Source organism: Marmota monax, unplaced genomic scaffold (genome assembly GCF_021218885.2).
Source record: "Marmota monax isolate L192 unplaced genomic scaffold, Marmota_monax_Labrador192_F-V1.1 WCK01_AAM20220418_F8-fsc00264, whole genome shotgun sequence".
NCBI lineage: Eukaryota > Metazoa > Chordata > Mammalia > Rodentia > Sciuridae > Marmota > Marmota monax.
The window spans coordinates 730,028-842,821 of NW_026693143.1; the positions used below are offsets into that span (position 1 = coordinate 730,028).

Below are 112,794 nucleotides of genomic sequence, written 5' to 3' on the forward strand. Positions count from 1 at the left end.
ATCTCAGTGGCTAAGTGCTTGCCTAGCATGCACAAGATCCTGGGTTGATCCTCAACACCCCCCACCCCCCAAAAAAGTGATAGAAACTTATGTGGCCTTTTAAACAAAGAATAATTGTGGTAATGAGAAAAGACTAAAGGGCTTGGGCTCAGCTGGTAGACTGTGGGAAAGATACTAGGAAATACATAGGGGACACTAGTAGAAAATTAAGTGTTAGAAATTTCAGTAATTTGTTTGCAGATTCATGTGGGAATCAGGTCTCTCTGGTAATAGGAACCCAGGCATTCTTCTCTTCCTAACACAGGGAGGACACTTTGCATAAGGCAGGTTTCATATCCTGCTTCAAGCAGAAAGCTCCATTGCTGATGCTTCATTGCCCTCAACTCAAAAGAATTACAATTTGAAAGGGCCATATTTCAGGATATGCTCTGAACCCCTCCCTTCACCATTGCTCTGAAATGAGATGGCTCTACCTATTCTCCTCAACCCCTTTTACAGTTGGTTTACTCCCTGTAACAGTTCTGGAAGATTATTTTGTTGGGGAAACTCTGGTGCTCTGAAGCTCTCTACCCTGCCCAGAAAAGGTACCCAGGGTCCAGGCTGTGATGACAGCCACGTCCAAATAGCAATCACCGTTCATGGTAAAGTAGGGATATGTTGTTCCTAGGTTGTCATGAACCTACATGAGATTTCCTGGTGTCATGGGCACTTAATACATGCATCCCTCTCCCCCCAACATATTCCTCAAGATCTCTCCGAGGATGCCAAGGGTAGGAAACCCGGGATTGTGAAGAGGGCTATGCAATCACCAATTCACCAAGAGAGACTGAAGACACCCTTTTCGTGCCAGGCCAGCACTGATGAGCAACATATAATCAAGGTGGTTTGATTTCTCCTAGCCACTCCGCCTAGCCAGCTGTTTGTTCTCGAGTGCCTGTCGTGGGACTGCTGGGTCTCAGGACCCTTTCAGGATACCCTCACAGTCAAAACTCTTTCCCCACAATGCTAAGCCAGCTATTTGTCTTTTCAAGTCCCATTTTCTCATGGGTGTTCTGTTTAGAGGCTGACGATGGCATCATTGCCCAAAGGCTAATGAACGTGTGCTCTCTTAGACTTTAAAATGTCTAAATTCTTTTTTATTTTTTAGATATATTTTTTAGTTGTCAATGGACCTTTATTTATTTATATATGGTGCCTCACACGTGCTAGACAAGTGCTCTACCACTGAGTTACAACCCCAGCCCAAAATGTCTCAATTTTAACTCCCACCACATAAATATTTATGAACATAACCCACATAAACCAACATATGGGGGGGGGGGGTGCCAAACTGTAATTTTTTTTTCTTTTTTTAATATATTTTTTAGTTTATATTTTTTAGTTATCAGTGGACCTTTTTTTAAAAATTTATAATGTGGTGCGGAGAATCGAATCCACTGCCTCACACAGGCTAGGCAAGCGCTTCACCACTGAGCTACAGCCCCAGCCGGAAACTGTAATTTTTAAGAGTCTAAAAGGGGACCTGAATAGGATTGCCAGATTTAGCAAATAAAAATACAGGATACTCGGTTAAATTTTAATCTCAGATAGACGATTTTTGCAAGGGATACACTCAGCCTAAAAATATTACTCGTTCATCCGTCATTTAGATTTAATTGGGAATCCTGTATTTCACCCGGCAAGTAGACCAAAAAGTTTGAGAACTGCTCCACCAGGCGACAGCAAGTTGAACTGCAGAGAGCGCCAAGTAATTCCGGCGCGGCACTTCCGGTGAGGTGGTTGGGGCGCGAGCCCTCCCCAGCCCCATCTCCGGAAGCCTCCGCGGGCCGCTCGCAGGCCAGGCCCCGCCCCGCGGCGCTGTGCACTGCCCAGGGCCGGTGGTGGGCGCGGGCGGGCGGAGCCTGCCCCGAGCCTGCAGGGGGCAGCGGCCGAGGCCAGGCCCTTGTGTCGACAGCTCTGCATCCCTGCCCTCGCCGTTCTTCGTGTCGCCGGGGTGGCGGGCCGACCAGTGGGCGGCCAAGAAAGGCGGCCGCCATTCCTGTGTCGCTGCGCCCGCGGGGGCCGCCCGAGCCGGCCACCATGCCGCTGGGCCTGAAGCCCACCTGCAACGGCTGCAAGACCACGTCGTCCTCCATGTGGAAGAAGGGCCCGCAGGGGGAGATCCTCTGCCACCACTGCACGGGCCGGGGCGGCGCGGGCGGCGGGGGCGCCGGCTCGGGGGGGGCCGGCGGAACTGGGGGCAGCGGTGGCGGGAGCTTCGGGACGGCGACCTTCGCCAGCACCTCGGCCGCGCCCCCGCAGAGCAACGGGGGCGGGGGCGGCAAGCAGGTGAGCTCACCTGCCCCTCCTGGCAGCCCCGGGCGCCCTGTACCTCTTCCCCGCAAATATTACATCCTGTGGTTAAGTAAGACTCTGTCATTGTAAGTGGCAGCACAACCATTCCACTGTAGGAGGTGCCTCAACCTAACCTCTTCTCTAAAAACCTACCTTGACTTAGACGACCTACTCCTGTCACCTGCCCTGTTGTGAGCAGCCCACCTTTTTGGAGGCTCTGGCTTGCTTTCCTCCCCTCGCCCTTGATCTTTTTATCCTTACAAAGTGTGTACTTTGGGATCTTCGTAAGATGATTGTATCAGGGCGTCAACCTTTCTACATTTTTTATTCTCTTTTTCTCTATTTGTTTATGTAACAGAGTAAGCAGGAAATTCACAGGAGGTCTGCGCGGCTCAGAAACACTAAATACAAATCTGCTCCAGCTGCTGAAAAGAAAGTTTCTACTAAAGGAAAAGGGAGAAGACATATTTTTAAATTAAAAAATGTAAGATGATGTGGACAGTGTTTTTACTGTTATGATGATGATGTGTGTACTGTGTCCTGCTACTGCTTTGGTTTTCAGTATTGAATGTGGCTGCTGCTTTTGGGAACCCATTTGTAGTATTCTGGGGAGTGGACCAGACTCACCCCAAAATAAGCTATGTTTCAGGAAGCTTGCTGTTTATAATGTTAATAACACTCTCGCTTTTATAACTTTCATTTCTTTCCTCTGGAAAATATTAAATATTTTTATCAGGGTCTCTGTGGAGAGGCATTGAAGAGATTATGATTCTTGATATGGCCAGGTACACTAGGAATACTTTTTTAAAAATCCTTTAAAGATTTAAGTGAATAATAATACTGGAATTTAATCATTTCCATATACAGTTGTTATTAAAGCCCCAGAAAATGTGCCTTGTGATGATGAATTTAATGGCTTTGAATAAAATTTTTCTCTAATCCTTTATCTCCTCTTCTGCTATATGAAATTCAAGAGATTGTTGAAAACCTATACTGGATATAGTTGAAAGCACATTTTTTGTTGCAGTAAGTTTTATTTTTGTGAACCTGGGACAATGGGCAATACATTATAGACAATTTAAAATTATTTATTTTGTAATGCAGGGGATTAAACCCAGGAACCCTCTATCAGTGAGCTGTACCCCAGCCCTTTTTATTCTGTTCAAGGCAGGGTCTCACTAAGTTCTGAGGCTGTCTCTAATTTGCCATCCTTTTGCCTCAGCTTCCAACGTAGATGGGATTATAGTCATGTGTCATCCTATCCAGGTAGATGATTTTTTTTTTTAAGCCTCAGTGTGGTATTCCTTTTAGGACAGAAATGCTTCTTTTACTGGTAAAAGCATTTCTGATGTTGGGCGTGTTGATTTATAAAACAGAGGGGCTTGGGGATAGGTTCTTATGTAGGTTGCATATTCTTAATGAGAATAATTGCTGCTAATTTAAGGTTTTTATAATTTAGTTTTCTTAAAAAGGGATTTGTTGATAAAACATGTTAAGTCAGTATTCATTTACAGTGTTTGTATTGTAGGCATTTTTTTTCCTCTTAAGTTCTGCAAACCATTCTCTCTGATGATTGTATTATCAATTTTTCTGCACCTCCTTTCTTCAATGTTCGTACAGAGATACATGGGTTAGGCCTAATTTCTATGCTGTGGCATTGAAGAGTGTTTTACAACTTAAGAGTTTTCAGTGATGGTTGGAAGGTGACAAGTTATTAAGAACTCCCAAGAAATTTTCTAAAGCCTTAGTTCAGACTTGCTACAAAATTGATGATGTTGATTATCCTGGCAAATTCCATCACTGAGATGAAAAATGACTTCAAAGAGACACTTTTTCACTTATGTCCACTTGCTTATTTTTCATGGCTTCCATTCTGTTATGTGCAGGCTTTTAGACCCAGTATATTTTTATAATTGAGATGTTAATGTCTAATGTGTCTCTGAGAGTACTTTGTGTTAGATCTCAGCAGCATAATCAGAAGCTTGCCTTTGTTTCTGAATAACTTTTAAGCTAATGGTAACAGAAATAGTGGAAATACTCAGACTGGACTTTGCCACAACATTCAGAACATTCACTTATCTTTTATATTACTGTTTTTGTTACTGGACAATAAATTTTAGAATTTCTGAAATGAATCTTTTATATATGACTGTAAAAATGCCTGTATACACATACATGCAGACATACATGGATATGCTAATGTTTTTACTTTTTCTCATAGCCTATCAAAGCTCCTGAGTCTGTTTCTACCATAATCACTGCAGAATCAATCTTCCACAAGGTAAGCTTCTGTGGAGTTCCTGAAAGAATTGGACCAGATGTAAAATATGCTACTAAAATGGTGTTTTGCTGGGCACAGTGTTGCATGCTTGTAATCCCAGTGGCTTGGGAGGCTAAGGCAGGAGGATCACAAATTCGAGGTTAGCCTCAGCAACTTAGCAAGGCTCTAAGCAACTTAGTGAGACCTTCTCTCAAAATAAAAAATAAATAAGGCTGGGGATGTGGCTCAGTAGTTAAAGTGCCCCTGGGTTCAATCCCTGGTACAAAAAAAAAAAAAATGGTGATTTAACCTCAGTGTTTCTGCTATTCTGTATTTGCATAAAATGTAGTTATGCTTTTGTTCCATTCTAAACTGTTTTCCCCCATTGGTGGTTTATCCAGAGTTGAGGTGAGAAAGGTTACCTGTGGAAATATGATATAAGGGTCTTAAGTATATTTTTTAAATATATATCATTGAATTGTCCTTAAAATGCTAATTATAGTGTGGAGCCAGGAAAAGGTAAGGCTAGGTAAGTCATCCTAGCCAGTGTGATGGCGTGGAAGGGTAAGAAGGAGAGAGTCTGGGTGTGGGTTGATGGAGGATGTGGACCATAATATCTAATGGGTAGAGCAGGCCAATGGATTCTGAAATGCCTTAAGCAGAGGAGGGAGAAATAAGTGCAGTGGTGGAGATTAACAGACACTACAAGTTCTTGGGAGAGGGTCCAAGGCATTTGATAAAACGAGAAGGTTAGGGTCACAGGCCTAAGGTTTCAGGCATGTACTAGGGTTCTTAGAATGTATGTCCCACAGATAAGGAGAGTCTGCTATACACAAAACATATTAATAAACACCTACTATGTGCCTGGCAATGCTTGCTATCAAAATCTCTCACTAAGGTATTATCTTTACATTGCAGTTTTACATTCCAACTGTTACATATTTTGGATCAATTTTCATTCATCATATATTTATTTGTGTGCCTATAATAAACAAATGTAATCATGATAATTTGAGAATAATGATTACATAATATGTAGACAGGTTTAGAATTGGTATCATCATAAACATGGATTTGTTAGACCTTTTATTGACTACTTTCAAAACCTGTTTTCTTATTAAAGAAGTTTCATTCATAGCTGTGATGTTCCAGTTTTATTTTAAATATGGGATTTTTTTTTTATTTCCCTCAGGGAGTGTATTACCAAATTGGTGATGTTGTTTCTGTGATTGATGAACAAGATGGAAAGCCTTACTATGCTCAGATCAGGGGTTTTATCCAGGACCAATATTGTGAAAAGAGTGCAGCCCTGACATGGCTCATTCCCACTCTCTCCAGCCCTAGAGACCAGTTTGATCCTGCATCCTATATCATAGGTGAGTTTGACAAGTGGCACAGGTTCTGGAACTCTGTTAACTCTGCCATGTTATATAAAAGATGTGTTAGTCTGCTTGGTCTGCCATGACAAAATACCAAGGCTCCATTGGTTGAACAACAGACTGTATTGTCTCACAGTTCTGGAGACTGGAAGTCTGAGATTAGGGTGCTGTCAGGATTGTTGTGTAATGAGGCTTTCTTGTCTTGCAGATGACCACTTTCTTGTTGTCTTTACACAACCTTCCTTCTCTCTGTGTATGTAGAAAGAAAGCTCTCTGGTGTCCCTTGATAAGGACATCAATCCTATCATCTTATCCATAAAGGTCCTTGTGGCTTTGTTTAACCTCGGTTACCTGCCTAAAGGTCCCATCTCCAATACTACTACTTGGAGGATTAGGCCCTCATCATATGAATTAAGAGGCTGGGAAAACAAATCCCATTAAAAAAAAAAAAAAAAAAAAAGGCATAGGCCATTAAGCACAAAAAAGTGGAGATCTTTGTAGGAAATATGAAAGATAGTTTATATAGCCGGGGTTTGAGTGCCTTTAGTTACTTTGGGTTACAGCAGTGTGCACCTACTAAAAAAATGATGTGGATAAGATTTTTTCTGAGTGTTCCAGAATTAAATCATATAAAAAAATTTTGCTGTCGGGTGCAGTGGCTCACACCTATAATCCCAGTGGCTTGGGAGGCTGAGACAGGAGGATCATGAGTTCAAAGCCAGCCTCAGCAAATGCGAGGCACTAAGCAACTCAGTAAGACCCTGTCTCAAAATAAAAATAGGGTTGGGGATGTGGCTCAGTAGTCGAATGCCCCTGAATTTTGTACCCCTTCCCTCAAAAAGTATTGCTCAGGAATTATATTATTTAGATTACTTATAAAAATCAATTTGAAAACAATTTCTAAGAGAACTATCCTAGTTATTTCTAAAGTCTTAATAAATTCTCAATATGCAGCCCTGTACATACCACATGGCATTCCTAAGCCTTTTATCATTAATGGTTAAAAGATGTGATGCAAACAGTTTTTGGCATATATTTACAAGTTTATGATTAATATGATATTGAAAATTTTCAAATTTCTTTTTTAAAAAATATTTATTTTTTAGTTGTAGTTGGACACGGTACCCTTATTTTGATGTGGTGCTGAGAATCGAACCCAGGGCCTTGCACATGCTAGGCGAGCACGCTACTGCTGAGCTACAATCCCAGCCCCAAAGTATCCAAATTTCTTAAGTTATCCTGAAATTTTCATTCTTATAATGAGCATACATTACTTTTGCTTCCTGAAAAATCTATGCATTTTTTTTTTCATTGAGACCTCCCAGGACAATAGCCCAGTTATTTTCACCTATATGTCAATTTTATTACATGACCAAAGAGTTCTAGTCTTCTGCTTATGAGTACCTTAGAACACCAGACTTTCACTTACCTTATTTATGGGACAGCTTCCCAGAAGAGGCCATGATTGTCAGAAACACATCTAGGGCACCTCGCCCATCTTTTCTTCCTAATCCCCAAAGTCTGAGGTACTTTCTCGTCCCTGAGGAGGCACATCTTGGAGGTTAAAACACAAAATCTGGAGCCACAGGAGTTCCACATCCCTGCCATTTACCACCTGTCTGAGTTTAGCAAATTCTTTAATCTCTCTTTGCTTCACTTTCCTCATGTGCAAAACGAGGATAATAGTGCCCAGAAGCTTTTTGTGAGGATTCAAAGTGCTGATATATGTAAAGTACTTAGAACAGTGCAGTCATGTAACAAACTTTATGTAAGTGTTTGGTATTATTTTTAGAATCCTTTCTCAGTTGAGTTGCTCTTTTTTGGGAAACTGCCATATTCCTTAAGCTTTATTGCTTAAGGAGTTATAGTAACTTCAGAGCAACATCTTGACTTGATGTTAGTCCTTTAAACAAGAGTGCTTTCTCCTAGTAACTAAAAATATTAACATTTTATGAAAATGATTGATATGTTCAAAAATGTATTTAACTTTTCTATTGGCTGCCTTCTAGGGCCAGAGGAAGATCTTCCAAGGAAGATGGAATACTTGGAATTTGTTTGCCATGCACCTTCTGAGTATTTCAAGTCACGGTCATCACCATTTCCTACAGTCCCCACCAGACCAGAGAAGGGATACATATGGACTCATGTTGGACCTACTCCAGCAATAACTATTAAGGAAACAGTTGCCAACCATTTGTAGTTACAAAATTAAAACCAGGGCTGAGGATATAGCTCAGTGGTAGAGTACTTGCTTAGCATGTTTGAAGCCCTGGGTTTGATTCCCAGCATTCAAAAAAAAAAAAAAAAAAAAAAAATTAAAACTGGATTTCCAGTTTTCATCTATCATATTACTATGAGATATACATGTGTTCCTTTCATGAAATTTTTACATGGAAAAATGACAAAGTTTTTTCCCCTAAATACCCAGTAATCATTAGCTTGTTTATTACCTATTACTTAGAAAATTACAAGGGATAGAAAATAATGAAATATATTTGAAGGTAAATATTACATTTTGTATGTATGTCCTCCCAGGCAAAGGCTACACAGTTTCCTGGGAGACCATTAGTAACAGGTATGACTATTTTTCTTCATAATTTATTGTTAGTAGCTCATAAAATGAATTCTATTTTTATATAAGTAGTAGTTAAGTTTTAGGTTTCTGATCAAGAGCTTAAATCAAATGTATCTGTGATCCATCAATTGTATGTGTCATAAAGCCACACAAAACGTATTTCCTCATCAAGAAAATGCTGTGACAGACTTCGGACAGCATTAATTGTAAGGAGTGATTCCTAGATGATTTTATTAGCCCAGACTTTTTTTAAACTTTTATGTGATTTTTTTGTAGCAAATGGTTTTTTGAAACCATTCAGTTGTTCTCAATAGAGCTGCTCTTCACTGTCTCATCTACCTTCTCTGTCAAACAGAGACTTAAGGTCAAACCATAGACTGCAGTGCAGATGTCACCTTCACTAGAGCACCCAGAAAACCTGTGCTGCTTCGGCAGTCATAAAAGTGATTGGTAGGCCATTAAATGTCTACCCCAGCTTAAGCCATCTGCCATGGACTCCTAATAGCATGCTTTGGAAGGTCTGCTGTGTATGCTTCAAGTGCAAATCAGTTAAGTAAGGGAGTGACAAATGTTGGGGGTGGGGGGGGAATGCTTATCTCCTCTACCCTGATTTGATTATAATGATTGTAACTGTGGCACCTCTCACCCTTACCCTTTTTCTATACAATTACTGTTTTATGTTGAGAACAGGCACTGTAGATGGCTGTATGTATATGGTCATCTCTCAGTTCGCAAAAGTTACAGTAAAATTGATTGTAAATAACATTGAAAATAGTTTTCTAAATGCTGATAGTCAAAACTTTTGGATTAAAATGTATTTTTCACCATGTATTTACTTATTTTATTTAAACGATGTAAGACTTTCTATCCAAAGATGGTATTAAATAGAAACTTCTGAGTTGTACTGAATTTGGAGTAGATTCATCATCAGTAAGTAACAGATTTTAGGAAAATCCTAGAATAGCCAATTGATAAAATGAGTATTTAATTAAGATATTTATTAAAGGAGGACTTTATTTTTAAACTAGTATATTCGAGCAGGGTGGCACACACCCATAGTACCAGCTACTTGGAGGCTGAGGTAGGAGGATCACAAGTTTGAGGCAAGCCTGGGCAACTTAGTGAGACCCTATCTCAAAATAATACAGTTTAAAAAGGAGTGGGGATGTAGCTTAGTGGTAGAATTCTAACATGTACACTCTCTAATACCTAAAAACAAAACAAACAAAAAGTATATATTTGGGCTATTTGTTTCTAAATTTGATAGATAGCTTGTATCTTTTACATAAAGCTTCAGTTTTCACTTTCTCCTTTAACTAATACCAGGGCTCCCATGGTTTCTCCTATGATTTAAGGCTCTGGTCGGTATTCTTAACCTGCTGTCTTCTTCTTACCCTGTACACCCTCTTTGTTTTCCCGTCACTGAGCCCTTTTTCATAACCATTTCTTCCTACCAAAGACCTTTTTTTTTTTTAATGTATTTTTTTAGTTGTAGATGGCATAATACCTTTATTTTTATGTAGTGCTAAGGATCGAACCCAGTGCCTCAGGTGTGCTAGGTGAGCGCCCTACCACTCAACCCCAGCCACAGCCCCAGCCCCCAAATACCTTTTTAAGGCCTTTATGTTTTGCTTGCTTATATATTTTTGTTTTGTGAAGCAAGGAATGGAACCCAGGGCCTTACATATGCTAGGCAAGTGCCCCAGCCCAGTGCCCTTAAATTCTGTCTCCTTGATATCAATCTGTGCTGTTCTGTGGTTGCATTTAAGCTTCTCCTTCTCGTCCACTCCTACCCAGTGTTCCCCGGAGGGTAGGGGGATGTGTGTTTTATTTACTTATCTTTGTATATTTCATTTGGCTGCCCTGGGCATGTTTCAAGAACTGCTTCTTACTCCACACCAGATATGTAAACCATACCCTTTGTAGGAGATTATACCTCCTACACCCAAGAAATATAAGGCAATAGGTTATTGCAAGAGGGAACCTGAATGACCAACAAGAGGGTAATGCTTATAGAAATTGTAATATTTGTGTAACTGAACATTATGCAACCATCTAAAACGAAAATTGTCAGTGGTAGGGTTAAAATATACAATAGAGAAAAAAAAATAGAATTTAGAACTGTGTGATAGCAATTCTATATCAAGAAACTACTTTTATAAAAGATGGAAGAGCCAGATATGGCGGTGCATGCCTATAATCCCAGAGGCTTGGAGCCTGAGACCAGAGGATTGCAAATTAAAAGTCAGTCTCAGCAATTTAGCCAGGCCCTAAGCAATTTAGCAAGATACTGCCTCTAAATAAAAAATAGGTCAGGAACTGCTGGTGTTCCTTATAACTGCTTAGAAATATTTGGCCTTTTTAAAAAGCTCTGTGTATGTATATTTCTTGGATAAGTTTTTAAAAATTAAGACAAGGAGGTCTCAAGTGAAATATTGATTGGATCATACAAAAATTGTATAAAAAATTAAAACCAGGGCTGGGATTGTGGCTCAGTGGTAGAGTGCTCACCCAGCACAGGTGGGACCCAGGTTCGATCCTCAGCACCACATAAAAATAAAGGCATTGTGTTGTGTCCATCTACACCCAAAAAATAAATTAATTAATTTAAAAAAAAAAAAACAGAGCTGGGATTGTAGCTCAGTGATAGAGCACTTGCCTAGCTTGGGTTCGATCCTCAGCACCCATAAAAATAAATAAATAAAAAGGTATATTTTCCAAAAAAATTTAAAAAAATAAACCCATACATCAAAACAAGAGGACAAGTTCACTCATGGCTGTTGGCAGGAGGTTTTGGTTCCTCATCTGGGGTCCTCTCCACAGCTTTGTTCACAGCACAGCCCCAGAGCAAATCTCTACCAGAGAGTGTGCAAGTGAATCCAAGACAGAAGCCAGTGTCTTTTTATAATCTTATTTGGAAGTGACATTGTGTTGCTTCTGCCATATGCTGTTGTTCACATAGACCAACCCTAGACAGTGTGAGAGGGGTTGACACAAGGTGTACATTCCAGAGATAGAGACCACTAAGGTTCACATTAGAAGCACAGATGGACTCCATATCTAGCCAGTATTGTAAATTAACATGGCTTTCTGAAAGGCAGTATGTATCAATCTTTAAAATATTCCTTTTTTGATTTTGAGAAGGGGTCTCGCTATCTTATTTTGGTTGGTGTTAAACTTCTGGGTTCAAGCAATCCTCCCGCTGAAGTCTCTTAAGCAGCTAGGACTACAGGGCATGTCATCACACCTGGCTTTCAACATTCATATATTTTGGTCCAGTAAATTAATTTCTAGAAATCCATGCTAAGAAGATATGGAATGTAGACCCAAAAAATGTAAATAGAAGTTATTTCCAGTATTGTTTTGAATTAGCAAAAAACTAGAGACAATCTAAATCCAACAATAAGAAAATGAATTTTCATATGTTTGTAATGGAATTTTTTAAGACAATCACAACTATTACAAGGAATTTTTGAGGAGAAGATGCTTATAAAAATGTTCAGTGTAGGGCTGGAAACAAGTGACACATGCTTGTAGCCCCAGCTACTTGGGAAGCTGAGGCAGGAGGATCCCTTGAGCCCAGGAGTTTGGGGCCAGCCTGGGCAGCATAGTGAGACTCCATCTTTTAAAAACAGATAGACAGACACAGCAAGGCGCACTGGCACACACCTGCATCCCAGCAAATCAGGAGGCTTGGCACAGAAGGATTGTAAGTTCAAGACCAGCTTTGGCAACTTGATAAGATCCTGTCTTAAAATGGCTACATAGCTCAGTGGTAAAGTACCTCTTCATCCCAAGTACCAAATACAATAAGTACAAGATTACATAATGATTCTGACAAACAACACCTGTTCCCCACATGCATCCATCTCTGTATAAATAAAACTATAAATAAATATCAACAATTAACATATTTGCAATATCGCAGTGAATTTTATATTCCCTTTGTTGTTGTTATGCTGAGGCAGTCTCACTATGCTTCCCAGGCTGGTTTCCAACTCTTGGTCTTAAGCAATCCTCCCGCCTCAGCCCCCCAAGTATCTGGAGGCAACAAGCATGAGCCACTGCACCTGGCTTATATTTATTTACTTATTCATTGTGTAAGTAAATTACTTATAAATTACTTTGTGGTTTGAATTACTAATACCCACTACTTATAAACTCAGGGAAAATATACTATTTTAACACAGATAACTAGGCCAAAAATTGGTATTATGGGCTGAATGTTGAAGCTCTAAATCCTAATGTAATGGGATTAGGAGGTGGAATTTTGGGAAGTAAGTAGGTTTACGTGGGCCTTAAAGTTGTAGCCTTACAACTTAGGGGAAGGGAAAGAGACTTCCTTTGTCTCCCCTCCATGTGAGAATACAGTCAGAAGGCAGCCAACCTTCCACAAGCCTAGAAGAAATTCCTCACCTAAATTCTTCATCTAAATCTGCCAGCAACTTGGTCTATGACTTTCCATTTCCAGAGCTGAGAGAAATAAATGGGAGTTGTTTTAAGTACTCTAGACTATGGTATTTTGCATAGTAGTCCAAGCTAAGACAGATGGAAACAACTCAAGGGTCCATCAACAGATGACTGGACAATTAAAAAGTGGTACAAACAATGGAATATTTTTCAGAAATGAAATTCTGACATTTGCTACAAGAAGGAACTCCAAAAACATGCTAAGTGAAATAAGCCAATACAGAAGGACAATATTACATAATTCCACTTCTCTGAAGTACCTAGAATTGGTAAATTCATAGAGACAGAAAGCAGAAGAAAAGTCACCCATGGTGGGAGGAAAAGGAGGATATTATGGGTATAAAATTTCTGTTTGGAATGATGAAAAATTTCTGGAAATGGATAGTGGTGGTTGCACTGATGCTACTGAATTGTGCACTTAAACATGTTGACCATGGTAAATTTTATGTTATTTTAACATAATTTTTAAATGTGTATATCTAGTAGGTAGAGACTACAGGATTTAAAAACCAGTTGGAAACAGAGAATGAGGAAGAAGGATGAATAAAGGAAGACATGAATGTTACTTTGTGGGAGATGAAGAAACAGTGGCGGCCTTCCAGGTAGAGCTTCCCATGTGAGGCATTGTGTCTGTTTTGCAATGTGAGGTCTGAGGCAGCTCTTGGGCATCAGTATCTATAAGGTGTTTGGAAATCTGGTGTGAGTAGGCAGGAGATTCAATACAGATTTCTGTCTCCTGATTTCATGCTTTTATGGGACCAACTGAGTCGAACAGCTGGACAACCATGTAGTCTGGGGTCCCTGGCCTCAAGACCAGCCTCAGCTCTCACTCTGACACCATATTCAAACTTTAAATACAGGCTAGATCACCACAGTCAAGACTTGCTTTTGGGGGCTGGAGTTGTAGCTCGGTAGTAGGGCGCTTGCCTAGCATGTGTGAGGCACTGGGTTCGATTCTCAGCATAGCCTATAAATAAATGAATTAAATAAAGATCCATCAACACCTAAAGAATTTTTTTTTTTAATTGCTTTTGCAACTCTGTGCCTTTTGGTACAGATAACCCAGGGCTGGCAATAGTGCTCACCTGTCCTTGTGTCCTGGATGATCAGTCTAGGACAAGGTTTTAGGAATACAGAAATGTGTCCAAACTGCTCTAACTGCTGTAAACTTCAGCTTGCAGGGGGCTCAGTAAAGTGGGGGCAGGCTGTGCAAAGTCAACCTGGAGAAAGGCCACCGCAAAGGCATCCTTCTTTATAGCAGCTGGAGACTCCTACCAGCATCTTTAGGTGCAGGGCTTAGGTAAGGGAGCAAGCCAGGCATGTTAATAACCTGAGCATCGGAATGATGTAATAGATGTTTCCAAAGCATTCATGTTGGGCTTTATAGGCTGAACATTTCTAGGTAAATATGATTTGATTCTGTGAATAAAGCCAAGATTGTTCACGTGCAAATTTTATCGTACATGTTACTGTGGCTCATAATCTGCACAAAATCATTTTTCAAAGATACACACTGTTTGTAGACAGATTTAGTTGAGAAATAAGTATGAGTGTGAGAGGTCACATCCTAAGTTATTGTGGTGAGAAGAGCAGACAAGAATTGCAAAGTAGCATACAGACAACTGGATATGGTAAATTTTTTAATTTTAAAAAATCAGCAAATCAGAATTGAAAAAGAATAAAATAATGGTCAGGCAATGGGTAATGGGTCCCAATTAAGGTCTATTCAAAGGCAGAGTCCAGGAGGCTAACCCTTAGAAATATTAATGGGCACCATCAAGGCCTATTTCAAATGTAAAAGACCATGAGGCTTACCTGTGGGAACACTCCAGCCAACTCCTTTGTCCCAGAGACAAAGATGGAAGATGGAAGGTGGGAATAAACCCAAATGGGAGTTACAGGAAGGATTAAAACTCAGGCTATGGAGGAGGGAGGGGAAGGGACAGGATATGGGTTTAGGAAAGATGGTGGAATGAGACATAATTACCCTAAGTACATGTATGAAGATGTGACTTTGTGTACAACCAGAGACATGAAAAATTGTGCTCTATATATGTACTATGAATTGAAATGCATTCTGGTATCATATATAACAAATTAGAATAAATAAAAAGAAAAAAACCCTCAGGCTAAAGGACACAACCAATAGCCTTGATACTTTTTCAGTGTCTGATTAACATAGATTTTGATCAATTCTCACATCCCCAAACCACATAAGCCCCTAAACTAGCACATCAAAATTGGTTTTCCTGTTGTCAGGCCATCCCCCCCCCCCACACACACACACACATTTTAGTTCTATCTCTTCTCACTTAAATAAATCCTACTCCATTTATTCCTCCTTTCCAGTATTATCTGGGGATTTTATTCTTCCGATTTGTGAGACAAGACCCAGAAGGAAATTGGTAAAGGGGAATCTAGCCTCATCTCAAAACTCCAGTCTCAAAATAATTAAGGGAAGTATTGAGGGATGCTGCTGTGCATACCATAACTTCTTGTGCCGACAGGAGCAGAATTTTTGAACAACCTATATTAGAATTATATTAGAAGAAAGAAATGTCAGCTATAAAAATATTTGCTGGGGGCTGGGGCTGTATCTCAGTCTTGCCTGGCATGTGTGAGGCACTGGGTTCAATCCTCAACACCACATAAAAATAAATGAAATAAAGGCATGCTGTCCACCTACAACTACAAAATAAATTTTTAAAAATGTATGGTGGTTCATAGATCGTAGCTTATAACCAGACTGTCATTAACTTGGAAAGAGAATGACTGGCTGGAGGAAAGATATGGTCAAGAGTTCTTGGAATGAGGCCAGAGAATATTTTTGTCCTAGGGGAATGCTCAGCTAAAAGCCTTTAGTGACTTTAATCATCAGGGTCAAGATGACCCCTTTATGAATGTCAATCAGCCTTCTTTTCCTGCCACCCCAGTGCTTGTTGAATAGATCCATGTACAAAGTGGCTAAGATGGCAGGGATGAGGCCCTGCATGGCCTCAAGTGGACCACCTCTCAGTCCTGACAGCAGCAGTGACCACCCTGTATGTCCACAACCTAGGGGGACCAGCCCACACCTCTTGCTGGTTGATTATAACTGACTCTATCCTATCACAATGGCAGGGATACATCCTGGAATTGGATTAAGTTTGTCTAAAATTTGTCCTCTGAACTTTTGCCAACACCACCTTTCATTGACTTACTAATGCTTTTACATTTTTGATATGACGCCATACGACAATGGCTTCTGATCACGTCACTTACTCTGTAGTGAAGAGTAAGTCAGAAGGCGACTTATGGAATTCACTGGATTGAACATAAACATTTACTGTCCTGAAACAGCTGACCTTTTGTGAGGACAACTCGTTTATGAGGCTGGAGTACTGTCCTACAAGATGCAGTGTATTTAGCATATGCTGTGAACCAGTGACCACGGTCCTAATACGAGGATCTGAGAACCAAAGGGGAGGGGAGAATGGCCTTAGTTTCATACCCAGTGACCCACAAAATCATTGCTTCTGTTCTCTGTGACTGTAGGCTTTGCTGGTTTAGAGGTAACCAAGAACAACACTTTTACAGGGAAGGGTTATGATACTGGTTCAGTGAACTGATTCTAATATAGGAATATACAAAGTTGCTTATACACAATTAATGATGGGAAAAGTAAGGATAGAACCTTGTGAACTATGACAAAATTTAATGGAAAATTCTGTAGCCTTAAGACAGGAAGGCCTACCAATGGCTCAGATGGGAAAGGTTTTGGGTCATCCACCTGGGAAAGGTCTCTAATCCACTGATGCACTAGCTAAACTCAGAGAACACAGGATGAACAATGAAGCAGAGAACTAAAAAAATATCAGCCATGGCCTCATGATTAGCTACAGAAAGAGCAACGGTTACTGCCTGTACATCCTTCATTGATGCCTCACATATTTTTTGTATGTTTTAATTAATTTTCTTCTTTTTTCCTTTTCCCTTACCCAATTACCACAGTTTAATGTCAGAACATAGTTTGTACTGATGGTGATTGACTTAACAATATCAAGATAAAATTATACTGCAACTGAGAGAGGAAGAGATATCATTCAAAGACCCAAGACTTGGAGCTGGATGTGGTTTGTCAGGGAGATATGAAATTATTTCTGGTTGAAGGGCTAATTAAATTTATTTGAACTGTGTATACATTCCATACTTCCTGAAATAAGAAAGGCAGATAATAGAATATTTTTTCTCCAGAATATTAAAAAAGTTCCTCAGCATAAAACATGTCAAATGCTAGAAAGATGCTGAATATGCAACTGTGGGTTCCAAGAAATTTATTTAATTACATCTCTATTATCTTCAAACAAGAAATAAATTACTAACACCACCTATCCACTATTATTTTATTAAATATTTTTAATAGGAAATACAATACAGATCTTGTAAATGTCTCCATTTATTCGCAGTGTTAATCTCAAGTAATCCTGATTATTACATAATCACAGCATTTACTGATCTGTGGTTTTATAGATAAACCAAATTTGTGAAATTAAAAAGAAATTTACGGACACCATTTTTTACTGTCACAATATAGGGACAAGTCATACACACACACACGCACACACTCACAGGCACCCAGGCACACACATCAGGAGAATAATTTATGCTAAAGTTACTTTCTGTCCTGGTCGAAACATTGTTCCACTTTGACTTTTTCTCTTCTTTGGATTTTGAAAGTTTTCATACCTTAAAAAAGTAAGAGATAATATTTAGTAAATGTAAACAATGTAACTACAAAAAAGATAATGAATTGTTTGTAAACAGAATTGCCTATATGCAAGTGAATTCTTTTTGAGATGAGGTCTGCTCCATTGCCAAGGCTGACCTCATACATGTAAGCTCAGGTGATCTCCCTGCCTCAGCCTCCCAAGTAGCGGGGACTACAGGAACATGCCACTGCAGCCAGCCTAGAACTGTATTTTGTGAAAGAGAAATAATGAACTAGAAAAAAATTAAAATGCTTACAAATAAATTTCCAAAGCTGCACTCTTAACAGAAAAAAAGAACAAAGGGAATGAAGATCCAAGTTGGAAAAGGTAAAATACAAATGGTGCAAGGTACAGTGGCGCACACCTGTAATTCCAGCTATTCAGAGAGCTGAGGGAGAAAGATTCCAAGTTTGAGGTGAGTGTAGGCAACTGAGTGAAATTCTGTCTCAAAAAAGCAAATAGCTATGAATAATATAAAAAATTATAACTGTTATAGGTTTAGTCAAAGAAATATAAATTATTAAGCAAAATATATTTTTTTCTCCAATGAAACTGGATAAGGTTAGAAAAAACACTGCAACAACCTGGGTTAGTGAGCTGGCACTTACATTCTGCTGCTGAAATTCATTGTAACAGTAATTCTTGGAAGGCAATTTGGCAATATATTTTGAAAATGTTAAAAAATGTGAGTACCTTGTAATGCAACAATTCTACTTCTATCCCAGTGAAATACTTAAAGGTATGTGCAAACATTTAGTCATCTTAAAGAATGTTCATTAATTACCACACTGATAATAACAGTACAATCTGGAAGTAATTTAAACGTCCATAAATAGGATATCATGACATTGCTATACTATAGAATGACATTTAAAAACAACATAGTAGGGGCTGGGGTTGTGGCTCAGTGGTAGAGCGCTCGCCTTGCACGTGCGAGACCCTGGGTTTGATCCTCAGCACCACATAAAAATAAATAATATTAAATAAATACATAAATAAAAATAAATAAAAACAACAAAGTAGTAACCTCCTTAAAATTATGGATGGCTTAAAAGGGGGGCAGCTATAGAACTATGTGTGAAGTGTTCTCATTGTGTTAAGAAAAAATATATAAGCATACAAGATAAGTAATTAAGGAAAACTACTGTTTCCTTATTTTTCCCATCTTTGATTTTATATTTTTCTACAATAAGTATGTAACTGATGTATGTGTACACATATACTTCGCCAAAGCACTGCAAAATTAAGAGTTGAAACATTCTTTTTTTAATATTTTTTAGTTGTTAATGGACCTTTATTTTTTAATATTTATTTTATAGTTATAGGCAGACACAATATCTTTATTTTATTTTTATGTGGTGCTAAGGACAGAACCCAGTGCTTCAAACATGCTAGGTGAGTGCTCTACCTCTGAGCCACAAACCCAGCCCCTTTATTTTATTTATTTATACATGGTGTTGAGAATTGAACCCAGTGCCTCACATATGCTACACAAGTGTTCTGCCACTGAGCCACAACCCCAGCCCCCAAATATTTATTCTTTTTTGGGGTTGGTGGTGCTGGTGATGGAACCTAGGGCCTTGTGCATGCAAGGCAAGCACTCTACCAATTGAGTATATCTCCAGTCCCCGAAATATTTCTTCTTGAGAAACCAGAAATAAATATGTGAATCATTGATATAGAATGGTTCCCAGTTGCCGGTTGCAGTGGTGCCATGGCTGTAATCCCAGTGGCTCAGGAGACTGAAGCAGGAGGATCTTGAGTTCAAAGCCAGCATCAGCAAAAGCGAGGTGCCAAGCCTCTAAATAAAACTCAGCGAGACCCTGCCTTTAAATAAAAATATAAAAAGGACTGAGGATGTGACTCAGTAATCGAGTGTCCCCGAGTTCAATCCCCACTATCAAAAAAAAAAAAAAAAGAATGGTTACCAGTCTCAGCCTCAAAGGTGGACAAAGAATCAATCACAAGGAGCCTATAAATCCCATGTACTAAATATGATCAACAAATGAAAAAATGTGAATGTACTGTTTTTTGTTTTTTTGTACTAGAGATTGAACCCGGGGCCATTTAACCACTGAGCCACATCCCTACCCCTTTTTATTTTGAGACAGGGTCTTGCTAAGTTGCTTAGGGACTCAGTAAGTTTCAAACTTGCAATCCTCTTGCCTTATCCTCCTGAGTTGGTGGGATTACAATTGAGTGCCACTGTACCCAGCAAATGTTTCTGATATTAAAAAATAAAATTATTTTGAGAGTGAGGTGTATTTTTTCACAAATCTTACCATATAATTAGAATCATTTACAGCTTTTAATTTTTCTCCTTATTTCTTCAAACTTTCTAAAACTGAATCAGTTCATTGTAAGTACCCACCCACTTCTTCTTCAGTGCTGGGCATCAAACTCAGGGATTCAGGAATGCTAGGTGAGCACTTTACCACATCCCCAGCCCTATTTTGTATTTTTTTTTAATTTAGAGACAGGGTCTCACTGAGTTCCTAAGCACCTTTTGAACTTTCAATCCTCCTGACTCATCCTCCCAAGTCACTGGGATTACAGGTGTGCACCACTGCACCTGGCTCCAGCCTTTTTTATTTTTAAGATAGGGTTTTGCTAAGTTGCCCAGGCTGGCTTCAAACCTGCAATCTCCTCCTTTTTCAGTCTTCTGAACAGCTGGGATTAAAAGTTGAATTGGCCTTTAAATATTCAAAAATATTATTTTTGGTTTTAAACAAGAACTTTAAGTGAATAATGATGTCACCTATGATAATATCTATACTTAAATCAGAATCTGTTACTTACAGCTCAGCAAAATTCTTCCAATCATCTTCACTAATGGATGGTCTTGTGTTACCAAGAGCAGTCATTAAATGTGACTGACTGATAGCTAATAAACAGGTTTTGATTGGTCCTGGCTGGTTAAGAGATTCATCCTCCTTCAATAAAGAACAAATTAACAAAAAATTAACTTAGGGATATGATGAAAAAAGTTAACAATCCCATCATTCTTCTTGTCAGATTTTTCAGGTGATCACACATTCTCTTTCCTATAACTAAAAATTATTTGAAAGCAAGGAAGAACATAACCATTTGACTGAGTCAATGCATTTCAGTACCTTGTTTATAAATATAGCTCACTTATAAGTCAAAGAAATGTGTATCAAAAAAGGAAAACAAATTCTTAAAAAGTTTTTAACAATTTTAATGAGGGGGGAAAAAAAAGCCATACTCCACTTTGGCTCCGGTATCTGCCTTTGATGATACTGATATCTGCCCTCAACTGATCTCTTTGTTCTTGTGTGAGTTCTGGGTAACCTTCCTGTGAAGCTGTTCTAATCACTGGTGGTTGTGGAAACAATTGATCTTTCCCAAGAAGTCCAGGCAAATCCTGAGTCATGGAGCTTGGTGCAGAGAGACACTGTGAGCTCTGTATGTTAGGAAGAGTAATGAAAGAAGAGAGAGAAAAAAAAACAAAATAAAACTATGTGTTTATCAAACAAAAAATTAAACATTTTAAGCAATAAACCATAATAGCAATGACATTTACCTTGTTTTCACTTTGGTTACTAGGGATTTAAGGCCAAGGGCACTCTACCACTGACTTATATCCCCAGTCCTTTTCATTTTTCAACTTGAGACAAAGTGTTACTTTGTTAAGAGTCTCCTCAAGTTGCTAAGGCTAGCTTCAAACTTGTAGACCTCCTGCCTCAGTCTCCTGAGTCGCTGGGATTACAATGCATGTGTTTCTGTGCCCTGGCTAAGTATACCTTTTAATTCACTGAAATTAAGCAAATATAAAAGATATTGGTATTCTAAATATCTATATTATAGAACCACCACAGACTGAAAACTACCATAACATAGGGGTTTGGTTTTTTAAATGCTTTGCTATTTAAATGCACCATTAATGACCAAGGACAGATTTCAATATGCCTTTCTCTTCCTTTTTGGCAAAGAGAGTTATACAAAGGTTCTGGGGCATTTCGAGGTAGAAGTTAACAACCAGAGAACAGAATTAAAGACTATAATTAAAACAATACCTTACTAATCGTGGGAATAAAAACTTTCATATTTTTAGAAATCTGAATTAATAAAATGTACAAAAAATGTAACTAAATATATGTAAAAATGTTGTAAAGCAAAAAGGTTACCACTATTAATTTTGGGGGGATATCCATTGAGTGCTATTTTGATTAAGTAGAAAAACAATGATATTGCTTACATTTAATTTAAATACTTTGTTGATAGATTACATTATTTCATTGTTTATATTTTCCATGAAAAAAATTACAAATAAATAACATTTTGTTGTCAAGAATTTTTGACATTATTATATTGAATTTTTCATTATCCTCAACTATTCTATAATAATAAAATTTAGGTTTACTATAAAATGATTTAGCTAAGTAGAAAGGTTTTAAAACCAGCAAGGAAGAGAGGTATGTAACCTACTATTTTGATGGAGTAAAAGGAAAAGAACACCTGGACTTATTAAAAGGCCAGGGCCCACTGATTTATCAACATAGACTGGCTGTCCCATTTTAGTTCCCCTCCTGGCTGGTTTGGGAAGTCCTTCAGCCATCAAATAGATATAGATTTAGGAAAACTAGAAAGGTCAATCTCCAAACTAAAGGTTTCACTAGAGTCTCTGACAGAAATAGTCTTACAAAACAGATGAGGTCTAGATGGTTTCTTTCTGAAATAAGGAGGACTTTGTATGGCTCCAGGAGAAACTTGTTTCTATGCAAACCATTCTGGGATAATAAAGAACAATTTTTGCGCTTGTGAGAAACAGGTTAAAGGAAAGAGATGAAGCACTAGAAACTTCAGGCAATTGGTTCCAAAACCTGTTCTCATGGTCCCCTTGTCCTCCATCATTTCAGCCATAGTTGGGCCCCTAGTCCTTCTCCTGATTGGTATTACTGTAGGACCCTGCCTCTTAAAAACCTTCCTAAACCATATACAAAAAATGTAGGTGAGGTCAGACTTATGGTCTTGCGAGCCCAGTATAGTCCCTTAGACACAGAAGGAAGGAAAACAAACAAACAAACAAACAAAAATGAGGCCTAATGATGTGCAAGATTGACGTCAAACCTACTAAAACCAGTGGGGAATGTGATAGTAGGAGCAAATGTGACTCCATTTTGGTTTATGACTTCATCCTGTAAAACAACCATGCCAAAGAGTCATGACTGGGGCAAGACAGTCTTTTCCTTTTGCTATAGAAACCTTTAAGAACACAGAACTACCTAATGGGGCATTGCTTCTATAACTAGGGTAACGGGACTCTGTTTCTGTAACTGGGGTGACTGGGATAACTGTGATTGGTTAGGCTTCCCTCCGCTTGACTGCACTGTCCTGCTTCTGTAACCTGGCTTGCTTGCATTGGCTAGACCCCTTGAACATCCCTTTTGCGATTTTCAGGCTTATAAAGAGTGCCCTTGCAATTGTTCGGGGCTGATCAGGGGAACAGCCTTATGTTCTGGTCAGCCACCACCGGTGTGCTTTAATAAAGGCTTGATTCAATTATACGTGAATGGTCTGGAAGTCAGTTTATGAAACCCTGGGACAAAGCTTTAACTGTAACAATTGAAAGAAATGAAAAGATAACTACAACTACCCACTTCTTTTGTTCCCCTTGCTTGCAGGCCTGTTTTAAACTTCTTAAAAAGAAATTAAAATTACCAACTAGCTTAATTAAAAAAATAAGACTTTTTACTGAAGAACCATCAACCAGAAAGAATATGTGGGGCTGGTTAGGAGATAAATCACCATTCAACTTTACACCAATATACAATTTCACATTTCAGAACTACGTAAGAATGATCACGCAGTATACCAGATCAGAGGAGGTTCCATTGCCAAGTTCTGATTCATAAGAGCTTCCAAAATAGAGCCGGTACATATTGAATTTTGATTCATCTGGAAGGATCTCAGACATTTCTAGAGAAACAAGGGACTGATCTAAGCCACATTCTCCATCTCCAGCTGAGTCATCAGAGCCACTACTGTGGTTAAGAAAGACCATTGACGACAGACTTAAGTCACTATCTGAACTAGAACGACCATCCTAAAATACACAAAAGGAGAACCAGTTGTAAGATCTAAATAATTCACAACTCAGAAATAAATAACAACAGACAGCATTCCAACACAGCAATCCAAGAGACTTTAGGCATTTTCTAACCAGCTCAATTCTCTAAGGGTTGTAAAGCACACAGTAAAATTTTAAATATTAAAATAAGGAAAGACAAGATACAATGCATAAATAACTTGTCAACCTCCCCACAAAAAAGTCTGTAACAAAGCTAGGACTCAGACCTCTGGCCTTTATTTTTATGTCTCTGCCTTTCCACACATTTTTCTACTCCATGATGATGAAATAACCCTGCTACAGAGTGCTTTCCAAATACACACTTTTTTGTTGTTGTTAGAGAGGATAAAAAACAAAACAAAACTTCAAAAGTTTGTCAAAATAAACAGCAAAACTTGACTTGGGAACTTTAGGGCCTGAAAAAAAATCTCCAACAAAATGTGGAGGAAAGGAATATACAGAAAAACTTTCCTAGAAAATATATGATGAAGTCTTTGATGTAGCAAATTATCAACTGCAATAATTGAAATCAAAATCAGCCTTAGAGTAAAGGCTGTTTCTAGAATTGGGATATAGAAAGTACAAGAAAATAAAGAACATCTTGTGTCTGAAAGGACATGATCAAAGAATGATGAGTACATATCATAAGGGCACAAATGTTATCTAAAAGAGGCTCCTATTGGCTGGACTGGAACAATTATCTTTGAACTAAAAATAACAACTTAATTATTTCTTTTTTTTTAATTTATTTTTTAGTTGTAGTTGGACACACTACCTTTATTTTATTTTTATGTGGTGCTGAGGATCGAACCCAGGGCCTCACACGTGCTAGGTGAGCATTCTACCACTGAGCCACAAAGTCCAACTTTAATTATTTCTTAAAAAATTAAAGTAAAAAACAACTAAAAACCTGAATTTTTTGTTTATATTAATTCATGACATCCCAATTTAAACAACATACTTATAAACATCTGCATATTTCTACCAATATTAAAGTAATGTTAAAGAAACAGATATCAAATTCTTCATAATTATAAATATCTGCAAAACCTTTATCCAAATATGGAACATCCAACTTAAAGGTAAAAAAATTTCTACATAGTTGTACTGAAGTTACTAAAAATGGTATTTTTCAAGATTGAAAATTTAACATTGAATTGCTGTTTCTCCCATAAAATGTCAGAATGATCTACTCAAATAACTTACCTGGAGTCCACTAGAGAGCAGCCTTCCATGTAAGGCCTCCAACTGGGCATTGTAAAGTAAAGCTTTGAGATCAGCTCCAGTAAAGGAGTCGGTCAGTGATGCCACATGGTGAAGGTCCACATCATCTGCCAGAGGCAGAGAGTCACTGAGAACATTTAAAATTTCGAGACGTGACACCTGAAGGAAGAAAAACTAATTAACAAATAAAAAAGAAAATTAAATATTATCTTAAGTTGTATTTTATAACTTTTTAATGAATTAACTTTGCACATGTAACAAGCTTTACAATTAAGTTGAGCAAGGTACTACAAGTCTACTACCTATCTTCCTTGGAACTTCCCCCTAACAGAAGGGAAACAGGAAAATGAATAAAATCAACATTCTCAGATATTCAGTATAAATAATTTCTTACTGAGACTGTGGTTATCTTCTAAATTTGGGCAAATGTGCCAATAAAAGAAACTTATAATAATGTAAGTAACATGTGACATATATTCAGATATTTTATACCTCTGACTATACATTTGTCTACTTATTCTTTCATTCAGTCACTAATTTCTAAATCTGAAAACTATAGTTGACACAACACTAACTAGGAACACCTGAAAAATCACCTCTCTGTCATGAATTACATGCTTGCTTTCATGTTTGATTCTGTTATCAGTTTTTTTTAATAGGAAAATGGGATGTGTGATTGTTGAACACAGAGAATGTGGACAGGTAAGACTTCAGATTTCTTGCCTTTTTCCAGCTGGTTACCATTAAGAATTACAAAAAGTTTTCAGACTTAGATGGAAATGGCTGGGCCAGAGAGAGTCTTTGCATCTCACTCAGAATCTTTTTATGCTTTGGGCAAATAGTGACTAAAACCTTTGCCTAAGAGAGCTGGTCTTCTAAGGACAATTGCTATTACCTGGCAGAAGTAAAGTTCACAAGGAAAGAGTGAAGCATTTGTTGGGTTTTGGACTCTAAATATGAAATTGTCACCTGATCAGGAGGAGGACAGTATACACATTTATCTAGTCGACCAGGCCTAAGCAGGGCAGGGTCAATCAAGTCAGGGCGACTAGTAGCGGCCAACACATAAACACCTGAGGGAGAAAAAACAAGTTTTTTTTATTTTTTTTTACTAACACCTGATAAAATTTTGTTACAACAGAGTACTTTTGTATTTACAATGGTTACCCTGTAAGCCTTCTACTCCATCCAACTGAGTCAGCAACTGGTTAACTACTCGGTCTGTAACTCCTGTATTGTCATGACCTCTTCGAGGAGCAATGGATTCAAATTCATCAAAGAAAAGAATGCAGGGCTTTGCAGCCTGTGCTCTACAAAAACACAAAAATAAAACAAAACAAAACAAAAAAACAATGAATATGTGAACAGGGCTTCAGAGTTCCCAAACTAATTAGGTAAATAGATGAATATATAAGTTTATACATGCATGCATATATTTATTTTAATTTCACAATAAACCCTTAAAGAAGGCAGTCATATGTAATTATCCTCATTTTCGGTAAACTGGGTAATAAGAGAGGTCAAGGTCTTTGTCTAAGACCATGCCTTCTAGACAAGAGACTAAAACTCCAAGTCTTAGTCTATAAATAAAATACTTCCTTGATTTTTCAATCTGCTTATTTTACTTCTTTTGTGAAGTTCAACTCATTTCTTTTGTCCATTCAAAAGTTGGCAAATTCATTATTTTCATATTATTTTGTAAGGGATCTCTGAAAAGTGTTTTTTACTTATTTTACTTTTCTTTTTCTAATTTGAACTTCAATTTTTTTTTTTTTTTTGGTCCTGGAGATTGAACCCAGGGCCTCTTACACTCTAAGCATGGCTCTACTACTGAGCTGCACCCCTAATCCCTGATTCTTAATTTTATTAACTAATTCAAAAGAAGAGAACGTTAATTCCATTCTCTAGCAACAGGTGGACTAGAATGTTTAGAGATTAGTCCCCAATATAAAAATGCATGTCTTGATGACTGAAAAAAAACAAAAGATAAATCATTAAATAAATGACAACATTTTCTGGGGTTAAAAACACCCTGGAGGGCTGGGGCTGTAGTTCAGTAGCAAAGCCTTTGCCTAGCATGTGTGAGGCACTGGGTTCGATCCTCGGTACCACACAAAAACAAACAAATAAAATAAAGGCCTGTTGTCCATACACAACTACCAAAAATAAAAACAAACAAACAAAACACCCTGGAATATCTGTTCCTAAAATGTTTGGCAAAATTCTCCTGGAACACTAACACTTAAAGATTTTTAAACTAGAGACTCATTTTTTTCTAGTTAAAGGACTATTGAGATTTTGTTTCTTCTTTGCTCAATTTTAGTCAACTGCATTTTCATATATGTTACCTAAATTTTCAACTATATTAGCATAGAGTTTTTCATGACATTCCTTTATTCTCTTTTCCATTTCGGGTATATTTTAGTCACATCTCTCCTTTTAGCCTTAATACTGTTTACTCACAGTTCCTTTCCTTCCTCTCAATTAAACTTGCTTGAGATCCATTAATTTTTTAAAATAACTTGGCTTGGTGAACCTGTCAACTGAATTGTTTTCTAGTTCATGAAATTTTGTTCTGTCTTTATTATTCCCTTTTATCTGCTTTTTTTAAAACTTAAATTTGTTTATCTTTTTTCTCTATTTATACCTATAATTTTCCCAATTTCTTGAGACAGATACATAAGTGATTAACTTGCAACCATTTTTTCTTTTCTAAATTCTTAATGCTACAAATTTACCTTGAAATTAGTTTTATAACATCTCACATTTTAAACTGGCATTATTTTCACCATGATTTGGATATTAAGTATCCACATTGTAATTTTTTCCTTAACCTATGATTTAGAATAGATAATTTTTAAAAAAATAAATGTATGAGAGATTAATCTTTTATTACTTATTTTAACTCAACTATATTTTCAGAATAGTCTACATGATACTGTTCTTCTGAAACCTACTGCAATTGCTACGTGTATGGTTTCATATATGATCAATTTTTAAAAATGTTCAATTGGGCTTGAAAAGAAGCATATTTTCTACTTCTTGAGTGCATGTTCTAAATATACTGATCAATTTTTGACTATGTTGTTCAAATCTCTTCACTTTTACTGCTCTATTTGCTTCAATTCAATAATTATTGAGAACTGTGTTAAAATCTATTACTATGAAGGTGAATTTGTCAATTTCTCCTCAATCAATTTTTACTTCAAATATTTTGAAGCTCTATTTATTATTGGGTACAATTTTAGAATTAAAATGTCTTCTTGGTGAAGTGAATTTTTATCAAGAAGTAGTGACTATCTTTATCTCTAATAATGCTTTTTCCTGATAATGTTTTATTTCTTAAACTGGGTAGTGGATATGTAAATGTCCATTTTATTATTATTTTATAAACTACATATATATTCTATATATATCCTCTTTGATTTTTTAAAAAATTGTTCTAATTAGTTATACATGACACTAGAATGCATTTTGACACATCATACATAAATGGAGTATAAGTTCTCATTCTTCTGGTTGTACATGATATAGAACTATACAGGTTATGTTATATATATCCTTTTTAAAAAAAATCTTTTTTTTAGTTATAGATGAACACAATATCTTTATTTATTTACTTTTTTATGTGGTGCTGAGGATCAAACCCAGTGCCTCATGTGTGTGAGGCTAGTGCTCAATCACTGAGCTACAACCCCAGTCCATATATATCCTCTTAATTGCATACTTTAAAATAAAATTTAAATACTTAATAAATTTTAAATACTTTAAAATGAAATTTTTAGAAGAATGGAACAGACTTATTAATTTGAAATCTTCATAACTGTATCTTACATGAATAATTATTTTTATCCTTAAATATTATGTTCTGTATTTATATGCATTTTATGCAGATTCAGTAATAGTTATTTTATTTTAATTAAATTGGTCATATGGAATCTTGATTTATAAGAGACAAATTAGAATTGGAAAAATAATTTGGCTGGACACAGTGACACATGCCTGTAATCTCCTGTAATCTCAGTGGCTTGGGAGGCTAAGCCAGTAAGATCTCGAGTTCAAAGCCAGCCTCAGAAACTTAGTGAAATCCCGTCTCTAAATAAAATACAAAAAAAGAGAAGGGTATATGGCTCAGTGGTTAAACACCCCTGAGTTCAATCCCTGGTACCAAAAAAAAAAAAATAATAATAATTTGGAACTTAAAAAATAAAGAGATAAATCAGGAATAATTATTTGTTTCATGTAAGAATTTTCTCTGAGACTTCTTTATATATATACATATATAAAACTACTTATGATTCCATGTTTAGGAATATTTCTTTTTTAAAAATATTTGTAGTTGTAGATGGACATAATAACTTTATTTTACTTATTATGTGGTGCTGAGATTTGAACCTAGTGCCTCGTACTTGCCAGGCAAGTGCTCTATCATTGGGCCACAACCCTGGCTTGAAATATTTCTATTATAAAACCAAATAATCTATAACATTTAATATTGAAAATGTTTCATATTTTAATAGCATTTTTTTGTGAAACAGAATATTAGTCCTTTAGTTTTTTAATGATTTACATAAATCATATGTTTCAAACAGTATTTCTCAAAAAACAATGGATATAGCTCAGTGGTACAGTGCTTATCTATTGTATGTGAGCACTGGGTTTGATCATCAGTACTATAAAAAACAAACAACACCACAAAACCAAAGCAAAAAGTGAGACCAACAAGCATTGACTAATAAATAATAATGCAGTCAGTTATTTTAAAACATTCATAGGGAACTGACCTAATAAAAATATCCCGAACAGCTTGTTCACTTGCTCCAATATATTTGCTGAGTAACTCTGGTCCCTATTAGGTAAAATAAAATTAGAGGTGAGATAAAATTAAAAAACAAAACATAGTGTTGGTTTTAGACTAAATCTAAGTGAATCACAGAAAAATTTTAATATGATTAAATAGATATCTCAAACACATTTTAAAAATTGATGTTTGCTGGAATAATAATCACACCACAAGTTCTACACATGGGGTTTCCTCTGCTTCGAACATTCTCAGTCTCATGACCTATAGCTTTTTTTTTTTTTTTTTTTTTATACTGGGGATTGAACCCAGGGGTACTTAACCACTAAGCCACATCCCCAGTCCTTTTAATTTATTGAGACAAGGTCTCATTAAGTTGTTTAGGGCCTTGGTAATTTGCTGAGGCTGGCTTTCAAATGTGATCCTTTTGCCTCAACCTCTTGAGTCCCTGGGATTACAGGTGTGCACCACTATGCCTAGTAACCTACAGCTTTATATCATTTAAAGCTTGTCAAAGTGCCACCTCTCCTGAAAAATCCTGCCTGAAAATATCATCTGTGACCCAATCCAGTTACTTCATGTCTCCTTACCCTGTTTTTCTTCCTAAACAGTACTTACCTTCACCTGGCAGTAAGTTTTACATTTGATGGGTATATCTGCTTATTGTCTCTTTCCATTAGTAGAATGTAAGATTCAAAAAGAAAGTTCTGTTCATGGCTGAATTTCAGGTCCCAAAATAGTGGCTGCCATAGAAGTACTACATAATGATTTGTTTAGTGAAGTTTTTAAAAGTTCCATCTATCTCAAATCTTTTGGAGATTCCAAAAAATATGTAGACATAATTTACTTTAGTTAGCAATCAATTACTGAAACAAAATTATCTGTATAGTAGTTCAAGAATATACCACCTTTTCTAAAAGTCAACTGAAAAACTTTTAAAACAAATTTCACTATGTAAAGTAAAAATCAATAATGAGTATAATCTTTCCTTAAATTAGGATCTCTCAAAACAGAAAGATACTGATACAATCAGAAAACTACAGGATTAAAGGATGGAACAAGAAATAACTCAAGGCAACATATTTGAAACAAGGCAACAATTTCTCCAGTGAAAAATCACTATCTCCAAAAGACCAAATACTGATCAGGGAAGTGGCCAAAATAAAGAATTTATAATACTCAGCCATCTATACATCTGTTACTATATAAACATTTAACTATACTTCTTTATACAATCAGAAAACTACAGGATTAAAGGATGGAACAAGAAATAACTTAAGGCAAAATATTTGAAACAAGGCAACATGCTTGTGTCAGTTAAAGACGTCTGTCTTTGATGTGTGCCTCCTAGGATCCACACTGACCTACCCAGAGAGGAAAAACTTCCTCCTGAAAACTCTCCACTGGGAATTCAGCCCAAAGTATGATTTTATGATTTTATTAGGGGATAAGGTGTCCTTCCTAATGGAAAAACTCAACATTCACCAATCTAGAAAATTATATACCTAAAACAACAACAACAACAACAACAACAAAAGCACTTTCTAGTGACAATTATAAAAAGAAGAGTATGGTCATGGTTATGTCAGAATCCAGAGAAAGATAGGAAAATTAAAGTTTTAGTGTTTCTCCATCAGGCCAGGGTGCCATGTACCCAGTTCACAAAAAATCATAATACAAGAGGGTAGGCAAAACCCAATCGCATATGGCTTTCAGATTATAAATCAACCTCAAATAAAGCTCAGCCTTTTTCTTTTTTAAAATTTTTTATTTAGAGATATGGTCTCACTAAGTTGCTTAAGCCCTGCAAAGTTGCTGAGGCTGGTTTTGAACTTGGGATCCTCCTGCCTCAGCCTCCTGAGTTGCTGGGAGGCACCACTGTGCCCAGCTCAGAATCTAGTCTTAAAGATTTTCTTCCTTTCAGTATAGTCTGCTTTTACCTGAATATTTATGTAGAATTCTATTGAAAATGCACAAAAATTTGCCATAAACAAGGAAGTGAGAAATCATACAAGAGATATGGCTCATTACTCAATTCTTACAGCTTTAACTAATAAAAGGATCACTGCTCCCAAATAGCTTTCCAAATATGAGACTAACCCAGTCAAGAAACATAAATGGTGTTGGCAAGACATAGAGAATTAGGAAACCCCACACATTGTTGGTGGGGATAGAAAATGGTGCTATTACTGTAAAAAATAGTTTGGAGGTTCCTTAAGAAGTTAAACATGGAATTACCCAATAATTCCACTATCATTATATACTCCAGTGAAATAAAAACATGTTAACATATAAATTTGTAACATGGACAGAAATTTGTACATGGATATGTACAGCACCATTATTTGTAGCAGCCAAATATTTAACAATGATGATGATAGATAAACCAAGTGGGGTACAGGTATGCATGGCATTATTATTCAGTTATAAAAAGGAATAAAGTAGTAATACATGCTGCAACTTGGATGAAACATGAAACCATTGCACAAAGCGAAAGAAGTTTGAAAAGGTCACATACTGCTAGAATCCCTTCATATGAAATATACAGAGTAGGCAAATCCACATCCACAGAAAGCAGACTGATGGTTGCTAGGGAATGGGTAGAACAGAGAATGGGATGAAAAAATTTCAAACTATAGAGGTGGTGATTGCAAAGCTTTGTGAATGCACTAAACGCCGATAAACTGTACACTTTAAAATAGTCAATTGTATTTAAGTTTTATCTCAGTAAAGAAAAAGAAAAAATGCATACATACCTTAACACTAATAAAATTCATTCTACTCTCTCGTGCAACTACCCCAGCTAGTAAGGTTTTTCCTGTGCCAGGAGGACCATACAACAATATTCCTGTTCTCTGCCTTATGGGCAAGTTTGCAAATAATTCTGGGTACTGAAAAATACAAAAATATGACAAACAGTCCAAATCTAAACGGAAACACAAAGCAGCAGCTAACAATCAACATACAGAAAAAAGTATTCAGATGGTGATAATTGCTGCCTTTCTTTATTAATAGCACAACATCAGAAAATAAAATTCCTACTAAAAATAATGAACTCAAAGAAGCTATTGCAGATTTTCCTGGCTGGACCAGAGGATATATTCTATATAAAATGCATACAACTGTGTCTGAACTTACTTCTGCTATTCCTTTTTTTTCCCCCAAACACTATAAAAGTACTACATTAAGAAAATGAAGACAAATATTTTAACAAGTATACTATCTTCTACTTGTGTGTTCACAGTGCAAGTTATGACACCTGTGTGCTTGATTGAGAAAGAAAAGAAGTGACAGAGAAGCACATGTAATGACCTTATATAGGAAAATCTTCTGAATGTGTCCAGGCTGAACAAATGATTGATGCTTCTCAAAAAGCAAACATCTTTTTCAAGTCAGTAAAACATCAGGATACTGTCTGCAATATCCTGGTCTCCTCGATTACATATGCCTCATTATTTCCACCTGTGGACAAAATTCCAACCTTATCTCCATTTGTATTCTAATCTACAAAAGGCCTCAGTCAGCAGTTACACATGTAGTCTCCATTTTCTGGGTATTAAGACCTGGTACCCAGGCTCAGCATATGGAGTCGTGAAGTTCTGGCTAGTCCTTCCATGCCCATCTTCTCTCACACAGGTTTTATCCCAGAGTCATGTGCTGTACTCAATATGACAGGCCTCAAAAGTGACCAATTCCCAGGAGCTGCCATTCAGCTACATGTAACCCAAGGTCCTTACCCATTTCTTCATTCTTTGCATGGGTCCCTGACTCTTCCCTAGACTCTACTGTCTGATCTCCCTTTTTTTTTTTGTGGATACCAGAGATTGAACTCAGGGGTGCTCAACCACTGATCCACATCCCCAGCCCTACTTCATATTTTATTTAGAGACAGGGTCTCACTGAGTTGATTAGTGCCCCCCATAGGCTGATGCTGGCTTTGAACTTGTGATCCTCCCATCTCGGCTTCCCATGCCGCTGGGATTACAGGCATGCACTCCCACATCCAACTCAAAATCTTAAAATTTTTTTGTGTGGTGCTGGGGATTGAACCCACAGCTTTGTACATGTGAGGCAGGCACTCTACCAACTGAGCTATATCCTCAGCCCGTCTGATCTCTTGAATAATAATCTACCTCTGTCCCCTTTGTTCTGTCATCTAACAAGTTTATGCTGCCTGCCAACTTTCCAGGACTGATCCCCAGAGTCTAGAAATCTGACTTAATCCACCAGCCCTGTAGATCTAAATGATTCTTTCACCCAGATTATATCTTTCTGTTTCTGTTCAAATCCCAGCAGACAGTTAACATTTTGCTTTAGTACAATCTGAATGATTCAAACAGAACTATGAAATTCACATCAAAATGCATTTATTGTAAATATCACCTAAGCTTTCCTTCTAAGTTTCAGATATGCAAAAAGTATATCAAATACTTAAAAAATCTGTTAAAGTACTAAAATGGTGCTGGGCATTTACTGCTAACTCAGTAAACACTTGTTCAATCAAATTAAGATTGGACAAGCCAACATAAAAAGCTAAAGCCAATGATTCAGGGTTTCTTCTGGGAAAAGTATCTATTTTTCTTTTTTTAAAGTACCTTGGCTGGTAACTGGATAGTATCCATAAGTATCTGCCGAACTTCATGTAATCCACCAATCTTATCCCAGCCCAGGTCTTTTGGCTTATGCAAGTTGACATTTCGTAGAGACGCAGGAGTAAATCCTTTGAGAGCCTTTTCGAAGTCCGATGTTGTTAAAACTAATTCTGTTTAAAAATAAACAAAGCTTCTTTTAGTGTAATATTTCAATCTATGAATTTTTAAATTATGCCATTTTATTTTAGATGGAAATGCTAATTGTCTACTCAAATAATAGCTTATCCAAAGGCTAAAATGGAATTTTTTTTTTAATTTTTAAAAAATATTTATTTTTTTATTTGTAGTTGACACAACACCTTTATTTATTTATTTATTTATTTATTTACTTACTTACTTATATGTGGTAGTGAGGCTCAAACCCAGAACCTCACACATGCTAGGTGAGCCATCTACTGCTGAGCCACAACCCCAGCCCTAAAAAAGGAATATTTCTATTTCTTGCCTTACTTCAATTATGTTTCTCCACAACAGAAAGAAAACTCCAAATTCAGTTTTTAATAATAAAATGTACCTTCCCTGGTGGATATATGCTGATGACAGAGACAAGAATGTATGGCTCGGTCCACAAGCATTGTAAAATCTCTAGCCACAAACCCTTCAGTTTCTTTAGCTATGTGTTGCAAGTCAAGATCAGTGAACTTGTTTATATCACAGTCCAGTTTATTTTTTATTACATTATGTAAAATTTCAAGTCTTTGCTCCTAAAGAAAAAAACACAAAATTCAAATTACTAATTTTGTTCACCTGCACATTTTAGTAGTTACGCATTACTTTATAATGGGTATATGTTCCAAAAATGAAGTTTTATCATTATGTGAACATCACAGACTGTCCTTACACAAATGCATGTAGTACGGGCTACTACATACCTAGGCTATATGGTATATCCTATTGCTCTGCCAGATTTGTTCTGTCAAACTTTTCTTGACAAATTTGCTCTGGCAAATAATTTTTCATCAAAATCAGTTTAGGTAGTTTCCACAAATTCTTCAGTTGCTTTTCATCAGCACTCACAGACTCACCCCTTTAGTTTCATATACATAATAATGACTCTCAAATTGTTTTAAAAGAAAGAATGTATTGTCATCTATCCTAGCTGGCGACCTACGCTGGGTTCACAAATCTGGCTATTTCAATAACTTAAGAAAATGGCAAAGAAAGCATGCAAACACACAGAAGTACCTTTTCAAAATCCAGGGATGGCTCTGTGACCTTAGGGGTCTGTGGAAAGTGAGGGAGCCACTGAACTCTTTATTCTTATATAGGGGACACACAAGGGGAGGTTCCATGGAACATTCTATTCCAAAATGGGCAAAGGGGTCAGATTAAAAAGGAATGGGTGAGTGTAACTCAACCCCACAGGGTGACCCTACTACTGGTGCCATGCCTCATTATTTGAGCAGAGGTAAAGCCCAAGTTATTGCAGGGCACAAGAATTGTTCAGTATCTCTTGCTCAGGACTTAAGGGAGTGTTATTTCCAGAGCAGCTCCCGACACTAACCGTAAATGAAACAATGGTGAGGTCTAACCTTTTCTTTTAACATCACAAATAAACTCTTTGCTTTGGCCATGATCATGGTGTTGAGAGGCATAAACTCTGGTGTCTGGTCTTTAATTCAGGTATTAGAAATCTCTCCTTATCTAATAGAGGCCCTTCTCAAGTTTTTGCTTAGCCTTTTAATGAAGCAGATCCTTTAACAACTTCTGTCACTTTGTTCTTATTCGTTATGATTGTAGAATAGGACATACAATAGGCATGACTAGTGAGCAATAATCATCACTGATTTTCCACCTTTACAGTCCTTAATCATTTTTGATTCTAGATCATACTCTTGAACCTGGCCTCCTTCTGTCAATATTAGCAGTGAATTTTGTATGCTTAAGGGCCATGATGAACAAAACAAGAATGATAAAAAAAAGAAAATGGTACAATCAAGAGCTGTGGTAAACATGAGATGTATGAGGCATTACTACCTTACATTAAAGTTTTTTTTCCAATAAGTAGAAGAGGTAGGTACACTTGAAAATGATTAAAAAAAAAAAAACAAAACAGCACAGTAAATACATAAACCAGTATCATAGTTGTTTATTATCACTGTACATAATTGTATGTATTATACTTTTATATGAGTGGCAGTAGACTTGTATGCACCAGCATCACCACAAACACATGAATAATGTGTTGTACTAGGATGTTACAATCGCTATAGCTATAGCTATGAAATCATTAGGTAATAGGGATTTTTCGGCTCCATTATAATCCTATTGGACCACCAGCATCTATGTGGTCCATAACTGACTGAAATGCCTTTTATGTGAGGCATGATTACACATATTTGGAGAAAAATCAGGTTGACATAATTTAAAGTGACAGAAAACAGATTAATGGTTGCCTAGAAATGAAGTAGAGGATGAACAGATTACAAAAGGTTATGATTAAACTTGTAGGAGTGACAGACATATTTCTAACCTTAATTGTGGTGATGGCTGCATGATGTTTGTATGTGTGTACGTAAAACATATGCTCTCACACACAAACATACATACCTGTATATACATGTATATACATATGTTAAAACTGATTAAATTATTTGCTTCAAATATGCGAACTGGCTGTACTTCAATTATATCACAGTAAAATTGTAAAAAAAAAAAATTGTAGTTCCTTAAAAGTACTTTTTTTGATTATTCCTATTAAATGTATTTCTAAAAACATGCCAACATTGCTATTATTCTGTTGCATTCAAAAACAGGTAAATAGTATAGGGTCTAAATACTTAGGGTAGATACCTGGTAAGCATTGTAAACAAAAATTTAAAACATGCTTTTCAGTCCCAGAACATATTTCTTTCAGCTCAGTACCACTAAAACCCTTGTGAGCATGAATTCCCAAAGAGAACTACAGACTGTGCTGGTGAAAAAAGTACTTAATCAAATTTTTAAAATACATCTATCTATCCACATTTCTCCTGTTCCATCTCATTCAGAAGAAATACTGTTTTCAGAAAAAGCCTCTTTCTTGGAAAGAACATGGTAACGTTGCAGACAGTAATAAATTATAATTTGTGCACCTAGCACAATATATACCAAATATTGCTTTTAAATATCCTTATGATCACTTAGAAATATTAAGTTTAAAGCTATAAGCTAAAAAATATATAAAATATATAAAATAAAAAATGCTGGGAGCACTGGCACACTCCTGTAACTCCATTGGCTTGGAAGATCCAGTGTTTAGAATTCAGAAGAATCTCAAGTTCAAAGTCACCCTCACCAACTGTGAGGCGCTAAGCAACTCAGTGGGATCCTGTCTCTAAGTAAAATACAAAATAGGGATGAGGATGTGGCTTAGTGGTTGAGTACCCCTGAGTTCAATCCCCAGTATAAAAAAAAATTATCTATAAAGAGGGGAATATTTCAATAATTTTATTGGTTTATTACCTGATTAGGAGGGTGAATGTGCAGGACACACTGAAATATGTGAATTCCTTGAGCAGAAACAAGTAAAGGATGCAGAGAATGTTGAAACTGGCTTGTGGCAATCAGTGCAACCAAACTTCCCATGGAAATAAATTCTTTGACCATGTCATTCAAAGCTAGAATTAAGCAATATATTGTAAAAGCTCAGGGGAAAAAAAACTATTTAATAAACAACAACAACAAAACCCAACCAATCAACCAACAAAAAAACTGTTCTGTTTGTTAACCAAAATACAGCTCATATTTCTATGATTTCCTGAATAATCTTTTTCCACTCACTGTCTTGCAAGGTTTGGTATGAGAAGGTCAGAATGAAAACAGACATTAATGATGTATATCTGAGTCCTGATTCAGAAATCTGAAGTACTCCATTAAACACTAGATTAACAGATCCGGTGTTTAGAATTCAGTGTAAGACTAGTTAACACTAGTTTAACAGTGCTACAGAATTCAAAATTTGAGATTAACATTTGTTATTATTAATCCAAGCCACTCTGGTTACACTTTGTATCCATTTCAGCTCTCAAGAACCTTGAGGTAGCAAACCTAGCCTCACCTCCCCACCAGTTCTTTTCTTGCATTTTAACCTCTGACTATTGCCATATTCCCCAACATTCCATGATTTCCTATACCTCTGTGCCTTTCCCTGTAACTATACATCCTTTGTTTCTTCATTAGCATGAAATTGGTTCATGTTAATTTCTACTCCTACAACAAAACTCAGCTCAGTTATTGACTCCTCCTAAGAGCCTTCCATGATAATAAGGAGTTACCTCACCTTACCCTCAATTTAGGTTATATGATCCTAAAGTACCCTGGCTATTTCTAGCTCAGTATATCCTACCACCTCCTCATTGGTCACCTTGGTTAATTACTTAATCTCTCTTAATTTCCACTTACTGATTTGTAAAACCAGAATATCTATACATATAGTATACAAAGCAAGCCCTCTCCCAGAAAGGGCACTCAACACATGGTAGTCATCCTTATTAATATTCTATACTAAAATTGTCTGTTCACTGTTCTTTTTTTTTTGACTTTGAGAATACAGACTTCACAAATGCATTCAAAAAAATTTGTTAGTCGGGCACAGCGGCTCGCGCCTGTAATCCCAGAAACTCAAAAGAAAAAAAAAATTGCCAAATGAACAAAAACAAGAGTAAATCTATATAAATTAAACAGTTTCCAATAAGTAAAGGAGAATGAAAAGGCTCCAAAACACTAACCATGAAATGGTAGTATTTTCACATTGTTTTCTTCTACCATTTTTAAAAAATATAGAACAACTGCAGAATGCTCCCAGAGGCCTCAAAAACAACACATAACACACCATACATACTATTCTCTAAAGAGAATAGATTTACCATGAAGACTAAAACTGAAGACTGACAAAAGGATGTATTACCATGTGCAAGCCGCTGGCTCTGTACCGCATCAGGACTATGCTCGTGTTCAGGGGCAGCAGACAGTCCAGCAATGAGATCCAAGTCATCCAGCAAAACGACAGATGGCTGCCTCCATAGGGCCTCTGAGAAAGCTGCCTCTAGGGTTTTTTGTATGGTTTCAAGCCTTTTTCCTTAGTACAGAAGATAAGATTTCAATGTTATTTCAGGGCTAGAAAATTTCAGGTTATCTTTTCAAAAGCATTAGAAGAGTTCAATATTATTTAACTTTTCAATCCAGGTTTTGTTAATACAACAATCATAAAACGTGTTAATTAACTACCTCTTAATTATGGGCATGGTACAATTAACAAATTCTCAAGAGATTCAGTAAACTGCTAAACTTTATAACAAAGAAAAACAATTAGCTATTTTTGTATGTATTTATTTACATCCAGTCTTACTCCACAGAGAATTTCAGATGGTTATGATAAAATAGTGAAATAAAAATAGGATGTGGGAAAATATAAAGGTTCAAGATTCAGGTAGCCAGGCATGGTGCTGCATTCATGAAATTCTAGTTACTCAGGAGGCTAAGGCAAGAAGACTGAAAATTTGAGGTGAGCCTAGGAACTTGTTGAGACCCTGTCTAAAATATAAAAAGAGGAGGGATGTAGCTCAGTGGTAAAGCACCTCTGAGTTAATCCCCAGTATCATTTAAAAAAAAAGATGCAGGTAAAAGTGAACATTGAACTGGAGATACTAAAATTATTATATCTAAATTGCAAAATTGGCTTCAAATTTACTGGTGAAGTACAAAGTTTCAATTTTCAAAGAACAGAAAGTATACTATACAAATTCATAAGCTGATATAAAGATTTCCTGTTAGACCTAAATTAAAATTTTCCCATGTGGCTTCAAGGTGGACTCTGAGGGACAGTGCTTCTAAAATCTTCTTTATAACAAATGAAATAAAGGGATTTTAAAGGCTATTTTTTAGTTTCTTATTACATCATAGTTAAAAAAAATTGAGACACAATGACTAGTTGTGACTATTTGGTAGTGGGGCTAAAGAGGAAAAATTAACCTTTCAAAGTAAAACCTTCCCAACAAATTGTTTTAATTGAATAGATAATAATGAAAATGACTTTAAAAGAACAAAAATATCACTGGGCAAGGTGGTGTGCATGCCTATAATCCCAGCAGCTCAAGAAGCTGAGGCAGGAGGATTGCAAATTCAAAGCCAGCCTCAGCAAAAGTGAGGCACTAAGCAACTCAGTGAGACCCTGTCTCTAAATAAAATACAAAATAGGGCTGGGGATGTGGCTCAGTGGTTGAGTATCCCTTAGTTTAATCCCTGGTACCAAAATAAAAGAAAAAAAGAACAAAGGTGTCATATGTTAAATTGTAATTCTCTTCATTGCTGTCCACAGGGACCCACTTACCCATCCCCATAATAATTCAAAGATTGTGTATACCCAGAGTGTATAAAGTGGTGTAAGTTGGAATTTCCAGAAATACAGTCTAAAAGGGTTTTAGCTAAAAAAAAAAAAAAAGGCCTCCATCAAATATTAAATATTAAAAGGCCAGACTTGAGCCAGGCACTGGCCTGTAATCCTAGTGGCTTTGGAGGCTGAGGCAGGAGGATTGCGAGTTCAAAGCCAGCCTCAGCCAAAGCAAGGCACTAAGCAACTCAGTGAGACCCTGTCTCTAAATAAAATATGAAATAGGGCTGGGGATGTGACTCAGGGGCCACGTGCTCCTGAGATCAATCCTTGGTACCAAAAAACAAACAAACAAACAAATTAATTAATTAATTAAAAGGCCAGACTTAAAATCTGTAAGGACTTTCAGTGACTAAATGATAAGCATAAAAGTTAAAGATTAGGCAATATCTCTATTTATTAGATTAACAATAATATTCCTATTAAACATGGAACTTACATAGAATATTACTACATTCATACCTCGTAAAGTTTTACAGTCAACTATCTCCACATAGGCATCCAATATGTCAAATGCTTCTTTACAGATTGCTTTGGCTAAAGTTGATTTTCCACTTCCCTAGAAAATAATTGCTTCATCAGAACTCACAATACATTTAATACCAGAAACAGATTCTATCATTGTAGCAACCACCAAAATTCAGCCTTATCAATCAATAAGTGGTAGCTGCAGTGTGGGACTCTGGTGCTACTAGCTCGCTCTTTCAGCTGCTAAGGTGCTAGGAGTTCAATATAAATTAGGTTCATTATAGTGCACAGAGAATGAACACCTGATTTTTTACAACTTGTTAGTTAAAATAACCACTAATATTTAAATCAAAATCTTTAAAAACAGCTAATGCTTTATTACTAATAGAAGGGAATAATATATACATTAATTAAATTATTATTCATTTTTCTATTATCTTAACATTAACTAATTTAATTTTTTTTTTTTAGTTGTAGATTACCTTTATTTTATTTATTTTTATGTGGTGCTAAGGATTGAACCCAGGGCCTCACACATGCTAGGCCAGCACTCTATCACTGAGCCACAACCCTAACTAATTTTAATTAACACATTCTTAATGATTCATGATTGCTTGTGACTACCATTAGCACACAGTGCAACCTTCAGTCTATTACTGTTTACTTTTACATGCGTTGGCTCTGTACTATGTGTTTTTTATTTCAGGTAAAATATTTAGTTTTTCCTCTTCATAAAATAATATAAAAAGCAAAATAATTATACTTGGATTATTGAAGAAAGGTTAAAAAGTCTGTAATCATCTCACTCTATAGAAGTAACCATCATCAATTCTTTTGATATTTATCCTACTTCCAGACATTCTGTATTTTATGAAAATTTATAAAAATGGCACTAAATATTCATGAAATACTTTTTAATAATATGATTTTTTTTTTGGTAGTTCAGGGGTTGAACCCAGGGCCTTATGCCTGCGAGGCAAGCACTCTACTAACTGAGCTACATTCCCAGCCCCTAACAATCTGATTTTTGAAAGTTAGGTTTTCTTCACTTTTTCCCCTATTTTTTATTGGTGCATTATAGTTGTACATAATGGTGGAATCTGTTGATTTTTTTCTTAACAATATATAATTGTCTTCTTTCCACATCAACAAATATAGAGCTGTACTGGCTCCTTGGTACACAACCCTGTGCACATACAAAACCATACTATGTTTAACAAGGGATATACTGAACTATGTTTAACAAGTTCCTTCTAGTACACATTTATGCTGATTCCAATTTTAACTATTATAAAGTTAAAATAAGTATCCCATGTAAGTTGATTTTACAGATTATACCCATATCCTTCGAATAAGTTACCAAAAGAGGAATTATGCTATCAAAAGGTAAACAAATCTTCAATTTTGCTGAACAATGCAATAGTGTCCCCTAACGAGGCTGAGTCTAATAGGTATCTATAGTTCCTTTATTATCAGTTTCTTCCCTCAATTTACTATTATTTCTCATCATTGTCATTTGCCTAATTCCAACAGCCCTGCAATAGGACTGAAAGTTTGAGATCAGCCTCAGCAACTTAGTAAAGCCCTAAGCAACTTAGTGAGATCCTGTCTCAAACTAAAAAAAATAGAAAGGGCTGGGAATGTGGCTCAGTGGTTCAGCAATCCTGGCTCAATCCTCAATATCTACCCCCCACAATTTTTTTAAATTAAAAATGCACAGAGTGTACCCTTGCCATCAATATGGCATTGGTGAAGGATAAGACAGTAAAGAGGTACAACTCAGTGGGAGAATAAGACAGTAAACTCCTTAGAAAGGCCAGGAACCTCAAGAAAGTCTGTCAAAGATTAAATAAAATATGGACTTGGATAGCTCAGTGGTAAAGAACTTGCCTAGCATGTGCCCTTGAGGCCCTAGGTTCAATCTCAAGCAGCATAAGAAACTACAACAACAACAAAAAAGACACAAATCACCACTATTAGGCAACAGCATATCAAAACAGATGCTGCAGGGATTAATACATAATAAGAGAAGACAACTTTATGCTTACAGATTTGACACTGTACAAGAAATGGACCAAATTCTTGAAAATCACCAAGTATTTGTTAGCCAAGATAAAAGAGATTACCTGAATAGTCCTAAAACCATTAAGAAAAATGAATTTGTAATAAAAAAGCTAATGATAAAGAATGTCTAGGCCCCGATGGTTTCACTGGAGATTTTACGAAACATTTAAAGAAGAATGAACCTAAAAAAAAAAAAAAGAAGAATGAACCTAAAAAGATGACAAAGGAGCTAGGCGCTATGGCTCAGGAGGTTAAGGCAGGAGGATTCAGAGTTCAAAGCCAGCCTCAGCAACTTGGTAAAACCCTAAGCAATTCAGTGAGAGCCTGTCTCTAAATAAAATACAAAATAGGGCTGGGGCTAGGGCTCAGTGATGGAGTGTCCCTTATTTCTATCTCCTGTATATCCACCAAAAAAAAAAAAAAAAAAAAGACAATAAGGGATCACTTACTAACTCATTTTATATGAGGTCAGTATTACTCTGATAGCAAAACCAAACAAAGACAGTTCAAAAACAGAAAACTATACACTAATTTTTCTTATAAACTTAGATGCAAAAAAAAAATCTCAATAGAGCCAAGCACAGTGGCACCTGAGTATAATCCCAGGGACCTGGGAGGTTGAGGCAATAGGATCACAAGTTAGAGGCCAGCCGCAGCAATGTAGCAAGATGCTGTCTTCAAATAAAAAATTAAAAGGGGTTAGGAAGTAGCTCAGTGATAAAGTGCCCCTGGGTTCAATCCCCAGTACCAAATCAAACCAAATAGAAACCAAAAACCCACCCCCAAAACTCAACAGAACCCCAGCAAGTAGAACTCAGCAATGCATAATGATATACCACAATCCGGTGAGACTTATTATAGGCATGCAAGGCTGGTACAACATTAAAAAATCAACCAGGTTGGGGCTGAGGATATAGCTCAATTGGTAGAGTGCTTGCCTTGCATGCACAAGGCCCTGCATTGAATCCCCAGCACCACCATCAAAAAAAAAAAAAAAAGAAAGAAAGAAATCAAATCAACTCCATCAATAGTCTAAAAAGGAAAATTCATATAATCATATCAATTGACTGAAAAAAGGGTAAGGAGAACATCACTCTTATTCATCATCATTACCTAATAACAGGTATACAAAAATGTTAATGAATTTTTTTTACCCTGTATAACAGATGGTCAATGAATAAAGAGAGAGTAATCAGAAGTTATTAGTGTAAAAGAGCACATTTTACCAATATACCTTTCCTCCAGTGAGTAAAAGGGCTCCATTCCTAAGTCCTGCAACAAGGGACATCAACTGCCGCGAAAATGGGCGTCCCAGCAGGCTATGAGTGATGTGCTCCATGGAGGATATGCCTAAGGAATTCACTCCTCTGCAAAATATTGTTACATGATAAGACTGAAGCAAGATAAAATCTATCAATAAAAAAATGTTAAAACTTCCCTTCCTGGTGTCATTAATGAATTTTAAAAGACTAAATAAAATCTTAGAAATTCTCATTTACTTAAGAGAAGGTATACTGATTATAATGCTACATCTGATTCACAGCTTTTAAAATTAGTTTTATTACTTTAAAACGTGCAGTAACAAACAGTATTGCCCTAATAGGATTAAAGGATCTGTCTTGGCATACATAAACATTATCTAACCCTTAAAAAATTTTTAATTTGGTAATCAATATAGTAAGTGGGTGCTTCTGAAGTGCTTAAGATAACTGAAGACTTATTTCCTCTTATACAACAACTCTGAAATCCTGTTTCAACTTGTAGATTATATAAACATGAACTTACTTCTTGACTTCTATGACAATTTCACTTATAATGATCGAAATGTAAACACTTAGAATCTGAAGATATTTTTCTTTATAATAATGCATACTATATTGTACTTAAACATTTTTACTTTATGGTTTAATTATTTTACTAAAACATTTACAAACTATATAGAAAACTACATCACTACTACATCTACTAAAAGCTTCTAAAGAATTCTAAGGGGTAATATTTATATGAGATTTTCATATATTATGTAAGAAATAAATTAAGAGGAGGGTTTTTTGTCTGAAAAATTGAGAAAACACAAATAATCCCAATTATTACAATAAGACAGTGAAGGAATAACTTAATTTGAAATATTTTAAAACATTCAACTAATGTTTTTAGATTTAACTTTCAAAATGCTTTTATTTGCTGTAAGAATTATTGTTTTATTTAAGCACATATGATATCTAGTTGCTTCTCACAAATCAATTTTTTTTTCATAAACCAATTCTTGAAGTAAAATTTTTAAAAAGCTTCAAACTTCTATCTAAGAAGACATGGGAAATTTCTACTCTATCTGTGAAGACAGAGACAATCCTGGAAAAAATATCTACTAATATATAAGTAAGGTCATTTGCTGGCATTAGTGTTTACACAAAGAAACCCTGCCAGAGATAATATCAAAACATGTCTCCAAACATGCTAGTTTGGCCATAACTTCTTACCCCAAAGAGTTCAGCTTTAAAAAAGGAAGAATAAAGTCAATTTCCTCACTGTTTTCTTCTTTTACCATAGGATCTAGAAGGACCTATAGTAGCAAGGAAAAATTAGTTTTACATTTCAAAGTTATGTCTTTTGCCTGTTTTCTTGGGTCCCAGAAAACTGAACTGCTGATTCTGTTACACCAGAGAGAATAGATAAATTGTGCATGCAATATCATTACCTAAAACATGCTTATAATAACACTTTTCTCACCCGGGGAAGATAAATATTTATGGTTAATGAGCAGAAAGAATATTATTGCCTTAACATTTTACAAATGTCTTTACCTGCAATTTTGATTTGTGCAGCATTTATTCTTTTCACAATTATTACATTTGTATCTTCTCTGAATTATATTTCAAAATAAAAAAAAATCTAGTTATAAACCACTGAAATTCTAAACAACTATCACAACTTCAATTCTATCAGAAGAGCAAATATTCTATCTAAAACACATTCTAAAGTGCCTGCTCTTAAAATACTCTGGAAGAAAATTGATCTCATATTAATTGTGAAGAGTTGTAAATTAGAACTGTCAAAATAATACAACAAAATTGCATGTAAAAAATATGAACAGGAGAATTTTAAATCATGATTCACTTGCCAGTTAACACAATCAACTCTATTCCTGAAACTTAACTGTGCTGACACATTGATTTTTAAATTTAGGAAAAGTCAATAATTTATATCAATAACTTATAGCAATTATACAAAATATTTGAAATCAAGTTATTCCTTAATCTTATCATTTGGGTTTCAAATACAATTTAGATTGCAAGGAAATTCATACTTTATTATCAATAAATTACATATTACAAATATTGCTTTATGAAATATTCAACAGTATATAATTACTTGTATTGTGGTCTTCTGTAGCAGATTAGTACTCAACAGAAAAATATTTTTTTCTTTTTCTTTTTCTTTTTCTCTTTCTTTTCCCCAACAATGAATTATACTCAGAGAGAACTCTTTCAACCCTATTGATAAAAGAAGTAATAAATTGGGAGTTGGTACTGAAATTGAGATGAATTAATTTAAGATTTTAAATATCAACAATATTTAAATCAAATCTTTAATACATAAAAATCTGTTTAATATCATAATTGTTTCACTGGTCACATGTGACTCAAGTTGGAAAAATAATTAAAAATTCTATATGACTACCTCAGTAGAAAAAGAATGTCCAAAAAGCAAATTTACCTACCATCTTTCATTTCCAGCTTAATAAATTCTTCCTCTGATATTATCAGAGGAAGCAAGGTGGTAGCAGACTGCTGTAGCCATGAATAGAACACAGCTTTTACATCTTCTTCACTTATATCTTCAGGCTACCAAAGAAAAGGGAAGAATAGCAATTAATCATCCTAATATTAACACCCTTATTTTAACATCTTCCTCATAAAATGCAAACCTTAAATAAATAAAACCAATACAGGATGTTCATATTTTACAAACATAGATTTGAGATTTGTCATTATAGTTAGTATGCTGAGTATAGGGCAGCATGAAGGAACATTGTGTTAAGTGGCAAAATTGAAAACACTCCTTTTTCCACATCCAGAGAAACAAAAAACATAATTTGACTTGCTTAATAACCCCATAGCATTCCAATCCTATTTTCCCTCGCCTCCCTCTCCTATTAAGACAGGAAAGCAAAATTCTCCATTTTCAGCTTGGAGCTGGATTTGTGACTTCACTCTGGTCAATGGTGTGCAATTAGCTATCAGAAAGGGCTTTTTTTCCTAATCAAAGTTAAGAAACTGTGCAAAGAGGTTTTTGCCTTTTTTTTTTTTTTTTTTTTGCTTAGTGGAATGCAGACCTTATGTCTTATGCCGATGCTGTGCAGACAATAGCATGGCAAACTTTTTTTTTTAATATTTATTTTTTAGGTGTAGATGGACACAACACAATGCCTTTATTGTTATGTGGTGCTGAGGATGGAACCCGGGTCCCGCCCGTGCTAGGCGAACACTCTACCACTGAGCCACAATCCCAGCCCCCGCATGGCAAACTTTTTACATCTAAGAGGAGAAGAGTCAAAACTGAGGATGGAGAAGAGAAAGACCAATGGAGTCTAGATTGTCAATGGCATGGTTTAATCACCAAGGAAGTCCTTCAAACTCCCGTGTACAAGAGAAAGAGAAAGCCCTTCTATGCTTAAGTCATTATTTATTTTCTTTTTTAAGCTGCCCACAGCCCAGATATACTAAAAAAATGGAGTATTAATAAATCATTCAAAGGTAGAAAGAAATTCTAAGAAAAACATGACTTATTTTTAAGTTTTTAAATTAAGCTTTTAAATCTATTCCAAATTAAAAATCAGAATTAATAAAAATTCATCTAGAAAAGATATTAATATTTGCCTAGGAAAACAGACCTCTATTCTACCATTTCTCAAACTATTTCTGATCCATTTCATACATAGTCAAGCTTAGATCTGCTGATGAAGTTTAGTTAAGAACATAATCACAGGCCTGGAACCCCAGTAACTCAGTGGTAGAGTGCTTGCCTAGCATGTGTGAGGCACTGGATTTGATCCTCAGCACCACATAAAAATAAAATAAAGGTATTGTGTCCATATAAACCAAAAAAATATATATATTTTTAAAAAATGATATAATAGCTGGACACAGTGGCACACATCTATAATCCCAGCAATTCAGGAGGTTGAGGCAGGAGAATCAAAAGTTTGAGGCCAACCCCGGCAATTTAGTGAGACTCTGTCTCAAAATAAAAAATTTAAAAAAGGGCTGGGGATGCAACTCAATGGTAGAGCACCTCTGTGTTCAATCCCCAGTACTGCACAAATCAATCAATCACAAAAATAGTTACTTCTTTGGATATTATTGGACAATGTTATTAAATACCTAAACAAAGTCATAAATTGAGAACTATCTGAAATTAAAATTTGGGGACTAGAAAGCAACCCATAGTTCCTTCAGAATAACTTCATATTCCAAATGACATAATCATAACCCAGAGAGACCTGCCAAAGATCAAAGCTTCCACTAAAATGTGCAATTAAGAATAGGGAAGGAATTTTGTAATAATACCCCATTACTAAGAAAAAAAAAAACCAATGATCAATAACTATTTAAAAAAATTTTTTTTTAGTTGTTGATGGACCTTTATTTTATTTATTTATATTCAGTGCTGAGAATTGAACCCAGTTCCTCACACATGCTAGGCAAGCACTCTACCACTGATCTACAACCCCAGCCCCTATTTCTTTTATCTTTCTTTCTTTTTTTAACATATGGGATCTAGTATTTGAAAAATACCAAGATCATTAACCAAAAAGTTAAAATAAAACCCTGTGCGTGGTATAGTCAATGGGTTAAATGGTCAATTACATACTGCTAAGAAAATAATATTTATTTTATGTGTTTTCCTCTTCTCTAGTCAGATAATATAAATTAGCTTATCTGTGTTTCATCAACTAGAAAGTTGTTAAATTGGTTCTTCCACAGCATAACAACTATCACAATCCTGAGAAATCAAAGTGCCATCTCAATTATCAGAAAAAGTTTAAATCATGTTTGAAATTTCTTAAACATATAATGTAATAATAGTTTTCCTATATTAATAGTAATTTGAGGACTAGTAACCCAAACTGGTACATATGACATTATTTAAAAGGTTTCAAAATTAAGTTTAATATTTCATTTCCTAAACATATCAGTTTCCAAAGAATTAACTGATTAGAAAAGTAAAACAGAATAACCCTCTTTTAGGCTGTAACACAAATATTAAAATGACAGTCAGAAATTTTAAAACTTACATAGATGTGGCAAAAATCTTTTTTTTTTTTTTTGGTAATACTGGAGACTGACCCAGGGCCTCAAACTTGCTAAGCAAGTGGCTCTACCACTGAGCCACATTCCAGCCTTTTTTTTGGAGACAGATTCTAACAGATTCTAAGTTGCGCAAGTTGGCATCATCCTGTCCCAGTATCCTGAGTAGCTGGTATTACAGCCATGTGCCACCATGCCTGGCAAAAATAACAATCTTTAAAAAAAATTATTTATATATATATATATTTAGTTGTAGCTGGGTACTATGAAATAACTTTATTTATTTATTTTTATGTGGTGCTGAGGATCCAACCCAGTGCCCCCGTGTGCCAGGTTAGTGTTCTACCACTGAGCCATGACCCCAGGCCCCAAAATATAATCTTTTAAAAGACAAAATAACCTGTAAAATGTAGAAATAACCCAAGTGTCTATCAACAGATGAATGGTTAAAAAAGGTTTGTTTGGTTTTTTTTTAAGAGAGAGAGAGAGAATTTTTAACATTTATTTTTTAGTTTTCGGCAGACACAACATCTTTGTTTTGTATGTGGTGCTGAGGATCGAACCCAGGCCGCACACATGCCAGGCGAGCGTGCTACCGCTTGAGCCACATCCCCAGCCCGGTTATAAAAGTTTTACACACACAGACACACACACACACAAACATTTGTATGTGTATGTATGTATGTATATATAAATAATGAATGTATATAAACACACACGTGTTTATATATACATGTATAAACACCTGCCATAATATGGCGAGACTTTGAAAAAGACTATAAGTAAAATAAATCAGATATACATAACAAATATTATATGATTCCACTCATATGCAATATCCAGAATAAGCAAATTCATAGAGATACAACACAGATTAGAGGTTACCAGGGAATGGGTGGGGCAGGGGTTGAGGAGTCCTTGCTTAAAGAATGCAAAGTTTCTATTTGTGGTAGCACAATATTATGAACATAGTTAATGCCACTGAATTGTGCACTTAAAAAATGGTTAAAAATGGCATGTTTAATATTACACATTTTTTAACATAATAAAAAAGAAGACTTGTCCTTCTAGCAAAAAGAAACACACATTACTTAACAAGAAACTTCATAACTCATATAAATATTTTGATATAACATATATATTTGAACTCACTAAGTTTTCTCTAGGTTGTAATTTTAGAGATCTTGGAATTTTAGGGGTAATTTCCACTGGAGTTATTTTGACTACTGCATGCATTTCTATATTTAGTCTCTTTCTCAAGTCATCAGGAATCTGAAATTTAAAAACAAACAAAAATACAATTATGTTCAAAGCTTAATAAAACAAATCTCATAGCATAAATACTGATATTAGCGTCTATGAATTCAGGTGACTTATAGAAGCTATCAGGACAAACAGCCATCTTAATTTGAGCTTCTGTAACAAATACGGTAAACTGTATGGCTTATAAATAACAGAAATTCATTTCTCACAATTCTGGAGGCTGGGAAGTCTAAGATCAAGGTACAGGCAGATCTGGTGTCTGGTGAGGGTTCTCTTCATAGTCCTTCATGTGAGAATACCCTTCTTGCTATGCTCCACATGGTAGAAGGGGTGAATAAGCTCCCATGGTCTCTTCTATAAGGGCACCAATCCTATTCACAAGGGCCTCATTCATGGTCTAATCACTGCACAAAGGTTTCACCTCCTAATACTATCAGCTGGGGCATAGATTTTAACATATGTATTTCAGGGAAACACAAACATTCCGACAACAGCAATAATACAATCAGATGGAAGTACAGGTATTGTTATAACATACACATTTTAACTTAACCCAATTTTCTTTGTTGTTGTTGATATAATCTTCAGAGTTAAGAGCTTTAAATGAACGTATCTGACTTTATCCACAATAAAAATATTTTAGACCATGATACAACTATATTCAAATTAAATGTTACTGGCAATCTTTGAGCAGTCTTTATCTGTGAAAGTTAAGAAACAATAAAAAAGATGAAGTGGACAAAGGTAATTACAATCTGCCATATAATTAAATTCAGACAGAAACTTAATCTAAAAGGCAAAGAGTAAAATTTCTCATTCCCACTGATGAAATATTCTAAAATTAGATTGAGATGATGGTTGCACAGCTGTTATACTAAAACAAGTGAACTGTACACTTTAAATTTTATCTCAATAAAGATATTAAATTTTTTTCTCATCTCCCTAAAACCAGTAAGCACTGAAAGACATAAAGACTTTAATCTCACTTTACTAAATGTGTAAATTTCTAAAATAGCAAGTACGGACATATTAATGGTAGACAAAAGCATAAAAACTCAAGGTGCATATTATCACTTAACGACTAATACATTTTAAACATTACACAGTGTATACATATATGAAAACATTACATGGTACCTCACTAATATGTACAATTTTATGTATCAGTTAAAAATTAATTAATTTTATTTTTTATTTCTTTTTTTAGAGAGAGAGAGAATTTTAACATTTATTTTTTAGTTTTTGGCAGACACAACATCTTTGTTTGTATTTGGTGCTGAGGATCGAATCCGGGCCGCACACATGCCAGACGAGCGCGCTACCGCTTAAGCCACATCCCCAGCCCAAAAAATTAATTAATTTTAGAAAGACAAATTTAACTAAGTTTCCTGTTTTTAAAAACAAAACACTGCACAGGGTATAAAGGCTCAAATCAACACTAATGTGTTAGTTGTATTTCCAAGTTATCAATTTTGACCTCTCAAGTAAAGCCTGTTTGAATACCTAATAGCAATTACTATCACTTCTCATTCTTTGCCCATCATTCTTCTTCATGATGAGCAGGAAGTACAGACTCCTTATTGCTTTCTTATGTGGTCCCCAGATATTTGCCATTGGTACTTCTTCACCCTCTTTTCACCATGCTTTTAAGGAACTAAAAGGAGATTCCTATCTAATGGCAAAAACAACTAAATCACAACTTCAGTGTCAGAGAATGTGAGTTTGAAGATGCAGTGGGATCTTGTAAACCAATGGTTTAAAGCTAACAGAAATAACAGTTTGGGGTCAAATAAATTAAAACCAACAGATTAAAAATTTTTAAGTTACTTGCATAAGGTAACTTAAAAAACAGGTAAAACCATGAGAGTAAAAGAAATCTACAAAGACGACAACTATCCCCCTCGATTTTTCTTCCCCTTGCTAACAGTTTCCTCCATCTAATCACTATGAAGCCTCCCTTCTCAGTGATTCAAAAAAATGAGACTGGTGACTCATGTCACATAAATTTCCTCTCTCTGCTTTACATAAGTCAAAGAGGAAATACCCAGCAGGGTAAGCAGCTTTGGGATGTCCCAAGCTAGGTACCATCCTGGGCAGCAAGTCTGTCTCATGTCCTGGTTCTCTCGCTACACTAGGCATCTTCACAATATATAAAAAGTCCTTTTTTTGCTTTCAAGAACTTGGAACAAATCCTCTGCATGTATTAAAGATGTAAGGCTTTGTAGGGCACTCCATGTTGAGCATGAACCTAAGAATCAATCTGTCTGGACTTGAATCCTAGTTATTTCCCTTAAAAGCTATGCAACCCCAGTCAAATAATTTTGACCTTTCTGGGACTATACCTATCCAAGTCTACTTGTCTGGGAAATGTACAATCTTTACCCAAATAAGAACTTTTAGTGCAAGCAGAAATATGTCACCTCAGTAATTTTAGATACTGTATTCCTTATTGGTTTTTAATTTATGTATAAAATATTATTCTAATTCAAAATTAGGGGAAGTTTAAGTATCTTAAGTTATTCCCTAAACTATAAAATTCATACTAACCCAGACTTTCCCAAGATGGAGAAATTCTACATTTTTGGTGTATCTTATGGTATTCTTCAATTCCTCCAGTCCATTCCAGACTACCTTTAGCACACAAGTCTTATCAGCTTCTTGACCATGATCTGTGCTAATCTGTTTTTGATCCAGTAGCTCTGATATCTGTTTCTCTTTTTCAGGTGACAGGATATTCTGTTTTGTTTTACTTTGTTGTTGCTTTGGAGAAAGTAGTTTAACTAGTTTTCCATAGGTCACAGTAAAGCTGGGCTCCATATCAAAATATTCTTGGTCCCATGGAAATACATGAATGGCACAGTGTTTGTGAAACATGGAAGTTGCTGACATCCTGTGTATACTGGGAGGCTGAGATTTGCATACTCTGAAAATATTGTCTAGTGGAACAACCTCTGACTGCATATTTTTGAATGCACTGATTTCAGTTGCACCCCAGGATGTTTCTTGTTTCTTCTCAGATCCAAAAGAAAAAATGTTACCTATCATAGTCCATAAGCTTGGTATTGATGATGAATCAACTGAAACCTCTGAGTCTGTCTCATTAGTCCCAATGACTCCCAAAGTATTTGACTGAAGTTGCTTGGTTTGAAATTCTTCTGTTATTCCTTTTTGTCCATCTCCTCCATAAAAATAAAATTTTCCACTTATGTCATCTGCTTTTGAAAATGTATTCTCTTTGGCTTGGCGTGTTTTGGGCTGAATAAGGAGTTTGGTGTTAGTTTCCAGCCTTCCATAAGTGGCAGGTGGCATTAGTGCAACTATGTAGAAAACAGAGCTCATTAGTGGATATTCATTTCTGCTTTGGACTCAGTGCTACGTTTAGAGTACAATGGCAAATACTATAACAGCACCTACCAATCTGGATAAATATGTAAGTTTGTTGATCCACCCAAACAGGAAAAATAGCTTTTGGAAAAACTATCCGAATCTGATCTAGAAGATGCTGTTCCAGGGAAGCAGCATGCAGCTCCTGGAACGGAGACAAAAGATAATTAATTCACTTTACATTTTGCCCATTCCATGTCTAGTAAGGAAATCTCAATTCATTCTTTTTCATTTTAATAAACCTTGAGTATATCTATATAACATGATATTATACATATAGATAACAAGAACATACTACAGTGAAGCAAATTAACATATCCATCATCTCACAGTTACCCATTTTTCTTTCTTTCTTTTTTTTAATGTGGGAAGAGCAATTAAAAATCTACTCATTGAGTATAAATCATGAATACAGTATAATTTTTAATCTATAGTCCTTCTCTTAAATATCTGTTATCAATTCATTCTTACAACCACATCCACTTAGAATGAGGCTCAGAGAAATCCCAAAGACACTGATATTTTGAGTAGTTTAGCCTTAAAATGAGATATTTCCATTCCTTCCTTTCTTTCTTTCTTGTGGTACCGAAGATTGAACCAGGGATAATCGACTATTGAACCACATCCCCAGCCCTTTTATTTTTTAAGACAGGGTCTTACTAAGTTGCTGAGGCTGGCCTCCAACTTGTGATCCTCCTGCTGCAGCCTCCAAAGTCACTGGGATTACAGGCATGTGCCACTCTGCCCAGCTGTAAATACCTTTTTTCCCTGGTACTGATGATTGAACTCAGAGCCTCCCACATACTCGGCAAGCTCTCTACCACTGAGCTATATCTCCAGCCCCTTATTTTTTCTTTACCAGTATCTCCCAATCATCTGCTGAAAGGGGTTCCACCTCCACTTGTTGACAAGACACCACATGAGAACATGGCTTGAGAAACACCTGGAAAAAATAAAAAATTTAAAGCTACTTTAAAAAAACTTTCCTGTATTCCTAGAAAATAAGTTCTTTCTTTAGGTAAGGGGTGTGTGTGTGTGTGTGTGTGTGCGTGTGTTTATCTATAATCATTCATGTGACAAATATTTACTAAGTACTTATTTTTAGTTAGGCCTTGATGTACTCAGTTGTTTCACAACTAATTATAGAATAAAGGAAAATACATACAAACACAAAATACTTTTTAAAAATAAATAAGAATAATTAAAAGAAAAACGTTAAAAAAGGAAAAAAAAGAATGCTGTCAAATAATGTCTTAAGCTAATATAATACTCTTGTTTCTATAAGTTTTGCTATTGTTGGTTTTATAACTCACTTTAAGCCATGCTGTTTCTAGAAAAATGAAAAACACTGAAATAGAGATCAGAGACAATTATTAAGAAGCATAATCCTTCATAGCTGGAAGTAAAATAAGATAAATACCTCATCATTCAAGTCTATGAATATATGAAATGCTAATATGTCTCAATAAGCTAGAATCTACCATCTTACTTTTTTCCCCCTTCTATGGGCATTTCTGGGGATTAAGGGAATAAAATCCAAAGCCATTGAGTATTAAACATTCTAGATAAACAGCTCTTCCTCTCTGCTTTTGTGAACTGGAACAGAATTTCCCTAGGTACTTCATCCTATACTCCCTTAGTCAATTTAGCCTCATACTTCCCTTACATTCCATTGAAGGGGATGATTCTGGAAGAAACACAAAGCAGCTTCTGCCTATCAAAAAGCTAAAGACTCTGGTCTAGCAAGTTTACTTTCTTATTTCCACACTTTAGAAGACAGTGTCTCAGTGACAGTGCTACAAAGGAGGATCTGTAGAAAATCAGGCAAATGTCACTTAGAAGCAAATGGGAATTAAAAGCAAGTAGCACTGTTTGAAGTACTAATTAAGACATCTAAATTAGCACTAGGAAGCTGATGTTTCCCATAGGAGAAGTGCAATGTACTTAAATCAAGCTAAACTGTATCTTGCTATGTAATCCTGAGCAAAATATTCCATTTTCCTAAGTTTGTACAACGAGGTACTACAGTTAGTGATTTCTCAGGTCTTTTAGAGCCAAAACATTAAGATTCTCACAAAAATTTAGGTTCAGCTGAAGTCTAGTGACCTATTCTCATTATGAAATCATGCATAAATAAAATTAGTCTGTGTTCAGAAAACATTAAAAGGATGTGGCACCATCATGTAATGTTGTGGGAAATTTGTAATAGAAAGCAATTTAGTCCCATCTATCACAATTTTAAATGTACATTCCATTGCACATTATAATTCACATTTTAAATCTTTCATTACCACATCTATAAACTGAGTACCCTAGTCCAAAAATCTTAAAACTTTCTGAAGAGAAGCTTCAAATTTTGGAGCATTTCAGATTTCAGACTTTTGGAATAGGGATGCTCCAAGGGGTAAAATGTAAAAAGTCTATGAAAATATTCCAAAATCTGAAAATCTGCAAAATATGAAATATATCTGGCCCAAGCATAAGGGACACCCAACCTGTATGTACAGGATTCTGAAGAAGCACAAAGCAACTTCTGACCAACAAGAAGCCAAGGACCCCTGGGCTAGCCAGCCCTCTTTCTGCTCCTATCAATGATTCCGTTTTTTTGTTTTTGTTTTTAATACTGGCAATTGAATTCAGGGGCATCCCCAGCCTATTTTGTATTTTTTATTAGAGACAGGGTCTCAATGACTTGCTTAACACCTCACTTTTTGCTGAGGTTGGCTTTGAACTGGAAATCCTCCTGCCTCAGCCTCCTGAGACACTGGGATTACAGGTATGCACCACCACATCCAGCTCCTATCAGTGATTATTTGGGAAACATTGGCTTAGTAGTATTACCACCACAGACAATCATATATACATAGGAAGATTTGATCCATATTACTTATAATACAATTGGCCTTCTGTATCTGTAGGTTCCAAAACTGCAGATTTAACCAACTATGGATAACATTTAGGGAGAAAAAAAAAACTATGCCTGTACTGAACAATATATCCTTTTCTTGTCATTATTCTCTGAACAATACAACTCTTTACATAGCATTCATATTGTATTAGGTATAACCAGTAATCTAGACATGACTTTAAGCACACAGCAGGATATAAATAGGATACATGTGGATATGACATGATTCTACATAAGGTACTCAAGTATCTGCAGACTGCAGTACCCATGGAGGTCCTGCAAAGAATCTACTTCAGATACTGAGGGATGACTGCTCATGGAAAGTTGTGTGAGATAGATATATATATACACATTTTAAAATATTTTATTAGTTGTAGATGAACAAACTACATTTATTTATTTATTTATTATGTGGTGCTGAGGATAGAACCCAGTGCCTCTCACATGCTAGGAAAGTGCTCTACCACCCAGGCCCTATGTGATATATTTTGTAAGGTAAATACTGCAGAAAATAAGAATAACCTCATTCTTTAGATCCTAATAGTGTAGTGGGATTCCAAAAAATAATAAATGTTTGTTGTTAGGCTGGGGTTAGATAAAGGGAAAAATCATTTCTTACTTTCAATTGTAAAATATTTATAATATATATGTATTACTCTTATAGTTAAAAAGAATAAATTGGGGACGGGGGTTAAGGTTCAGTGGTAGAAAGCTCACCTAGCATATACAAGGCACTGGGTTCAATCCTCAGCATCGCATGAAAATAGATCTGAGAGCTCAAGCTTTGTGGCTTACAATTTAAGCACATTAAACTCATAGGCAAGACAAAAATAGTAAGACCATAAAAGGTTAGAAAATATGTGTGAAAACAAAGGAAGTGAAATTTGATAATAGTAAAACCTAGTCATTCATAAAGGAAAAATTATTTCATAAAAACAAAATTTGGAAACCTGGAAAATGAATAAAATAATAAAATAAAAGTTGAGTAGGAAACACATTTAACCTGAAGATAATGACTTAAAGACAAAGTACAATGTATTTGAATATCCTAGATGGGTTACAAATTAGCATGTAAGTCAGGTGTCATCTCACTTCCTTTAAAAAAAAATCTGAACTTTTAATTCTATTTCCACTGTTATATTATTAGAAGAAAGTCACTGTCATCATTTTGTGCTTACCTGTTCCCCATTTGAGAGTCCAAGTTTCTGACCAACTTGTCTATTTATTTCAGCCACATTTTCACCTTGATCATTAAAATGCCTGCCTTCCACCCAGCTCAAGAATGCAGGCTGATGACCCCAGGCTACTTCTATTGCTTGATTCTATTTGTATAAGGAAAGGGAGATAAAACAATTTTAAAAGTTTAATGTTTTTCTAAATTAATATAAATTATTACTGCAAATCACACACCAAACAAAATATCTCTAGAAATTGATACCTTGGTTATCCACATTTCTCATAGCATTTAAAAAGTGATAACTGTTTCTAACACCCAACACCAGTGACGCTATTGATGAAACCAATATCCCTATATTCCTATGACAGCATTATAAACTGATCCAACCATTTCAGAATTCAAAATGGCAATATGGGTGGGGTATATAGCTCAGTGGTATGGTATGTGGCCCTGGGTTCAATTCCCAGAAAAACCCCAAAATGGCATAGGTAGGCAAATGAACTTACATAGCCTTTGAGCCATATATAACTACTTGAGTATTCAAGTTACTAAGAAGAAAAAACAAACCACATCAGAGGATATCTGCACTATTTTCTACAATAGTGAAAACTTGGCACTGTCTTAAATGAGTATCAATAGAAAAACTATTAAATAACCTAAAGTCTACTACTTCAGTAAAATATGAGTCAACAAGTACACTAGTCCCCATGTAACTGCAGTTCTGATTTCCAATTTCTGTTACACATAGTCAACTGTGACCCAAAAATACTAAATGGAAAATTCCAGAAATACACAATTCAGAAGTTTTCAATTGTACACTGTTCTAAGATAGTAGGATGAAGTCACTGTCTGGTTCTGTTTTGTGTGGGAAGTGAATCATTCCTTTGCCCAGTATATTCATGCTATATATGCTACTTGCCTATTATTCACTTAATAGTTGTCACAATGAATGTCTTGGTATTACAGTGCTGAGTTTAAGTAACTTATATTTTATTAACAATGGTCCCAAAGCACAGGAGTAATAATGCTGGCAATTCAGATATGTATGCCAGAGAGAACTCAAGGGTTTCCTTTAAGTGAAAAGGTGAAAATTCATAACTCAATAAGGAAAGAAAAACTCCATGTGCAGAAATTGCTAAGATCTACAGTAAAAACAAACCTACCTATGAAACTGTGAAGAAGGAAATAGAAACTTATTAGTTTCGCTATCACACCCAAATCACACCTCAGTGCATGGTAAGTGCTTATTTATGATAGAAAACGCATTAAATTTGTGTATACATTTATAGGAAAAAATGGTAAATACATGGTTTAGTACTATCCTTGGCTTCATAGAATGAAGGTCTTGGAATGGATCAACTCCATATGAGGGTAATTATTCTAAACACATATGATCTTTAAAAATGTTAACAATATAATTCAGAATTATGAAATACCAATTAGATTGAATATACAATCTCTTATAGGTTGACTGATCAGTAATAAACACATAAGGTAAAATACAAAAGAATAAACATGAGGGAAGGTCCCTCTTCCCAGAGATAATCAGTTAATAACTTCTTATATGCCCTTCCAGAAATGTTATGTTATGCAGCTTCTTAAATCGTTTTTAAATTTCACAGAACTATGGAAATATATGTGAAAAGAGCAAAATACAAAACTTATTCTCATTAAAATAGAAATTAAGCTGAGCATGATGGTACATGCCTGTAATTCCAACTACTCAGAAGGCCAAGGCAAGAGAATGACAAATTCAAGACCAGATTGAGCAACAAGGTCTCAAAATAAAATAAAAAAGGATGGGTCCTATGTTCATATATGAATACATGACCAGTGAAACTCCACATCATGAACAACAGTTTAGAATGGGATCCTAATTACAATAAGTTATACTCCATGTATGTATGTGTCAAATACACTCTACTGTCATGTGTATCTAAAGAGAACAAATAAATTAATTTTTTAAAAAGGGATGGTGATATAGCTCAGAGGTAGACCACCTGCCTAGAAAATATGAGGCCTTGGGTTCCACCTCAAAACCATTACAAAAACAAAAAGCAACTATATAAAATGTCAGTTTGTGGCCAAGAACTAAAAACAACGTTTTTTATGATTAAAGACTTATGCTCATTATAGGAAAATATACGAACATGGAAAGAAAATAGGAAATTATTGATATTTCCCTCAGAAAAAGACAACCATGTAAACAATATCTATTTCTTACTAAATTTTTTCTATGTGCAAGTTAATTTTTTGCACAGTTCTGCATTATAAGCAAAATTTAATATTCTTTCCCCGCACCTAACATTGCATCATGAGCATTATCATATGGGTATCGTTAAAAAAATTTTTTTTTTGTAGTGGAAGATGGACAGAATGCCTTTATTTGTTTATTTTTATGTGGTGCTAAGGATCGAACCCAGTGCCTCACACATGCTAGGCAAGTGCTCTGCCACTGAACTATAGCCCAGATCCACATATATCATTTTTAATAAAAAGTAAATACTTGGTTAATAGCCATCAAGACTTATCATCTTAGGAATCTTCAGTATTATTAAATTCATTTTTATCAAAATAAATTCCTTAAAGTTAAAATACTAATTATCAAATTTATTCACATACACTAAATTTTACTACCTTATATTTCTTTAAATAGGACAAATTTCAAAGGACCTTTTGAGGCAATATAATGTACTTTAGCCATGTTATTAAAATTGTGTATACCTGGAGGTTGTTACACACCACTTAGCTGTGACATTATTCTAACAATTTTCACAGAATGGCACTTACTCCAGCTAACAAAACCTTTCAACTGAGTAATGTTTGATAAAGTAGAAACAGCCCTGAATTTGGGGTCAAAAGTCCTCAGTTACATTTCAGCTGTAACTGTGTGAGCTGAGGTAACAAGAGTAAAGGTGAAAAAGCCCCAGATGCCTCTTTGGGGTTTCAGGCCAGAGACATACAATCCAGATCAATTCTATTTAATATGAAGAAACTTTTAAAACCAGAGACATTAAGTAAAAAAATATGAAATGTGCCCTGAAATGTCAAAAAACAAACAAAAAAAATCCTCCCCAAAACCTATCAGCTCACTAGAAAAAGGAAAAATCAATTTTATTCAATAGAAAAAATTGCTGGGCACAGTGGTACACCCGTGTAATCCCAGTAATTTGGGAATCTGAGAAAGGAGGATCCCAAGTTCAAAGCCAGCCTCAGTGACTTAATGAGGCCTTAAGCAACTTAGCGAGATCCTGTCTCAAAATAAAAAGGTTTGGGGATGTAGCTCAGTGGTTAAGCACCTCTGGGTTCAATCCCTGGTACCAAAAACAAACAAACAACAACAACAAAACCCTAACCAAACAAACAAAATCCCCCAACATCTTACAATATACAGGTCATCCCCCAGAACAAAAATTTATCCAGCCTAAAATGTCAAAAAGGCCAAGATTAAGAAAGCCTAGTTAAATATCTACTTGAGTATGCAGTCCTCATCAATTTGGCAATAAGACAATACTTGAAACAGAATAGAGTATAATTAATTAGATGTGTCATATAAACAATCCTGAAGTTTCGAAAAGAAGACAAATGCAGGCAACAGAATCAGAAAGCTTCCTGAAGAGAGCAGGATTACATTGCTGTTGTTGTTTGAATTTTTTAAATATTTATTTATTTTTTTTTAGTTTTCGGCGGACACAACATCTTTGTTTGTATGTGGTGCTGAGGATCGAACCCGAGCCGCACGCATGCCAGGCGCGCACACTACTGCTTGAGCCACATCCCCAGCCCAAGGATTACATTGTTTTTAATAGCATGGAACTTGTATGGAAGAAAGAAAACTGTCTTGGGGAAGAATGGCACAAATAAATGAACAGAAGTGTGAATGAGATCCATTAGAGAAAAACAGTAAGAAGGCTAGTCTGGATGACAGAGTGAGCTGTAGACAAGAGGGAAAATTAAATGGATGAAAATGATACTGGCCTAACAGTTCCAGTTGATGTGTACAAGTAGGGAAATGATCTACATACCTAAGGTTCTTTCTCTATCAACATTCTATGATTCTACATCAGTGGGTCTCAACTCCTCCATGCATCCAAGTGACCTGAGATTTTTTTTTTAATTACAAATACTTGCAGGGTGTGGTGGTGCATGCCTGTAATGTTTAGCTGAGAAGGATCTCAAATTCAAGGCCAGCCTAAACAATTTAGGCCCTAGGCAGCTTAGTGAAACCCTGCCTCAAAATAAAAAATTTAAAAGTCTGGGGATGTAACTCAGTGGTTAAGGCCCACGATTCAATCACTGGTACAAAAAAAAACTTTTAACAAATAAAATACTGATAAAAACACCATGTGAGAATAGCAGGACACAAAATGTGTCTATGTATATAGGACCGTATGAATGTATGTATGTATGTATGTATGGATGGATGGATGGATGGATGAATGAATGGATTTTATCTATCTATCTATCTACTGGTGCTGGGGGTTTATTTATTTATTTATTTATGCATGGGATTTTGAACCCAGGGCCTTGTGCAATGCGAGGCAGGCACCTTATCAACTGAGTCCCCAGCTCTAGGACCTCATTTTTTAAAAAATAAAGATTACAAAGAAACCTAGTTCAAAGTGTTAGTATTGGTTATCTCTAGGTTCTAGGATTATGAGTAACTTTATTTTGTTGTTAAAAATGTTCACAAAACAGAAGCATTACTTCAATAATTGGGGGTTGGTTTATTCTACTGATATAAGTCAAGAAGAAACAGCAATTTATTCTAGGGCTGGAGATATTTAAATTTAAAAAGATGCCCATTAATTAATATTTATGAATACTTCTTGACTCATAATTTAAAACAAAGATCAAGATCACTAAAACCTTTTAAACAGTGATGAAAGTAATGTAACGTAACAACAACATCTAAGGAACAAATCAGAGTTACTGTAAAAAGATTTCGTATAAACTCTTTAGGAGGACAGTTTATTTCTATGAACTAATTAGGTTTGGATCTGAAAACACACTGAAAATCTCGGACAAAGTTGACAGAGCACTAAGCCAAGTTCTACCCGGAAACTGGTGATTGCCTCCTTGGAGCCATGGAGAAGCCTGTCAGTGTAAAACAAACAAATAAACCAAAAAAAACCTGCCTACTTAGTGGCAAAAATAAGTAATAACAAGGATGAAAGGACTGTAGTGATTTATGTTTGGAAAGATGGACAAAAATATCTGGAAAAACAGTTACAGGAAAGTGGCTTAAGATGAAAGGTGGGATCTTTATTGCAAACTTTTAAATATTGCAAACTCTTATAGGTCGAGAAGAAACAGCAACATGTCTTGCACAGATTAGCCAGTAGTGGGTACCGGACAAATATTTCAAATATTGCATCCTTTTGCTACTGAGCAAACTCAAATTCATTGAGACCGTGTGTACCAATTTTTAATTATGAAATATGCATGCTGGGCTGAGAATGTAGCTGAGTGGCAGAGCCTTGCCTAGCATGTATGAGGTACTTCTGGATGCTGGGGGGGGGGGGGGCGGGGGAAGGATGTGTATCTCCACCAGTGGTTAGAAATGTGAAATACCACAACCACCACGTCCTGACCACATAAGTCCAAGTAAACCTAACTACGTATATGATGCAGGTATGGGCATAATTCCACTGCACATTCCTGGCACCACTCGGCTCGGTTCGGGGTTGCCAATGCAGGGAAGAGTTATTATTCTATGACCCTCTCCAGCTCGTGGGAGACGCGGCACTCAGTCCTAGTTAACCTACACGCGCTCTACAAACCAAGTCTGCCCCTAGAGGCCCGAACTGTGGCAGTACGGGGACTTGGCAATCGCCGGCGAGTGTGGGCACTTTAAAATAATAAAAATATACAAGTTCTCAAGAGCTTTTCCCATCTGGAGTAAGGAATGTTCCTGGATGGAGAGGACTTTTAGAATACTAGGATGTTTCAAAGCCTACTTTAACCAAAGTGTAAGATGTGGACTAAGTTAACCTCGGGGCAGCAGAGACTGCCCGGACCTGCCCTGCTCTCGAGGCGCCGTCACTCCGGCCTAGCGCGACTCGGCAACGTTCAGGAGACCGCCGGGACCCGGCTGAAAGAAAAGAACTCAGCGGCCGCCGCGTTCCGGGAAGGCCTCGGCCACGTCCGATCCCAGGTTACCCTTCTGGTGTCCCGGGGTCGGCGCGTTACCTGCAGCAGGTGCAGCTGAGCCACGAGACGCCGCGGTAAATGGAGAAAGCAGTCGCGAGCGTTGGTGAAGGCCACCGTCACGGCCGCCCCTGCAGCACCAGCGCCGGCTTGACGATCGCTGCCCAACATCTTCCAAAACCACTACTCCAGGACCGCCCACCCTGGCGCGGCGTCTGACCCCTACCCCGGGCAGGCCGAGGGCGTTGGAGCCCGAGAAGATCGATCGGCTCCGCCCCCAACGGCTTCACTCCCTCTCCCGAGGTGAGTCTCACCCGCGCGCCTGAAGCGGGCAGGACCAACAAGCTTCTGTCACTCTCTGAACTTCTCCGCCGAGCCGCTTGGGGGCGGCACCTCGTTCACCAAATTCTCGTTTTCAGGAAACGATGGCCGACGCTGTCGATTCTCCAGCCAATCCTGGCCATGCTTCGACTCATCCCGCTCTCTTATTGGATAAACGGGAGCTCCCTAAGACGGATGTTGTCCTCACTGCAATGACCAAAGCAGGCAAGATGGCGTCGAGTGATGGGAAGCTTGGGAGTTTATTCGACCACCACGTCCAGAGGGTGGTTTGCGACACGCGGGCCAAATATCGGGAGGGTAGACGGCCTCGCGCTGTCAAGGTAAAATGATTTCGCTTTCATTCGCTATCTTGGGTAGCTTTATGTGAGCACGCGCTCCACGCAGCCAGCCTACTTAAATAAAGGTATAAAAGGCTCCTGTTAGATCCATCTCTCATTGGAAGGGGAATGAGGAACTCTGGCTTGGAGACCAAAGATTATTACCACCCATTTGGTTAACTTTAGGACGTCAGTTCTCCAGAAGAGGGATTTGTTTTAGTTCTTGTATCTTCCGTGTTTACGTGAGTGCTTGTTAAACACTCAATGACTATTCGTTTTAGTGACTAGTCCCAGTAACTTCTACTGAGAGAACTTACAGAAATGATGACTTAAATCATATGCATGTACGAATATGTCACAGTGAATCCTACTATTAAGCATAATTATGCACAAATAAAAATATTATAAAAATGTCGACTCAGAGCAGTCTGTTATGTGCTTTAGTTAGATACCTTCACATGTGAAGTGTGTTATTCTTTATGCAGAGAGAATGGCAAATTTTAAAATTAATTTTGCATGCTTTTTGCAGACAAGGACTGACCAAAGTGTTTCTTTTCAAATTCTGTTTTGTTTTTTTTTTTTTTTAAAGGGGAGATTTTCTTAGTCTTATTTGTGAAATACACTTCATAACTCTATTTTAGGTGTATACAATCAATTTGGAATCTCGGTACTTATTAATACAAGGAGTTCCTGCAGTGGGAGCAATGAAGGAATTAGTTGAGCGATTTGCTCTATATGGTGCAATTGAAGAATATAATGCTCTAGATGAATATCCAGCAGAAGATTTTACAGAAGTTTACCTTATTAAATTTATGAATTTACAAAGTGCAAGGTAAAGTGTAAGTTAAGCAGCATCTTATATCCTTTGACCCTGTTACTATCATTTTTGTCCCAGGTTTCTATAGTTAAAATACTTGAGTTACCCCAAAATTTAATATGGCAACATTCTCATCTTTTCTGCAGTAATTCCCCTCCCTTACCCCCAGGGATGGAGTCTAACCTAGGGCTGTACTTATACTCAGCAGGTGCTCAACCACTGAGCCACATCCCCATCACTTCCTGACATCTTTGTAAAGGTTAATCTTATCAAAATACTATTTACATCCCCTCATTCCCATGCTCAACAACTTTCAGTCCTGTGATATGATTAAAAACTGAATTTGGGTAAGTTTTCCAGTCATACTGCTCACTATCTTGTTACTTTGTATAAGTTATTTAATCCTGGTAAGCCCACTTTTTTCTCTTCTTAAAATCCATGTAGTCAAAAGACCACTTATTGAGCTTGCATGAGGATGATATAATTCATGAAAAGGACTTGGAGTAGTGCCTTTCTGCTCAGAATGCAGTAAACTTTACTTTTTATTATTATATTATTATGGCCTTATTATTATTTTTGGCCTTCTGTGAATTAATCCCATCTTTTGGGATTTCTATGAAACAAAAACCTGTTCCATTGGGCTGAAGTAGGCAATATCTTATGTATTTTTAGTTTAACCCCTTTTCTTGTCATTAATCTGATCAAAGATCCATCCTTCCTTTGCTGTTGCCATTTATATTTCTTTTTTTTTTAAATATCTTTTTTGTTTGTTTGTTTTTATGTGATGCTGAGGATTGAACCCAGCACCTCACACATGTGAGGCAAGTGCTCTACCACTGAGCTACAGCCCCAGCCCACCATTTATATTCCTTTTCTGGGCTACCAGTAAACCTCACAGTTGACCCCAAAAGTAGTTAATTTTGTGGTTATATGTCATTTTTAAGCTGCTCTTATATGTAATCTCACTTTTCAAAAATTAACTTGCTGATTCTGTGGAGTTAGGGAAGCATGTTTTCTAAAGTTTTTCTATCTCTCACATCACCTAGTATAGTAGGTTCTAGAACAAGACATCTGGATTTGAATCCAGCTCCAGAAATTAGTATATGAATGTGGCCAAGTTATATAACATCCCAGTTCTTCACTTTGGTTGCTGTGAGATGTTAACTGAAGTGAGGTACCTATGACATTGCCTAGTATGGGGTTAAATCTCAATATAACACTTATCATTATTTCTAGTTACAGAAGTACTTAAGTAATTACTATAATGCTTGGCCAGTCATAGATTTTCAATAAGTTATCTATTTAATGAATTCCATTCTCCTTTGTTTTCATTTGATTAGTTGTTATGTATTCACAACTTTCTCATTTATCAAGTTTTACAATTACAGTATTTTAACTTAATGTTTTATGTAGATGGACATAATACCTTTATTTTTATGTGGTGCTGAGGATCAAAACCTTTTAATACCACTGAAAGAGGGAAAGGAAGACTTTAGAGTGCATCCTAGATCAGTAGGGTTGGAACCATCTACAAATAGAGCATTTTAATTCCCAATCCATAGGATATACACACATGTACACTTAGCAAAAGGTAGACTTTGCTCCTTAGATGGATGTATTTTATATTAGTTAAGCGATCATCCTATGTTAATCCAGATTAATTATCCATGTTACGTATTTCTGTTTAGGATAGCCAAGAGAAAAATGGATGAACAGAGTTTCTTTGGTGGATTGCTTCATGTGTGCTATGCTCCAGAATTTGAGACAGTTGAAGAAACCAGAAAAAAATTAGAAGAGAGAAAGGCTTACATAGCAAGAACTACTAAAAATAAAGGTATGAAAAGCCTGTTATTAAACACCTCCTATGTGTTAGGTGGGCACTCTTCTAAGTATGCCAACATTGAGTTCCCAGTCTAGGGTAAGTAAAGGATCATGTTTATTAACTATAAATCAGTGTTCTCTGCAGCACTGTGCATAATCTGGCCTAGAAAGGGAGAGATGTTTGTTCATAGCAGATTTCCTACAAGTATATAAGAAGTGGTTGCATTTTGAAGGCTAACACTACCCATAAGGGAAGAGGAAGAGATGGAAAAGTGAGCCAGGCAACACGTTTAAAACCTTAGAGGAGCTGGGTGTGGTGGCACGTGCCTGTAATCCTGGTGACTCAAAAGGCTGATGCAGGAGGATCGAGAAGTTCAAAACCAGCCTTGGCAACTTAGCAAGGCCCTAAGCAATTTAGTGAGGCCCTATCTTAAGATCAAAAACATAAAAAGAGATGGGGCTAGGGAACTGTTGAGAATTCTTGGTCAATTTTAGATATAAAAATGACCCTTAACTTGTGGATTATACACAGGAGAATTTATGTGTATGGAAAAGGAAATTACAGAATATTAGTGTAAAGAGAAAGGCCTTTGTTCTCATTTTTATAGGTGAGGAAAGTAAAGCTCAGAAAGTTTATGACTGGTTTATCTCTCTAGAGATAAAATAGGGACAAAAGAGCAATTAAGACCCATCTTTGGATTCTCTAGAGCTCACTTCTAAATTGCTTTATACGTTACAGTATTGGTGTTAGTAGCCTAACTTTGTCTTTCTTTCCTCCCAGCCTCCTTTAAGACTTTTTAGCCCTGCCCCTGACTTCAGAATTACGCTGAATTTGGCTCCATCTGAGTGGCAGAGTGATACAGTGTTTTTTGTTTTTTGTTTTTAGTATTTATTTTTTAGTTATAGGTGAACACAATATCTTTATTTTTATGTGGTGCTGAGGATCGAACCCAGTGCCTCACGCATGGTAGGCAAGTGCTCTATCTCTGAGCCACAACCCCAGCCCAATATAGCATTTTTATGACTTATTTGGCCCTAAACAAAAATAAGCCCTTTCATTTGTAGGATTCTAGCATCTACATGGTACATTTGTATAATTGGTCTCTCTTTTTAAAACGCTTTTGTTATGGAAAATTTAAAATATTCAAAGGTAGAGAGATGTGAGATAATGTACCTCATGAGTATTAATGTCAACAATTGTCAATTTCATCTTTACCACACTTCTCACATTGCACTTTGGAGGTGTGGAGGGTAGAATGGGCAGGAGACTTATATAGGCCCTAAAAGTGGGCCTAGCATATCATTTGCTTTAATACTGACAAACAAAAACTAAGCAGCACAATAATGTCTATGTAGTAGAATATTCTGAAGTTAATAAAAAAAAAACTTTCTATATGGTAACATGGAAGAACTCTGTAAGATCTACAGCTAAGAAGAAAATGCAAAGGTACAAAGAAATGGGTATTAGAAGTTACCTTTTGAGTGGGGAGAGAAAGAAGGGTAGATGGGAGGAGGAAAAGTAAGACATTCTGATAAATAAGGAAGAATAGTGAATACATATGGTAACTAGAAAACTAAGCATATTGGAAAGCAAGGAAAATATGAAGCTTGACACTTTATACCTTTTTGCTTCTTAAAAAAGCCTTTTTAATGATACAAATATAAGACATTTTGGAGAAGAATCTATTAACATTTTTAAGTTTTTAAAATTATATGATTCTGAGTGATAAAAACAATAAATGAACCATTTCTATTTTCCTTTCCCTCAACTTTTACATTTATAGAGTATTACTTGACAAAGAAGAAACTGGTTCCAGAGCATAAAAACACACGAGATTTTAGACAAGACTTAAACTCGGACATGTCTGGATTTTGTGCAGCTGCTTCGAATGCTTCCAATGGGAACTCAAATCCTTGTCTTCCTTATTCTTGTGAATTGCCTTTATGTTATTTTGCTTCAAACTGTACTTGTTCATCTGGGGAGCATGTGAATAAAGCATCGAACTTCTATAAGGATGGTAGGAACCATAATGAAACAGTGAAGCATTGTAACCACAGTGACTCTTTGCAAAATATGAACACTTTCAAAAATTCAGTACCTTACTCTGGTACACAGAAGGCTCTAATTCCTCCTTCAGGGTCAATTGACAGGTTTATGCCTAGGACAACACAACTGCAGGAGCGGAAAAGAAGAAGGGAAGATGACCGTAAACTTGGAACTTTTCTTGAAACAAACAGTAATGAGGTTATGATTGGACCCAAGTTACCAGACATACCTAAAGTGGACCTTCAGGATGACTCTCTGAATACAACGGCGAACTTAATTCGGAATAAACTTAAAGAGGTAGGGACATTTTTAAAAACTGTTTTTTCTTGTTTTTAATATTTATTTTTTAGTTATAGTTGGACACAATACCTTTATTTATTTATTTATTTATTTGTATTTGGTGCCAAGGATCGAACCCAGGGCCTTGCACATGCTAGGTGAGCACTCTACTGCTGAGCCACAACCCCAGCCCTAAAAACTGTTTTAAGAATTTGGTTATAGGGGGCTGGGGTTGTGGCTCAGCGGCAGAGCGCTCGCCTAGCATGTGCCAGGCGCTGGGTTCAATCCTCAGTGCACACAAACACACACACACACACACACAAATAAATAAATAAATCCAACTGCATTTAAAAAATATTTAAAAAAAAGAATTTGGTTATAGGACTAAGAACTAAATGGAAAATAATTTGTGGGATCTATTGAATTGGAATTGGCTTTTTTTTTCTTTTCAGTTTTTAGTTTTCGATGTGTTTTTTTACAGTTCTGTGTTAAATTCACTGAATTTGACTAGCATATGTATTTGCTTTGATAGTAATTCTTCCTTTAAACGGTGAACAGACATATTTTACATCACACTGTAAATACAAAATACTATAATTAGTCTGTGATAGTGGATTGCAGCCCCTGCTCCACCTTTTAAAGCTCCCCAGATAGTCTTAATATGAACCAAAATTGAGCAAGAAAATTACTAGAAATTATTTCTTAAATTCAGAGTTACTACAGCTTACGTCAAATTCAAAGTATTTTGCTTCTGTAATAAACAGCACCTTTTTGTTGTGGTGGTGCTGGGAGTCAGATTCACAGGCCTTGCCCATGTGAGGCAAGAGCTCTACTGCTGAGCTATGCCCCCCAGTCCAGAAGGTGAAAATTCTAAACGATTGTGTCTTTAGACTGCCTTAAGTTCTGCATTTCTTTTCCTCATATTTTTAAAAATGTTTTTTACGTGACAGAGTATGTTTTGAAATATATATACATAGAATAAGTATAACTTGTTTCAATTAGGGTTTAAGATCTGCATTTTAAATGTGAACTTCTTAAAAGATTACAACTAGGCTGGGGATGTGGCTCAAGCGGTAGCGCGCTTGCCTGGCATGCGTGCGGCCCAGGTTCGATCCTCAGCACCACATACAAACAAAGATGTTGTGTCCGCCGAAGACTAAAAAATAAATATTAAAAAATAAATAAATAAATAAAAATAAAAGATTACAACTAAAATCAGATTGTGCTATAAGGTGGTCTTTTATTTAAATAATAATTTTCAATTTTTAAGGCACAAATAAAAGAAAATTAACATGTGAATTAGCTAAACACACACACACACACAATAATTTAGATGGATACAGTACATTTATTTGTTTGTTTATTTATTTATTTATTTATTTATATGTGGTGCTGAGGATCATACCCAGTGCCTCATGCATGCTGGACAAGCACTCTACCACTGAGCCACAACCCTAGCCCTGAATTTTCTATTTCAAGTGAAAATTGCTTTACTCTGTTTTTGACTTATTGCCCCCACTTTTTCTGATGTGTTTGGTGTTCATTTTTCCTCTAGGAAATTGAGAATGATACCATTTTCTTCTTATTTTTTCAAAATTTTCATTCTCCCAGGCATCCATGTCTCTAAATCTATGAGACATTATCAGTGTTTCAAGAAGGCAAAATCAGGATTATCTATCTGTATCTGTAAAATAACAAATGACTTTAGATCAATAAAAGAATGTTAAAGGAAAGTGTATGTTCACTTTTCTTTATCTTTTTTTTTTTTTTTCCAGTCCTTGATATTGAACACAGGGCTTCACCCATGCTAGGCAAATGCTTTATACCCCAGCCCTGCCTCCAAATCTTTTCTTGATAAATGGCTTAGAAAACTTTACTCCCACTAATGTTTGGAGTGAAAACTTAAGTGTCTAGGTTGTAGGTTGTACCTCCTACCTTAAACTTGAGCTAACTCTACCTCAAAAGTGATGGTAAGGTCAGGCACAGTGGCGCATGCCTGTAATTCCAGTGGCTCTGGACACTGAGGCAGGAGAATTTTAAGTTTAAAGCCAGCCTCAGCAATGGTGAGATGCTAAGCAACTCAGTGAGATTCTGTCTCTAAATAAAATACAAAACAGGAGTGGGGATGTGGCTCAATGGTCAAGTGCACCTGAGTTCAATCTGCAGTACTAAAAAAAAAAAGTGATGGTAAGGATTGTTGTATGTCCAGCCTCTCCTAGCAACTTATTTACACTTATTACTACATACTAAGTTTTAATGGTTCTTTTTTCTTTTTAAACTAGGTAATTTCATCTGTGCCAAAGCCTCCAGAAGATAAGTTGGAAGATGTGCCTGCAAGTCGTCCATTAAAACAAAGAAGAAGAATATAAATTGCCAGCAGCAATTTAGTATTTTCTAAAGAGAATATTTATTTTATTTTTAGTCTTTTAATTCTTTAAAAAGTTTTATTGCTGGTATTTTTTAATGTACACTTTTTTGTTATTTCATTCAAACTATTATCCAAATACAGTTTCATCTTTGACATATACTTAATATTGCAAAAATGTATCTTTCCTATAACATTCTCATGTTACAATAACCATATGTAAATCAATTGAAGCAAATATGGAAACTTTATAATACAAATAAAGTTAAGCAACCAGGATCTGTCTCTGATTTTAATTTAAGTATTGACTTATTCACTTATTGAAAAACTAGAAGTCAGCGTATCTCTGAATGTCAGTGCTTCAAAATGAAGGCAATTCTGTAAAGTAAAAAGGTTAACAGAAATTAGAACAAAGTTGAAATTAGAAGTTTACACTGTAGTTAGCTTTTAAGAATTTACTTAATCTGTGGCAATCAAAAAACAAATCCGGGGGTGGGGGTCTGGGATTGTGGCTCAGCGGTAGAGCGCTCGCCTAGCACAGGTGGGACCCGGGTTCGATCCTCAGCATCACATAAAAATAAAGGCATTGTGTTATGTCCATCTACACCTAAAATAATGATTTTTTTAAATTATTTTTTTAATAGTAAGGTGCTTTGACTCTCCATCTCAGGATCTTGCCAAATTGCAAGTTCTTATGGTGGTGGGGAGGGAAAATGGGGAGTTGTTTAATGAGTATAGAATTTCAGTTTTGCAAGACGGAAAGAATTATGGAGATTGATGGTATGACTTTGTGTACATACTCGACACTACTGAACTGTACACTTAAAAATGGTTAAGGGCTAGGGATTTAGCTCAGTTAGTAGAGTGCTTCCCTCACATGCATAAGTCCCTGGGTTCAATACCCAGCACTACAAAAAAAAAAAAAAAAGAGAGAGGGCTGGGATTGTAGCTCAGCGGTAGAGTGTTTGCCTAGCATGTTGAGACACTGGGTTCAATCCTCAGCACCGCATAAAAATAAATAAAGGTAGTGTGTCCATTTATAACTAAAAAATTTTTTTAAATGGTTAAGAGGGTAAGTTTTCTGTTGAGTGTATTTTGCTACAATCTGAAGAATTTCCTAAAGGGAGGAGCCATTAAGATAGATTCTCTGTTCTTGAGTAGGTCCTTGTGACTGTAAAGAGTCCAGCTGTGTCCCCATTTCACCAACATACACAATATTTGACCATGATGATAAAGAAAGCTTTCTTGTGTCAAGTGAGGGTTGAGGAGAAGAGATTCTGATTCAGTTAGTTTTGGGTGGGGGCTGAAATTCTTCATTTTTCACAAGTTCTCAGGAAATACTATTGCTAGAACAGAGAAGGCTCTAGATAACTGTGAAAGATAAACTCTTGGGGAGAGGCTGAAGAATGTTGGGTGTTCGATATCCTAAGTTGTTACTCCAATCCAGTCCATTTATGCTATTGCTCTTTTCACCTATCAGTCTCTTAAAATTGGAAACTTACCTTTTACGCATGGCTTTTTTTCTACACATTTCCAGACAGAACTAAAATTTGGGGTCTAGGAAATAAACTACAGTAGGACAAATAAGAGAAAGGAGCTTAGATGGATAAGAATAATTTAGCAACATGCAAGTTAATTTGCAAAATCACCCTATAAGTTATTACAGAAAATAAGAGTTACTTCCTACATTATGTTTGAAAAGTATAATTGATCAAAGGAAGAATAAGGAAATTTTATGAGCCAAATCAATTACTGGGTTGATCTTTCAGCTCAGAAAATTTGTCAGATTCATACATGAAAATTCTTCTTGAGCACAAATAAAATGGGATGGGGCCACTTTATTTATGATTGTCTGAACTTCAGCAACGGGCTACAGCTACAGAGATCAGAGTCTAGCAAGTACTAATTTCTGACCCTGTTAAAATGTTCCCTCAAGCTAGGCATGGTAGCACACACATAAAATCCCAGCTGTTTGTTTGGCTGAGGCAGGGGGATTATAAATTCCTGAACAACTTAGTGAGACCCTGTCTCAAAATAAAAAGGACTGGGGATGTAGGCTCAGAGCTAGAGAATTTGCCTGAAGGTGCTGGGTTCAATCCCTAGTACTATAAATAAACAAACAGATAAATCAGACTGGGGATATAGCTCAGTGTTTGCCTAGAATGTATGAGCCTTGGATTTGATCCCCAGTATCTTAGACACACACATACACACAAAAGTTCCCTCATCAAATTGAGCTTTTGGCATTTGTAATATACCTGTGCTGTTGGCAAACATGGTCCAAACACCTCCAACAGAAGTCTGTCTTCTCTCACTGCTTTTTCAAAGTCTGCAAAAGATACCTTGCCATCGTTGTCATAATCCTAGACAGGAAGATGATTTCTTGATAAGTGATATAGAGCCATTTTACATTTTGCCATGGAAAACAGCTGTTTAGACTAAAAGGTTCACCAAGTAAAGCTGTAAATTCACACTTTTGAAGACATTATTTACCTAAATCAGAAGGTACATATTATTTATGGATACCACTTAATTTTATTCCTATTATTCTAATAGGAATATCCAAGTCACCTTAGCAATATAAAATTTAGCCTTATCCTTAAAATTACACTTGAATTGGGGAAATAAGAAAAAATAGAAGAATTCTATTATTTTACTCCTTTTGTGATGAAATAGGTGAAGCAGAGCAGATTTTTCAAGCTTAATTTTTTTTTGTAGCACTTGTTCCTCAAAAGATCTCTTAGTTGGGAGCCTATTGGGTAAAAAGGATAGAAGTGAAGTTGCTTTGTTATGGATCAGGTCACCAGGAGTTACAGCAGTAGCTGCTCAGGATAGACTAGAGTCATGAGATGAAGCCTGCAGATCACTGCTGGGTTTAAGGATGGTTGAGATCTGGATAGGTAGAGGAGCCACCTGAATTGACAGCAGGGTATAAGTCAGTAAAGCTTTCATGACAAGGCTTAGGATATATTACTATATTGTGCAGGTAGGGAAAATACGGAGAACTTGTGTGTAGATTATGGATGCCTTTAACTGATTAATTGAGTTGGGTCAGATGAGATGAGTCCTTGTTTTTTCACTTCTGGGCATGACTTCATCAGGGTTGCTGAGAGTTTTTAGTTGTAGATGAACACAATACCTTTATTTCATTTATTTATTTTTATGTGCTGCTGAGGGTCAAACCCAGTGCCTCACACATGTGAGGCAAGTGCTCTACAACTGAGCTACAATTCCAGCCTGGAGTCTTAATCTAGAGAAAAATTTGAATACATTGTCAAAAAAAAAAAGTTTATTGCAAAAACACTTCCTTGGAAAAAAGAAGGGGATGGGTGGTGCTGGGGAAGCTACTGTCTCTGAAGAAGTAATCTACACTCAGCCCTTGCAGCAGATTCAGAGTATTTCTGAAAGAAGAGGATACTCTGAAGTTTGCCTTAATGGAATCCTTGGTTGCTTTCCTGAGTTTCAGAGTAATGTCAGTGGCATGGGCCAGTGCTGCCTTGGATTCACAAAACCTTACTGTATCCAGGGTGACAGTAAGAAAAGCGTAGAAGTCAGTATGTCCATAGAAAAGAGCTACTATTGGTTTTAGTGAAAGATAAATTTTGTACAAGGTTTTCTAATGTGACATTAGGTAAACCTTTTTATACTTCAGTTTTTGTCATCTGCAAATGGAGATAGGATTATTTTGAGGATAAAATGAATCAATACATTAAAGTTCTCTGGAGAGTCTGGCATATATAGCAGGTATTCTGTAAAGGTCAAATATTTTTATTTTTGTTATTTTGTTGTAATGAATACTTCGATGGATTGTAGGGGAGAGGTCATGAAGACAAAATAAAGTGGACCCGATTTTACATGAACTGAATCTGGCCTCCCCCTAAATTAATGAGGTTTTACTAATAGTAAAATATTTTAAGGAATAAAGTTCATATTTATGGGCTGGGATTGTAGCTCAGTGGTTGAGTGCTTGCTGCGCATGCGTGAAGCACTGGGTTTGATCCTCAGCACCACATAAAAAATAAATAAATAAAACAAAGTGTGGGAGGCCAAACTAGCACGTGACCGCATTTGTCTCCTCTTCTGATTGGTTTGGCATCTCGGTTACTCTGTGATCTGGTTGCCTACGTAAGCCAGACAGTAGCCCCGATCTTAAAGGTCCAGTTACTGTGTCTCATTCATGAGCGTGCCTTCCTACATCCCCATGGCGTGGAGCTATGCTCACCTGTTCCTTTATAATATTACCCCTTGTCCTGTTTGGGTTGGAATGTTCCATGGAAACGCCCTTTTTTCCCTTCTCTTACTCTGCCCTTGGGTGTGGCCCTTCCTAGATGTCAGTCAACCTGCTGACAGTGGACATCATGAAGATAGACTCAGCCCTCTGAAATCTGACCCCTTGCCTCATTTGAATAGCTTCTCCTCAATAAAAGGGGTCAGCACATACTCGCTCTCTCTTTCTGCAGACCCTTAAGGTCAGAGGAGCCATCACAGCACACCCCGCCCCACAAAAAAAAAAGTATTTCTGTCTCTTGTGTGGTTATTTCACGCAGCCCAGTTCTCCTGGAGTGACCCCTGAGTGTTTTAGTGGCATGTAACTAGGCAAATGGCGTCCCTGGTGGGCGAAAGGTTTGAGTGTTTAAGTCGCTGGGAAAGCGACAACAAAGATTTAGTGTCCATCTACAATTTAAAAAAAAAATTTTAAGTTAATATTTAGGACTGGGGTTGTGGCTTAGTGGTAGAATGCTTTCATTCCATCTCTGCTCATCTATCAGCCAGACACTTTTAGATGAGCAGAGATGGAATCATGAGATGAATAGAGCAGAGAATAAACAAAAAGACCTGACGTTCATCAATATAATTTAAGGAAATTAAATTTCTTAAGGTTTATGCAACATCATCTTGATTGAGTATATGCATTACAGTTTTTCAGTCTTACCATTTTCTTCAGTGCTATCTCTACCAATTCTTTTACTCCTTCATCATTCTCTTCTTCAGACGATTGTTGATACAGACTGTTCTTCAACATGTTGAATATTTCCTCTCGAGAAATGTAACCATCTCCATTCAAATAATAAACTTCAAAACAGACTTTTTAAAACATAAGAAGTTTAAAGACTTGGATGAGAACCGTTAAATGTCATTAGTCTTCTCCTTAATTATTTCAACATAAGATACCAAAAGAGAAAAACAATTTATCTGCCATATTATTACTGATAGTAATATGGTAGGAAGTTATGTGGTAGGAAGATTTTAGAATAAAGAATCTTTGTTACATGTCTTTAGATATTTTAAGCAATTCATTTCCTTGAAAATTCCATTTAAAATTATTCCTATTCTCTTTCCAGGGTTCCTCTCCCCAAATCCTGATGCCAGAGGAGTAAAACATAGGAAATAAACATCATACCAACAAGACAGACTGGAGCCGCTATTAGGAAGATAATTGGGAGACTGTCCTCTTTGTGACTCTAATGTTATTTTTAATAAGTAGGTGGCTTCACTTATAACACTCCTATCTTTGGGCTTGCACTGTCTTCAACCATTTTCCTCTGCTCAGTTGTCTAAAACAAATCTAACAGCAGAGTATTAGTGTCCAGTGGTTAGTGTGTGTTTAACTTAATCCTGTGCCAACCCTCATGTTTTCTTTGATGAAAAGATGAGGAATGGGCTGGGGATGTGGCTCAAGCGGTAGCGCACTCGCCTGGCATGCGTGTGGCCCGGGTTTGATCCTCAGCACCACATACAAACAAAGATGTTGTATCCGCCGAGAACTAAAAAATAATAAAATAAATATTTAAAAAAAAAGGTGAGGAATGGCCTCAAAATAACACATGAACAGACCCACATCAGGGGCTGAGCCCAGAAGCATCCTCAGAAGCCTCAGCCCTGCCAGCTGATCAGAGTTGACACAAGCCTGACCCTTAGCTGCTGTTCTTAGCCTGGGCTGTAAGCCAAAGAATCATTCTAGGGACATTTGAGCATTATGGAACCAGGGAAGGAAGTGATTGGGGCTCTAGCACTTGGGACTCTTCCATGACCTTACAAATAGGCCACCCATTTCATCTGGTCTGTTTTATTTTTTCAAGCTGTTGTGAATAACTTTTGCAAAGTTGTTATAGACAACACTGATTTCATATTTTTAAATGCATAAGCATTCACTACAAAATTGATGATATATATTATTAAGGCAGTAATTCCATCTTACATTTCAACTTTTCTTCAAATGTCCCTCGAAGAAACACTGACAATCCTTTTACCCATTCTTTCACATTTATGGAGTTATCATTGTCTTTGTCAAATGCAGAAAAGACTAAAACAAACAAAGAAAAAAGAATGTTGGTATGTTGTAATTGAGATGTTTTGTAACTTAACTGTGTGTGTGTGTGTGTGTGTGTGTGTGAGAGAGAGAGAGAGAGAGAGAGAGAGGAGAGAGAGAGAGAGAGAATAGATAGAAAAACTCCCACATTGAGGAGGAAAAACGGTTTTGGTCCAATCACCCAGAAAGTGTCAAAATTATTGGAAATGTGTTTTCCCCTATACACTTAAAACAAAAAGTCATTCTGTTTCATGAGAAAGAATGTGCTTCATTTTTTATGTTTTATACAGTCACAGCGGGGCCAAGAAGACAAACAATGTAGCTAATAAGTGACATAATTTCTATTCCTAAAAATTTGTTCCTATGATGCTAGGTAATCTGGTCATAAAAAGTGGTGGAAATTTTGCTCTAAAAAGTTTCCAAAACTACTTGAAGGTAAATTATTTAAATAATACACTATTTTAAAAATTGCCAGTGAAATCTTGATATTATACTGTAGAAGATAAATTAAAATGTTATTTACTCTTTTGGAGATGATAAATATGTTAATGATTTTGATTATGGTAGTTGTTTTACAGGTGTATACATATGTCAAAACTTACAAAATTGTTCACTTTAAAGATCTGTTACTGAAACTAATTGGATTACACTATTTCTTATTTCAAGTAATATAATTTTTGATTTCTAATGAAGAGTCATTATCATTTTTATACTGATACATTCTCCATTTTTTTGAGGAAAAAGAGGTCAATGAATAATTTGTCTGTAATATATAACCCCCAAAACATCATGATTAAAAGCCACAAGATGCTTCTCTTTTGAGAATTTATTTATTGCTGATTATTTCTCAAAGCCATACAGCTATGGAGACATGAAATTCTGAGTGAATTTGTATTAAAAAAAGCATCTTTGGGGCTGGGGTTGTTGGCTCAGTGGTAGAGCACTTGCCTAGCGTGTGTGAAGCTCTGTTTGATCCTCAGCACCACATAAAAAAAATAAATAAATAAAAAATAAAGGTATTGTGTCCAACTAAGACTTAAAAAAAAGGCATCCTCACAAATGGATGAAATTGAAGGACATCATGTTAATTAAAATAAGCCTAACACATAAAGACAAGGAGTATCACACATTTTCTCTCATATGTGAAAACTAAAAAAACCCCAAAATCTCAAAGTAGAAGAGATGCTATATTTGGGAAGGGGATGGTATTGAAAGAAGGAAGGGTGGAGGAGAGAGAACAAGAGGTTGTGGAAGGGGTAGTGGTAGACATGATCAAGGCACAATATGTTCATATATGAAAGTGTCACAGTGAAACCCATTCATTTGTACAATTAGTGTGAGTTAATTATAAAAAATTTAAAATAGTAGTTTTTAAAGAAACCATCCTCATGGGACTGGGATTGGGTTCAGTGGTAGAGTGCTTGCCTAGTAAGTGTGAGGCACTGGGTTCGATCCTCAGCACCCCATAAAAATAAATAAAATAAAGATATTGTGTTCACCTACAAAAAAAAATGTAAAAAAAACCATCCTCACAAACAATTACCTATTTGGCAATGAAAAAAGTTCAGTCTATGATGAAAATTGAATACATATTATGTAGTTTCCATTCAGATTGACATGTTTTAGTCTGTTAATGACTTCTTACCCCTATCCATCAATGTATCATCAGTCATTCCAAATATGTTGTTCAGGATCCCTCGAAATTTGTTACGATCTAGCCCAGTATTTCCAGATTTCCCACCAGTTCTTCCCACCACGCTGTAAAAGAGTCTTATGAGACATTCTACTTCACTTCTTTTGACTGTAAAGTGAAAATACAAATACAACTTAGATTTAATCATTGAATTATTTAACCTAATTACATATATTTTACTAAGCTACTATTTTGTTCCTTTAATGCTAAGTAGTCTGAAGATAGGGGGACAAAGAATGATACAGACTTCTTAAGAGCTTACACAATTAAGGTGGGCCTAACTCAGAAATTCTTAAGACAGTATGTAACTGCTAAATTATGTAATATAATGATCACTAACATAGACATGTGAAATTGGTTTGGTGGAGGGGAGTTGGGCCATTTTCTTTCTTTCTTTTTCTTCTTTTTTTTTGAGAGAGAGAGAGAGAGAGAGAGAGAGAGAGAGAGAATTTTTATATATATATATATATATATATATATATATATATATATATATATATATATATATATATATATATTTTAGTTTTCAGCAGACACAACATCTTTGTTTGTATGTGGTGCTGAGGATTGAACCTGGGCTGCATGCATGTCAGGCGAGCATGCTACCACTTGAGCCACATCCCTAGCCCCGAGTTGGGCCATTTTCATGGGAGAAGTAGACTTTGAACTGGGCCTTGAAGGATGTATATAGTAATTTATTTAGGAAGGAGTGTGTTGGAGGCAGTAAGAAGTGAATTTTATGGAAATTGAATAACAGTTAATAAAAGAGGTAGAATTAGGGTTGAGATTGAACATGTCTTAATGGGAGTTGGGAAGAAGTGATAAGGTAGCAGAGGATTGGCTGATGGGAGAAGGGCATTTTTTTCCCTTCTTTTTGATAACAGAGATTGAACTCAGGTATTCGACCACTCAGCCACATCCCCAGCCCTATTTTTTATTTTATTTAGAGACAGGGTCTCACTGAGTTGCTTAGCACCTCACTTTTGCTGAGGCTGGCTTTGAACTTGTGACCCTCCTGCCTCAGGTTCCCTAGCTGCTGGGATTACAGGCATGCACTACCATGCCCATCGGTGAGGATGTAGGGGGAAAGACACACTCATACATTGCTGGTGGAGCTGTAAATTGGTGCAACCAATCTGAAAAGCAGTATGGAGATTCCTTAGAAAACTTGGAATGGAATCATCATTTGACCCAGCTATCCTACTCCTTGGAATTCAGATACTTAACAGCTCCTGTCCCTAACCCATTAAGTCTAACCTCTGGATTCACAATTCTGACAGTACATCAGAATCACCTGTGTATTTCTTCAAAACAGCATTTTACTAAGTCTGGAGCAAGACCTGTGTATGTGAATATTTAAAAACTTCAGGTTAAAACGGACAGATCTGGTATTCACAAAGTCCTGTTGATTTTCGGCAGCATCTCAGGCTCCCTCCCAGGTTTTCTGTCCTTATTTCCACCTTCTTGGCCAAAGCCCTGTCCTGTCACTCCACTCCTGGCTTTAAGACTTCTCACTTTTCTCCTTTGATACAACTTTGCCAGATGAATTTTCCTAAACCATTTTGACTACCCCTGATCTCTTGTTGCAAAATATTTACTGGCTTAACCCCAAAATTCTCAATCCCTGGGATATAAGAGTCAACTGAGCTCTTGTTTAAAAGTTGATTCTTGGGCTTACTGTTAGTAATTCTGATTTAGATCTGGAACAAGTCCTAGGAACCTGCATAGTTAATAAGCATGGGGCAGAGAAGGGGTAGATTCTCTGAGGTGGTCCAAAAATGAACATTACGAGAAATACTGCTCCTGTTCAACAAATATTTTTCCTCCCTTTGGTAGGAGTGATCAGAGATACATTTCACAATATATATGAATTTTGGTAAGGTATCTGACAAACTCTTTCATTCTTATAGATATCTAGCACAATGGTAGGCTCTCAATAAATATTTGCCAAGCAAATGATAAAACACTGTCACTTGTAAATGGAAGTACTTGTCAAATTCAGGACTTAAGTTGGAGAGGTGAAGAAATATGTGAAATAAGAGTCACTTCTAGATGCCAAATGATCAGTTAAATAAAGCAACATGAAATGATTAGGTTTTGAAAGTCCCCAGTGTTATCTAATACCTGGAGTGAAAATTTGGGACACTTCTAGAGACTTTTAATACATCTAGGGTGGTTTTACATTTTCAATTAAAATCTTTTTGATTATGATGGTATAGTTAATCCTGTAATTATTATATTTATATTTGGAATAAGAAGTATAGTCAGGCTTAACTATAGAACGTGTAGGCCTAGCGTACAATGAAAAAGCAAGTCTCTTGTTCAGAAACTGTGAGCAACCGAATATTAAATTATAAATGGGGCCCAGTGAGAATGTACAGTTTGCATACCTGTGAGGCCATACCCTTGAAGTGATTATTTACCTGTTTCCCCCACTAGATTTAAGGTAATTATTTGGAAAAGGTGAATTATTTGTGCCTCCAAAGCATCACCCAATGAAGCTTTCTGAAATGTTTTATATCTGTGCTGTTCAGTTTGGTGTGCTGTTCAGTTTGGTAGTTGTCACCCACATGTTGACCCCTGAAAAGTGGCTAGTGTGATCAAGAAAATGGATTTTATTTTAAACCAGTTTTTACATGTAAGTAGTCAAAAGCAGCTAATGGCTACCATATTAGTCAGTGCAACTCTAGAGAGCAGAATAAAGATTAATATGTACAAGTTATATTAGCTCCAGAACATAAAACATTCTAGATCTGTCTGAAAAAAAAAAATTGGTATTTGCTGTGTGGGAACAAATTCCTTTGTGAGGTCACTGGAGGTTGTTGAGAGCCACAGCCGAAGGGGCCCCAGCAAACTTCCAGCTGCTGGCTGATGATTGGCTCACAGCGGCCCCAGCAACATCTAGCTGATTGGCTCCTCGGCCCCAGCAACATCTAGCTGATTGGCTCCTCTGCGGTGATGCTCATTGGGCTGTTTCCCTGCCCTTTCAGACCACGGAGCTGCTCATTGGGGGACTTTTTTGGCTCCGCCCACGTGACCCAGCCAATCGGCCTCAAGAGCAGGAGGATTGTGGGAGGTGGAGAGAAGCTTGTGTGGGAGAGAGAGGCTTGTGGAAAGCCGGTGGTGGCAGTTGAGGCTCTGAGGGTTTTTCCTGAGAGGCTGTTTTGTTTGGCGTGTGTGGTTCTAAAAATAAAGTTAGTTTCTTTTGACAAGTGGCTCCTGATTGTGCCCAGCCAGACTGCGGCAGGAGGTAACTAGCTTTCTGAGGAGAGTCGCATGGTGGAAGTTGTATGGACTAGAAGAGTCCTTCTGATCAATGACTAAATTATGAAGATTTCCACTTGAGGTCTAAAGCAAAGCCCAGGAGAAATCACTTCAACATTTTGCCAAATGAGACAATTAAAATTTTGTACATCAAAAGAAATAATAAAAAGTCAATCCCTGTGAGGTTAAGATAATTACTCCCTCTTGTTAGCTCCCACCATTCCTACCCACTAACAACAAAATTTCAGTCACAAGACCAGTGTCTATCCTGGTCTCAACTGCAGTGAGTCAAGAACTGAGCTAAATTTAAGGAGTCTTTATTGTGCACTTACTATGTGAGAGCAAGCTACATAGAAAGAGCACAAGGACTCTCTGAAATGCTTATCAATAGGGTTAATTTGAGAACTAAAGATAATATTTTAGTGTAGTCTACAGCATCAGATTCAACATCAACTTTGCCAGAACCAGAAAAGTCCACTAGCTAACTTTTGATAAAAAGATCTAATTTTGGTTTCTAGTACTGAAAACTAGGAAAATATCACATACCCTATTGGGTTTGTGCTTAAAATTTAAAGATGCTTAATATAAACCACTTAGTACAGTGTCTCATTAAGGAAAAGCTCAGTAAATACAGGTTATTTGTGATCAGAGTGTAAAACAGTTAACTATTCATTCAGGGCTTAAGTTTTTGCACAGGAATTAGTGTCAAAAGCTTTGAGAAAACGAAGGAATCCAATACCTTCTTTTTTTTCAAATACAGTACTATGAGATATGGTTCTGATCAATTATATATTCCTATCTACAGATCCCAGCAATTGCTTTCAAATAACAAACTATAATATCCAACATATGGCTAGCAGACATTGCTAAAATAACTTGATTATTATGGGGGAATTGGATTTTAAAAATACGTAAAACTTCCTTTTTAAAAAATATTTATTTTTGGTTGTAGATGGACACATTACCTTTATTTTATTTATTTTTATGTGGTGCCAAGGATCGAACCCAGGGCCTTGGACATACTAGGCGAGCATTTTACCCCTGAGCCACACTCCAGGTCCCAAATTTCCTTTTGAATGTTCTATGACTCAGGCTCCATTAAGAAAGAAATGACAGTAATTATTATACTCAGCACTGGCTAAATCTACAGAACAGATATTAAGCATGTAATATATGTAAGCAAGATTGGTAAACAGATCCTTAGAAGTGCCTGAGGAACTTCAATCATATAAATCCCAAATGGAAAACTGAGTTAAGACTTCAGTGGAAGTTGTAGGTGGTATTATCCTGAGGTCGTACAAGATGAAATGGACGTATTCCATAATGAGACTGAAATAATGAGTCTGTGGCTGAAATTAAGTAACTTCATGAATGTCTAACAGATTGAGAATTATCAGTCAGGACTTTCAGTCATATCCGAGAAACAAAACTGTTAAGATTCCTTGTTAAAGTTGATTCATGGCAAGGCTTAAAAAAGTGTTACATTGAACTAACTTTAATAAGCAAATATTTTCTGTGTGCAAAGTACCATGCTGTTTTTTAAAAAATTATTTTTATTAATTCTGGAGTAGAGCAATCATTCACCATTGAGTTTTGTGCCAGAAAATTCAGGGAATTGGCCAAAGTAAACCTTTATACTTAAAAATTTTTCATTAAATTTCAGTATGACTAAAATAAAATCAGTTCTTAGTTGTCAGATAACCCTTTCATATGATGCCATGTAAATCCTCAAGCTCTTCTTCTCACATACATTTTAGGATACCCAAAGGTTAAAATATTTTGTTTAGTATAATTGCTTAATTGCCTATTTTTAATAGATAGCCAAAATAGTACATAGAAGTAGAGGGAATCTATTTTAGGTTTACAAAGCACTTGTTAATGTCCAACTAATGTCTATTGATTTTTTAATTTGACAGAACCAATGTTCAGGCAGTATAGGATGTCTGGTCAGTACTTACAGCTCTTGACAGTTTTACTGATGGGTTCCACCAGTTTCTTCAGAACCCTCTGATTCATGTTGACTGTGGCTCCAGCACACAATAAGATTCCCCAGATAGTCAAGCTCTAAGCCTGGGTGTCTTGAGTTACACTGATAGCAGAGGTCACTACTCTAATCTCAGACACAATGTGACCATGGCAACTAGCCAGCAACCAAACAAAAGGTTTCTAAGCAGTTGAAAAAAAAATATGCAACAATGGTTGCCACCACTTGGGATATATGCAGGAATTTCATTAAGGTTATTTTGATCTGAAACGTTATAGTAATTCTAACATCTTTTCTTTTGGGCTAAGTATCACTTAAAGTTGCATTTCATATTTTTGCCATTTATATTATCAGCACAAATCAGAAATGTTTTTCCACTTTATTTGAACATAAAATAACTAAGATCACAACGAGCTTATTAAGTTGAAATAATTTTCTAGGGCGTCAACATTTCCTTCAAAGGTTATAACCTCCTCTAAACTCTAACCAAGCACCCTTATGAAATCCAAATGAGAGGCTTCAATCTGGGAGCTTCTAGGATGTAAAAACCCACTTTCATGCCTCCTATTTAGACCTGACTGACTAGCTAGCAAGAAACATGGTTAGGACAAAGCTGAACTCATATGTCTATTTTAAAATCCACGCTACCTACTAGTCTATGGTCTGTTGGCCTTCACCGTAGTAAGATCAAGAAAATGTACTAAAATGATTTCTAGAATTTTGGATGCAATATTCTTATGGTACTAGAGATTAAACCCAGGGCCTCACAAATGCTTAGACACACATCTTTATCACTGAGCTATATCCTGAGCATATCCCCAGCCCTAAGATACAATATTCTTACCAATTTGGGTAGGGTGGGTCTTAGGGATTAAACCCAGAGCCTCATATGCTACCACTGAGCTATACCCCCACCCCCCTTACTAGATTCTTTTTTTTTTTTTTTAAGAGAGAGAGAGAGAGAGAGAGAATTTTAATATTTATTTTTAGTTTTCGGCGGACACAACATCTTTGTTTGTATGTGGTGCTGAGGATCGAACCCGGGCCGCATGCATGCCAGGCAAGTGTGCTACCGCTTGAGCCACATCCCCAGCCCCCTTACTAGATTCTTAACATTAAAATTAGTTTTAAGCCAGGGCATCAACATTTCCTTCAAAGGTTATAACCTCCTCTAAGCTGGCCAAAGTAAACCTTTATACTTAAAAATTTAATACTTAATAATTACATGGCTGTAATCCCAGCTACCTGGGAGGCCTTGGCCCTAAGCAATTAGTGAGACCCTGCCTCAAAATAAAAATAAAAAAGGGCTGGGGATATGGTTCAGTGATTATGCACCCCTATCTTCAATCTCAGGTACCAAAAAAAAAAAAAAGTTTTAAAACAAGGCAAATAATTGGGGGCAGGGGGCTGTCTTCCTAAAATCTTCCTTCCAAAAATACTAGATGGATGCTCATAGGTTTTAAGTTAAAAAAAGTTCAAATAGCAGTTCTCACTTGGCTTCCCTGAGGTTAGTCTACTGTTTACAATGAAAAGATAGAAAATTAATTTTTAACACATCTTAAATGAGAAAAAAAAAAAAAAAAAAAAGAACCTGTATTCTGAATAAAATAAAATCAAGACACTCTAATGGTACTTCAAATACCTAAATACACTGAGGGCAACCAAGGAAATTCAAAGTGACTAAAGTAAGTAGCACTGGTATAGAGCCAATTTTTCTATCCAGACACTCATCAATTTCTGGCAGTTATCCAAGTACCGTTATCGAAACAACATGCCTCGTCTTTGTACAATTGGTGTTCAGTTACTCAAGAAAGACAAAGCGTGGTTTGTGGAAGGAGGAAGAGATATTATTATCCTGTACATTGTAGTTAACTATGAAATAAACATAACTGACAGCATTACTCTGTCAAATACTCTTTCCATACATTACTGGAAGACTGTTATTAGAAAAACAATGAAAAAAGGCGTTTCATATTCAGTAAACAGAATCTGAAAAGTATAGTTTTTTTTTTTTTTAAATCAAATCACATTGTTCCCTCTTCCCCAGCCTAATGAACAGTTGCTTCTAGCGGGACAGGACAATTATATTCTGGACCAGTCTATAAAGTTATGCTTCTATATTCATAGCAAAACTAACCAACAAATGACCTAATAAATTTTTTTTTTGGCACTTTCATTAACAATTTTCTTTTGGAATATGAAATGCTGGTCAAAATTTCTGTGTACTTGAGCATAGATATCTTTTAACAGTATGCAGTCTTAAGCACAAAATCTAAAGGAATTTTCTAGGAAATGTTACTTTTATAGTTAAAAAACTTGTGGTTCTATCTTATCTACCGACTAACCAAGTGGTATTTATCTTTATAACTACCTGTGACCCAAAGGGAGATAAGAACACAGCTATTTTTAAGTAAAATAGCTATTTATTCAGCCTCGTCATGCCAAAATGTTCTGTGCATATGCCACTATAATCAGCATACCCCCTGTAACAGGCAAAACTGTACATCAAATTATATTTCATATTACTTGATTATATAAAAATGTAAAACGAAAGTGATTTATCAATTCCTTTTAACATTCCTAATAATTCAGCAGAAGATATGAGGCACAAAATCTTAGTAAAATATGACACAGAAAGAGCAGTGATAAAACTCTCACTTAAATTTAACTCATTATAATTTGTTATTAACATACAAAGACAACAAGCTTTTAAAACATTATATTTACTAAGATTCTGGCAACAGCTTTATGTAACAAGATACAGCATACCAGGCCTGCCATTCAACTTGTTTATATAAGTCTCAGCTTCAATATGAAGCTGTTAAAAAAAAAAAAAAAAAAAAAAAAAATCAAAACCCTGCTTTTTACATGCTAAATATCTTGGCAAGTATGCCACTAAACATAGTAATGAACTTAAGACAGCAAGAGTAAGGAGTTAACAAAAGCTAAACATTGCAGCCTAAACAAAATTCATACAAAAAATAAAGTAACTATTGCTGGTTACATAAAATTTTCCTGACCAGTTAAACTTAACTGTATAAAACATGCATTTTAGAATCTTCAGCTATCAAGTCCAAAAGGTACCAGTGTCTATCTCCAAAGCCAAAGTATAGTCAAACTTAATTCAAATGACGTAACACATTCTAAAGCTAAAAAACATTCAGTTATTATTATCATGGAGATAAATACCAGAGCTTCGGGGACTTTCTCATGCTGTAAAGGGTTGTTTTTCTGGTTCACTCAAAGCAGCATATGATAAAGTCCAAGGATGTCACTAAGCTCAGTAAAGGGTAAAGACTGTTGGTACCCAGCTCTGACCTCCCCAGGAAGCATGGCTACTGTGTCCATAAAAGTAGGATGTGTGAAGATCAAAGGCACGCTATTCTGCTAGCTAAAGAGATAGCAAATCACCCCCCCCCCCACTTTAAAATCTCCTTCCCCAGGTAAATAAAAGCATACAAGGGGGAAAAATTAAAATACACTTATCTACACAGTAAGGATTTTGAAATATTAATGTGATCCCTACTTTAAAAATTTTAACTAGAGTCATCTGGTCAATTCTGATTACACCTTAAAGATGCATCCAGATTCAATTTGTGTTGATTTATCACTAGGTACTTCTAGTTTAAAATATTAGCTTTATTCCCAAATATCTTAACCACTAGTATGACTGCAGTGTATTATCTTCCAGTTATCAAGCACTGGAAGAAAAAACAGATGTTCAAGCAGCAGGCAATAATCATGGCCCTTCCACACAGTGGCCTCTGAGTGGCTCTAATAGTCCAGGAATAATTCTAAAAACAAGAAAATTCATGCATTTTAGTAAATATGTCATAATTTTCACAGTTGAAATTTCCTTTGACATTGCACTTTCTTTATAAGGGAATCCTGGTTTTTCTTATTGTTACGGTGAGTCAGGACTTGAACTAGCAGCCTTCTTTTTCTTCTTCTTACTGTGTTTCTTATGCTTCTTTTTCTTTTTGATTTTTTCCTGTAAAGACAATTCTACATTAGATATCACTACATCATGAAAATATGCAAATTATGAACATCTTTACAATTGTACTTCTAAGCTACTATAAGCAATTTATACAAGATAAACTACTCAAAACATTTTTCCAAGAGTCCTAACTACCAGTATCATATGAGCACTAGGAGTCTTTTGTTGATTTTCTTTAAAAAAAAATTTTTTTTTTAGTTATTTTATTTATTTTTATGTGGTGCTGAGGTTTGAACCCAGTGCCTCGCACATGCTAGGTGAGCACTCTACGCTGAGCCACAACCCAGCCCTTTTGTTGATTTTCAGAAAGGCAGCAAAACACTTAAGTCATTAGCACATTACCACAGCTTCTAACAAAATTCCCTGTAGACAATAAATTAAATTGAATCATGCTATCAATTGTTATATTTCCTGTTTTATAATTTCTACAAGTAAAGTAATTGTAACTACTGCAAAGGAGTATCCCATCACAGTACAACATTTGTTTTGGTAAAATAAAATAATAGTTTTTAGAGAGAACAGAAATATTAAATCAGCCTTTTTTTTTTTCTTTTTTGGTACCAGGGATTGAACACAGGGGCACCTGACTACTGAGCCACATCCCCAGCCCTATTTTGAATTTTATTTAGAGACAGGGCGTCACTGAGTTGCTTAGTTAAACTTGCTTTTTGCTGAAACTAGCTCTGAACTCATGATCCTCCTGTCTTAGCCTCCAGAGCTGCTGGGATTATAGGCGTGTGCCACCCAACCCGGCTTAAATCTGCTATTTTTAAGTAAATAGGAACACATACTATGCACAGCTCAGTCTGGAAGCACTACTTTATTAAATTAACAGCAACTCATTAGTATATTGACATACAGCTGAAAACTACTGTAATGTGTTTTTTTGTTTGTTCGTTTATTTTTGTTTTAAGGTTCTGGGGATTGAGTCCAGTAGCATTTTACCACTGAGCTACATTCCCAACCTTTTAAATTTTTTTTTTTTTAAATTTGAGACATGGTCTTGCTAAATTACTGAGACTAGCCTCAAAGTTGGGGTCCTCCTGCCTTACAGGCGAGTGCCACCATGTCTGGCTATTGTGCTTCTAAAACAAATGCTTAATCTTTAGAATTAAATGCCATTTTTTTTTTTAGAAAAAGTAGTCAAATTCTGAGTAAGATGAAAGAGAGCTGAAGTTCTGCTTATCTCCAGCTCTTACAGACAACTTTTGCTATAGAAGTGAAGGCAGAACTTCTGGAAAAATAGATACTTGAAAAGGTTACACCAAAAGAAAGACTTGCTGGGCACGGAGGTGCATGCCTATAATCCCAGTGGCTCGGAAAGCTGAGGCAGAATGATCACAAGTTCTAGGCCAGCCTCAGCAACTTAGTGAGACCCTGTTTCAATATAAAAAATAGAAAGGGCTATAAAGTGCTCCTGGTACAAAACAAAACAAAAAATAGACATATTAAGGACAGGAAATGCAACCTCCTATCCACTTCCATATCTATTAGCACTATCCACGATTTTCTAAGACCTCTATAAATAGCAGTAACTTTGATGATTTTCTTTTTAGTACTTAGGGAATTTTACAACAAAGTCCACAATTTTATAATTTGGTCATTCATTTATCCATTCATGTGCTGAGACTCAAACAACGGCCCGATGCATGCCTGGTAAGTACTCTACCACTAATTTATATCCCCATCCCCAATTGGGGCTTTTAAAACTAAGTGACCTTTCTCTTCTCAAAATATTTTTTCTTCTTAATTTCTTAAATGTCACTCTGCTGTTTTCTTTTATCACAAAGACCTCTTCATTTCCCATGCTGGCTACTCTCCTCTTCAACCTTCCTGGGGGCTTCCTTCCCTTCTTTCCCAATGTTTTCCCAGTCACATGCTTTAACTTCCACGTAAATATCAATGATGCCCAAATCTTTACCATATAGTCTTAACTGCTTTGAACTTAAACTTTTAAGTGTCTCGTTAACAGATCTTTTTGTCCAGGAGACATATTTTAAATCACTATAACAACATGCTTTATTTTTGTCTCCAAATCTTGTAGTAGCCACTTTAGTAAACGGCACAATTAATTTGTCACTTTTGCTTAAGTCAAAGCTTTTACCTTCTTTGTTTTAACTTTACTCTCCACATCCAAAGCACGAAGCAAGTCCTACCATCTATGTTCAAAATGTACCTCAAATCCATCCATGCCTGTTCATTTGTGTGTATGTGTGTGTGCTGGGGATTGAACTCAGGGGCACTTGACCACTGAGCCATATCCTCAGCACTATTTTTGTATTTTATTTAATGACAAGGTCTCAAAGTTGCTTAGCATCCCTCTGTTCCTGAGGCTGGCTTTGAACTCATGATCCTCCTGTCTCAGCCTTCCAAGCCACTGGGATAATAGGCGTGCACTATGGCACCTGGCCCAGTTCATTTTTGTCACCCCCCCACATGGTATAAACATTACACTTCACCTGAGTCCACTAGTCTCCACTGGTGAAGTATTTTTTTTTTTTTTTATTGGTTGCTCAAAACATTACAATGATCTTGACATATCATATATCATACATTTGATTCAAATGGGGTATGAATTCTTATTCTGGTTAAGTATTTTAAACTGTAAAGAATTGAGGTTGTTTAAAATTCTCAAAATAATTCTTCACAACATTCTGATTAATATCCAAACACACTAATATATGATATGGCCTGTGTTTCCTTCCCAACCTCATCATATTCTATTCCTCTTTCAGTACTAAGTATAAGCCACATGTACTTTCTTTCATTTTTCTCAAACATTTGAGCCATTTCCTACTATTGGTCCTTAGCTGTTCTCTCTGCCAAGGATATATTTTCCTTTGACTTTCATATGGCTGGCTCGTTCTTATAAATCTGATTTCAGCCTAATTTTACTTTCCTCAGAAATTTTGCTCTGTTTTTTGTAGAGTTGGGAACTAAACCCAGGGCCTCGCACATGATAGGCAAGTGCTTTACCGCTGTGTTATATTTCCAGCCCCTCAGAGGTATTCTTTGGCTCCTTTAGTGCCACAGTATATACAATATAAACTTTTCTCTATCTTATACTTCACTGTATCTCCAAGACCTACAAAAGTGCAAAGAACTGAATAGAAATTCTGAATAAATATATACTAGCCAAAAGAATAAAAAGTGAAAGTGTACAAACACAAACTACAGTTATCCAAAATGAATTTGGTTGTCTTTTGCAGGGGGTGGGGGTGGGGTGGGCAGCGGGTAATGGGAACGGAACCCAGGGATGCTTTACCACTGAGCTACAACCCAGCCTTTTAGTTTTTGAGACCGGGTCTCACTAAGTTGCTTAGGACCTCTCCAAGTTGCTGAAGCTGGCCTCACAGGCATGCACCACCATATATGGCACATGTCTTCAATTAATTAACCAATCTGAAGATAGACCAAAGCAGTCTCTGGCCAAATTATTTCCCCACTCAGGAAAAAAAAGTCTTTCTTATCACTTTGGTCTTTGAAGCACATCAAATATTATTTTTGAATTGTACATTACCAGGGGAACCTTCATACAAAAAAAGCTTTTTCATTTTAAAACCTAGAGAAATTCTGGGAAGAACTTATCCCAGACCTACAAGTGATGCTGTCCTCATTTTTTTTCACCTGTTCCTAAGAAAACAGATTCAGAGGTCAGAGCCCAAACTTCCCACTGAAAGCCCTTAAATTACTTTGCTAATACGGTCTGCATTACTTTTTGAAAAAGTTTCTGTTCACCATTTTCTCTTTGTTGCTCTATTTCTCATTTGGCCCTCTTTCTCCTTTCCTATTTCTCAATTTCTATAATGGCAGAGCTTGTTCTGAAAACCATCAAAAGAATCTTTGGTATTAGTGAGTCATCTATGTTGTAACTTTCCTGTTTATTTTTCATTGCAGATAGTGCTTAGAAAGGCTTTTTCTGTTATTTCAGGTTTGGCAGATCTGGAAGTAACTTACTCTGAAAGACAGGAAATCACCATATTTTCTAAAGCTTAAGAAAGTCAAACAAAAATTTGAGCTTATATTCCTGACAGTAAGACACTGGAACAGAGAAACAGGAGACGTTTGCCACCAGGATATTCTCCCTTTTTTACTAAGTCAACATGATTTTCTCCTACCCATTAAGTACAGCTGCTGAATACCACATCTTTCCCAATAATTTATTTTATTTCAGTAAATCTAATCTTGCTTTAGCACTACTCATTTTATATTAAACCCAAAGAGCTCTGCTGTTGTCATGTAAAAACATAAGAGATACTTGCTGTTGCTTTATCTCGTTCTTCGCTGCTTTTCTTCTTTTTTGCTCGTACCTAAAAAGTCAAAATTTTTGTGAAGACAAACTATGTAATTTGTACTCAATGCATTTTTCTTTCACTCCCTAATGTATCTTCGAAAGTTACGTATAAAAACATTTCAAGGGGCAGGAGTTGTAGCTCAGTTGGTAGAGCATTTGCCTTGCATGGGTGAGGCACTGGGTTTGATCCTCAGCTCCACATAAAAACAAACAAATAAAATAAAAGTATTGTGTCTGTCAACAACTAAAAAAAATTTTAAAAAATGTCAACAATCAAATCATATTTTAAATAACCCATTATATCTCAATGAGGTTTCAATAAAAATATATATAAAAGAAAATTAAGATTTTTTTAAATCTCTGGGGAGGCTTCTCTTATATTCCCTTTTAGCACCTAAAACAATGTGGTACTGTGGGAAAAAAATCTGGAGCTCTCAAAAAACATACCAGGATCTGAATCCCACCTCAGTTTCATCATCCATAAAAAAGGAGGTAGTATCCATTTCCAAGGGGCAATATGTGGAATATAGCATGGTATTTATCTCACTCTATGGTATCAACAAAAGGTATGAAATGATTAAAATTCTTTGAAACAACATTTACTACCCTGTTTACATTTTATTTCCATCTTTTAAAAAGTGGTACACTGGATTTAAATTAAATTGAAAGGTGCTATGAGTTTATGTATATTAAATGTTAAGTCTAAATGTAAGATACGTAATATTAAGCTTTACTTGATATCATATAGGCAGACAGAGGTGATTAATGTAAAATCAGAGTTTTAAAATTGCCTAAATGCTGAATAAGTACATAACACAAGCATATTAAAATGTAGTTAACAACATAAGGAGGCATAAGGACTAAAGGTAGAGGCCATTAGCATTAGAGGCTATTAGCTTGCAAAACTGTGGTAGCTCTCTCTAAAGAATAATTAGGAAATTACTTTTTTGTTAGTATTCTGTCCTTACAATGATGAGCTGGTAAGGTGTACTGTATATACATTTAACAGACAGAGGCAAGGGATGCTCTAATGCAATGTCCAGAAGAGCTCTGTATACGCTATGTGATATTGAATAGTGTACTAATAATTCATGTAATGAATCTGTTTATGATACAGAAAATAAACTGACTGTAAATATAAACACAGAGTATTTTGTTCTGGATTTTAAGCTATAAAGCATGCCCCAGAAATGCAAATATCAGTGAAGAATATTTTACTTCATTCATTGTTGTCATACTTAATCATTTATATATTAAAATATAATTAAAAAAACATAATTACTTTCATTTCTTTATATTTCTTAGGGGATAGTAGTGTAAAAAATAGTGTAGATAATTTATATAAGCTACAAATTTTATTTCAGGGAGCATTACAAAATATTGCTACAACACAGGGACAATAGGTCTGATAGGACTGAGGGCCACTATTAAAAACCAAAGACAATGAAATCAGTAAAGAGATAAGGCACAAACAAAGAGAAGAGAGGTGATGAGAAACAGGATGGATAGAGAAAGACCTGGACAGGGTGTATGCAGGAAGCCAACACAGTAAGGAAGAAATCAGGAAAACCAGTTCCTATGTGAGTGTGCTTTAAACAAAGGGCAAGACCCTCATGTTATACTGTTGAAAGATCAATAAGTTGATCTCTATGGAAAGTTGCAGCTTGAAAAATCAATGACTAGTGAAACCCTAGGTGAGATTTTACAGTTCTATCAAGAATTATGTAGACCTTAGCCACCTTTACCTTAAGGCCTTACCATAAGGCCTTTAATAATTTATTGTCTCACTTAGTTGTCACAATTTAAATAATATGATAAGTTCCTAATTTGCAGATGAGGAAACCAAGGTCAAGAGAGAAACATTTTAAAGATGGTAACTTACTGACCTGAAATTAACTAAAAATGGACTCTAATACTAATAGAGTAAAAAAATCTTAGCAACTGTTAGAGCTGAAAGGGACTGCAGACGACCTAATTCTCCTTTCTTGCTTCACAGATGAGAAAACTGAAGTCATGCCAACAATTTTTCCATACCTTCCTACTCCCCAAATAGTAACTCAGAACAAGAAGTTAGTATGTGCGATATTCTATGGTAACCATGTAAGCAAATGCTGGGTTTCTGGTGTACATTATACAGCCTCTTTAATGTAGTCAGAATGTATACACTAAGAAGATAATATGAGAAAAAAAATAAAAATAAAATATCTCAGATTTGAAAGATGTGTGGAAATATGGTTAATTATCAAAATACTAGTCATATGCAGTTATACTCTGAAAAAAGGTATTCTGAAACTGAATAACTTCCATTTCTCTTACTTACCTCCTCAATATAATCTGATTCTGACAAGGACTCAGATGATAAAGGTTTGTCTTCAGGATACATCTTTCTTTTTTTACTGAATCCTTTAATGTCCTATGAAAAATAAATAACAAGTATCTTAACTCAAAAAAAAAAAAAAAAAAAAAAAAAGATACCACGCCACACAAATTTTATGGTTTCTAAGTTCTAATTAGAAATCCTTCCATTTATCAGAAAATCATTCATTTTTCAATTTAGAAATGTCTAAAAATGATGACATTTACCATGATTTAAATCTTTAATTCCAACAAAGCAATCCTTTTATTAAATAACTTAGAAAGAACTACATATCCATATAGATGCAATATCTTCCCTAATTCCTTAAAATTACACATGACAGAATTTTAAAGCAAATTATCAATTATATAATTGAAAGATTAGTATCCAAAATATATCTTACAACCTAGGAAAGAAAAGAGACTAGGGTTATAACTGGATGGTAGAATGCTTGCTTAGCATATATGAGGTCCTAGGTTCAAAATCCAGCACTGAAAAAAAAAAAAGATTAGGAATAGGCAATACAGAAAAAATGACATTTAAATGTCTAATAAGCAAATGAAGACACTTTCATTTCTTTATACCATCTGTATACCTTACATTGGCAAAAATGAAGTCTCACAGTATCAACAAGTATGTGAGACAAGGGTACTTTCATATACTACTAGCAGGATTGCAAATTAATAACAAGCACTGTTACTGAGCAAAATGTAGACACATTAAATGTATGCATATCCTGTAACCCAGAAATTATAGTTCCCAGGTATATCTGACTTAACAATAAATTGTGAAAAAGGAGAACTGGATAGGAAATATAAACAGTAGAACTGTTTGTAATATTGAAAAATGAAAACAATCTAAACGTTCACCCACGGGAGGAGAAATAAATTGTAGTGAATAATATAAACAAAAAAAATTAACTTAAAGTATCAACAAGGATAAATATCAATAGTAATGCTCAGTTAAAAAAGCAAGCTTCAGAAGGAAACAATGACATCATTTTGAAAAACTCCACAATGTTATTTATGGTTTCTTTCCTTTGATCAGTTAATATGCTCAATAAGGATTAACTACAGATAAGTCATGCCGGGTGTGTGCCCAAAGTCCCAACTAATCAGTGAGCTGAGGGCAGGAAAATCACTTGAGATCAGGAGTTTAGGGCCAGGCTAGGCAATATTGTGAGATCAGTCTCTTTGGACAAAAAAGAAAACAAAATTATAGGTAAGTCACATATGAAGATAAAATATGTTCTGATAAAATAAAAGATTTTCAAACTTTACCTATGGTATATTCAATCTGAAAGGTTTTTATTTTTATATTTAAATGGCCTTAAAATGTCTTGAAGAAGCAAAGGAAATGTTTAATCTCTATTTTAAATATGACGTGACCCATTAATCTATCCAAATTCAAACTCTTCAGGATACTCTTCTGCTGGTCCTTAATAGTGAATTCAAATTAAAACATTTCTTTATATCAACATGAAATACCATAAAAGCAAAAGAAATAAATCTTCTGGAGGCTGGAGATGTGGCTCAAGTGGTAGCACGCTCACCTAGCATGCGTGAGGCAGTGGGTTCAATTCTCAGTACCACATAAAAATAAAAAAAGATATTAAAAAAATCTTCTGATTTATTAACTAAATTTCCTGTTATTTTTTAAATTTATTTTTTAGTTGTAGTTGAACACAAAATCTTTATTTTATTCTCATATTTTTATGTGGGCTGAGGATCGAACCCAGGGTCTTGCAGGTGAAAGGGAAGCACTCTACCGCTGAGCCACAACCCCAGCCCAAAATTTCCTGTTATTAACTAACGCTATTGTTAATATTACTGTTAATTTCCTTTTTTTTTTTTTTTTTTTTTGTAGCAGGGATCAAACCCAGGGGTTTCTAACCATGGTCTCACTAAGTTGCTCAGGGCCTCACTAAGTTACTGAGGCAGGTTTTGAACTTGTGATCCTCCTGCCTTAGCCTCCTAAGCCACTGGGATTACATATGTGCGCCACCATGCTCAGCTACTGTTGATTTCCTGAGGTTAAGGTTGTGCACAACAGAGTGTCTTAAGGCAATATGAAAATATAGTTACCTTTTCTTTTTCAGTTGCATCCTTTGATTTCTTTTTCTTTTTCAAACTATCCTAAACAAATAAAAAAATATATATCTGTAAATATATATCAATTTTAAATGCCAAAGATAGAATAAGGACATTATAGAATAAGGACAAAAAAAATGATTTGCTCTATGAGTAAAAAAAAAATTTACTCCAATATCAGCATATTATCCTGAAAACAAAAGAAAAATCTCCATTACATAGACAGTTGCTTGGAAGCAGAATAGGATGTTTAATTTATCTGGTTATATATCAAATCTAAGAACCCTTAAAATTATCTGAAATAATCTTTGTCTATGATGGTCACATATGTTGTAGTTCTAATTCACCCTGTGCTCATATATCCATCAACCTGATCTGCCACCCACTTTCTTCATCAGGAGTGGAGGCAAGAATTTCTTTTTTTTATACTGGGGATTGAACTCAAGGGCACTCAACCACTGAATCACATCCGCAGCCCTCTGTGTATTTTATTTAGAGACAGGGTCTCACTGAGTTGCTTACGGCCTCATTAAGTTGCTGAGGCTGGCTTTGAACCTGCAATCCTCCTATTTCAGCCTCCTGAGCTGCTGGGATTACAGGGGTGTGCCATCACACCCAGCCAAGAATTTCTGCTTTTTTTTTTTTTTTTTTTTTTTTAAAAGCAGAAGACTCTTCTTTTTAGAGAGAGAGAGAGAGAGAGAGAGAGAGAGAGAGAGAATTTTTTAATATTTATTTTTCAGTTTTTGGCAGACATGACATCTTTGTATGTGGTGCTGAGGATCAAACCCGGGCCGCACGCATGCCAGGCGAGCGCGCTACTGCTTGAGCCACATCCCCAGCCCGAATTTCTGCTTTTAATCCCTTAGATTTTTCTATTAGCGTCTCTAATTCTCAGTTTTCTTATTCATAAAGTTGATTAACAAATAACTACTCTCTAGGATTGTTGAGATTAAAGAAGGTAAAAGTCAAACACTATGTGCTTAACACATACTGCACATTTAATTTAATGTTAACTATCACTAATAAGACTGCTGCTTTAATAGACAAATAAGAAACCAACACTGAGTACTTTTTAGACATCAGGCTTTTTGCCAGAAGAAATCTCACTGGGACAAAAAGAAACTTTTTATAAAATTCAAACTGTTGCTTCAGTTTCCTGAGACTGTAGTATGCTGTTTGTCAAATTATGGTTCATGGGCATCACAGTCATATAAGGCATCTGTTAAAATATAGATTTACTAATCAAACTCTGGGGGGGAAAAAAAAAAAAACCTTCTGGAAATAAAGCCCAGGAATCAAGTTTTTCTCTTAGTGCTAAGAACTGAACTCATGCGTACTAAGGAAAAGCTTTACACCTAACCTATGCCCCTAGTCCCCAGAATCAATATTTTTATAGAAAATCTCATGCCTTTTTAAAAAAGATCTCTAAAGTTGAAGAGCCAGTTGTGCCTCACAATTCTGGTTAATACAGAACAAATTCAGGTACAGTACAGAAGAAAGGATGTTGGAACAGATATTAGAAGACACTGATTCAAATTCCAATTCTAACACTAGTGAATTTAATCAGAACCTTACCCCTCCTCTGAATTACAATTTATTTATGAATATAGGGAAATAATGTTATAGAGATGTAGAGACATGGAAACATAAAAGTTTGGAGAATTACTAAATGCTACATGTGTTAGTAAGTAAATCAGTTAAATGTCATAGGATCAAATGGTATTTCATTTCTTAAGAGCAATTTAAGACAGGAAGAACTAAAAGAAAAACTTAATGTTTCTGTTACAAAAATGTTAATAATTTAAATAATAATAATTTACCTTACTGTCTGATTCAGTTTCTGAAGTAGAGCTTTCAGAAGATTTATGAGAACGGTTCTTCTTTTTCTTTCTCCGTTTTGCTTGTTTCTTATCCTATAGAAAACATTTGCTTTGTTTCAGAAATATAATTTATGCATTTAACTAATATCAAAATTTTCTTAATGAACAACACTTAATAAGACTGGCTTGTAAATATTTTTCTTTAATATTCACAACGTAACATCACTTTCCTGTTTTACAAAGTCAAAGTCAAATGATTTGAATCACATGTAATCCCTAGCACTTAGTCAAATAGGATTTTGGATTTTTCAAATCTTTTTCTACTGATATTTTTATATGAACAAATTAAAAAAAAATTTTTAAAAATACTAATATTTAAATGTTTTATTTCACTTATTGTGCTCTACCTTATAATTAATCAAAACCTGGAAATAAACATTTCTAACAGATATTTCAATAGGTTTCTCCTCTTGAAATTAAAAAGTTAGAGATATTATTTGATGAACTATTACAAGCAATCCTTACCTCATCTTCAGAATCTGAAGAACTGCTGGAAGAATCAGAGCTTGATGAAGAAGAAGATGAATACTTGACCAAGCACAAAACAATTAAAGCTTGTGAGATGCGGGAATTTTTTTCCTTTGCTAAGTCTCTGAAAGTACTTAGTGAAATCAATCTAGTGTCTGAGAAACAGATGCCATATTCATAAGATTTAAACATTAAAATATAAAAGCCATCACCCCCCACAAAAAGTGACAATAAGTTGTCAATTGTGCTCTTTAAATCATAACAAAGGAGTTAACTAGGTTATAAGGAGATTGGCATCTTTCCGAACACTCTAATCATAGCAACCACACTGCTTGACCCATATAGAGTCTAAGTTACTTTTAGTATACAGGTTTAAATATATTATTCTTACTTTTTTTCCAGACTCTTTATTTATAACATTTAGAAAAATAGAAAACTTTTGCTCACCCTACCAGATTTCTTCTTTTCTTTTTTCTTTCTCTAAATGGAAACAAACAGAGATCTAAATAAGTTTTCAAATGCATCTATTAATAGCAATATACAGCATTAATGTGAAAACTGAATTAAGATTAAGAATAGCAATAAGCTAAAAATGTACTACCTGTCTTTTTTTTGATGAGCTCTCGTTTCCACTTAATAATTTCTCCCTGTGTTTTTCTAGTTCTTTCTTCCAATTCTGCAAGAAGGTTATAAACACGATAAGAGTCTATCAATCCAGTACTAATATACTTAGTAGAGAGAGACAACCGTTATTTCCTTTCCTTCATCTTCTAATACTTCTCTCCACCTCAGCTTCTAATTATACAAGGTAGGTCTGGTGGCCATATGTCTGTAGTCCCATGTTGAGAGCCATGTGTGGGCTGTGTGTGGACTGTGTTATGCATCGTAGCCTAGTGAATAGGAAAATCTGGTGTATGGGAATTTCCAGTGGACATTTCCTTTGTGTAAGATTGCCCAGAGACACTGTGAATTCCTATATTGCTCTGCCATGTCCCACACAGCATCAGAGATGGGGTGACCTGCCAAGATGCCAATCAACCTGCTGACTGCAAGACAACAAAAGCAAGACTCTACCCTTGAAACCTTACCCCTGCCTTTGATGTATCCCCTTAAATTAAACCACGGGAGCCATTTTCTAATTGTTCAGCTCCAGCTTCTGAGTGGGCTAGACCTATCAGGAATTCCCCTTTTGAAACTCTCTCTCCAACTCTGTCTTTTGTTCTTCACTAATTATTCTAGACTTTAATTTCTCAGGTGGCTTATGCTCTCCTTGGCAGGAAGAAGAACTCCCAAACTAGGAGCTGGATACCTCTCCACGGTCCCACCTACTTGGGAGACTAAGGCAGAAGGATCATCTGAGACCAAGAGTTTAAGGGCAGCTGGGCAACAAAAAGGTTCAGGGGCCAACCCTTGACCCTATTACCAAGGGTGTCTTTTAGCTCATTTTGAAGAGAATATTAAGGTGTGGGAGTTTCCACAGAATACTGAGAGGAAGAAAAGATATTTTTACTGAGACTAAGGCTTGGTTTAAACAAGGATGGCTACGGTAAAAGCTGAATTAATCTGTACTATGGTTGAAATACTACATACATGTTTGTAATCAAAGCAAGCAAACATCACTATAAAATTCCTAAGATGGGGAGCACAGAGGGAGGAAAGAACTAAAGCTCAGATAACTTAGATGATTTATGTTACTACAAGATGGTTATTCTTATTTAAAGAGAATACACATTTAAATATGAAACTGTAAAAAATAACACTAAACTATAGTCCCCTTAACCTAAAGAGGTATCCCCAAACCCTTGATTAAAAAAGAAGCAAATATGATTTCATTTTTGTTATAAGGAAAAAAAAATTGGTCTATTTCTTTAAAACGTACTATTTACAAACCTCATTCATCTTCTCCTCAAATTCAGCTAAAGCCTTGGAGCCTTTCTTTTTCTTTTCTAGTTGCTCTTTCACTTCTTCCCTTAAAAAAATAAAGTACAAATAAAATTTCAAGCACTTCAAATTAGATGGAGGCTTATAAAAAAGACAATAAAAATTCAAATAAAATTTTAATATTCTAATATACCTACATCCCAGTACTGTTAAATTTCAAACTTCTTTGTTCACATCCAGGTAAAGAATCATAATAAAATCTATCAGATACTACTAATCTCTCCACCTCTAAACATGGATTTTAAGACTCAACACACCAAATCTCTGAGCACTTACATAAACAGGAACTGTTTATATTTTCATTTAATCCTCACGACAATCCAATAAAAAAAAGGTAGTATGTATTTCCACTTACAGAAAAAGATAAACTAAAACTTGAAGAAAGTAAAAAACTTACCTAAGGTCAGAAAACTGATAGATTCAGTGTCAGGGGGAGGTAAGGTCTATATGACTAAACTACTATATTCTATTAATAGATCTCCAAACTTATAATGTGCCTGACATATTTGCAGAGAAGAGTCAATATAGCATGACCAATTGCTTATTCTAACAAAGGCAAGCTTCCAGGGTTGGCCAGAAGTGAACACATGAGAACTTGGATTTTGGAGGTTCCTACCATTCCCTGATTACAAGTAGCTTACTCTGCCTAAACGTTTGTATAACCAACATAGTTTAGGCAGAGTATCTGCTTTCCTTCTGGGAATCTGGAATTTTGGAATGTGACAGGCAGATTCAGGTTGGAATTTTGGAACATGAAAGGCAAAGTCTGATCAGTCCACAGAAAAAACCCAGGGCACTAACGAGCCTCCTTAGTTAACATCTCACATGTATTGTCACACTCCTTTCAAAAAGATTTAAGTACATCTTATATGATTCCATTAGGTAAGGACCCTTGGAAGTCTGTGCCTGATTTCTCCTGGATTTTGTCCTACATGCCTCTTCACTTTGTTGATTGTACCTGGTATCCTTTCAGTGTAATAAATCTTACCTTGAGTATACTACCGGTTGCAAGTCTTCCTACCAATGACTCACTTGAAGGTTGTCTTAAAGACCTCTGACCACAGAGAATACACTACCTTGAGCATTTCCCCCTTGAAGTTCCTTTCATTTTAAAAGTAAAATGCACTGTTCATACTAGTGCACGCAGTAGGAGATAAATAAGACTTTCATTTAACTCAAAAGTATTCCCTACTACATAAAACATACCTTTCAGCCGTAGCTGCCTAGCTTTCAGGGCACTCTGAAATTCTGAAGGATTCTGAAGCTAATGGCTCCGACTTGTCATGTGTTACTTCAGGAGCATGGTATTAATAATAAGGAAAGATATAACTAAAAATAGTAAGGTCTGTGGTATAATGCTTTACTCGGTAGGGGCTGGGGTTGTAGTTCAGAGGAAAGAGCACTCTCCTGACATGCGTGAAGCACTGGGTTCGATCCTCAGCACTACATAAAAATAAAAATAAAATATTGTGTTCATCTACAATTAAAAAATACATGTTTAACATAAAAAAAATCAGAGCTACTCAGTGAGTTGTTGTTTTTTTAATTACTGAAAAGTCAGAAGATGAAACTAGAAATAAAGCTGAACATTATCCTTCCTAAAACTTGGCATGATTATTCAAATCCACTATTTTTAAGTTAGGATACCACAAAGTTAAATAGTCTTTTAAGGGATAGAGAAAAGATTGATTGAAAATGTGATATGGTAGTGCTTTAGTTATACTGGGTGGTGGATTCAATAAAATGCTGTTTTGCAGTTTTGCATGTGTTTCATACATTCAAAAGAAGGGACATGTCAAATATTACTTAAAAAAACCCACTTACCTGGCAATCAATAAAAGTTATAAGAATAAAATTTTAAAATTTATCAAAACCTTATAAAAAGGTAAACTGTTGCACAATTACCAGGTAGGCCTTGGTCGGTTCAGATAATCCTGGATTGTTGGCCCTGAAGACTGGATTGGACCCCTTGATCTGGCCATTGCTATTGGATTCATGTAAGCCTTGAGGAAAGAACACAAATTAGTTCCCTTAAAATAACCATTAAAAATATAAAAGCTCACTTACATCTCTAGTTCCATTAAAATAACCATTAAAAACGTAAAAGCTCACTTACATCAAGTAACCTTTATTATAAATGCATACTATATCCAACTAAGCAATCTAACAAACTTCTTTTTTTTTAATATTTATTTTTTAGTTTTCGGCAGACACAACATCTTTGTTTGTATGTGGTGCTGAGGTTCGAACCCGGGCCGCACGCATGCAGGTGAGCGCACTAACGCTTGAGCCACATCCCCAGCCCAATCTAACAAACTTCTAACTATCAAAATTAAATTTAATCTTCCATTAAGTCTTGAAAGTTTATGAAGTAGGTAACATTTCGTAGAAAACATGTTGTTTTACCAGGGAGTTGATGAAATAATGATACCTCTTACCTACTGATGGCTTTATAATATTTCCTTCTAAGGCCCAATAACCCAGTGAAAGTAATAAACACTAAGCTCATTAACAAACTAAGAAACTCAATTCCAAATTAGGTGTAGTAACACATGCCTATAGTCCTAATGACTCAGTAGACTGAGGCAGGAGGATTCCAAATTTGAGGCCAGCCTCAGCAACTTATCAAGACCCAGTCTCCAAAAAAAGAGAGATCTAAGTCTAAATTTACTGTTCCTTCTACTATTCCAGGAAATACTGTACTATACCGATGGAAATTTTATTTGCCAACTGCAAACATAACAATTTAAGTTGCACCCAGACAACAACAACAAAAAAATTGGACTTCATAAAAATTTTAAATATGTGCATTGAGTGTGGCTGTGCATGCCTGTTATCCCAGCAACTCTGGAGGCTGAGGCAGGAGGGTTGCAAATTCCAGGTCAGCCCAAGCAATTTAGTGAGAACCCTTTTCAAAATAAAAGAGGGCTGGGATGTAGCTCAGTGGTAGAGTGCACATGGGTTCAATCCCCGGAACTGCAAAAAAGTGCTCATGCATCAAAGAACATTTCAAAAGAGTAAAAAGATAACTCAAAAGAGAAAATATTTGCAAATATAATAGAGATGAATATCCAAAGTGAATAGAGCTATGACAACTTAATAAAAACTCAAATAACCCAATTCAAAAATGGGCATAGGACTTGATTATCTTCTTCAGACATACAGAAAATTGCCAGTAAACACATGATAAAATGTTTAACATCGTTAGTCTTCAGAGAAATACTAATAAAATCACTAAAACATGGCATCTCACAAGCATTAGGATTTCTGTTTTAAAAAAAGTCATAAGGGTGAAGAAAGTGTGGAGAAACTGGCACTGTTGTGTACAATGAACAGGAAATAAATGGTCCAGCTGCTGTGGAAAACAATTTGGTGGCTTTTCAGAAAGTTAAACCTAGAACTACTGTCTGATTCACCAATTCCACTTCAAAGTATAAAATTACTCCCAAAGAATTGAAAGCAGGGACTCAAAGGTGAAATCAGCAAAAGGCTACCTAGAGATGAGTGGACAAACAAAATGTGTCTTTTATACACACACACACACACACACACACACACGCACACACACACACACACACAAATTTAGCTTTATAAAGGAATGAGATGCTAATAAATACAACTTGGATGAGCCTTGAAAACATTATGCTAAGTGAAATCAGATAACTGCAAAAAGAAACAAACATGATTTCCTTTATATGAGGAATCTGGAGAAGAGGAGTTTGGGAGTTTTGTTTTGTATGTTTTCTTGTAGTACTGGGGATTGAAGCCAGGGGTGCTCTACCACCGAGCTACACCACTGGCACTTTAATGCCACTTAACTATACACTTAAATAATGGGTTATTAGAACAAATTAAAAAATAAAATTTTTTAAAAAATGGTTAAAATATTTTGGCTTAAAAAAAAAAAAAACAACCTACAGGGGGCTGGGATTGTGGCTCAGTAGTAGAGCGCTTATCTAGCACATGTGAGGCACGAGGTTTGATCCTCAGCACCATATAAAAATAAATAAACAAAATAAAGATATTGTGTCCATCTACAACTTATATATTTAAAAAACCACAAAAATTCTCAACTGTATTCTTTCTATATTATACTTACTGTGACAGAAAAACACTTTATAGAGATTTTGTTTTTTCTAAACACAGAGACAAAGTAGAGAAAAAAGTTTCTCTGTGAATGAGGATGTCTATCAGAGAGATGTTGTTTTATAAAAATTCACTTTGCTACACACATAAAGTCTGATTTTTAATTCAGTCTCAAACTCTTCTTTATCATTATATTCAATTTCTCCAAAATTATTTAGTCAATATTTATAAAATTCTTCTAGTTTTTAAATAAAAAGAATTCTTGTTCAAAGTGACTACTATTAAGTTTGATTTTAAGGTCCTACTACTAATACCTAACATTCTAAAAGGAATAACAAAGGTAACAATGATTCTGTTGCATTTCATTTATCAAAATATATAAATGACAAACATTTTCACCTTTATAACAAATATAAATATACCTCCAGATTTTTCTGGTAGAGTGAACAACTACTTACATTCAATTGATAGGCTCTGAGCCTAATTACTTGGGATGAAAAACAAACCTTTGACATAATTTTCCTACAAGTAATGTCAGGCATTCCCAATGTCAAAGATGTTTAGAGAATCAGGGAAGGATGTGAATACCTAATGGTAGAGACATGTAGTTTTAAAAAAATATATAACCCTCAAATATTTCATTAAAACTGAAACAGAGGAATTATCAGCCTAAATAACAACACTGAATCCTAATAAGAGTACAACATGAAGGCTGGGGTTGTGGCTCAGTGGTAGAGCGCTCCCATAGGATGTGTGAGGCCCTGGGTTCAATCTTCAGCACCACATATAAATAAATAAAATGAAAGTATTGTGTCCACCTACAACTAAAAAAAAATACATTTTTAAAAAAGTGCAATGTGCAAGTTCATCATTTATAAAATAGGAATATTATTCACATCTATCACCTTCTTTCTTTGGTGATGTCATAATTTTAGTTGTAACTAATGGCAAAATATTTAAGTTTAAAACTATAAAACTTGTTTATTTCCAGAGTACAAATACATAGGATGTTCACTAAATTACTACAACAGCAAAAACTAAAAACACCCAACCCACCATCCAACTGGGACTCATTAAATATATTAAAGTATACTCCCAGGGGCTGGGGTTGTGGCTCAGTGGTAGAGTGCTCACCTAGCACAGGCGAAGCCCTGGGTTCGATCCTCAGGACCACATAAAAATAAATAAATAAATCAATTAAAGATATTGTATCCAACTATAACTAAAAAATAAATATTATATGACAAGATGTCTCCAAGATTTCCCTAGAGTAAAAGCAAGCTGCCAAAAATAGATAACACTTTAAAAAATAACTACAAATACTTAAAAAAAAATCCGAATGCACCACAATGTGAAGCGAGACCTCCCTTTTCACCACTTATGTAACTCATTACCTTATAAATGAGAAAAATATATATACAAACATTCTTTCTTTGGGGGGGTTGGTAGGTGGGAGGTACCAGAGATTGAACTCAGGAGCACCCAACCATTGAGCCACATCCCCAGCCCTATTTTGTATTTTATTTAGAGACAAGACCTCATTGAGTTGCTTAGAGCCTCACAGTTGCTGAGGGTGGCTCTGAACTTCTTTGATCCTCCTGCCTCAGCTTCCTGAGTCACTGGGATTATAGGCATGAGCCACCGCACCTGGCCAAATATTCTTTTTTTTTTTTTTTTAGTTATAATCCTAATACCTTTATTTTATTTATTTTTATGTGGTGCTGAGGATCGAACCCAGGGCCTTGCACGTGTTAGGCAAGTGCTGAGCCACAACCCCAGCCCCTTTGAGTACAAACGTAATCAAAATGAGAAAAATTCAACCAAAATACTGTCACTCCAATTCAGATAGATGAACTATAATGTATAAAAATTCACAAATGGTAGAGTGGCAATTTTTCATTTTCATTAAAAAAATCATAATATCCACCACATATTACAATCTTCAAAAATTTTAACATATCTTAAAATCATATTGACATTTTTCTGTGTCTTAATGTCAATTGCCAAGCAGCTTTCCTAAAGTCCATACCAACCTATTTTTTAATTTTATTTTTATTAAATTAATTTACTTATATGACAGCAGAATGCATTACAATTCTTATTACACAAATACAGCACAATTTTTCATATCTCTGGTTGTATACAAAACAATTCGTGTCTTTATATATGTACTTTGGATAATAACGTCCAACACATTCCACCATCATTTCTAACCCCATAACCCTATTTTTTTAGTTCAGAGGAAAATAATAGTAACGTAATATACTCATATGCTACTAATTATAGGCAATTTAAAGTATAATCATATGAGCTACTATTGAAGTAGTTAGGCTTACGTTTAAGCTTTTGACCAAAAATATTATCCTTAGTCTACTTAAATACAAGCTAAATACCTTAATTATTTAGTTCAATTAAAATAGTGATATTTAAAAAGTAAATCTTATGTGCTAGGTTCCATGCAAAACACTTAATACTTTACTTTATTGTTTTTTTAAAAAAATACTTTTAATTGTAGATGGACACTATTTATTTATTTATTTATTTATGGATGGTGCTGAGGATCGAACCCAGTGCCTCCTCACACATGCTAGGCAAGCACTTTACCACTGAGCAACAGCCCTTGCCCAATACTTTGTTCTTTAAATCACCAAGGATCAATTCTTTTACTATGCATCCCAAAAAGTATAAAAATAATAAAAATATAAAAATTGTGCAGTTTCTTGTACTTGACTACTGCACCACACACATGCCCAGCCCTATTTTTTGTATTTTATTTAGAGACAAGGTCTCACTGAATTGTTTAGTACCTTGCTTTTGTTGAGGCTGGCTCTGAACTCGTGATCCTCCTACCTCAGCCTCCTGAGCCACTGGGATTATAGGCCTGTGGCACATGTGAAACCAGAAGGGCAAATTGGGCTCAAAGGGATATTTATTTGGACAGGTATTTGAAAAGAGTAATGTGGTATAACTACTAAAGACACAGTGTACAGAATTTAATTTGTTAGTTTCACTACCTATTTTTATCTATAAGATACATCTATTTTAGAGGGCACAAACAGAAAAAAAAAAAAAAAGAAGAAATCTTCCAGAAAACAAAAGGCATAAAGGGTGGCCATCATGAACTTAAGAGCCCTTTAGAGATCCCAAGAATTAAAATGTCTATTTTAACAGACTGTTGAAGAATGTACACAGAGAGAATCCTAATGTAAACTCTTGACTCTGAGTGATCATGATGGGTTAACATAAGTTCATCAATTTTAACAAATGTACTCTGGTGCCAGATGTTGATAATGGGGGAGTCTGTACATGTGTGGGAGTATAAGGGAACTCTCTGTACTTTCTGTTCAATTGTGCTGTTAACCTAAAATTGCTCTAAAAAATAAAGTCTATTTTTAAAAAATTGTTCAACCTGAAATTTAATGGAGTTTTGTGGGAAAATAGCCCTATAATCTATAAAATTATGATATTATCATCAAAGAAAGAATGAACCTGAATTGTTTTCAAGATAATCAAATGTATAACACCAAGAGTGAGTGGACCCTAATTCAAACTACTGACTTTGGTTGACAATGATATGTTAGAGTAGGTCATCAATTAGAACAAATAGAGGGGATGTTGATAATGGGGAGGTTATGTATGTGTGTAAGCAGAAATTTTGCTGTGAATCTAAAAATGTTTTTTAAAAAAGTCTTAAAAACAAAAATGGGTCACATGACCCAAGTTTAACCAGTCCCAGTTGAACCAGTCCTATCCCTTTCTCTGTGCAATAAGTTGACTGAATTAGACTATATGTGTTTTCTGCCTCTTAATTTCATGTTTTTATTCTCATAATCTTTGAAGTACAAATAAAATGTTACCAGAACATTCTGTGCCATGATAGCACACAAAAAAGTGCGCAGTTGTTATCAAAATGCTCTAGTAAATGAATCTAATTTGGTTAAGTTTTTCAATGCTTTAAAACCAAAATTTTCCTCCCAGTAAAATGAAACACTTTAGGTCTCTATAAAAAAAACTGCAGCCAAAGTCAGATGATTTCTAAGTTCAAGGCCCAAGAACATTAAAAGAGTCCAAACATTTCAACATCTCAAACCTAAGTTTGATGCCTGGCACAACACCGTTTCAACTACGGTCATCAAGACACTACAGCAAAGTCTTGCAGTCAGGAAAAAAGAATATTCTTCAACTTTATAATCAAGGTTCACTACCTCAGTGGTTCCTAGATATTTTCAATTACAGACTACATAAAACAAACGCTTTTAAGTAAGTTGGGAAATGTCATTTCATAACAGTGAGGCTCTTTTAGCACATACACAAACACTCCCGCAAATAATTGTTAAAAAAAAAAAACCCAAACCTAGAACGTAGTACATTAGCTTTATATTTTCCTCATTTTGCTAATCAATGATTAAAATTCTGTAATACACAAGCCCAAGAATCACCAGGCTACAACCCATTCTTATACGCTATTCTCTCAGGTTTACTGCTCATCCAACCTGATTCAGAACCTGGGCTTTTGAAACCAATCCGCAGCCCTTCTGCACCTCCAGCGATTTGAATGCTTTCCTTGTCCAAAGTATCTTCTCTTTGGAATGCCCTGAGAATCTCAAACATCTATCAGGTATCATTTATTACTACTCCTGCTATGGATTACTTAATCCTTTTCTCACTGAGTGGTAATCTTCATGCCACACACTCTCTTGGGCATCATGCTTTTTGTGGTCCTAACTATTCTGCGAGACTGTGGGTAACAATGATCCCCTTTTATAACAGGTTCAGGGGGGAAAAGTAACCTAAGTCACCTAATTCCCGAAGTACCAAAACTGGCATTGAACTCTGCTCAGAACTCCACAGCCAACTATTTCCACGCCACACATCCCTTTTGCTGGCGCCAGACAGTATGCGATCGAATGCTGCGACCCCCAGTTCTCAAATGCTAGCCCATCCGTAGCTAAAGCCTGGCGCGCTGCTGGCCCCCGGGTGCAGAAGCCATCTCCTAGGCCTAAGCGCCGAGCTGGGCTGCGCGATCCAGAGGAACGGGAGAGTCCCGGAGCCTCCACGAGCCTCAGAGTTCGGAATTACAGACAGAAAAGGGCAGATTTCCCCTGAGTCTTTGCGACTGTAAAAAGTGGGCACTGCTGGCGCGGGAGCGGGAGGAAAGGGAGCTAGGGAGCAGTGCCAGAGGGAGCGGCGGGGTGGGGGACAAAAGGGAGGGCCGGGGAGAAAGTTGGGGACCCGAAGGCGCCAACTGTGTGCCTGGCGCACGCGCGTCTGGGATGGCGGAGGGTGCTAGGTCTCGCGGCCCCAGGTCCAAGCGTAGCCGCTAGCCCTCCCGCCGAGCCGGAAAGGGCGAGAAGACGGGCTTTCCTGCCGCCCGGCCCCCAGTCACCCCACTGTTTACCCCGCCGAGTACTCACCACTCGATTGTCCCGCTTCCCCATGGTGCCGGTCGGAGCGCACAGTGAAGACGCCAAGAGAGACCAGGCCAGCGGAGCAGCCGAAGCGGGCCCGCCGCGGGTCCTATGGACGGCTTCCCTCCCCATCCAAAGAGCGGCGCCGCGCGAACCGACAGCTGCTTTCGGCCACAGCGCCCACTTCCGCCGCGGAGGATATGCAGGCGCCAGCGATCTCCTGCGCTTCCCAAGGATCTGCTGGGGGATTCCGGTAGCTTTCACCCACTAGGTGTGGGGCGGACCCTGCGCGTCTGTATGGCGGTCTCCCCGAGGCAGCTCGTTTCCGTCTGGACTTGGATTGTTTTGTTTTCTTCCAATCTTTATGTGTTGAAATATTCATTCTAGGGGATATAAAATTAGC

At 36.1% G+C, this 112,794-nt stretch overlaps 5 protein-coding genes across 8 annotated transcripts; 2 read left to right on the top strand and 3 right to left on the bottom strand.

The window, feature by feature from the left end:
- Positions 1–1,841: 1,841 nt before the first annotated feature.
- Positions 1,842–9,457, top strand: Gatad1 (GATA zinc finger domain containing 1). Its single transcript, XM_046455216.1, has 5 exons — positions 1,842–2,328; positions 2,693–2,818; positions 4,556–4,615; positions 5,787–5,970; positions 7,983–9,457. The coding sequence occupies exons 1-5, from the start codon at positions 2,080–2,082 to the stop codon at positions 8,171–8,173; spliced, it is 810 nt and encodes a 269-aa protein (XP_046311172.1). The 5' UTR covers positions 1,842–2,079; the 3' UTR covers positions 8,174–9,457.
- A 7,926-nt stretch (positions 9,458–17,383) lies between these two features.
- Pex1 (peroxisomal biogenesis factor 1) lies at positions 17,384–64,947 on the bottom strand. 2 transcript variants are annotated; one of them, XM_046455217.2, is made up of 24 exons: positions 64,672–64,943; positions 58,481–58,624; positions 55,254–55,337; positions 54,425–54,539; positions 53,558–54,327; positions 50,900–51,019; positions 47,158–47,281; positions 46,809–46,930; positions 45,917–45,999; positions 44,671–44,803; positions 41,367–41,463; positions 39,423–39,593; positions 37,979–38,133; positions 35,049–35,238; positions 34,478–34,644; positions 32,639–32,773; positions 29,866–29,930; positions 26,249–26,391; positions 26,051–26,154; positions 25,064–25,240; positions 23,603–23,833; positions 20,993–21,190; positions 20,566–20,699; positions 17,384–17,743 (listed from the first exon to the last, which is right to left on the bottom strand). In XM_046455217.2, the coding sequence occupies exons 1-24, from the start codon at positions 64,798–64,800 to the stop codon at positions 17,659–17,661; spliced, it is 3,876 nt and encodes a 1,291-aa protein (XP_046311173.1). In that variant the 5' UTR covers positions 64,801–64,943; the 3' UTR covers positions 17,384–17,658. The 2 variants fall into 2 exon arrangements, with proteins under 2 accessions (XP_046311173.1, XP_058438866.1); XM_058582883.1 differs by lacking the exon at positions 17,384–17,743 and having other exon boundaries at positions 20,563–20,699; positions 20,998–21,190; positions 64,672–64,947.
- A 192-nt stretch (positions 64,948–65,139) lies between these two features.
- Positions 65,140–72,896, top strand: Rbm48 (RNA binding motif protein 48). 3 transcript variants are annotated; one of them, XM_046455218.2, is made up of 5 exons: positions 65,140–65,291; positions 65,930–66,120; positions 67,794–67,939; positions 69,711–70,270; positions 72,535–72,896. In XM_046455218.2, the coding sequence occupies exons 1-5, from the start codon at positions 65,163–65,165 to the stop codon at positions 72,619–72,621; spliced, it is 1,113 nt and encodes a 370-aa protein (XP_046311174.1). In that variant the 5' UTR covers positions 65,140–65,162; the 3' UTR covers positions 72,622–72,896. The 3 variants fall into 3 exon arrangements, with proteins under 3 accessions (XP_046311174.1, XP_046311175.1, XP_046311176.1); XM_046455219.2 differs by lacking the exon at positions 65,930–66,120 and having other exon boundaries at positions 65,149–65,291; XM_046455220.2 differs by lacking the exon at positions 65,140–65,291 and having other exon boundaries at positions 65,990–66,127.
- A 1,979-nt stretch (positions 72,897–74,875) lies between these two features.
- LOC124099949 (calaxin-like) lies at positions 74,876–86,794 on the bottom strand. Its single transcript, XM_058582884.1, has 5 exons — positions 85,843–86,794; positions 80,573–80,728; positions 78,817–78,921; positions 77,551–77,702; positions 74,876–74,946 (listed from the first exon to the last, which is right to left on the bottom strand). The coding sequence occupies exons 1-5, from the start codon at positions 85,898–85,900 to the stop codon at positions 74,929–74,931; spliced, it is 489 nt and encodes a 162-aa protein (XP_058438867.1). The 5' UTR covers positions 85,901–86,794; the 3' UTR covers positions 74,876–74,928.
- Positions 86,795–86,819: 25 nt separating this feature from the next.
- Fam133b (family with sequence similarity 133 member B) lies at positions 86,820–112,540 on the bottom strand. The gene is made up of 11 exons (XM_046455202.2): positions 112,398–112,540; positions 104,803–104,900; positions 102,847–102,925; positions 101,558–101,632; positions 101,404–101,436; positions 100,954–101,016; positions 100,429–100,521; positions 98,603–98,653; positions 96,483–96,575; positions 94,131–94,178; positions 86,820–89,859 (listed from the first exon to the last, which is right to left on the bottom strand). The coding sequence occupies exons 1-11, from the start codon at positions 112,521–112,523 to the stop codon at positions 89,773–89,775; spliced, it is 846 nt and encodes a 281-aa protein (XP_046311158.2). The 5' UTR covers positions 112,524–112,540; the 3' UTR covers positions 86,820–89,772.
- Between the last annotated feature and the right edge of the window lie 254 nt (positions 112,541–112,794).

Excerpts from the sequence above, each read along its gene's own strand:
- Rbm48 (XM_046455218.2), top strand. The coding sequence starts at position 65,163 with ATGACCAAAGCAGGCAAGATGGCGTCGAGTGATGGGAAGCTTGGGAGT. Across the intron at positions 65,292-65,929 it reads GACGGCCTCGCGCTGTCAAG|GTGTATACAATCAATTTGGA; the intron begins GTAAAATGATTT and ends ACTCTATTTTAG. Across the intron at positions 66,121-67,793 it reads ATGAATTTACAAAGTGCAAG|GATAGCCAAGAGAAAAATGG; the intron begins GTAAAGTGTAAG and ends ATTTCTGTTTAG.
- LOC124099949 (XM_058582884.1), bottom strand. The coding sequence starts at position 85,900 with ATGAATCAGAGGGTTCTGAAGAAACTGGTGGAACCCATCAGTAAAACT. Across the intron at positions 80,729-85,842 it reads CAGTAAAACTGTCAAGAGCT|TCAAAAGAAGTGAAGTAGAA; the intron begins GTAAGTACTGAC and ends TTCACTTTACAG. Across the intron at positions 77,703-78,816 it reads ATTTGAAGAAAAGTTGAAAT|TCTGTTTTGAAGTTTATTAT; the intron begins GTAAGATGGAAT and ends TGTTTTAAAAAG.
- Fam133b (XM_046455202.2), bottom strand. The coding sequence starts at position 112,523 with ATGGGGAGGGAAGCCGTCCATAGGACCCGCGGCGGGCCCGCTTCGGCT. Across the intron at positions 101,633-102,846 it reads TTGAGGAGAAGATGAATGAG|AATTGGAAGAAAGAACTAGA; the intron begins GTTTGTAAATAG and ends ACCTTCTTGCAG. Across the intron at positions 89,860-94,130 it reads AAGAACGAGATAAAGCAACA|GAAAAAATCAAAAAGAAAAA; the intron begins GCAAGTATCTCT and ends TTGTCTTTACAG.
- Gatad1 (XM_046455216.1), top strand. The coding sequence starts at position 2,080 with ATGCCGCTGGGCCTGAAGCCCACCTGCAACGGCTGCAAGACCACGTCG. Across the intron at positions 2,329-2,692 it reads GGGGCGGGGGCGGCAAGCAG|AGTAAGCAGGAAATTCACAG; the intron begins GTGAGCTCACCT and ends TTTATGTAACAG. Across the intron at positions 4,616-5,786 it reads CAGAATCAATCTTCCACAAG|GGAGTGTATTACCAAATTGG; the intron begins GTAAGCTTCTGT and ends TATTTCCCTCAG.
- Pex1 (XM_046455217.2), bottom strand. The coding sequence starts at position 64,800 with ATGTTGGGCAGCGATCGTCAAGCCGGCGCTGGTGCTGCAGGGGCGGCC. Across the intron at positions 51,020-53,557 it reads TCCATCTTGGGAAAGTCTGG|ATTCCTGATGACTTGAGAAA; the intron begins GTTAGTATGAAT and ends TTTAAATTTCAG. Across the intron at positions 38,134-39,422 it reads GAGCCAGCGGCTTGCACATG|CTTTGAATGACATGGTCAAA; the intron begins GTAATACATCCT and ends GCTTAATTCTAG.